The sequence below is a fragment of the Lepidochelys olivacea genome (genome assembly GCF_965140295.1).
Source record: "Lepidochelys olivacea isolate rLepOli2 genome assembly, chromosome: 3".
NCBI classification, from domain to species: Eukaryota; Metazoa; Chordata; order Testudines; family Cheloniidae; genus Lepidochelys; species Lepidochelys olivacea.
The window spans coordinates 47,255,474-47,399,652 of NC_140413.1; the positions used below are offsets into that span (position 1 = coordinate 47,255,474).

At 41.3% G+C, this 144,179-nt stretch overlaps 1 protein-coding gene across 4 annotated transcripts; it reads right to left on the reverse strand.

Moving 5' to 3' along the window:
* Nucleotides 1-7,924: 7,924 nt before the first annotated feature.
* HMGCLL1 (3-hydroxy-3-methylglutaryl-CoA lyase like 1) lies at nucleotides 7,925-115,025 on the reverse strand. 4 transcript variants are annotated; one of them, XM_084622820.1, is made up of 9 exons: nucleotides 114,682-115,024; nucleotides 84,194-84,271; nucleotides 83,087-83,194; nucleotides 67,513-67,608; nucleotides 65,845-65,993; nucleotides 50,933-50,996; nucleotides 44,991-45,179; nucleotides 13,395-13,520; nucleotides 7,925-8,262 (listed from the first exon to the last, which is right to left on the reverse strand). In XM_084622820.1, exons 1-9 carry the CDS (start codon nucleotides 114,793-114,795, stop codon nucleotides 8,161-8,163), a joined length of 1,026 nt encoding a protein of 341 aa, XP_084478946.1. In that variant the 5' UTR covers nucleotides 114,796-115,024; the 3' UTR covers nucleotides 7,925-8,160. The 4 variants fall into 4 exon arrangements, with proteins under 4 accessions (XP_084478946.1, XP_084478949.1, XP_084478947.1 ...); XM_084622823.1 differs by lacking the exon at nucleotides 114,682-115,024 and adding an exon at nucleotides 92,251-92,265; XM_084622821.1 differs by lacking the exon at nucleotides 67,513-67,608 and having other exon boundaries at nucleotides 114,682-115,025.
* Between the last annotated feature and the right edge of the window lie 29,154 nt (nucleotides 115,026-144,179).

Consider the following 144,179-nt stretch of genomic DNA (forward strand, 5'->3'; position numbering starts at 1 on the left):
ATTTTTATTTCAATCCATTCTCTAGTGCGTAATAGTCCTTTGGGGTCAGATTGTGATTGCTCCTTGTACAAAGAGTAGGGGATAGGCTGGTCACGATTGCAGTCAATACAATGCTCCAAGAGCAGGGTAACAATCCTATGCTTTGTATCATGTGCCCCCTACTTTGGTCATCAGCTCCCTGATCTTCAGCAATGAAAGCCTGAGCCTGTAAAAACTGAGCTAAAGTTGTAACTTCATTAGGAGACTTTTATCCTGGCATGCAAACCATTGCATGTGCAGCTGTAGAGTAGCTTAAATCTGAAAACTGGCCACTGGGCAGCTTAAACTCAGACTCAAGTTTACCTAAAGTGAAAATGTGGCTGAAGAGCCAGAACAAGCAAATACTACTTTCAGGGACTGATTGGTTTTTACTATGCCCTTCATAATTCTGATAGATGTTCAGACAGCACAAGGGCGAGGCTTGGTATAAAACCCAGAAAGACATAGCCTGCAAATATCTTGGTTAGATCCCTTTAAACATTCTTGCTTTTCAGGCCATATTGCATGTTTTCCATATTGTATGCATTTGTTGCTTTTCTCCAGGCCTTTTCGAAATTTGCATTTTGGATACAATTACTGTTCCTTCTGGGTTGTAAATTTTTACTATTTCTACAAGTACTTATATGGATAGGAAACATCCCTCAGCCAGGAAAATCTTTCAAACCTATAGAGCAGTGGTTCCCAAACTTGTTCCGCCACTTGTGCAGGGAAAGCCCTTGGTGGGCCGGGCCGGTTTGTTTACCTGCCGCGTCCGCAGTTTCAGCCGATCGTGGCTCCCAGTGGCTACGGTTCACTACTCCAGGCCAATGGGAGCCGCTGGAAGCGATGCGGGCCGATGGACGTACTGGCCATTCCCGCTTCCAGCAGCCTCATTGGCCTGGAGCAGCAAACCATGGCCACGGGCAGGTAAACAAACCGGCCTGGCCCGCCAGGGGCTTTCCCTGCACAAGCGGCGGAACAAGTTTGGAAACCACTGCTATAGAAGCATTCTAAGTTTGACTTCTGTAAGGCAATCCAAACCAGACACAATACTCTAAATATGGGCATATTGTTGTATGCAATCGTATCACAGTATTCTCTGAATTGTTTTGGATCCTTTTTCTAATATTACCAGGCATTGTATGGTTTTTTAACTCCTGTTGCAGACGGAGTAGATTTCTTTCTTAACTTGTCCAACAATGACTCAAATATTTTTCCTGAAAATTTAAGTCCATTAAGGCATTCAGCTATCACAGTGAGGGTTGAGCTTATAAAACCCTAGATCAGTGATACTCAGACTGTAGCTCTCAAGCGGCAAGTGGCTTTTTAATATGTCTGCTGTGGCTTTCTGAAGCATATGATATTAAAATACAATGATTTAATTATTAACCAATCTAAGTTTATATATATAAACAAAATATTTTCCCTGTCATTCACATTACTGTGGCTCTTTTGGGTAAATGCTGATCACTAATTTGGCTCCTGAACCACTGGGGTCTGACTATCACTGGCCTAGATAGATTAATAAATATATTAAATTGGTCATAGCCCACTATTCATTTCTCTCCACTGTGAGGACTAGCCATTCACTATGACTTTTTATTTCCCATTATGTAGCATGTTTTTACTCAAGACGTTTTTCCTTTTATCCATCATTGTCCCAGTTTAAGGAATATCATCAAAAGTGTTTTGAAAATTAGCATTACGTTATGTCTATTGGGTCACCTATGTTAAAATTTTGTTTTAGTAACACTTTCAAAGAACAGGTGAGAGAAGCATGATTTTCTATGAGAGAAGCGAAGGGAGATTGTTGGTGTAAGCTGTCACAGCTTTGTTGAATTCAATGGAACTATGACAATTTACACCAACTGGAGATCCAGCCCACCATATTTGTTTGCCCATGGCAGAGCTTATTTATCCAAGTAGTCTATTATACTCTCCTTAATTAGATGCTCCTTAGTTTCCAGGACTTTAGGGCCTCCTCTGTCTGTCTTGTGCCAGCAATGCCCCTCTGCCATGTACATTGGCCAAACCTGACAGTCTCCACGCAAAAGAATAAATGGACACAAATCTGATATCAGGAATCATAACATTCAAAAACCAGTAGGAGAACACCTCAATCTCCCTGGACACTTAATAACAGACTTAAAAGTGGCAATTCTTCAACAGAAAAACTTCAAAAACAGTTTGAAGAAATGAGAATGAGAAACTGCAGAACTGGAATTAATTTGCAAACTGGACACCATCAAATTAGGCCTGAATAAAGACTGGGAGTGGATGGGCCACTACAAAAACTAATTTTCCCCTGCTGATACTCACACCTTCTTGTCAACTGTTTGAAATGGGCCAACTTGTTTACATTGGCCTCATTAGCACTACAAAAGTGACTTGCACCCCTTCTTGTCAACTGTTGAGAATAGCCCACTTCCACCTTAATTGAATTAGCTCGTTAGCACTGACTCCCCACTTGCTAAAGCAACTCCTATCTTTTCATATGCTGTGTATTTATACCTCCCTACTGTATGTTCCACTCCATGCAGCTGATGAACTGGGTTTTAGCCCAGGAAAGCTTATGCCCAAATAAATGTGTTTGTCTCTAAGGTGCTACAAGGACTCCTCATTGTTTTTCTGAAGTCAGTGAAAACCTTCCTGTTGAATAGAAAGGTGGCAAGATACAGTCTGTTTTTACAGAACTGTAATTCCAGTGATCTCCTTTAGTTGCCTTCTAAAGATATAGACCATTTTAGAGATTTTCCAGTCTTCAAGGCTGGAGGCCCTACATACCACTTAGACCCATCTGTGGTGAAAAATGTACCCTTTCCATCATGGGTTTTACATGTTCCACAGGGCCCTGTTCAATCCCTATGGACTTACATTATACATACAATATATACATTATATAATTCTTGGCCTTTGTTTTCTTTAGAATTATTTCCTGGTTTTTTTACATATTATTTTCCTAAGAACCCCTTTAGGTGAAAACCATCTGGCCCTGATGATTTCCTGAAACTGGGTTGCTCGGTAACTTGCTTCTGGGAGATTTTAATGATTCCTGTGACAAGTGCCATTAGAATGTACACTTTTATATTGTCTTTTACAATAAAGATGTATGCAAAACATAAATACTTATTCATTTTATTGGGCATTATGACTGCATCAACAGAAGAATACACTGATTAGGCATTTATAATGCTACTGATTCCTAATGCCACTTCTGCTAGTTTAAATATATTAAATATCTATTATATTAAATACATTAGTAATAGATAATCAATTGAAAATCCCAGCCAGCAGCACTTTCAGTTTTAAAAGTATTGAAGTGCCTTAGACACCTGAAGTACCTTTGCAGTTTATGATGTTTCTATTTTCTGTACTATAGCATACTAGATGGCTTTAACAGCAATTCATTATTTTATTCTTAAAGCTATAAAATGTGATAGGTGTTTTATAGACATACAGGAAACCACACTCCCTGTCCCAAGGAGCTTACAGTCTGAAAAACAGATGAAGAGTGAAGGACAGGGATGCAACACATGAGCACAGCTGTCAGAGTGATGGCTAATAACCATATAGTTAGGTTTGGTTTTGTACATATTTTAAAATGTTATAATATGTGGTATATGTAATCTGTCATCAACTGCTCTTTTATCTAATGGTAATTAGCTGGCTACTGTCTTTTAGGCATCACAGCAAAAGTGGGTCTCCAGGACGGATTTGAAAGAGAAGTAGATAGTGACTTTTGCAGATCGGCTCAGGACAAGCATTCTATGTGTATAGGACCTGGAGTGTCTGCATCTTACTATCCTTATGTGAAGTTGTTCATCATGCAATTTTTGGAGTAATTGCAAAAAAATACACTAAGACGGTCACACATGTGAGACAGAACATATTTTCCATCTCAGTATATAGTATAAAGCATTAGGATCTGTTCAGGCACCCACTGAAATCAACAATTATTTTACCATTGATTACACTGGGTACAGGATCAGATGGTAATTTGGGTGATTTTTAGCTCATATAAAAACAGTAATGAAAATGTTTGCTCTTCATTTATAATATATAGAGAGGCAGAAAAATAAAAATTGAAGAAAAAATTTAAATGATCTGAGTGTGGTACACTGAAGCAACTTTGATTACCATAACTTGAATATTTCTTTACAGAGGAATATTTTGAGTTATCAAAGATCTCATAGTTAATGCTTAGTTAATGGAGGGAAGAAATATGTTTCTATGGTAACTTAGAAGAGATTCATCAGTTGCGTATCGTTTTCCATTAAAGCAGATTGGAACAACTGATAATAAAGATAATCACAAGCAAATGCACTCAGAACGGATTACACCTTACCAGAGTAAACATTAGAGTATGTGATGGAGTGACAGCTGATATTTACTAACGCCTTACGTGTGACTTAGTTAACTGGAATTGCTGCATCTAGCATGTCGTAATACGTCAGCATATCTCTTTCAATAAACATTTAGATATGTTTTATTTCACCTTTAAGATTAATGCCATGCACTGCAAAATAATAGGTGTATTTAACCAGTACAGCCGTGCTGGTGACAGTTCTTCAGCAAATATACCATGTCTCTGGAGGGTGATCCAAAGGGCTATATTAACATTGGTTTTAATCATGCCCTCCTGCTCGGACATTAGGATCATGATGGCAGATGTTAACTGAGAAGGGAGATTGGAAGAAAAAATGTTTCCATTTAGTAACTATAGTATAAATAAATGCATAAATAAAAATAATTAACAAGTCAAGCATGGGAAATGTTGCTGGGACAGTTCTCAGATTGGATACTTTTTTTAATCAGGTTCTGAACATTTCAACTTGCTTTACAAATATTAATTAATGAAAACCTCTCAGCACTAGGTGAGCAACCCGATAAGTCACACAGTAAGCCAGTGACCCAGCTGGGAACAGAATCTTAGTTCCCAGACCACATATCTGATTACGAGGCCACACTCCCTCCCCTTAAAATAACCCTCTGAGAAAAGAGACATATCTTATACATAAACTATCCCTTTATCGTAGAATTGGTTCATTTCTACAGTATGGATCAAAACAGTAGTAATTCTACCTCAGTGATTCTCAAGCTGCATTCTATGATCCCATATTACAATAGTGAGTAAATGGTTTCAGAGTAACAGCCGTGTTAGTCTGTATTCACAAAAAGAAAAGGAGTACTTGTGGCACCTTAGAGACTAACCAATTTATTTGCGCATAAGCTTTCGTGAGCTACAGATCACTTCATCGGATGCATACTGTGGAAAGTGTAGAAGATCTTTTTACATACACACAAAGCATGAAAAAATACCTCCTCCCACCCCACTCTCCTGCTGGTAATAGCTTATCCAAAGTGATCACTCTCCTTACAATGTGTATGATAATCAAGTTGGGCCATTTCCAGCACAAATCCAGGTTTTCTCACCCGTCCTCCCCCCCCCCCCACAAACCCACTGTCCTGCTGGTAATAGCTTATCTAAAGTGACCACTCTCCTTACAATGTGTATGATAATCAAGGTGGGCCATTTCCAGCACAAATCCAGGGAGCTCACGAAAGCTTATGCTCAAATAAATTGGTTAGTCTCTAAGGTGCCACGAGTACTCCTAATACCCCCCCCCCAGACGTACTTGTTAAACCCTGGATTTGTGCTGAAAATGGCCCACCTTGATTATCATACACATTATAAGGAGAGTGGTCACTTTAGATAAGCTATTACCAGCAGGAGAGTATGTTTGTGTGGGGGGGGGAGGGGGGTGGGAGTGAGAAAACCTGGATCTGTGCTGGAAATGGCCCAACTTGATTATCATACACATTGTAAGGAGAGTGATCACTTTAGATAAGCTATTACAAGCAGGAGAGTGGGGTGGGAGGAGGTATTTTTTCATGCTTTGCGTGTATATAAAAAGATCTTCTACACTTTCTACAGTATGCATCCGATGAAGTGAGCTGTAGCTCACGAAAGCTTATGCTCAAATAAATTGGTTAGTCTCTAAGGTGCCACAAATACTCCTTTTCTTTTTGCGAATAGTGAGTAAATGTTAACAATCTCTCCCATCTAGCAATAAAGTAAGGAAAGATGCTCACAACCACCCCCAGACTTGTTCATGAGCCCACATTTGTGGGGGGGAGGGAAGTGTTGCTGGTTTTGGAACCCTTGGATTAAGCACTCATATTACAACTCCTTCCTGAATCTTATTTTCAATGATGTCTGGTTAGCTCTTAAACTGACATATAAATGTGCCAGCTCAAGGCCAATTTCCAGCCACCTGTAAAGACTGAATTGTATCTGACGCCAAAGCTAGGTAGCCCTGAAAAATATTAAAGCCGCAGTCTGTGAAATGGATCCAGGCTGGTAAAAGATAGTGAAGAACAACTATGCGAACTACTAATGGAAATAATCTATGCCTGCTTCAGAGAAGCGCAGCTACAAAACTCCTGGAAAAAAAGCAATAGTTCACCCAGTCCTCAGGAAGCCAGCCCTTGCCAGAAAGACCTCTCCAATGACTGTTCTGTCTCCAACCCCCATTCCTGGGCAAAATAATTTGGAGAGTAGTAGCCACCAAACTCCAACCACATGTAACATCAGCTCACAACCTGGATGTCTTATAATCAAGTTGGTTCAGACCATGGCCCAACCCCAGAGACTGCAATAATGGTACAAGTAAGAGTGCTGTCATTTGACAGAGTCGGGCTGTAGACAACTGTGATCCCACCTTCTTTCTTTTCAAGTAAATCTTTCATTTTTTTAAATCTCATCCTTCTCCAAACTTTCATGTTTCCGAGAAGAGCTGAGTGCATGTCAATGGGGAAAAAATCATAGTCCAGGTTTTGGGTTTGTGTGTTAAGAGCTTGCTTCTAACGAAATTCAGATCAAGAGCACATACATAATGAAAGACTGAAGAAGGCTACATAGACAGACACAATAAAATAACTGATGTTTCAGGCAAGAAGCGGCAAAGAGTCCTGTGGCACCTTATAGACTAACAGACGTATTGGAGCTTTTGTGGGTGAATACCCACTTTGTCGGATGCATGTCGGATGCAGGCAAGAAGATTACAGTAGTTTCATGGATGATTTGAACAGGTTACAGAAATAATGAGGCTGTTATTTTAAATTGTCCATTGCTGATTTATCGATGATGGTGCAGTTCACTGGCATCATGTTGCACTCAGGTATTTAGTACCAAATTCACAAGAGCTTAAAGGGAGGCTGTGGATGGCTCTCTCTATGTAAACTAGTCAGTCATGGGTGTCATTATCACAGAAACTGTATTTCTGGGGATGATAATCGAGGGATCATAAAATAAAATGCCAACTGGTGCATGAGGCTTTTGCACAAAAATCTAATCACCTCCACAGTGTTACACTAAAGAGTATATCCTGTCTTCTTTTCATTGCTTGATATAATTAATCAGGTTTTAAAAACAGCTGATGAAAAAGGCAACTACAATGAGTTTAATGTCTAACAAATATGAGAGGTGCGCTAGATTTGGGGCATATGGCAGGCTGCCATTTGTCACAAATTCTTGGAACAAGACAAAGTCATTCATATACTTAACAGATGTTAACCACTGTAAAAATACAAAAGTGCTATTGCTAAAAAGTACTTACAGTAAATTTAGATTGGGTTCCACGTTCATAACATAATTGACTTGGCAAATGGAAAGTGGAGATTCAGAGAAATAACACACATAATAGCCAGGCCACACACAATGTGGGATCTCATAAACTACTTCAAATATTTGTACTGTACTAAAAGTCAGCTTGATTAAGAAGTAACAATGTATTCACTTTTTGTGGAACGCTGTAATTAATTTTGTCTAAAGCAAGCTAAAAGGCCATTTAAATAGACAGTAAAGTGCTGATTTCCTTACTTTTAAAAGTATCAAGTACATGAATTTGTATTGATAGACATTATATTTATTATTTGCAACGATGTATTGTTTCCCAAAAGTAACATTTGGCAAGATGTATTATTCTAACGCACAGTTACTCTTTCAATAAAGAACAGCTATAGCATGCTTTCTTTTCTTGACTGAAAAGGTTTTGCAATTGATTTTCTTTATATAAATGCTCTTGGACAAGACATATTGCATGTGACTTAATTTGCAGAAAGAACATTTTAATTTACAGTTCAAACTTTGAAGGAAGCTTGTGCAACTTTAGAATTTGTTTTCTTGTCCAAAGCCGTGCAGATGAAGTTACCAGCTTCCATCACCTTGTAAAGATTCACTCCCTAAGATATGGGGGGAGAAAAGTAGTTAATTTAATGCATAGTATTAAAATATGTATATTGATAACGCTTATGTCACTAGTAAACTGCTCTCCGGGGCTGTAATTTCAAGAAGAAACCCGCTTCATTGCAATCTAATCTTTTATTTTGAAGAAAAAAGGTTAACTCTTTAGTTGGAGTAAATAAACTGAGGTCAGTAAAGCTATGCTGACTTACACTAGGTGAGGGCCTGCCTTGTAATGCTTACTACAATAGTCACACTTACATTTTTCCCCCATTTTGAAAGATTCTATCAATCAGTTTGCATCATCTAAAACAAATGGGGAATAGTGAGGGATTCTAGTAATACATCTCAAAATGAAATTGCTGAATAATTCATATAAACATGTCTTTGTTTACCTCTCATAGTACTCTTTGAAGCTTTAAATTTGTAAGAAAAGTATCCCATTGACAGATTTGGAAAATGGCATGGAGTTACAGAAAATGGGATTCCATAACATAACATATACATTCCAATACCTCTACAATAACGATCAGTTCTTCCCTGGAGATTCTCTCTTCTACAGAAAATTACAATTTATTACTATTACAATTGTATGGAGAATCACAACTGACTAATCTCTCCTTGTTAAGACGCATTCTTTCTTGTACAAACAATTCATTTTACATCGGCTAAAAAAAAACCCAAACAAAAAGAGAGAGCCCCTAAAGCATTGGTAATTTTTGGTTACTATCAAGTTAGGGGAGAATAAAATCACTGACCAAGAAGTAAAATGTTTCCTGCCTCATTACCAGTCCCTTAAATCATCCACATCCTGTTTTAGCCTATTTACTTGCATGCTTTGCATTAACTTGCTTTAACTTTGCATTAACATGCTTTGCATAGTCAATTCCATGAGTGAAAATTTTCAACAAAAATGGAAATTGTCTCTTGGAAATTTCCATTTAATCAAAAAGCCATATTTAACTGGAATAAAGTTACAATCAGCCTTGCACCATCTGTCTTTGTTATATCTAACAGAAATAAGAAATGCCATCATAGCTAGACTGGGTGGGCAGGTTGCTGTGGAAACGAAGAACATCTCAAATTCACAAGACTGCAATTAATATTTAATAGTACAATAGGTGTTGACAAGATACACATGCTTAGATGTGTGAAACAAAACAGCATGCACATTTTGCATGGAGTGTCTAGTCTAGAGCCTGTGCTGTTCGAATGCTCATTTTTCTGTTTTACTTTTACATTGTAAGACCAACATACTTCATAAGAGATGGTTTACACACAGAGGGCAAAACTCTGACCTTACTCTCATGAGTCACAGAAAGGTGTGTGAAGGTCAGAGAGGAGAGAAAGGGCAGTGATGGGTGCATGTAGGATCTCTGAGCTAGGACAATATAGCTCAGGGCAGATATATGTATGCTTGCTGCCCACACAACATGTGTGCAGGAGGATTGTGAGACTGGCCATATGCCTAAACTAGATGACTGTATACCTTGAGGGCCATGAAGTACCAGCCAATCTGCTTCTTTTCCATGATCTTTCTGTGTGACTTTGGGCAGTGACATAGAACCTGATCCTTCAAGAAGTGAAACATCTCTGCCCAGAAGCCAAACTCCTACAACTCCCATTGACTCCAGTAAATCAGTTCTTATTCAGCACTTGTTAGGATCAGGACTATAATCTCCTTGAGTTTCAGCTTCATCATCTATAAAATGGCAATAATGGTACTTTACCACTTCTCAGAAGTTTTTTGAGGCTTACTGTTTGTTAAGCATAGGGAAGGCACCATAAGAGTAGGTACTATTATTATAATTATAGCTGAACCATATAAAAACTGTTTCTTTGCATAAAGTGCATGTCTCGCTGGAAACCTTTGTGACCATTAATCATGTGTGACATTAAACTGCCCATTTATCATTGTACTACCGAGCAACATGTTTGTGGACAGACTTTTACAGATTCACTTCACATTATCATGTTGTTTAATCGTTCTGGAGAACACTATAAAATAACCATTAATTACTATTCTGACGCACATGGCCAATGAGAGAGCACTAACGAAGCCTCAAATAGCAGTTCATCCATTGGCTCACATTTTGGGTGACTTTAGTCAACAAAATGAGAGCATAAGGACACAGCTGAAATGAAAACAGACCAGTTCTTGGCAAATAGAAACATTTGGTTATATATAAATTCAATATGTGCTGTCATATAAAAATAGTGAAATATTAGCAGACTATTAGCCCCACACTGCAGAATAGGGTAGTTAAATAAATGCAAACATGTACTCTGTGGGGACTAGAATCTTTACACATTAAGATGAGAGCCTATGCGAGCAATGGTTTTTCAACCTGGGCCTATAACCATCCTCTCTTTCTTTACGGCTAAAGTGGAAGGGCAATGGACTTTTTTCTGTTGCAGCAGGGGACACACTTTGGAAACAGCTTAGAGGGATGTTTGAGAAACTTGGAAATTTTGCTTCACAGGATTCCATGTAAATATTTAGGACCAAATACAAAGACAGTGCCAGTTAAACTCCCTTAAGATGACTCAGACTTACTTACTGATACATTTTCTCAAAAGGTTTGTGACCGATATCATAAAACCTGAGAACAGATCAATTTCATATGGTCATGGGCTTTGCTGAATATTTTTGCTTGAATAATTCCCCTGGACAGGCTATAGTAAAATATTATATGGGCAAAATCTGAAGTCAATGGGTGTTTTGCCCAAGAAGTGTAGAAATGAAGCCAAACGTCCCTTCTCATTCCCAAAGGACTTTGCTGTTTTAGAACATTAATCAAGAAACACCTGTAGTTCACCACCACCCCAAAGACTAATCTCCACCCTCTCTTTTAAATCAGGGTATTCTTAGTGTGAGCATCTCCACAGATTACAAATGGAAGGCAAGTTGTAAGATGCCAAACCATTTAGGGCTTTATAGATAAAAAATCAGCACCTTAAACTTCTGGAAACCAACTGAGAGGTACTGCAGTTCATGAAAGAGAGGTGTAATGTGATTTTTGTGTGCACCATTACTTAATAAACAGAAAGCTGCATTCTTCCATGACTTCATTTTCTGAATGGTCTCAAGACGTGGCCCTGTGCAAGGCGCACTATGTAGTTTAGTCTGGAGGTGATAAAGGCATGCATCGGCGTATGAGGTGGTGCCTCAAAGAAAATTTTGTAACTGCTTTTCCTGTGTGCAGACTGAAATAAAAGAGATAATCTTGAACCAGAGATGGAGGCAGTTAGGACAGTTTGTGTGCCATACTAGATCTGAAAACACAGTGACTGTGTTTTTTATGCTATCATTTGTGTCTGTGTTCCAAAGTCAAATTGTGTGTCCTATTGCTCCAGTTAGTAGAAACTCAGTGTCACACACGACATACTGGCCTTCAGCTGGGGGGGGGGGGGTGAGTTAATCTCACCATCACATAACTCACCTTTGTGAACAATAATGTGATGGTTTTACGTGGCTTGAAGGGATATTGAATGAGTCCGTGTCTGACTGGTCAGTCCTAAAGATTGTGTATCACAGAATCATAGACTTCAAGGTCAGAAGGGACCATTATGATTGTCTAGTCTGACCTCCTGCACAATGCAGGCCATGGACTCTCACCCACCAACTCCTGTAACAAACCCCTAACTTATGTCTGAGCTACTGAAGTCCTCAAATCATGGTTTAAAGACTTCAAGGTGCAGAGAATCCTCCAGCAAGTGACCAGTGCCCCAGACTACAGAGGAAGGCAAATAACCCCCATGACCTCTGCCAATTTGCCCTGAGGGAAAATTCCTTCCCGACCCCAAATAAAGCGATCAGCAAAACTCTGAGCATGTGGGCAAGACTCACCAGCCAGACACCCAGGAAAGAATTCTCTGTAGTAACTTAGATCCCACCCCATCTAACATCCCATCACAGGCCATTGGGCATATCTACCGCTAGTGGTCGAAGATCACTTAATTGCCAAAATTAGGCTATCCCATCATAGCATCTCCTCCATATTATCAAGCTTTATCTTGAAGCCAGATATGTCTTTTGCCCCCACTGCTTCCCTTGGAAGGCTGTTCCAGAACTTCACTCCTCTGATGGTTAGAAACCTTCATCTAATTTCAAGTCTAAACTTCCAGTTTATAGCCATTTGTTCTTGTGTCCACATTGGTACTGAGCTTAAATAATTCTTCTCCCTCCATGGTATTTATCCCTCTGATATATTTATAGAGAGCAATCATATCTCCCCTCAACCTTCTTTTAGTTAGGCTAAACAAGCCAAGCCCATTGAGTCTCCTTTCATAAGGCAGGTTTCAGAGTAACAGCCGTGTTAGTCTGTATTCGCAAAAAGAAAAGGAGTACTTGTGGCACCTTAGAGACTAACCAATTTATTTGAGCATAAGCTTTCGTGAGCTACAGCTCACTTCATCAGATGCATCTGATGAAGTGAGCTGTAGCTCACGAAAGCTTATGCTCAAATAAATTGGTTAGTCTCTAAGGTGCCACAAGTACTCCTTTTCTTTTTTCATAAGGCAGGTTTTCCATTCCTCGGATCATCCTAGTAGCCCTTCTCTGTACCTGTTCCAGTTTGAATTCATCCTTCTTAAACATGGGAGACCAGAACTGCACACAGTATTCCAGGTGAGGTCTCACCAGTGCCTTGTATAACGGTACTAACACCTCCTTATCTCTACTGGAAATACCTTGCCTGATGCATCCCAAGACCGCATTAGCTTTTTTCACGAATATATCACATTGGCGGCCCATAGACACAATTGTATTTTTCACATATGAAGCCAGATGAATTAAACTACTACATAGTCCCATAATCACTATGGGCCTGATCCACAGCTCAGTGACGTCAATGGAAAGACTCCCATTGCTATCAGTCAGCGCTGGCTCAGCCTCCTCAGCGGTTAAGCCTGCCTGTTCAGCAGGCTTCTCTCTCTCTCACCAGTCTATTGTGTATCATATTCAAGGGCTTTTCAGCAACAAATCTCAGTGCATTGTAATCAAACATAATCTTCTTAAATGATACAACAAATAGCTCCCTGACAGCAACACTATTATGTCAGTCAAACACACAGCGACTGGCAGTTTTAAGAAATGTAGATATGCTAACATAAATGTGCAATAGTTTACCGTATTTATCCCTAACCCATTAAGCATGTATAGAACATCCTCCGTAGCTACGTTTCCAGTAGCACCTTTCGCATATGGACAGCCACCTAATCCAGCCACAGCAGAGTCCACAACACCAACTCCCATCTGGAAAACAATAAGATACAAATGCAACATTATCACATAGCGCTATTCAGAAATTACAATTTTAACCAGCACACAGTAGTTACCATTGGTAATACAAGATAAGGATACATTTGTAACCAATGGGCTTTGTTCTTTAATTGGCATACCATATACTGAGCCCAGGCCTGATGTCCTTAATAGTGCAAGGATCTTTGTGGGATACTACTCAGGGGGTTCTGACTAGAGAACAGCCTAGTGCATGATGCTGGCAGATATGAAAGCTATTTTTGAGGGGTGGGTTTCAACTTCACTTTTTATATCTTCAAAGTAACCTGCATCTGTGCTGTGGTGGTTTTGTGAATGTTGGTGGAGCCTAAAAGACGGATTTAGGTGCCTATAGGCAGATTAAGGTTTCCTGGGGCCCTGGGTCAGAGCAAGTGGGGGGGGGGGCTTTGCCACCCCTTCCACCTGTGGTTCCACCCCCATTCTGCCTCTTCCATCTGTGGCCCCACCCACAGCCCATCCCTTTCTGCCCTGTCCTGGTGCCCCGCCCCTGTTCCACACATGGTCCCCACATTCCGCCCCCCTCACCCCGTGGCGCCAAGACCAGAGAAGCTCTGTCTCCCTGCCATGGTCCCAAGCCGCAGCAGGGAATGAGCGCTCCCCCAGCCCTGAGGCCGCAGCAGGTAGCAAGACTCCTCCAGTCCCAGGGCTGCAGTGGGGGTCTGGGTGCTGGGATTTCCCCTGCTGCCCCAGGGCTTCTGCTGGGGACAGGACACTGGGGACTTCCCCCACCCCACCCGCCCAGTGCTTCTGCTGGGGAGTGGTGTCAGGGCGTGGAGGCTTTCTCCACTCTGCCCTGCCCTTCCTGCCCACCCAGTGGCCAGGGCTCTGGGCTTCCGCCACCTGGTGGTGGATTTTTTTTTCTGGGGCCCCCCAGTTGGCTGGGGCCCCTGGGCATGGGCCTCATTGACCCAGAGGCTAATCAGCCACTGCTGTAGAGGCAGTTAGGTGACTAAGTCCTTTGTGAATCTAGCCCTCCCCATGCCAATCATAAGGGTAGTATATGGAAATTTTAAACAGCAGTTAGAAAAGACAAGATCTGAACTCCTACATTTTTCTTCCTTACTCACAGAGTTGTCCCTAGGCTACAGAAGAAATGTCAAATGCTCTTCCACAAGTTCACCATAGGACTTAAAGCAGCTATTGAGTATATGGATGTCACATCTGCCATGCTTCCAGAGCCCCTGTTCATTTAATGTCATTCACTCCTGTGAACCCCCTCCTAGAGTTAGGCCCCCAAGGTCTTTTTCACAAAAAGCCAAGGGAGAGAGACATCCCCTTCCCCCCCTAAACAACAGCAACCCCCTTTAGCCCAGAGTTAGAGCACTGTCCCAGCGCGTGGGAAGTCTGATTCAATTCCCCCTTTCCCCTCTCTGAGTTAAACCTCCATGCCCTAATCACTGGACTATGGGATATGCTTGAATGGACGCTCTCAGTCTCTCCTGCTGAAATTGTTCCAATATTTATAAATAAACAAACAGTCATTAGGACATGGAGTTGAACATGTCAAAATATACCAAGTAACTATCCTTAAATCAAACTCTAATAAGTTCTCAAGCAGCATTCTTCTTATTTTGCCGAGCTGTACATTTCAGTTATGATGGATGGAAATATTTTTTCATCGGTTTGTGTATGGTGAAATTGAAGTTTACCAACATTTACAAATAAAAATGTAATCCTTCAAAATCTATTTATAAACATCTCTAACAAGATGTCTGTAAAATTAACAACAGTAGACTCAGCAGCTGCATCCATCCATCTTCTCTTGCATATGGTTTTTCTTTTTGAAGGCAAGCACACAAGATGAATTTTCTGGCTTCCGCCCAGAATCACTGCAGCTCATGACGTGAGGGATATCTACCCAGTAATTAAATACCCATGCCTCTCCCGTGTCAGCTGACTTGGGCTTGGGCTGCAGAGCTGTAAAACTGTGGTGTAGATGTTGCAGCTTGGGCAGGAGCCCAAGCTCTGGGACCACATGATGGGTCCAAGCCCAAATGTCTACACTGCAATTTTACAGCCCCAGAGCCCAAGCCCTGTGAGCCTGAGTCAGCTGACAGGGGCCAGTCACAGGCATTTAGCTGCTGTGTAGACATACCCTGAGTGGCCCATTCACAAGATCTTGAGACAAAACACAGATATAATTTTCACTCTGATAGCGTTAAAAACCAAAGGCTATTTTTTGGGTTAGCATTGCTGCAAACACTGTCCACGTACAGAGAGTCTAAAGTTATACTCAGTCAGTAACTTCTTAGTAAACTTCAGCCGCTGCAAAACTGTTTTCTTTTGATGCTCTTCTAAGGCATATTGGGTTCCAAAAGAAGGGCTAAAAGTGGATGTCAAGTGTTTAAAACAAGGCCTTTTTCTTCAGCACATGGAAAATATTTACCCTGTTAATAGAAGAGATCATGAGTTAAGGAACTCAGCAATCTGATCATGCAGTTTTTGAAACATATTCACTGCCAATAGCAGACCTTTAAAAGGTGCACATGCTATGTGTCACTTGCTGACATGCATTACATTGTGCTAGGAAATCATGAGAGTTTGAATTGTGTCGATTTTGTGGCAAATATTTGTAACAAGCACTCACAGAGTTGTTTATATCCGAACATGCATGTGTGTAACCAACAGTTTGTCCTGTAGTGAAAAATGTACATGATCCAGTCTCTTTGATGATTGTTTGATGCTTGAACAGGTTTGAAGGGTTCTGAATGATTGACTGTAGTGTCCCAACACCTTACAAATATGAATCTGTTGCTGTAAGGTAGGAATGTATTATCATCTCACATTTAGAGATGGAGTTCAGGATACTGCATTCCCCAAGTGCTGAAAAATCATTAGTCTGGTCTTTACTAAACAAAGAGATTTAAAACCATGAGATTCTGAAAATATTTGCAAGCTTATCACACAAGCTAGTAACATTATTTTTAAATGAAAACTGAGATTCATAATCACCTGGGTCCAGAAATAGGCCTTTAAGAGCAATATTAAATATTACAAAACTATCAATAATATAATGGCATGTGTTGGCAACACTGTTTGAGGCACAGTGTGAGATGCCCAAAAATTGCACATGAACTCTGTGGAAGAGCCAGTAATTGAACTCTCTCATGCTCGTTCAGTGCTCTATCCATTTTCCACTTGGGAAATGCATAGCATATCAGGTACGGCAAGCGTTTGGCGTGTACAAAAATAAAAGGAAATGCAGGGCCACTGTCAGCATTTTCACCACATCAGAATTTAACACATTGATAACAAGGCAAGATGGGTTTTGCCCTTGTTGGACTTCCAACATAATGTGGGGCTCCTCCGGCTTTGGGGGACAAGGGCATATCTTGTGGAAGGCAGAACTGGGAGCAGCTGCTATTATGTGGCATGTTTCCATCTATCAATGGAGTATTTCCAAGCATAAACCTTTCCAGTAATTAATCTTGCTATAACCTGTTATAGCTCCCTTCCATTGTTTCAGAGTAGTCATTGGGGAGAGCCAGTTTGTAGGGTGCACAAACGAGCTACGGTATCAGGATGGCCCAGGTTACAGCACAAAGGGAATCACTCTGCGTGCTGACATTATACATTTAGAAGGATCTTGATTATTCATCTGATCCCTGGGTTTCCCAAGGTTTCTAGAATGCCCCCTCTGTGAACTTCTTCCCTAAGAAGAGACCATGCCATGACTGAGCCGAATGGAATGGTCTAGCTAATTTTGTTTCATGTATTTTGTTTCAATAGAAGAGTAATTAGGCAACAGATACTATTTTAGCATTTCAACAATTTAAAACATATTTTTTAAAAGTGCAAAGCAATAAAATGGGACTTTTTGCATCTCTTTTCCATGGCAAAAGTTGTAATTTTCTGGTTTTTCCTTCCGCTTCTTTTTCTCTCTGCTGTGATACTAATGCTTAGGTTTGACCAAGAAAATAATGCTTTGAAATGTAAAGCCCAATACACCACTGGCCACATGGTGTCACTGTTACATTAAAATCTACAAAGCTTCTGCTTCAATCACTTTTGAGAAATTAATACATTCAGCAACAAATTGTTTTTGCTCCCGAAAGAAACTTAATATTCAACCAAGCCATGAGAAAGAGAACTGCAAAACATTGGTCAATGTGGCACGTTCTTTTTAACCTCTTGCACACATCTTTTCATATAGCCTCTGACCCATTATTATAGACAAATCTGGCAGTGACACTTATAGTTATGGTTGCCTCGCGCTTTAAATCGTAAGACCATATTTTCAGTTGCTTTTTACTTTTCAAACAAACAATAGACCTGAAATTTTTCACACTAGGTCTCTGCCTCAGGCTGAAGTGTTTTGGAAAGGTTCACTAAAAATAGGTTCAGCCATTTCCGAGAATGAGTTGCTGAAAAAATATGAGGTTTTGTTATTATAAAATATTTCTTAAAGGTCCATGATTTGGAGAAGGAACTTGAAACTTGGGGAACCCCTGAGATCAGAGAGATGCCTTTTATTTTCTCCATGAAAAGCCACAGAGATTGGGCCAAGTTATAAGCCTTTGAAAATGACCATTTGATGGTTACAGTCTGGCAGTTCTCTGTAGATGCCATCTGCACTGAGCATACCCAGCCCAGGACGGTAAGGACTTGGCTAGTATTTCCTTGCAATTGCTGTAGAGCAAATGGTTGTGAAACCCACTGGTAAAGTGTGTGTCTCATCCCCCTTAAATGGCTGGTACACCAGGATCCGATGAAGTGAGCTGTAGCTCACGAAAGCTTATGCTCAAATAAATTTGTTAGTCTCTAAGGTGCCACAAGTCCTCCTTTTCTTTTTGCAAATACAGACTAACATGGCTGCTACTCTGAAACCTGCCTACTATTACTATCAGTTACTCCATCGCACCAGTGGTAGAGGTCTGTGCTGTGGATCTGAAGGTTCCAACTCTGCTGATGCCCCATGGGTAGGGATGGAGATCAGTATGATTCTATACGATGGAGTTCTGTTTTTTTTCAGTTTGCTTTTTTTAAAATCTTGAAAAGGACATACAGAAATCCAGACTACAGGAGCATTCAACTGGCAAAGTCAAGCACTCAAAAATGAGGAAATGCCAATATTAAGGTTGCAAGTACAGATGTAACATGTTCCCCTTTGTGGCAGATTATTTTGTCCAGAAGATCCTGCCATATTCACCTGCTAACTTCCTACAGTGATTATGGCTGCTCCCCTGCCAGGCAATGAGAACACTAGGAAGCCAACAGGAGGAGCAGGAGATGCCATGGCTTAGGCAGAGCGGGTAAAGTGTAAAAGATATACACCCCAAGGTGTTCCCCGTCCCTAAAGAGCAACTAAGGGCAGCCATGGGACCCATTCCCCTCCCCCTCTCATGTCAACCAAAGAAAACAAGCCTTTAAGATAAGTTTGAGGGCCGGGATTGGACCAAGGATCATCATTTAAATTCAGGTGAGGATCCGTTTCCTGAGGGTAGCCTTGGTAGAGGATAACTTTGCTGAGTCAGCAGGAGGAGGAGGAACAACTGGTTTGGTGGTGATCAAATTGCTGGTGGAAACAGAATCAGCTGACTGAAGGGTCTTGCAGAGAGACTGAGTAGAGGCGCATGGGTGTCATTCAGATATAACAGAACAAGGTGTTGGTCACACAGGATGGATTAAGGGATGTGTGCAGAGAATGGATTGAGTGAGGAGCAGGGCCACAGGGATGAGTTGAGTGGCGAGTAGGTTGCAGAGGATGGACTGAGTTGTGAGGCTAGGAAGTTTATAGTGAAATGTAGTGGATGTGGCAGGCTCAGGGGCTGGCGGGGGGCAGGTGAGAATTGGAATGAGTGATGGGGTAGAGTATGACCTGTTAAAGAAGCTGGGGTATGGGATGAACGGTAGGCCTGATTATTGGTAAATTACAGTTTGGGGGCAAATATTTGATTAGGAGCATATGAAGAGCCACAGGTAGAGAAGCAACTGTATGGGAACCTTGGGGATCAGCTACAGAGAAGTGATTAATTAGGGGGCGAGATCTCGGGCCAGAGGATGTATTGGGGAATGTTGGTGGGCAGAGGGTGCACTGACTGGGCTTGTGAGCAGAGGAGGGGTGGGGGCAGATAATTTATTCTATGAAAAAATACAGACAATTTTTGTGGAGATCAGGGTGACATCAGAGAATTAATAAGGGGCAGTGAATTGATTGGGCTGTGGAAGAGAAGAGGAGAGAATGGATGGAGAATTGAAAGAGTGGATTATGGACAGAGACATAACTGGAGAGGCTTTGGTGGGGGTAGGTGATCAATATCTCTCTATAAGAATGATTTTCTTTGATATACCAGCTGCTTACAGATTATATTCACACACATAAACAAAATACGTTTTCACACAATGCACAGTCAACCTGTGGAACTCATTGCCAGGAGATGCTGCGAAAGCCAAAAGTATAACTGGGTTCAAAAAGAATTAGACAAATTCATAGAGGATAGTCCATCAATGGCTATTAGCGAAGATGGTCAGGGATGCAACCCCATGCTCTGGGTGTCCCTAGTCTCTGATTGCCAGAAGCTGGGAGTGGATGACAAGGGGTGAATTACTCGATAATTGCCCTGTTCTGTTCATTCCCTCTAAAGCATCTGGCACAGGCCACTGTTGGAAAGCAAGATATGGGTGATATAGGTGGTCCATTGGTCTGACCCAATATAGCCATTTTTATGTTCTTATATTACATGGTGCCAAAAGATTACATACATTGCATTCCTCACAATCATACCATAACCCCAAACTTTAACGCTAAACTCATCATCAGACATATGCATTTGGCATCCATGCATCACTGAACTATGTGATGTGTTAGTTTCCCAGGAGGAGGTTTGAGGCCGAAGCTAAGGTTTTGTGTTGCAGTGTGTCTGTGACGACTGTGGTGTGTGGGGGGGTTAAGGTGTATTAAAGAAAGGACGTCTTAACTGGACATTTCCTTGCTTTTAAGGGTTTATGTGGATGGATGTTTCCTTAAGCATCCCTAATGATTTTTTAATTGATGGGAATTTCCTTGTTTTTTAAATGGTATATACTGGTTAAATATGACACATAGACAATTCCTTGACAATACTGTTATTTACACTTGCATATAGGATATTAATTTCAAGATGCAAACAATTCCAAATGAATATTTTTAGTTTGTAATTGTGTATTTAAGAGAAAAAACTTTTTCCTATGAATTGCCTCAGTGAGGTGAAAAAAAAATCTATCTAGTAGAATAGACTCTGAAAGTTTAAATATGTAGCAAGGATTGTGTAAAAAAAGGACTGAAAAGCACAGCAGTACTCTTTAATCCATATTACTATTATTACAATATTGTACCATAATGGGATCCAAAAGAATGAGGTGAGACTACACTGCAGCCAGAGACCTCACACAGCAGCACCTGCCACCCTTAGAGCTTGTGCCAGCACCACCAACACACACCACAAAAACATTTCCTGATTTTCAGTTTCTCTCAAACTTCACCACCTGCCATACAGCCAGTGGGGCGAGGAAGACACCCCACCCCACCCCACCACAGACACATTTGGCTCTGACTGCGGTGTGCTGGCCTCCCACAGTAGAAGCAGTAGTTCCATATGGGTAGGCATGGCCCTGAGAACCCACACAACACAGATATGTCTTGGGTGGGCCTGCAAATCCTCTGGGTGTGGCCTGAAGGCCAGGAATTGCTCAGTAGGTGTCCATTGGTTGAGGGACCTGGAGGTTTGACTTCAGGAACAATACTGGATTCCTCAGTAGCCTGATGACTCAAGCTGGCTCCAGTCCCTCTTTTTCCATGTTATTTCTCCATTGCAGATGTCAAGGTTCCTTCCTCCCCGACTCTGAACTCTAGGGTACAGATGTGGGGACCTGCATGAAAAACCTCCTAAGCTTATCTTTACCAGCTTAGGTCAAAACTTCCCCAAGGTACAAAATATTCCACCCTTTGTCCTTGGATTGGCCACTACCACCACCAAACTAATACTGGTTACTGGGGAAGAGCTGTTTGGATGCGTCTTTCCCCCCAAAATACCTCCCAAAACCTTGCACCCCACTTCCTGGACAAGGTTTGGTAAAAAGCCTCACCAATTTGCCTAGGTGACTACAGACCCAGACCCTTGGATCTTAAGAACAATGAACAATCCTCCCAACACTTGCACCCCCCCCCCCTTTCCTGGGAAATGTTGGATAAAAAGCCTCACCAATTTGCATAGGTGACCACAGACCCAAACCCTTGGATCTGAGAACAATGAAAAAGCATTCAGTTTTCTTACAAGAAGACTTTTAATAAAAATAGAAGTAAATAGAAATAAAGAAATCCCCCCTGTAAAATCAGGATGGTAGATACCTTACAGGATAATTAGATTCAAAACATAGAGAACCCCTCTAGGCAAAACCTTAAGTTACAAAAAAAGATACACAGGCAGAAATAGTTATTCTATTCAGCACAGTTCTTTTCTCAGCCATTTAAAGAAATCATAATCTAACATGTACCTAGCTAGATTACTTACTAAAAGTTCTAAGACTCCATTCCTGGTCTATCCCCGGCAAAGACAGAATATAGACAGACACAGAGACCCTTTGTTTCTCTCCCTCCTCCCAGCTTTTGAAAGTATCTTGTCTCCTCATTGGTCATTTTGGTCAGGTGCCAGCGAGGTTACCTTTAGCTTCTTAACCCTTTACAGGTGAGAGGAGCTTTCCCCTGGCCAGGAGGGATTTCAAAGGGGTTTACCCTTCCCTTTATATTTATGACAGCAGATCTGATGCCAAGTCCCCTGTTGGATTGATAGGGAGCTAGTCAGTCCTCCACCAATTCAGCTCCACTCAATGAACCACGACCAATAGTCTCTCTAATATGGTGCAATGACCATCCCAGGCAGCAATGAGATTTGGAAGTCTTCCGGCTTTCTCTTAGGTGAACAGACACTCACCTGGAGCAAACTGTGTCTCCCCCAGACCTATACATTGTACTGTGATTTCTGGCACTTCCACTTCTCCTGGATGTGCTAACGGATCAGCTCCATTCAGTCCTACAGCTGGTGAAGGTACCCAAGTTCTGTCTTATCCTCCCCAGGTGGTAGTCCCTATCAGTTGGTCTGTTGGGGTACCTAAGCTCTCTCCCTGACATGAAGGGAGAGGAGGTACCCCAGTGGTCTGATGTCACAAAAGCAGGTGACCATCTCAGTCCTGCTGCTGGTTTTCTAACATCACAGGTAACCGAAGGAATGAGGCATGACCACATTGTCTAAAAAATCCAGCTAACTTTAACACAGTCAGAACTCTCCCCTAGGGCTGGTGACAGGTGGCATAACTCACCAAAAGAACATTTTGTTTTGATTCTCCAATCCCCCAGGCTCTCTCTCAAACTACACACACCTGCAGCTCAGCCAGCGGGGGATGTGAAGCCCATTATGGTATATTTAAAAATGCTAATTATGGTTTCAATTGATGTTCGTTTTCTTTTCTAATTTTAGTTGCAAATGTGTATTAAAGAGGATATTCCATCAATTTCACCATTTTTAAGATCGTGTATATTACAAAAATAAGTAAAGATGTAACAGTCAGTGGTCACCTCTAAAACCTTGGGTTTTAATTACTTTCTCAGCATCATACATGATGTCTGTGGCAAAAGTAAGGATAGAATTCACTTCACTGTTTGTGATGCCCAAGTTGAGATGCCACAAAGGTTTCCAGAAAGCGGGTGCTCAGCATTTTCTAAAAATCAGGCCTCTTTAATGTGTGTCAAATTGAGTTCCCAAAAGCTGAAGCATACAAAATTATGGGTTAATTTTCAAAATCTCATCTATCATATTTTCACTCACCACATTCTCTTCTGTACTTGCTCCTTTGTGGTGAAACACAGGCAGCTTCCTGAAAATAGCTCTGTCCTGGCTAGAGACAGCAATGTTGATGATCTTTCTCTCCCAGAGAAAGTCATGAGGAAGGGGAGCTAGATCCCTTTCCATGTGGACAGCTGCCTGAGAAACCAGCAGCCAGCTGTAATGTGAGAAGGTGTCTGATGACCAAGCCTGCTGCAGCAACAGATTGATAGCTGCTGAGCCACATCTATCTTCAGAATGGCCCCTCTTCGTGGATATTATTGTGTAATCTGATGTTTTAATGTCTAGAACCCCCCTTTCTCTCTTGCCAAGGAGTCAAGAATATGCAGGGCTACCCTCCAAGGACTTTTCTTCCGATGGCAAAACCTCCCATGCTTCCCAGAAGCTCCTCAAGTAGCAACATCCCTTCTTCCTACCTCAGGCTAGGCTCAGAGAATTAAGTTTTCTTCTGTTTTCTGTTGGGCTACATGGTAGTCCCCCCTGAAGCCACCCTTCTGCCCTCAGTTCTTGCAGCACAGCTAATCTTACTATTGAAAGACCATTTTAAAAAATACCACCAACACTTTACAGAAATATTACAGGAAATAAACAATACTAGACTGGTGACTCAACCATAGGGCTAGATAATGTCTTGGATATTGAGGAAGTCATTTAATTTTCTGTCACTATATTGTCTGTGTATCCATGAGGCAACTGTAAATTACATGGTTATTAACTCGGTCACATAGTTTTGTAGAGATGACAAGCCACAAGAACTAAATTCAAGCATTATCTCTGCTCTCTAATTCAAAATATGTCTGTTTTTATTATAACAGAAGGATCTAGTTCTTGTACCCTCCCCCCAGATCATCTGTTTTGCCCCTGCACTTCTCTAGAGTCCTGCAGTTCTTATTACTATGAATATCTGCTTCTGAAGCAGATAGATTTAAAGCACCACCAACCTGAATTAGCTCAATCACAGAATCTGTTAGTTCATCAGTGCTATCTTAAAACGCATTAATTATCAGAATCTGGGTTGATCCTCCACTACTTACTCAGCTAAAGTTACTGTGCATTAGGACAGGTTTCAGAGTAGCAGCGTGTTAGTCTGTATTTGCAAAAAGAAAAGGACTTGTGGCACCTTAGAGACTAACAAATTTATTTGAGCATAAGCTTTCGTGAGCTACAGCTCACTTCATCGGATGCGTTCAGTGGAAAATACAGTGGGGAGATTTATATGCATAGAGAATATGAAACAATGGGTGTTACCATACACACTGTAACGAGAGTGATCACTTAAGGTGAGCTATTACCAGCAGGAGAGTGGGGTAACCTTTTGTAGTGATAATCAAGGTGCGCCATTTCCAGCAGTTGGCAAGAACGTCTGAGGAACAGTGGGGGCTGGGGTGAATAAACATGGCGAAATAGTTTTACTTTGTGTAATGACCTATCCACTCCCAGTCTTTATTCAAGCCTAAGTTAATTTTATCCAGTTTGCAAATTAATTCCAATTCAGCAGTCTCTCGTTGGAGTCTGTTTCTGAAGTTTTTTTGTTGAAGAATTGCCACTTTTAGGTCTGTAATCGAGTGACCAAAGAGAGAGAAGTGTTCTCCGACTGGTTTTGGAATGTTATAATTCTTGACATCTGATTTGTGTCCATTTATTCTTTTACGTAGAGACTGTCCAGTTTGACCAACGTACATGGCAGAGGGGCATTGCTGGCTCACCGGCAACCACATACACCACACAACAGAACCACTAACCCAGAAACCTATCCTTGCAACAAAGCCCGTTGCCAACTATGTCCACACATCTATTCAGGGGACACCATCATAGAGCCTAATCACATCAGCCACACTAAAGGCTCATTCACCTGCACATCTACCAATGTGATATATGCCATCGTGTGCCAGCAGTGCCCCTCTGCCATGTACATTGGTCAAACTGGACAGTTTCTACGTAAAAGAATAAATGGACACAAATCAGACGTCAAGAACAAGTACTCCTTTTCTTTATGCATTAGGAGTTTTTCCTGAGTAAGAACTGCAGATTGGGCCTGATGAACATGACAATATGAACTGATTGTTTAGACAGTGCCCAAATTGGGAGTTGATGCTGGACAGATATCATTCCTCTTGCTCTCATTAGCAGATCAACCTTAATGAAATACCAGGATGCACTAGCCAGCAGAAACGTATTAAATCACTCTCCTTAATAGTCAGATTCTCTTCTGTTCAGGAGACAGTTTGCTGACCTAGCAAAACTCTGGAATTTTCAGTTGGTTGCTGTTGGTTTCAGTCAGCAACTAGGTTTTGGGGAAAAGAACAGGACTACTAGTTCCTGGGGCTACTTGTTCTGCAACCAAAACCAAAAGAGGCTCCTTTAAGTATTCCAAAGGAGCCTACTGATAGTTCCACTAGGAAACGTGTTATAACCATGTAGCTCACTATTTAGAATTTGGGAACCACTTTAAACTCAATGTAATCCATAAATTCATTACTTTTATTTATTTTCCTGCTTTTTTCAGATGAATACAAATATCCTGCCAGACTCTGCAAGAGTCTGAACTCCAGTTTAATACTTTTCCATTTTGCATGGTATCATTCACTTATTTTTAATTAGAAGATATATTGTATGCTTTTTTATTCACCATATACTGTATATGCTCACACTTTTCTTCATAAGTGATTTATTACTCCTTTCCTCATTTATGAAGATAAATGTCATGCCAGAAACCAATCATATATTCTATCTGTATCCATATAAAATATATATCCCCATTATTCATCATAATTATATATTTACATGCAAGAATTATTTTCAGTCTTAGCTAAACAAACTATGTAATGAATTACAGATGTTGACTAAAAGGTATCATCTTAGAAGGTTTTTTGTACAATTGTTATTTTTAGGCCCTTGTTTAATTATATTTTCGTAATCCTTTGTATGAAACTATGCATTAGAGTAGTCTGTTTCATCACTCAGGATGTAAGAAGAAATTCAACTATTGCTCACTGATATTTATTGATAAAACATTCACTATAAAGAGGAGTAAATTGCCAAAGAATATGCTCAAACAAAAAGAACTCTTGGCATTTATTACATCATGTTGATTATACAGGTGCATATTTATCTTCTGCCATATTTGGGAAACAAGGACTGCATTCTCCATTCAGATGCCATTAACTTATTTACAACTAGATCTGGAAACTTAATACTTATCAGTACAAAATATAAAGCCAAATGTCCTTTCTTCAGAAGCACCAAAGATTAACAGATTAGAATGTTTTCCACATGTCCATTTTACTGTCAAGAGAATATTAAAGAAATTTCCCAGCTTCCGCAGCTCAGCCAGATGTCAATGGATCCCACAGTGAAGCAAAATTGGCAGAATAGCCTTCTTGTGACCCCAGCATTGTTTTATCAAGGATCAGTTTAAAAGAATAAATGGCCATTTCTTGCTGGGATCTGAAATGTTTTCCCCACACAATTACATAAAAGTGCTGACTTTGTTGAACTACTGATACGCAGTAGTATTTCTTACGACTCCTCTCACACTGTGCTGTAATTGCTGTTTGTGTTGGCACAAGAAAAGTACCAGGTCTTGTTTCCACGGTACTTTTCTGGACTCGGGTTTCAGTAACATCAGCGTAGGATATTGTACTGGGCATATGTTTTGTTGTGTAAATATTAACTTCTAATTTACCCTGTCAATCTCCTCAGTATGGCCTCTAATTACCAAAGGTTGAGGGACTTCAGATGGACAATTTCTAATATATTTTCAATAGTTACATTGATTGATTTTTCTCCACTGATACTTGGTGTTCTGAAAATCATGGCAAAAACCCAAACGCATATATGATACAACACTTAATTTTATAGAGGAACTGTAGACTAGGTTTCTATTTTGTTAACCAAAAACCATGGCAGTATTGTAACAGACACTATATTACGTTCAAATACTGGAGAACATACAATCAGATATTTCTGTTTTTACCTATCCATGTATGAATACTGGATTCTATTCTGCAATGTACAGTATCTTTTGAAATGAAATCAACAGATTATTCTATCAGTATACAAATGCTATACATAGTACTCTACATATTTACTAATGTAGGCCCTGATCCTGCAGACACTTATGCACGTGCTTAAGTCTACTACAAGTAACGTCTACATTTTTTATAACTGAAAGGGATTATTTTTTCTCATATTATTTTTGTTTGTTATATTGCACATTTGACAGAATTTTGTGATAAATTAGATGCACTATTTCCTATTTACAGTCAGTTTCTCAGCTTTGTGTGACTTTTTCACATAAAAACAAGGGAGAGAAAAGCATTTTTTTAAATGAGGCCGGGGGCTGGGGTAGGGAGAGAAATCAAACCCAGATCTCCCACATCCAGCTGAGTGCTATAACTACTGTGTTAAAAGTGATAAACTGGGCCCCATTACCACCATTTGGTGTGGAGTGAGTGTGATCTTAAGAACCTCTTTATGCCAACTGGCAAGGGGCACACGCAACACACTGTTGTCAGAATATTTAGCCAAACAATTTATTGTATGATATCTCATAAAAACTGGTGACGTACTGGGTCATTAATATTATTGTGTGATGTCAGTATAAAGAATTATGTATGTACACTGGAAATGTGTTAATAAAATATGTTCAAAACAAGCAATCTGAGTAGAGTGGATAAAACAGTTTGTCATAGACAAAGAATATTGTTACACCTGTTTGCATGCGTCTCCAATGTAAATTGAACAAGGTGAGGCCAGGGAGAACGGAAGTTCATTTACAACTAAGGTTAACAAAGTGATTAAGCCAACTGAAAAAGCAAATCAACTAGAGGGGGAGGAAGACAGCATGGCATCTACGCATTAGTCAGGGAGGGGAATTTTGTCTGGGTTTAATTTTCAAAGAATATGTTGCAGAAATTTGCTGGACTATAAAAAGAAAGAGAGAAGCCCTTAATTATCTATCACATAGGGAACAAAAGGGACAGCACCCTCTGATTCTGTGAAGATTGGATTCTCTGGCCTAGAGGTGCTAGTAACTGGATGTAAGAGAAAAAACCTGCTTAGGCAAAGCTTGTAACTGCTAAAATTGAGTTTTAGTCATTGGAAAGCATGTTTTGTTGTCTGTTGTTTGTAACCACATCTGTCCCCTTTTCTCGTACTTAGTATCATTCAAATTTCTGTTCTTTATTAATAAACTTATTCTTCATTTTACTATAAACCATCTCAGTGCTGTTATTCTGAAGTATAGAGTGAGTCTTCAGCTAACCTAACAGGGTGGTGTGTGTTGTATCTCTTGTGGCAGTGAACTTAATTTCAGTGAGTGTCCAGTGAGAGGGACTAGACGCTCCAGTGAGTGTCCAGTGAGAGGGACTAGACGCTACAGTGAGAGGGACTAGACGCTCCAGTGAGAGTCCAGTGAGAGGGACTAGACGCTCCAGTGAGTGTCCAGTGAGAGGGACTAGACGCTCCAGTGAGTGTCCAGTGAGAGGGACTAGACGCTCCAGTGAGTGTCCAGTGAGAGGGACTAGACGCTCCAGTGAGTGTCCAGTGAGAGGGACTAGACGCTCCAGTGAGAGGGACTAGACGCTCCAGTGAGTGTCCAGTGAGAGGGACTAGATGCTCCAGTGAGAGGGACTAGACACTGCAGAGAGACATCTTTGGGAAACACAGGAAATGAAGTTCACTGATTGTTACCTGCAATGGAAGGTTAAGACTCAAAGATTCTTGAGGAGTTTGATGGTGAGGTGGACAGACTGGTGTGGCAGGAAGCTGACACACAGTTTTAGCCTTAGCAAAGCTCTCCCTTGTTGAGGCAGAGGGGTAACACAGCGGCTTATGGTTCTGGGTATCCCGAGGAGAATGATGTGGAGAGGCAGGCACCAAACTCATTTTCAGATCTTAGGCATCTAAGCAGACTGACTCCAGGAGAAGGATTCCTAGTTATGGATGGCTAGCAGAGATAAGCACCTTCCTGCAGCAGCCTGGATTTAGGCATCTATCTCCACGAAAGGGGCAGGGCTTAGGACACACCCCTCACCTCAGCATCACCCACTAGCTAGCTTAGGCAGCTCCTAACCTAGCATGAAGGATAAAGCTGCCTGATTTGAACGCTGAGGGGTAAGTGTTGGACGTGGAGGGGTGGGAAGGAGTAGATTGGACTAAGGAGCCTGGGAGAGGGCGCACTCAACTGGGAATGGAGGCTGGTGGGGTAACACCAACCAAACATTTCACAGATGGTCACTAACTCTGATTCTCATTTTCTGGGTGTCCAGCTTGATATCCTGGGGGTTGATTGCAGAAGTGGTGCTTAGCACTCACAGCTGCAACTGAAGTCAATAGAAGCTGTGCTTTGAATATAAAAACCAGTTCCTAGGTGTCTCAGATTGGGTACCCAGTATTAGTGGATACTTTTGACTTCAATTTCTCTGTGGCTCAATTCTCCATTACTAAAATGGAGATTATAATAACCCCTCATCTCGAAGGGTTCTGGTGAAAATAAATGCATTTATATTTGTGTAGCACTCAAATATTATAATGAGAAGCCCATGAGGAAATTAATGATTCTGTCTTCAGAGAAGGGTTTGAATAGTAAATAAGGAATAGGGCCACATATTGAGGAGAAAATAAAATATTGAATTGCTGCTTGTTAAGTGATCAACATCCATCCTTGGCACTGGATGAGGATGGGGTCCTGTGGAAAAAACAGTATGTCATCATATAATTAAGGCTGTGAGTTTGTCAGAGAGGTCACAGAAGTCACAGATTCTATGACTTTTTGTGACCTCCGTGATTTCTGCAGCAGCTGGTGCGCCTGGCCTGGGGGCCACCTGAGCAGCTCAGGCAGCTCCTGGAGACCTGGGGGCCACCTGAGCAGCTCAGGCAGCTCCTGGGCCAGTCGCACCAGCCGCTACTGGGGCCACGACCCCCGTCCCCAAGAGCAACAGGAGTTTGGGTGTGGGGGAAGAGGGTTGGGGCAGAGGGTTGGGGCAGGGGATGGGGTGAGGGCTCTGTGGGGGCTCCCCGGAAGCAGCAACATCTCCCTCTATTGGCTCTTAGGCAGAAGTGGGGCCAGGCAGCTCTGCGTGTTGCCTCTGCCTGCAGGTACTGCCTCACCAGCTCCCATTAGCCGTGGTTCCCGGCCAATAGGAGCTGCGGAGCCTGCACTATTGGTGGAGGCAGCAGAGCTGCCTGGCCACGCCTCTGCCTAGGAGCTGAAGGAGGGGGATGTTGTCACTTCTGAGGAGGTGTGGAGCCAGGTAGGGAGCTTGCCAACCCTGCCAATACCCCGCTCCCCAGCATATATGGGGTTCCTGGGCCACGCGCCGCCACCCCTACCCCAGCACCAGCAGAGGTCATGGGCCACATGCCGCCACCTGCCCACCCCCCTTGCACCCATGGGTGTCCCAAGCCATACTCTCTATACCAGTGTGGGTCCCAGGTTGCCCCCCCTGAGCACCCAGGGCACTCCTGGGCCATCCCCGCCCCCAAGATTTAGTCAGGGGTATATAGTTCATGTCATGGACAGGTCACAGGCCATGAGTTTTTGTTGACTGCCCGTAACCTGTCCATGACTTTTACTAAAAATACCTGTGATGCAAACATCATCACTTTATAGAAAAACAAAAGCGAAAAGGGCAACTGCAACAACTACGTGGGTATCTCGCTACTAAGTGTAGCAGGAAAAGCTTTCGCAAAAGTCATATTAGTGTGCCTACAGCAGCTGGCAAATCATGTGTATCCTGAACCACAGTGTGGATTCAGGGCTGGAAGATCAACTATAGACATTACATTTCTCTGCGTCAACTCCAAGTCCACAGAGCAAAACCAACCATTGTACATTGCCTTTCTGGACCTTACCAAAGCATTCAACACAGTCAGCAGAGCAGGACTATTTGCAATACTAGAAAATACAGGATGCCCACCAACCCTACTAACTCTTAAATGTTCATTCCACAACAACGTGAGGGCAACTGTCCAGTTTTATAGGTCCAAATTGGACAGCTTTGAGATGAACAGCGGAGTGAAGCAAGAATGTGTTCTTGCCCCTACACTCTTTGGAATCTTCTTCTTGATACTCTTGAACTGTGAGTTTAAGGACATGAAAGATGGAGTGTATCTCCACACAAGATCAGATGGGAAACTCTTCAATCTGTCCTGACTTAAGTGAAAGGCCAAAGTGAAAAAGGTGCTAATCAGGGAACTTCTATTAACTGATGATGCTGCCCTCATAGCCCACAATGAACATCTACAACAATAACTCATGGACTGCCTTTCAAGTGGCTGTCCAGCATTTTCTCTCACCACCAGCATCAAGAAAATGGTTGTATTAGGACAGGGGGTTCCACAAGATCCTTCAATTACCTTAAATGCAAACCAGCTAGAAGTAGACCAAAAGTTCAGCTATTTAGGTTCTACGGTGACCATCAACCTCTCACTCGATGAAGAACTAAATTTTTGTGTTGGAAAGGCTGCTACCATCTTTAGCAGATTAACTAAAAGAGCATGGAACAACTCAAAGCTTACCCTCAACACCAAAATGCTAGTGTACCAAGCTTGTGTCCTCAGCACTCTCATGTATGGTGGGGAAACATGGACAACTTATGCTCATCAGGAGAAAAGGTTAAACAGTTTCCACCTACATTGTTTACGCCGCATACTCAACACCAAATGGCAGGACAAAGTCACCAACACAGAAGTTCTTCAAAGCGCAAACTTACCAAGTGTGAGAGCCCTGCTCAAGCAAAGATGGCTGCGCTCGCTAGGCCATCTGAGTAGATTGGAAGATGGACGTATACCCAAGGACATGCTATACGGGGAGCTACCAGAGGGAACAACAACAACAGGATGTCCCAAACTTCACTATAGAGACACAAGCAAGTGAGATATGAAGGAATTTGGAATTGATCCTGACCAATGGGAAATCTTGGCAAGTGATCGTAACAAGTGGCACCATCATCTGCATCAGGATATCAAAGTCCATGACAAAAGGTGGCTCCTACTGCTTGAAGAGTAAAGAGCCCGTAGGAAGCAAGCAGTCCTCAACAAAAATACATACATTTGCAATAACTGCCAAAGATCATGCAAATCTCGGATTGGACTATTCAGTCACATGAGACATTGCAAACCATCTATATCATAGGCTACAAATCACACCATCTTTTGCAGAAGAAAGGATGCCAACAAACCCATTACTAAATCTAAAACTAAATAATTAATGACTGAATCATAATGCACATGCACAAGGGGGTTGAATTAAGGATGCATGGACAACCTTAATTCCAGCATTTCCTAACTTTTGAATATTTGACTTTGCAACCTGAATAATATTCTTTTAACTTTGTGTGTGTGTGTGTGTAAAAATATATACACAATATGTAGAAACAATACGTTTTTGTTCACTTGATTCAGGAAGTGAGTGAAACCCAAGATAAAACAAATACATGTATGTTGGTAGTACACAGAATATCCCCAAGCACCTGCTTCCTGGTCAATCTAACCAAGATGCCCTTGATTAAAAGTTGTAAAATAAATAGTCCAATTACATGTCCCCAAATCTACCATCAGCCATGTTGTTAATCTCAATTGAGAAGCCAGTCAACTACCCTTTCACCTCTGCAAGACCAGTTAAATCTCAATGGCAAAGTGGCATGCAGAGAAGCTGACCCTACCATGCCCTATCCTTTAAATATTCTGTACGTATTGGACTTCAGTTTTTTAATTTTGGCACCTTCTGCAAGTACTAAACAGTTAATTTTTAAATATTTTTGAAGTGATTAAGTTATCATTCTGAAAACTTTTCAAATCAACTTGATTCTATAAGCACCCGAACAACTTTTTTAAAAGGCTTCCTACATTTTCAGCATTTGGAAGTAATTAATTTCTAGTCCAAAAAATGAATATCTGTCCCGAAGAGAAAGAGCTGGATTACTGCCTAGTGCACTTCAGAACTGGATTATACTGACTCTTAGTCATTTAAATAGTCAAGTTTAACAAGAGACAGTCGAAATGATAAAAGGAGGTCTCTAAAAAGGCCATTGCTGTGGGCACTTGGGATTACAACTTCCAAACAGTGACCAGGAAGACAATGCTGGAAGACAGAAAATTCACACAAGTGCCATGCAAAATAGAGTGGAGGGAATGAATGTATGGGAAAGACAGCTGCTTAGTATGATTTCCTACCTCCCTGTGGAGTTGCCGGTATCCTCTCCATTCCACTTACATGTTGATGGAGGCAATATAAGGCAAAAGGGGATTGGAGGTGGCCAGCAGAAAGGAAGAGGCACAGAATGTGGTATTCTATGGAGCATGTTGCTCTCAAAAAGGCAAAAATCCTGCTGGCAAAACATACATAAATTGCTCTAAGGCCCATATGAATCCTAACAGAGAACCCACAAAGCGTTAGATGGAAATGGTGCAATCATTAGCCTCACCAGCAACTTCGCAACACATGTAGCTAATGCTAGAGTGAGGAAAAAGGGATAAGGAGCCAGGAATCTTGAATGTGGACTGACCAAGGTTGACAGGTTTGTACTCTGATAATCCTATGAGTCCGTGGTTTCTGTTCCTTTCACTAGCTACCTGTCCAGATCTGTACCTCAGAAAAGGATGTAGCAGAAGATAATCTGACTGGGAGGTAAATATCATTTGACATACATTGTCTCATTCTTTATGTTTTTCTCATTGGATGAGGTGGAAAGAAAAAAGCATGTTATTGGAAGTAGTACAAGATTGCTTAATTACGTATTAGCTGAAAAGCTAATTAGATCAGAATGACCTGAGTGTCCTGGATCTAATAACTGGAAACACACCAGAAAGTTATAAATGAAGTTGGAGCAGAGTGTGAACATATTATCAGGTTTTAAATGCTGATAAATGGCTGCTGACCAAACAACAGCACAAAAATACTGGAATTCAGAAAGGCAGACCTTGCAAAATGTGTGACATGCTACTTGATGGCACTTAATACATGGGAAATTCACAGTAGGGAAAGAGTAGATATTTAATATGGAACAAGGGTGGGTACAATAAAAATTTAATTCCAGGAGAAAACAATTTAACTAGATATGGAGGAAACTAAGAGAGAAAAGAGCCAAATTCATCCTTTGTGTAAATCTGTTGACTTCAGTGAAATTACAGCAGGGAGGTATTTGACCTCTAGCCTTTAAATCCCCTAAACACTGCAGATTTGACCTCCCAGTTGCCACTGTAATTCCCCTGGGTGCATTCTCTCTCTCTGTCTCTGTGTGTGTGTGTGTGTGTGTGTGTGTGTGTTTCTCATATATTAGAATGAGAAATTCTAGAATGAGAAAAACTGTTGAGACAAACTGTTGAGGTTTGAACTTAAGCCAAAGAGAGTTGCAGTTCTGCCTCCAGCTCAAAGTAAAGTCTAGTGAGGGGAATTTGAAGATCAGGATAATCCATAATGGCTGCAGAATCCCTTTGTCTGAATAGTACACTGAAACAGATCTAGTCAGCAGGTCTGTTGGCTCAGTAACTGCCAGGGCTCTGAACTTCTGAGATACGATCATCAAACTGTGGGTGGCGTTGGAAGAAAAAGGGCTTGTTATTACTTTTTAAGTGCTAACAAGGTGCTGGGCACTGAACCAGAAGCATGTTATTTAAATTGCATGTTCTTTGTGGGGGGGAAAGGAGGGGGTTGCATCTTGCTATGTGTATGTACAATAGGGCTTCAGTCTCAGTTCAGATCTCTGGAGGCTACTTTAATATAAATAAATAACCCTGCCCTGAAGAGCTCACAGTTTAACCTCTCTGAATCTACATAATTAGTTTTAGGGATACGTTTTTTGCTTATAGCAATAAACAATGGATGTGTGTATTAGAAGGTTATTAGTATGCTCAGAAGCACAGGGGCCAAAGGCTGAGTGCTTTGACCACTTGAGAAGAGCACCAATTGCCTACTAATACATACCTGCAGTGGCTTATTGCTATAATCACAGATTTTATTTAAAAACAAAAACAAACAAACAGGTGAAAGGCTCTTTCTCTTTCTTTACAGAGTTTTGTGGCAACATATTCTTCCATTTTAAAAAGTAGTTCCTACAAAAAAGAACAAGACACAAATAGCAGGAGAAAGGTTGCAAACATCTCTACTATTGTGAATATGAACACCTGTGTTTTCCATATTTCCCAGACTTTTCCATAATTAAGTCTGCTTTGCTCATTGCTTTAGTGTGGGTTTTTTCACTTATAAAAGTAGCTGCCTGGTTAGGTATTACTAGGTCTCCTGATACCAGTGGTTTTCTGGTTTCCTGCACTCCACCCCCTCTTTTTGGTTTTCTTCACTGGAACCTTACGATTTGGAGCCTTTTCTTCATTTCACAGTTCACCTGCCATTTCTCATCTGCTTTGTCTGTTTTTCTCTCAATTTCCACTTTCACTGGTTGTACGGTAGTCTTTACTTTTCTTTGCTTAGTTAACTGCTGGTGTTAAGCAATCTCAAGGATGCTTTTCCTGTCTCATGTTACTTATTTCTTTCAGCTCAAGTCTCTAAACCAAATAAACTCCTAGCTTATTATATAATTGCTGCAAGGAAAAGAAGTTGTTTCCTTCATGTTCTCTGAGAAATGCTGCTATCTTGCTAATTACCTCTTCAGTCTGCTAACAGAAAAGGTAAAGGCATAGTCTGTGTTCATAAACTATATCCTTTTTAAGCTGATTCTTAAAGGCAATTTCAAATTTAGGCTGGGCCTTACAAGGTACCTATGCTAGATCATTTCCTGGAGAAGAAAGCTAAAAAGCAGAAAGGTGGGGGTGAGATACAAGTTGTAAATGACAAGAATGTTGGACTGAATGGTCTTTTACTGATCCTAAAATGGCATATGTTCCTATTCTTATGTTTTTGCTCCAAAATTGGTTTTATTTGGCATACTGTAGAATATTAGCCATCTATGTACGTAAGTGTCCAACTCTCTCATTTCTCATTATAATTATTCACAGTTTAATAGCTGAAAAATTGGAAAACTTATCCTCCATACCAGCATCCATGGTACTGTAAGTCATTTGTTTAAGTAATAAAACCTGGGATCCACAGACGGAGTCCTCCACTACCCTGCTGGTATGTTCTTTTCAGCTTGAAAAAATTCCATTTTACAACTCCCATTTGCTTCCTGCCATTTAGCCAACTTTCCACTTATTACATGTTTCCACGCCTTAACATTGACTTCCAGTAAAGAACACTGTAAACTGTTTTCTGAAAAATCAAAGCATACGATGGCCACTACATATCCTTTGTCTGCTTTGGCAGTAACCATCTCAAAGAATTCCAGTGAAATACTGAAGCATGACCATCCCTTCCTGAATCCCATATTGGCTATTCTTAATCAAGCTGTGCTTTTCCTTTTTAAATAGCAGTTTACTGAACAAAGTGGAATTGTAACACGGGCAATTACAACCTGTCCATCTTCTATACTTATTTTCCCAAAGCAGGTATACTATTGTATTTTTTCAAGCACCCTAAAATATGCTAGATACTTTACAAGACAAGCCACCCTCCCCCCAAAATTGTACAACTTACATTCAACACAACACTGGTGAAGGTCAGAAACAAACAAGAATGTGGACGGGAAAGGAGGGCAAGAGTGACAATAATTAGGTCACCTGGCATGTTTACACAACTTAATAGTTCTGTTGCTTTTTATTGCCCTTCCTCCTCTCATTCTTTCCTCTTTTCATCATAACATTACATTTATTCAAAAAACCACACCTCCTAAGTTTCAGAAAAGTTTGTCCCTATAGTTTCCACATTATGCATTGAAAATAGCCTTTGAATCGGTACTGCACTAATAATAACAATTAGCACCTGTACAGCGCTCTCCATCCATAGATTTAATGGCATTTTACAAGGAAGATGAGTATCAACTCTATTTTACACAGGGCGTAACGGAGAAGTAATTTGCCAATGGCCACACAGAAAGTCAGTGGCAGAGCCAGAAATTGAAGCCATTTCTTATGACTGCTTGAGCCTCATGCATTGGGTATAATGCCTCCCTGCTGGCGTAAGAACCTATGTGTAACATAATGCCAATAGTTTCACTAAACCTACTCTAATTATTTTTGCTTTTTAACATTTAATAATTTTAAAAGATGCCTATACAAGGCTCCAGGCCGCCTAATCCCTGCATTAAGTTTATCATTCAAACAGGAATTTAGGCAGCTACCTACCTATAAAAAGTCTTTCCCCCCTACAGCATTGTGAGAAACGTTGCCCTCTGCCCTCTCGAGGACTCACTCATTGCCTGTTTTGGGGATCAGGAACATTTTTCCTTCCGAGGAAGATTGACAAAGTTTTTTGGCTTCCTTCCAACATCCTGGAGGCCCAGTTTAAGGTTAATAAGGAGTAAAGACAGTTTATAAAACCTGTAAATGTAAGTGAGTTTGTAATTTCATTGCAACTTGTGCCTAGTGTCCAGTGCAGATGAGAAGCTCGGGGGGGCAACTCCTGGAGGTGAACATGAGAGCTGGTAGACGACTGTTGGGCCCTATCAGCCTGAAGGAAGAAGGAGAGAATTTAAGTCTTTGCAGAATTTATCCTTCATGTCTACCCTCACCCCAGCCCCTACCACTTTCAAACTCAGAGGGAGAGGGAGAAGATTAGAGGTGGACTGATTCCCGGAGCTAAAGAGAGCCAAACCTGAATACTGGTTATTTGGCATGGAGGCCATTTAACACCATACTGGACCACAAACCTCTGGTATTTTGTGGGGTTAGCTCTCCATTAAAGATAAATATTAATGAAGCCAGAGCCTTCCACTTTTGAATCCATCCCAGTGTCAGTGTTTCATTTTCTTTTATGTTCTGACTAAACCGCTGTTGTGGGATGTCATCATCACACAGAGTGATGCAATCCCTCAAGTAAATTGGGACAGTCCCATGGATGACACTGATAACTGGGACCAAAACTTTTAATTTTACTCTGTATTTTGTATATGTAGGGTCTTACAATGCTTTCCTTTTAAAGTTGTGTGATAAGTTTGCAACAAACTCACCTGGTTTGAAAGATTTCACTTTGCATCATGAACCCTTTCAAGGAAACACAGGCAAAGTTTACAGATACCATGTAAAGTTTTGCATTGAAATAATGCAAAATTTGTGGTTTCATGATTTTAACACAAAACCAGGAAAAACCTGCTGGCTTTAATGTGGATTGTGTATCTGAAACTGAAACTCAGAGGGGAAAAAAAATCCAGGAGGCGTGAAACTCATGAAAACTAAAAATAAAGGAAGTGTTCACATGAACCTAGGACAACTGTGAGTTTCTTAAAGATCTACTTTTTAAAAAATATATAGCATTGATTTTTTTAAATAGATTTAAGAGAATAAATTTATGAACTCACATATACAATTCATTAAAAACACAAACCATCAATTGACAAACACAAAATACAAGAAAAGGTAAAGAGAAAATGTATTGTGAGGCCTACATATATACATACAGAGAGGGAGAGAGAGAGAGAAACTTGGAAGGATTCGATTTTTATTGGTAAATGTCATTAGAGGTCAATTTCACCACACACATACACAAACAGAGAAAAAAATATTTCCATTGATGATAATCAAAAATGTACAGATAGGCAAAGAAAGAAGAATGCTTCTTGAAAACTTAGTTTGATTTAAAATATTTAATTATTTATATTTTGACATATGATGTTGAATCTTGACATCTACTGCCATTAAATAGTTATTTTGTTAGTCCCCCATTATCTAGCCTCCCCAAATTTCCCACAGCTGCAAACATTTAAATAGATAAAAATGTTTAAATGCTTAAAACCCATAATTTTGCATAATTGTGAATATTTTTTTAAAAAATCAATAGATAATAAATCGTTAAAATAAGCATTGATATTGTCCAACAATTATAAAAAAGTAACAGTTGAATTCGGTCAATCCTACATATATATATGCTTTAGTCCATCCACCTCCACTCCTCCTCACTAACTGTAATCATGCATTCAGATCTACTAGCATGGCTCATGCAGCTTTTTACACAACTACATGCAAGGATCCAAGCCTGCAGATTCCAGTGCAGAATACCAGCCTTGCATAAGTGGATTTTCTAGTCTACTTTTCATTGTAAAAAATTATCTTCCCTTTCTTCCACATTCCATCAAAATTCAAGGGTTTTAGGTCTACCTCTTTTTTGTTGTTTTGGCTGCTTCTTTCACTCATCTTCAGCAGAGGAACACATTTATCAATGTTAGTTATTTGAAAATGAGTGACTACAGTTTTATTTTTAAACATACTCAAAACGGTGTCAAAAAGATTAACTCATGCAGCCATTCATTATTCACTCAAGTGTGAATTTACAGGATCAAATCCCTATTTAGTTCAAATTATTAATGCATAAATCAAGCATTTAGCATTTCCCCATACCCAATATATTCATTTCCAATATGTTGAAAAGTGTTTACTTATTTACCCTTAAGTTTATTTAAGTGGGTTTACAGTACTGTGCTATGTGTATAAAAACACACTCCCTGTCTTAGTCTTCTTCAAATCCTATGCAAGTCAATTTCAAGGTAACTAAAATCACCAGCAATCAGTGTTCTAACTTTATTGAACCTCTCCTACACAGAAATTTCCTGATCTTTTTATTCTCCCTTAGAGGTTGATAATAGTTTCCTATAAATATGTTTCACTGTTTCTCTCAGCTAAATTTTCTCTTTATCACATTATCCAGCCTACATACAATATTTTTGAGTGAAATTATGTATTTGCCTAACAAAGTAGCCACACCCCATACAGTCTTGCTGAGCTTGTCACTTCTATACAGTCTATATTCTGATATTTTAATTTCCTCCTTCAGCCAAGTTTCAGCTAGTCAGTCAGTCTATTTAAAATCTTTTATTAATTCTTTTGACATATTGCTTCATATGTTCTTTACATTTATACAGAAAAATCTTTTAAAAAAGAAATATCTTTCTAGTCAATGCTTTTCATCTTTATTATTCCCCTCAACAACTTAAAAAAATACTTACCTTTTAAAGATTGCCTAATTTCTGTCATCTATCACTACCTACCCTTTTGTTAAAATAACACACATAAAACCCACTACTTAAATGGTAAGGCTACTTCCCCGCTAATTTCTTATGCACATTCATCCTGTCAGTCCTATAGTATTTTGGTTCAACCCCATCCAAAAGAAGATATCCTGGAATTGTATAAACTTGCATGACATAATGAGATTGGTACAAAAAATTACTTCTGAAATCACCAACACCTCTTCCTGCTCCACGTATGAGTTACAAGAGAGCTCACATCCAAGCACTGACTAAATTAGTGTAGAATGATCTGTGGCTTCCCTGCTGTCATTTATTGGTTTTTAGGAAATACAATAGTTCTTAGTCTGGGGTTTTAGTATGCAGTGACTCAGAAGGAGTGGAATTTGCTGCTCAACAGGTTTGTTTTTTTTTTCTAATTAATTCCATTGCATAATGCTACACCCACACTGTACTTCATAGAGAGGCCAATATGTCACACAGGCCCAGATCCTGGTCTCTACGCCCCTGAAAGGCTGCAGAACTGATGCAAGTGAAGAGAGAAGGCAAAGGAAATCACAATCCATGGAGAACCTGGACAGTGGGCCACATCACAGAGCTGAGCTACCATGGTGTACATGCAAATTAGCATGGAAGGAGCATTTGTGGTGGGGGATTTATGGGATGATGGGGATGAAGGAGCCAATAGCCAATGCACACCATTCTTCCATGTAAATAGTGCTACAGCCAGTGGTGAGCTGGAGCCGGTTTGCGCGAACCGGTTGTTAAATTTTGAAGCTAGTTTAAAACCAGTCGTTAAAGAATACAAGGAACCAGACAGTGTGCTGTGAGACAGCTAGAAAGCTTTTGAATGCTGTAACAAGAAAACACTTAAGCACATGGTTAACTTTAGGCAATTTTTACTCACCCAGCGGCGCTCTGGGTCTTCGGCGGCACTTCGGTGGCGGGTCCTTCACTAGCTCTTCAGCGGCACTTTGGCGGCAAGTCCATCAGTGCTGCTGAAGACCCGGAACGAGTGAAGGAACCAGTTCTTCACCTTTTGGCAGCTCATCACTGGCTATAGCAGACGCCACACACCTTATCTCCTAGCACTGTAAGACCTGTCTCTACCCTGGCATCTGCAGTGAACTTCTGCAGAGGGGATGAGTGTACAAAATTTGGTCTTTAACGCTGTCTTTCCAAACTAGAACTCACCTAAAAAATGCCTTAATAACTCACTTCTCTGAAAGACAAATGTTTCATCTGACCTGCTTCCCACAAGCAAAAACTCTTCCAAATAGGAATATGAAAAATAAATAAATATATCTGGAAGAAAACTGTACTCAAAACTACAGAATTAGGTTCTATTACAAACAGCAACTGCAATCTGGTATATACAAAATAATGTGTCAATATCCGTACAGCTGCAAGGTAGTGACTGAATTTATTTTATTCAATTATAAGAGCAAGAATTAAACTGCAGCCACCCATATAATATCCCAGAGCACTATCCTTTGTCCACCAGGAAAAAAATATGTACCATATAGTGTGTTTCAAAATGAAATTATGTGTGTTTTTAATCACTAAAGTTACTCAACTACAAATTAGGTTCAAACTTATTTAGTACTGAAGATCAGACAAGCTCAGGCTGATTCAAGATCAGTGAGACAATCTGTTTTCACTTTTCCTTTTTTTTTTTTTTTTTACTATTTGTATCATGGTAGAACCTAGAAACCCCAATCAGGGATTAGGACCTGTGGAGCTGGGCACACTACACACATCATAAAAAGGCAATCCCTACTGCAAAGAAATTACTATCTTAGCGTATGACAAAAGACAACCAAAAGAGAAAACAAACAAAGGTGGGTAGGGAGGACCAGGTAACAGCAAAACAAATTTGGTCATTAAGTAGCAGTTTTAATACATCAGCTGCCTAGTCATTGTTCAGTGTTTTGTAGGCATCATAAGACCAATGAATTTTAAGGAGAGATTTGAAAGACGATTCTCTGTGAATTTTTATGGAGAACTCCCATGCTCAAGGGTTTTACAGTTTTCTGTGAAATTATCCATTGTGACAAAGTTCCTCCTCTACCTTGGTGGGTCCTGCACTTATTGGCAGATTTTGCTTACCTCAGAGATTCACAGCAGCCCTCAGTTTGGCCACTTTCATGGCTCAAATCTGCCATTCATTCAGATAACCTCATCACTGGCCAGCATGGGGAAAAAAGAGTAAGAACAATTCCCGCAGTTTCTGCTGATCCACCATGTGGGTTGGGGACCAGCTCAGAGACCTTCCCCTCTGGTGGAAGTTCCTGTGTTGGGTGAGGAGTTGGGAGGTTTGGGGGAACCCAGGCCCGCCCTCTACCCCGGGTTCCAGCCCAGGGCCCTATGGACTGCAGCTGTCTAGAGTTCCTTCTGGAACAGCTACGCAACAGCTACAATTCCCTGGGCTACTTTCCCCTTGGTCTCCTCCCAACACCTTCTTTGTCCTCACCACAGGACCTTCCTCCTGATGTCTGTTAACACTTATACTCCTCAGTCCTCCAGCAGCATGTCCTCTCACTCCCAGCTCCTTACCCACATACCTCACCAACTGGAGTGACAGCCTTTTTAAACCAGATGTCCTGATTAGCCTTAATTAATTCTAGCAGCTTCCCAATTGGCTACAGGTGTCCTAATTAGCCTGCCTGCCTTAATTAGTTCTAGAAAGTTCCTGAGTGTTCTGGATAGACCCTGTTATCTTACCCAGGGAAAAGGGACCTGCTTAACCTAGAACTAATGTATCTACATTCGACCACTCTCTTGTAGCCATCTGGCCTGACCCTGTCATACCATTTATTTCTACCAGGAGACATAGCTATGTTTGCAACAGCAAAAGTGGGTGTTGATGAGCTTTGGATACCATAAGCAAAAGTTTAAGCCTCCTTAACTTGGATGCATAACCTTACTGTGCAATGTGCTACTCCAAGGCCTGAAGATGGGAAAGATGCCCCTATTGAAACATTTCCCTGCTACTCTTTTTGAGCTTTTAAAAACAACCATGTTTCAATTATAAGAGCAGAAATAAAAGACAAACTCAACAAAAAAATGATAATTTTTCACAAGCCCATATTACATAAACAAGTTGTATTTCTCTGAATCATAGAATCATAGAATATCAGGGTTGGAAGGGACCTCAGGAGGTCATCTAGTCCAACCCCCCGCTCAAAGCAGGACCAATCCCCAATTTTTGCCCCGATCCCTAAATGGCCCCCTCAAGGATTGAACTCACAACCCTGGGTTTAGCAGGCCAGTGCTCAAACCACTGAGCTATTTCTTCAAGCTTTAAAAAAAATTCTCCTTTAGAATGAGTCTAAATATGAAAATGTTTTGCCCCAAAAATATTTTACAAAATTACAGTAGAATGAAAACAAGTGATTAGTACAGAAGGTTTCTTGAAGAAGTCAATATATCTATTATCCAAAATTATTAGTATAGAAGGGGAACAATTTTTTAAAAACACAAGTCTTTTTGCCAACTAAAATCACATTTGAAAGGGAACTAAACATGTTAGAAAGGTGTTTGATTTAACTTGTGTTACTATCTCCATGTACATAAATAGGTAATAGAAAGAGAACACCAAAGCCAAGTTAACAGTGGAAGAATAATCCAAAATATTTACTACCTGTGTGGAATAGATAACCAACAAGCCTTAGGTTAATGCCATGTGAGCCGTTCAAAATAAGTTGTTATGGCTGGTATGAAAACTCAAAATCCATTCACCGAAGGAGTAATCATACATCATTCTATTTGATATTGAGGCACTTTCTAAATTAGATGGTGCTAGACAGTCAGTCACTTTGGTAACCTGTGGACAGACAACATGCTTCCAACAAAGTGGTACCTGAGGGCTAATTAATATTTAATTTATATTCTTGTTTTCCACTAAAACCAAAGCCACATAGTATCACCACAACTGTGTCTTGGTGTGTTTATTTTGTGTGGCATTGAAGACATTAAGTGAATAAGGATATATAACTGATAATGGCTTATGAAACATGCAGTGCAGTTGTAGCCGTGTCTAACTAATGACTAACAAATTTATTTGGGCATAAGCTTTCATGGGATAAAACCCACTTCATCAGATGCATGGAGTAGAAAATACAGTAGGTAGACAGACAGACACACACACACACACCATAAAAAGATGGGGGTTGCCTTACCAACTCTTACGAGACAAATCAATTAAAGTGGGCTATTACTGGGAGGCTGTTCCAGACACTGGATTTATAGTTTATTACAACAATGATCCCTTAGAATATGTTCCACCTTGCATTTAGCTGTGATGCTCGAATGACCCTTCCCAGACCTGAAGAAGAGCTCTCTGTGGCTCAAAAGCTTGTCTCTCTCACCAGTAGAAGTCAGTCCAACAAAAGATATTACCTCACCCACCTTCTGTCTCTACTGGTTTATGAAATGACACAATCAGGGTTCTGAGGTACCCTTAGCATATGCAAAAATAGTAATAACTATAGAAAATGCAGAAAGTAACTGGCACTTACTTCATAGAAGTTTAGCAAATGAATTAAAGTGCAAACATTACTTACAATATCTGTAAAGAGAGTCTGAATTACCTGTATGGCTGTGAGGATATTGGCTAAAGCCTGGCCATACGTGTCATGGCAGTGAACAGCAAGAGCACTCACTGGAATTTCCTTCATAACAGCTTCCAACATTCTCCTCATGCTGCCTGGGGTCCCCACACCAATTGTGTCCCCCAGAGAGATCTCATAGCAGCCCATGCTATACAGCTGTTTTGACACCTAATTAGAAAACAGAAAAGCATTCTAAAATGATGAGACGTAACCAGAGCAAAAAATAATACTTAGAATATATGGTAAAAAATGATTGCCATCTAAGTAAAACACACTGTTCCTCTCCTCTTCATAGGCAGTGCCCATGCATGGAATAATCTCCAAGCTAAATTCATCAAGTCACAACACTCTCCCTCATTCTCCCATTACACCCAAAAGAATCAAGATTTTTTTATGTTTATGGATTAACCCCCCAAACCCTTCCCCAAAGTTACCCACTTCCCTGGGGACAGAGCTGCCCCTAGGGTACAGCAAATTGGGGCAACCACCCTGGGCCCTGCACTTTGGGGGCCCCTGTACTTTGTGAGGAAACGAGTGGGGAGCTGAGGCGAGGGGCGGGCAGGGAGGAGGAGGAGCCCCCCTACCAGCCTTCCCCTCCCCGCAGTGCCTCCTGCCTGCTGGCGGGACCTGCCAATCAGCGCTTCCCCCTCCCTCCCAGCACTTACTACTGATCAGCTGTTTTGCCGCATCTGGAGGCGCTGAGGGGGAGGGGAGAGGAGCGAGGGCATAGCACACTCAGGGAAGGGGGTGGAACTGGGCTGAGAAGGGGCGGGAAAAGGCGGGGTGGGGGCTGGGCAGGGATGTGAAGAGGCATGGTGGGGGTGGCGCTTTGGAGGAAGGAGTGGAGTCGGGGCAGGGCTTGGGCGGAGCCAGGGGGAGCACCACCCCGCAGGTAGAAACTTGATGTCTATGTCCCGGGCCCCGCACCCCCCTAGGGACAGCCATACCTGGGAATTCCCCAGCTGGTCTGTCTTCCCTGTGTATCTTTTTAGTAAAGACTTGCCTTTAGGTTTGCACATTTCACAGGAACAAGCAGACTGAGTGTGCTAACTAGAGGCCTGATTTTTCTTTCCTTGGAAATCAAAGGTCTAATGAAAACCAAAGGAATTTTAGTCCCTAGATTGCTTGATTTTTAGAAAACTGGACACTAATAAAAAAATTGTCGTGAAAAAAAATTCAAAACTGTAACACAATTAAAAGTCTACAAGGTTCCTTTACTCCTAACATACAGCTCAATTTTATAAACCTTTACTCTCATGAATAGTTCTTATTCATGAGAGCAGTACCATAAACTTCACTAGAACTACTCATATGAGTAATTTAGTGCAAATAAGGGATTGCAGGATTGAGCCCATACTTTTTATTAGGAGGCATTTCCAACTACCATCACAGTCTCTTTGAATTTGTTAGGAAATGGTCTAAAAACTTATTTTCAGTTGCTGAACAGGTTTATTTCTTGCAGCATTTCCACCTGTGCTTCAAACATACTGAAAAGGACACCCTGCAGCAACAGAATCCCAGTCCGCAAATCTACTATTACAGAAATAAAAATACACTGCTTTGCAAGGTAGTTTCATTTGTATTGCATGGTACTGTTAAAGCAATTCCAGGACATCGTCAGCCGGATTGCTATATATATGTTAAAGGAGGTTGACAAAATGCTTTGCCACCAGTCCCGGAAGTACTGGTGCAATGCTGTTATTTGCTCAATTCAAAGAACAGATGAAAAAGGACTCAAGTGGATTGAATTGTTCTGTTCAAAGCTTGTAAGGCGGATATGAGTGCTATGACTATGGCAAATGTAGTAAAACCATTCTTGCTTTCAGATCCAAGATCCAGGTTCAAATCAAAATACATTTCTCACACACTTAATATAAAATAAAATAAAATAAAATAAAATAAAAGGACATTCATTACATTGTAAGCACCTTGGTGTAAGGAAGGCCCATGTCTTGCTGCAAGTCAAACACACTGCAGGTGCCTGAATAGACCATAGCTTCAAGAATGGTACTGTTACTCTGTGAGGACTTCTGCTCATAAACCTCAATCTGTTTTTGTTTTTGTTTTTTAATTTCAACATGAGTTTAAAATATTAGATTGCATCTTTTTTTTCTGGACCGTCTTTTTAACTATCTGCTGAAGATATTGTCTGGAGGTGCACTTTCAGGATGACAAGAAGAGCAGAGGCATCTCTATCCCTCGCTTCCCCTATAAGCTGCTGGAAACCACCTTCCGTCCATCAACTGCTGGGTCTTTGAGTCCCCCTTTCTCCCAAAGAGAGAGCCCAAAAGGGTCAGGTAGAAGAGGAAAAAAATTCTGCTCTGCTCCTGTTCCTCTCCTCATCAACTGAGTGCCCTCACACACCTTTCTAACTATCAGAGAGGTGAGGCTCTGGAACAGCCTCCCAATAGGAGTTGTGGGGGTAAACAACTTAATTAGTTTTAAGAAAGCTGGGCACATTTCGGAGTGGGATTATATGAGGGGGTTGCTTGTGATGATGGGAGCGGGACAGGGGTCGGCAGCCCTGGCAGTCCCTTCTGGTTTACGTCTGATATTCCCAAAGCTCATTCTTCAGGGCTTCAGGTGGTCCCCTGGAGGAATCAGGAAGGGATTTTTCTACAAACTGTATTCTAGTTTTTATTTATTTGGGTCTCCTTTCTCTGAAGCATCAAAGATGGACACAGCTAGAGATGGGACACTGGATGGGGCAGACCAATGCTCTGAGGTGACACCCAGCATTCGCTCTCTCTCACATACTCAGCTGTTTGGTCCTTGCTCACATGCTCACGGTCTAACTGTATGTAGAGCTGGGAAGGAATTTTCCTCTAGGTCCGATTGGCAGTGACTGGATGTTTTTCACCTTCCTCTACAGTGTGCGGTGCATGTCACTTGCTGGGTTAATTAGGTAATCTCACTTAATTCTCTGCCATGCAGGGATCTCAGGCACTGGTGCACCTCAGTCCCTCCTATTTTCTGCCTTGGGCACATGAAAGGTTAGGCTCCTTTGGCCTGTAATGTTTTGGTCTAATTTTGGTTGTTGAGTGTAGTGTGTGGGTGCTAGATGGTGTTGGTGGCCCGTGACATACAGGGGGTAAGACTAGTTGATATGGTGGTCCCTTCTGGACTTTAACTTTATTACCTTGCTCTGATCAAAAGTTAAATTCTTAAATTGAATTTTGAAAAAACAACAATTTTTTTTTCTTTTTAACTACAGATAAACCTCATGGATTGGAAAGATGAGTAGGCGAGTACTTTCACACTGTCATATAACTATTTGCATCCTAATATTCTGGGACAAAGCTGATGAATTACATTCTTCAAAATTCCAGGAATTCGGGAATTACCAAGCCAGTATGTTAGCAATGTGGGGGGTTTTATATTCAAGAGGAGCAACTTCATCAACATTATCAAAGTAAAACCTTTTTCTATGCTACCCAGACTATTTTACTAGGTTATTCCAGTCCAAATAGTGTCTTGGTGCTAAAGGTGGACTGAAATAGGAATTGATGGCCCAATCCTGCAAATACTTACCCACATGAGTAGCCCTTACCCAGAGGGAGAGAGAAATGGCTTGTGAGTTAAGGAAACAGACTATGACTAGAAGATGGTTAGAAATCTGGTAAGCTAGACATGCATTTTGCCTGTTTTATTATGTTAAGATCTGATGTTCTCTGAAATGTTTTTGTTCTGATCAATAATACTTTGCTTTAAAAGGGCTTGGTACCACTGTTATTGCTCCTAGAGGGAACAGAATTGCAGGGTCAGAACATAAAGTCAGATCCACTGAGGTAAATCATGTTGAGACACAAAAGACTAATCCAGGGTCCGTTCTGAGAATGGGAGAATAACGGGACTCCATCCTGAGAAACTGAGGCCTGAGGGGGGGGGTGTGCTCAAAGAAATCAGGAGGTATAAGCTGAGCATTTAGCCCCGTAACTGTGACAGCTCTGACCCAGCAAATTACATAAACAGATGTGCCTATGTGCCACCCACCCAGGCTGCTCACTGCTTCTAGTGACATATGTGCTGGATCAGAGCCTAAATTAGTTACTTTAAGACGCTACTTTATTTTGATCACGCACAATGTGCTCATTGGTGTATGGCTATTGAAGACGACATTGAATGGGATTTGGGGGGAGGGATAGCTCAGTGGTTTGAGCATTGGCCTGCTAAACCCAAGGTTGTGAGTTCAAACCCTGAGGGGGCCATTTAGGGATCTGGGGCAAAAATTGGGGATTGGGCCTGCTTTGAGCAGGGGGTTGGACTAGTTGACCTCCTGAGGTCCCTTCCAACCCTGATATTCTATGATTCTAAGGTACAATTCAGAATACTTATATGAGTACAGGTTTACAGGATTGGGCCATTAAAGAGCACTCCTACTGTAAGGGACTAGTTTTGTGCAAGGAAGGTAAGTAGTCCTTAAAATAAGCAACACACTGAAAGAAGCCTGTTGGGGAAATGTCTGCAACAAGCAATTCATTACAGCACAGCTGACTCTGTCATCATCACTATATCTAAACCTGTGCCACTTAGTTTTCACTTCATATTAAAACCAGTCAATTCAGAAATACTGAATACCTTCCAATCTAGCAAATTTTCCAGAGAGCATGTGTGTGTGGCTACTGTGGGAGCATTATCACAAGCTCCAAACGGGCACCAATACTCAGAGAAAATGTGGAGATAGAGGACATGCCTTGCAAGCTCCCCACGCTGAATACAAAAAGCAATAGGGCAAAAAAAAAGGGAATACTGCCAAAAGCCAAGAGTGTGACGTGTCTTTCCCCACAATGACAATCTTTACAGCTGTTACCCGTTGTTTTATTGTGCCTCTTGATTTCTCTTTCCCCTCTTATCTCCACAGTTCTCCCTCTCTCTCTCTGACTCCCAGGAGGCCTATCCAGCTGTTTCTTAGGCCATGTCTACACGACAAAATTACATCAACGTAACTTATGTCAGAATACAGCCACCACAGTTATTAAATCGCTTGTGTGTGTCTGTACGCTTGGCTCCATGTCAGCAGTACATGTCCTCACCAGGAGCACCTTTATCAATTGTATTGTCAGTGTGGAACATTGTGGGATGGCTCCTGGCAGCCAGCAAGTCAACGTAAGCAACGCAGTGTCCACACTGACACAGTGTTGACCTAATTACATCGACTATGACTCTACACTGCTCGTGGAGTGGTGTTACTAAATCGGCATAGAGAGGTACTTAGCCAGCTGGAGACAAATTTCAGTGAAGACACTTCCACAGCTAAGTCAACGCAAGGCAGCTTATGTCGACCTGTGTAGTATAGACCAGGCCTTACTTTCCTGTTGGCTTTGCCCCTTGTCTCTCTCCATACTGGGCAAGGCAGCCTCTTTTAACCATGTTCAACAGTCTCCCCTTCCTTATTCACTTATGCCCAACAGCTTTGTAGTAAGAAAGTATTTTGTGAGTGGGTCCCTGGTCCATTCTCTCAACTAGTGGAGCTGCTGCAGATGCCCGCACTTGGGTGCTGTATGCCAAGAGGACCACGATTCAATGGCAAGTTTGACTGTAGTGGAGCAGCAAACTGGTGTCGGCACAGAGTGAATTTAACAGCAGCTGCTGCTTACAGGGGATCATGCCAGAAATAATCTCATGTAATAGGTCTATTCTCCTGTGCGTTTGAGTCTATTTTCTAAAGTATTTCCTTGCCCTTCTGTTTGAAGGAAATAACTCCTCATTTGTTGCTTTGTGACGGATTATCACCAAAGCACATTATTTGCTGTACATCTAAGTGGATAGTGCTGATCAAAATTATTCACCGAAGTCTAGAGTTTGTTTGGTTTTTGTGTTCCTTTTACATGGATTTTGATTCATTATTGACCCTTCTAGGATTAAACAGAGAAAATAATTTGAGCATGGTTAAAACATATGAAAGACAGATGGATTCTTACTTCTGCCACTTTAGCTGGTATGATGTTTCCTTCATACGGGCATCCCAATGCACAGGATACATACCTACATTCAAAAGGACAGACATAGGTAAGTGTACACTTTGTACACATATGTATTATACACATCTACTTATTAAATGCAACAAAATGTTAATGAAAGCATAGGGTTGCACAATTAGGTCAGGACATGCAAAATAAAGGTTGCAAATAGAGAGCTACTATTTTTCTTTTAACTCTAAGCGTGTAGCTTGATATACTTCTCTTCATGCTCAATGCATATCATCAAATATAAAAAACAGGAAACATGGCCAAGATAATGCTGTTGCTGGAAACTTAACTTTTAAGTTTCCAAAATCAGACTTTTTTGTTTTATACTTACCTGTATGAAAAAAAATGTAGCCATTTTTTTAAACAGTAAGAAAATATCTTTTTTTTTTTTTTGGTCAGTCACAAAACTCAAAAACAGCTGAACAGAACTTTCTTAAAGTTTACATACCCACTCACCCTCCCCCCCCCCCCCCCGAGTCTTTCAGCTGCACCAAGCATGGAAAATTTCAAAAACCCAAAGGATTTTTTTCTCCATAAGATTATGAAGTTGTAAATTAGTGAAAATAGGGGTTTGGAACAAACTGTTTTCTGACCTCTACCATAGAATTTGTTACCAAGTGAACAGAACATCAGTAGGCACGCAATATCATCTAATGGGATTATAATCGATAATCAATATAAGAATGGTAATTTTTACATAATATACAGAACACATAATGAAACATATTTTACATATGCATGTACATAACAGTACATCAGAGCAAGAAGAACCACATCTGATTGGGATGTGATATGAACGACCCCTGAAGCAGAGTGGGGAAAACAAAAGTAAAAGTGGGCAAAAATGTGTTTAAAGGACAATGACGTACTCCTGCCCCTTCACACAAGCTAGCAGAAGCGCTGCCCTGCTAGGCTTACATAATGCAGATGGGCATGGGGGTATGGGAGGGCATGGCAAGGTAGAAGGTGAAAAGTAAACCTAGGCAGCACTTTCTCTACTCAGACATTCCCCTCAAATGTCAATGGACTTCCAAGCAGAAATCCACCCGGTAAGTGGTGTAATAAAAGTGTGATTTCTGAAAGTTCAACAGAGTCTGTTCCACATGGATGATGTTGTCAAAGGAGTATCTACAGCATAGAACTGTGGGAAAATGGAAATCTGCAGGGTTCTTACTGGCATTAACATTCTTCTGAGGATCTTCCCCTCACCTCAGGGAAAGGCCTGATCCAAAGCCCACTGAAGTCAATGGGAGCCGTTTTGATCACAGCCCTAGGACTTAATCCTGCAGGGTACTCAGCACTCTGGCCATGATCCACTGGAGCACACAGCTATCTTTAAGCATGTGCTTACGATCTTCATTGAATCAGGGCCAGAGTGCCAGCAGTTTGCAAGGCAGAGTCCTTGGTGTATAATCAAAGAAACAGCAGAACGTACCCAAAGTCATGCAGCCAGAGGTGAGGAGAAGGGCAGGCAGAAATGTAAGGGGATCCATATGCTTCAGGAATCATGCAGCTGTAACTTTATTTCCCCTTAGAATCCCAGGTTCTGCAAGATTAGGGAGATCTCCCATGAGACTAGAACCCCTCTCAGTCTTCAGTACAAGAACGAAAAAGAGAAACTCTGCAAGGTTCACCTTTTTGAGTTTCCCGAAGCCCTTTTCTCCTGCTCAGAGTTTCACTGCAGGTGGGTCTCTTTTGGCCCTATCATAGTTATATTCAACCCATCCCTCTCCAACAAATTTCTTGTATAATATTTTGGAGGGAAATGTTGAATTGTCATAATGGGTCAGCAGGGAGAAGGAAGATTGTTCAACTTTCCCCAACAACCAAAACCAAATGGCAAATGATCCACAAATGGTGTGCACACTATGTGGACCCTGCAACCAAAGCACACTGGGAACAGGAGCTGAGTTCTATCACTACACAGGCCTTGCAAAAGACTTTCACGTTCCGGACATTAGCTACACACAGAATAACTGAGCAAATTTATCACAACCAAAGTGCATTAAAAGCAAAATAAATCCAAGAAGAAACTAAACTCTACAATGCTATCAGCTCTTTGTCAGCTTGTTTCAGAGAGCGCTCCAGAGCCAGATCCACACCTGCTATCACTTGTGGAAGTGTGCAGCCTCTAGAGAAGCCAGTTGCAGATTCATTTGCTGCTGTTTCCCGTTTCGTATTATAGTGCAAGGCTGCATATAGTATACCATGTTTGCTGCAGATGTATTTATTTTTATTGCATAATCATGCTAAAATGTATATGCCCATCAGTAGTTGAATTCCTAGTAAGTGGATATATTAGGTCCTCTTGGAGGAAGCCATTTGTCAGAAACAGCCAGTCTTTACTCCAAGAAGGGATGTGCGGGAGGGTGTGACAGTAGATTCCCCCAGAAAGGATTCTCCAAGCCAAGACCAAAATGTATCAATCAGAACAAGATTGTTATATTCACATTTTAGTTTTTATTATTAAAAAAGTAACAAAATTACATTTATATAGTGCTAATTTACAAATGGCATTAAACAGACTATTCAAAACTACTATTATTATATTGCAGTAGCACCTAAGAGCTGTCATGCACCAGGACCCCATTGTGCTAGGTACTGTACAAGACAGAATAAATATCTCTTTTAAAAACAACGCTTTTTAAGGATTTTAGTTAGTTTAGGCTCAATCTCTATCTGGTTACCATAAAGAAACAAATTATAAGTAGACACATGCTGTGAAAAGTGTAATTTGGTACGAACACACAGTCATCATGAAAAGAACAGGAATAACTTTAACTTGCATCAGGGATACCTCTTATTCAAAAGATGGGCTAGATCAGGGGTGGGCAAACTACAGCCCTCGGGCCGGATCCAGCCTCTGAGCTGTTTGAAGCTGGCCCCCGCTCTGGCGCACCACATGGCTTGGCCCTGCTCCAGTGCTCCAGCCGGGGTGGGGCCGCACCACACAGCTTAACACTGGTTCTGCCAGGGCACTGGGTCAGGGCCGCACCACGCAGCTCCTGGCAGCCTCAGCATGGCCCTGCTCCAGCTCCTATGCGCTCCAATAGGAGCTGCAGGAGCGGTGCCTGCAGATGGGGCTGCTTGCAGAGCCTCCTGGCTGCGTAGGAGCTGGAGAATTATAGAATATCATGGTTGGAAGGGACCTCAGGAGATCATCTAGTCCAACCTCCTGCTCAAAGCAGGACCAATCCCCAGTTTTTGCCCCAGATCCCTAAATGGCCCCCTCAAGGATTGAGCTCACAACCCTGGGTTTAGCAGACCAATGCTCAAATCACTGAGGTATCCCACCTCCCTGAAGGGACATGCCATTGCTTCCGGGAGCTGCTTGAAGTAAGTGCTGCTCGCAGCCTGCACCCCGTGAGCCTCTCCCCATGCCCCAACCCCCTGCCCCAGCCCTGATCCCCCTCCCGCTCTCCAAACCCCTCAATCCCAGCCCGGAGCACCCTCCTGCATCCCAAACCTCTATCCCCAGCCCCACCCCAGAGCCCACACCCCCAGCCGGAACTTGCACCTCTTCTGCACCCCTACCCCAGCCCTGATGCTCCTCCCGCCCTCCAAACCCCTCGGTTCCAGCCCAGAGCACCCTCATACACTCCAAATTCCTCATCCCCAGCCCCACCCCAGAGCCCACACCCAGGCCCCAATTTTGTGACCCTTCATGGCCCGCCATACAATTTCTATTCCCCAATGTGGCCCTTGGACCAAAAAGTTTGCCCACTCCTGGGCCAGAGTCTCTGTCCCATTAAGGCTATTTTTTTACCTTTCTGGTGGCATAAAGCATCCTGCATTTCACAGAGTTCAAAGGGCTCCATGTGGATTCATTTGGTTTGATATAGGCCACCATCATGGCTGAACCTTCTTCTTAACCCTCCCCAGTGCTGGCATTTGGTCATGGCAAAGGGGACAGGTTTGGGGTACTCCCATTTCCCACTGATCCATGGCTGCCAAAACTTCTCCTTGGGACTGTGGGTAGTAACGTAATATAGAGCAAGAATACAGATCAATTTACCACTCAAGTGCTAAAATGTGTTCTTCCAATTACTATTAAGGGCTTGTCATTTTGGTGCAATTTCAAGTGTGGATACAGTTATACCAATATAGAGTGTTTATATCAGTACAGCTGATTATGTTAAATTTACTTAATATAAATATGCTACAGTAAATATATAACTGCATCCACAGTAAAGGGTTACACAAAGCATTACAAAATGTTGTGTAGACCAGCCCTCAGGGATCTTAGCATGCAAGAAAAATAATCACGAGACCAAAGTTTCTAGCTGTATTAATAAAAAAAAAATACTGCTTTGAAAAGTACTGATTTTCACCGGGTTAGGTTGTTGGTGTTTAGTTCATAGTATAATAAGCACTTTTATATGTGAAGAAAATGCAGCACTTTAAAGCCAGATTTGGCTTAAACAAAATTGCTGAAATCAGAGAAGCTGAGTTGAACAATAATAGAAGGGAAAGAGACATTACTGAGGTGAAAAGAAAAGGAGTACTTGTGGCACCTTAGAGACTAACAAATTTATTAGAGCATAAGCTTTCGTGAGTTAGAGCTCACTTCATCAGCTTTGCTCTAATAAATTTGTTAGTCTCTAAGGTGCCACAAGTACTCCTTTTCTTTTTGCAGATACAGAGTAACACGGTTGCTACTCTGAAACCTGTCATTACTGAGGTGGATTAACAAGAAAATTGTGCTTGAAACAGAGGAAGGTTTAGTGTGATGTTGTTGTATCAATACAAATTAGAGTATCTTGGTAATTGCAACTTTTCAATTTTTTTTTAAATGAATAGCTGTCTATTAATTTCTAACACTCCGTATTGTGAAAATATTTACTGAAGTGAAAAAAAAAAACCTCCTGCTATAAATAACTAAATATTGTGGAGATAATAAGCAAGTTTTCCAAATATTTTATTTCAAATAAGTTCAAACACCACAACAACCTATAACAGAATCAGAACACCTAAAATAAATAGTGATTCTGCAATCCCCCCTCCATCCCCATTATTTTGCATCCTATTGTGTGTGTTATCATGGAAGGAAAAACAATACCTTTTTTTCCATATATTTAACAGTTCTTTTTAGTACACTGGAACTTTTTCTTTAACATAAATGGGAAAATAGCCTTAGTTGGAGTAGTTACATGTACTAAACAATGATTGACAAAAGGCTTATTGTTATAGCACACATATACCATGGCATAAAATAAGTAACAAAATAAACAGAGTACACTGTATTTATATATCTCAAACTTTGAATAAGTCAACTGGTGGCCAAATTATGCTCAAACCTAGAGGTAAACTAAATCATGTTAGACATTCCAATGTTCTTTTGTGCTACTGAGAAATCCATAATACTGGTCACATTTAAAATTTCAGGATTCAAAAAGAAAACATTTTTGAAGGAATAATATATAGTAATTTAGAACTGCATGCTTTAATTTAAAGAATGGAAGCTCTTACAAGGAAATATTTTAGAATTAGAGCAGTTTTTTATTACGGTGAGTATTTCTTTGTATTTTCCAGTTCTATGGCCCTGATACTGAAGACACTTGCATAAATGAGTAACTTTACACATATGGGTCTCCACAATGCCCACAGAGACTACTCACATGCAGAAGCATTTTCAGGATGGGGGCATACATTTATAATATGGCTGTCCAATGGTGCTGGTTGTTGTTGTTGTTGTTGATGAAGTTAGAGTAGAAATGCATACTTCTCTCATTTTTACTGTTATATTTGCTCCATATCAACCTCTGACCCAGAGAGACAGTCCTAAAGAACTTACATATGCATTTGAGCATTTACAATTTATGTGTGTCTTTTGAAGTTTTGGAATATATTAATGTGAAAGGAATCTAGCCTAACCAGAATTTACTTAACATTTTCTTCTTATGCTACATTTAGATTTACTAATAAAACACAAGTGAATACTTGCAATTATGTGCCATGGTTTTCCATTAACCCTATCTGTTTTGTTTCATTTTAATCACTGGGAAAATATAGTGAGATTTTCAATGTTATCTGAATTACACATTAAAGAGTGAAATTGTAAAGGCAGAAGTTTTAGCGCCATTTCACATGCAAAATATGCACAGGAGCCATTAACTGACCACAGATTTGGCACAGTGTCCTCACAGAACGTGTCCCAGATGTTATTGTAAAGTTTTGTGCACATACAAAAAAAAAAACCTTTATGACACCAATAAATGGCATAACTTTATAGACCATATGCAAGCTTTCTATTTTTCATAAACATTTGAACTATTTCAGTAAACATTAGAAGACTGTATACTGCGTTACCGACTTTCAGTGTGACAGCTGACAGCATAAATTTTCTGGATGATGATCGAGTAAATGTTGGTGCAGCTGCAGCAACAGTAAGACATGCTGAAGCTTAAACTGTTCGAATACATTTTTCATCAAATTCACAAATTGCCAATGATTTACACTCACGACGTAAATTCTAGATGGCCAGTAAAAATAGAAAATAAAATTTGAACCCTTTAAAATTATTTTTGGAAGTATTTTTCATCTGCACAAATAAGAAATTAGGGCAAGGTATCAAATTATCCATTTCCTGCAAATAAATAACACATTAAACAACAATAGTGCTTTAGAAGAGAAAATCTCTGTATTGAAAAAACATATAAATACAATTTATGCACATTAATACACAAATCTGTTTTTACTACCTAGGTAATTCAAGTAAAATATGTAGCTCGCAAAATTAGAGGCTAAATCCTGTGGACTCTTAGGAGTTTGTGAAGTAAAGGCTGCAGGGTTTGGCCTGAGTTCAGGATGTTGATTTTCAGTGTACTGAGGTCACAAAAACAAAATCATTTCAGCATAATCTTTATTCTGGATTTATCTGTCTTAACAGGCCTATCCACAAAAGCTATTCCATTACATTCTATTTATTGCAATATAAAATAAATTACAAAGTACTTATCCCTCATCATTAAAATTGCAAGTCAAAACAAAACTGAACCAGCACTACTGCTTGCCAGATAAAGATAAATCAGCCAAACAACAGATACCAATTGAAAATACCTCAAGTATTTGCTATTCTCTCAGATACAAACACTCAAATTTCCCTCCACATGCACAGCCCACAAAAACTTGGGGGAAAGGATGGGCTTTGCAATGTGCCCAGAATGTCAATAGATCTGTACTGTTTTGGACCAAAGGGGAAGTGCATTCAAACTGTAAATAGCCCTCCTTCTGCCTATGAAATACTGAGTTCCAGGGATTTCTATGAGTTTCCAAATTGCCAGTTAACTTGACATGCAACTCCTGCACTAGGGCTCTGTGGAAGCAATGGCATGAAGAAGAACGATTTGTCACTAGGCCCTGCCCAAAGAGTACTGAATTTAGACCATAAATGATATCTGAAGCTCTCAGCCTCTCTCTCTGTCATCGATCAAAGTACCTATGTTTGCTCTCTCAGAACACCAAATCCCAACTGAAAATTATAAAGTCTTTAGCCATCCCACCATCATGTAATTCCTTACTGATTTTCCACAGGTCAGAGACTTCGTCTCTGCTTGGGATCTTAGCTCAGTACTGATAAAGTTAACGGATGCACATACTGTCATGTTGGGAAAGTGCACTTTATTTCACCTGCCATTAAAGAGAGCTTTCTTTAAAAAAAAAATCACAATTGCATATGTGAACACACTGAGTGAGACTTTGATGACTGATCCGTCGTCTTTCACTGTATTCCACAGGGACAAAGTGTCTTTGTGTTTGCATAGAATTTTTTTTTGACAAAATAGTGCCTGAGTTTCACTTAAATCAGAGCATTCATCTCCTGGCTATCCTTCCAAAAGCTGATTTTCACCTGAGAAAAACTAGGCTTCATATACGTGATGTTAAGGGGAAGTTACATTCTATTTTAATGGGACAACACGATTTAGGAAGCCTCCTAATATAAACTTTTTGTAACATTGGGAACCAGTGTAAGGGAAATGCCATTTCCACTCTAAGCCTGTTGAAATGGATTAGATTAGGCATTTAGATGGGTCATCCTTCAACTAGGGTGATATGATGAGATGGTCTTACATCTCACTCTGCTATGGATAGCCTGCTTCCATAGTGTGTCCATTACAAATATATGCAGCGATTCTACTTGGAGTTTTGCACACATTTACCAAGACTGTGTCTATTCATCCGGCATCTAGATCTGATGGTCTACACTGGGAGGAAATTCTTTAATCCTTGTGTAGTTAGAAATATTCAGCCCACCTTTTTGAAGTTTTTACAGCTAGCTAGACTCCCATAATAGATAACTCGAAGAAGCTTCCAGTAATTGTGGTGGTTCTCAAGTTTTGCCTTTGTGTGCTGATGCTACTCACTCACACATTCTCATATTCCTCAGAGCTCCAATCTCTCACAGGATTCTGGAATTTAGCAGAGGGAACTGAAGTGGGGGACTGAAAAGCCCTTTCTAACCTCATTTATCGATATTGAGTGCTAGGACTGCACTCATACAGTCCCAATGATCCGCAGAAGGTTCCCAAAATTGTGCAGCACCAGGGAAATTGTGCCGCACGTGCTGCTTACAAACAGGGAAGAACTGGTCAGGGAAGTGGAAATGGGTGGCAACCTGGGTAGCAGTGACCATGAGATGGTCGAGTCCAGGATCCTCACAAAAGGAAGAAAGGAGAATAGCAAACTACGGACCCTGGACCTCAGAAAAGCAGACTTTGATGCCATTAGGAAACTGATGGGCAGAATCCCCTGGAGGTTAATATGAGGGGGAAAGGAATCCAAGAAACCTGGCTGTATTTTAAAGAAGCCTTATTAAGGGTGCAGGAACAAACCATCCCAATGTGCAGAAAGAATAGCAAATATGGCAGGTGACCAGCTTGGCTTAACAGTGAAATCCTCAGTGAGCTTAAACACAAAAAGGAAGCTTACAAGAAGTGGAAACTTGGTCAGATGACTAGGGGTGAGTATAAAAATGTTGCTCAAGCATGCAGGGGTATAATTAGGAAGGCCAAAACACAACTAGAGTTGCAGCTAGCAAGGGATGTGAAGGGTAAGAAGAAGGGCTTCTACAGGTATATTAGCAACAAGAAAAAGGTCAGGGAAAGTGTGGGACCCTTAATAAATGGGGGAGGCAACCTAGTGACAGATGATGTGGAAAAAGCTGAAGTACTCAATGCTTGTTTTGCCTCTGTCTTCACAGACAAGGACAGCTCCCACACTGCTGCACTGCATCATCACATTATGGGGAGGAGGTGAGCAGCCCTCAGTGGCAAAAGAACAGGTTAAGGACTATTTAGAAAAGCTGGACAAGCACAAGTTCATGGATCCAGATCAAATGCATCCAAGGGTGCTGAGGGAATTGGCTGATATGATTGCGGAGCCATTGGCCATTACCTTTGAAAACTCGTGGTGATCGGCAGAGGTCCCAGATGACTGGAAAAAGGCAAATATAATGCACATCTTTAAAAAAGGGAAGAAGGAGAACCCGGGAAACTACAGACCAGTCAGCCTCACCTCAGTCCCTGGAAAAATCATGGAGCAGGTCCTCAAGTAAACCATTTTGAAGCACTTGGAGGAGAGGAAGGTGATCAGGAACAGTCAACATGGATTCACCAAGGGCAAGTCATGCTGACCAACCTGATTGCTTTCTATGATGAGATAACTGGCTCTGTGGTATGAGGAAAGCAGTGGACCTGATATATCTTGACTTTAGCAAAGCTTTTGATACAGTCTCCCACAGTATTCTTGCCTGCAAGTTAAAAAAGTATGGATTGGATGAATGGACTATACGGTGGATAGAAAGCTGGCTAGATTGTCAGGCTCAACGGGTAGTGATCGATGGCTTGATGTTTAGTTGGCAGCTGGTATCAAGCAGAGTGCCCCAGGGGTCAGTCTTGGGGCCAGTTTTGTTCAACATCTATATTAATGATCTGGATGATGGGATAAATTGCACCCTTAGCAAGTTCGCAGATGACACGAAGCTGGGGCGAGATGAAGATATGCTGGAGGGTAGGGATAGGGTCCAGAGTGACCTAGACAAATTGGAGGATTGGACTAAAAAAAATCTGATGAGGTTCAACAGAGTCCTGCACTTAGGATGGAAGAATCCCATGCACCGCTACAGGCTGGGGACCGACTGGCTAAGCAGCAGTTCTGCAGAAAAGGACCAGGGGATTACAGTGGATGAGAAGCTGGATATGAGTCAGCAGTGTGCCCCCGTTGCTGTTAGGGGGCTTATTCCTTCACCCACTTACTTCCCTGGTCCTTCTCACATGAACAGAGAGCAATAATACCTGAAGTCCAAAAGTGCAAACAATTTGATGTTTATTGGGGTGCACTTCCAGCAAGCATGGTTCCAGTTTCCTTCCTTAGTGTCCCCCTTCCCAGCTCTGACACCACAGAGCCTTACCTGTGTCCCTGTTCCCATTCCCCCCCCTTAGCAAAACATGATTCCAATTCCCCCCCACACTCCCCCCACACACTTCCTGATTGACTGCAGACTATACAGTAAAACTTGAGTTCTGCTTAGCTATACCTTAACCAATCATTTTACTGAAATTTAACTAACCAATCCTAACATATTGTAACATGATTATTTAACCAATTATATCCCACCACCTTAATTAGTTTACACCCAGCAAAATTAATTATATAGCAGACAAACAATAACAGAACCAGACAGCAATTATATAGACAAACAATAGGGAAATGGGGACTATAGTGATAGAACAACAAAGAAATGAGGATTTCACATCCCAGCTATTGATAAGTGAATTCTTGCCAGACAGGATGCTATCAAACTAAGTTTCCTTTTACATCTTCTAGGCACTTCCCTTTCTCTGGAGGCAACAGGCATTATCAGGACAGGAGTGTATTCCTAACAGCCCAATAGCACCTTATTTCAGTGTGACTAGTTTGGAATGTGAGGATCTCTCCGTTCACTTCCCAGCTTATGGCTGCCTCTGCGGCTTAGCCAAAGGCCTTAGCCTAAGAACAGGGTGTCAGACTGTCACAGAAAGAGAAGGCCCTTACACCGGCAGACAGTGATTTTGATTCTTTCTTTTATACCTCTATAACTAGCTAAGTGATAAGAATACACCTAAATTCTTTGAGTATAGGCCTTTACAGACAGGCCTGAATATCTATATCCTAACAGTTGCCAAGAAGGCTAACAGCATATTGGGCTGCATTAGTAGGAGCATTGCCAGCAGATTGACGGAAGTGATTAGTCCCCTCTATTCGGCACTGGTGAGGCCACATCTGGAGTATTACGTCCAGTTTTGGGCCCCCCACTACCGAAAGGATGTGGACAAACTGGAGAGAGTCCAGTGGAGGGAAACAAAAATGATCAAGGGGCTGGGGCACATGACTTACGAGGAGCAGCTGCGGGAACTGGGTTCGTTTAGTCCACAGAAGAGAAGAGTGAGGGGGGATTTGATAGCTGCCATCAACTACCTGAAGGGGGATTCCAAAGAGGATGGAGCATGGCTGTTCTCAGTGGTGGCAGATGACAGAACAAGGAGCAATGGTCTCAAGTTGCGGTGGGGGAGATCTAGGTTGGATATTAGGAAACACGATTTCACTAGGAGCGTGGTGAAGCACTGGAATGAGTTACCTAGGGAGGTGGTGGAATCTCTATCCTTAGAGGTTTTAAGGCTCAGTTTGACAAAGCCCTGGCTGGGATGATTTAGTTGGTGTTGGTCCTGCTTTGAGCAGGAGGTTGGACTAGATGACCTTCTGAGGTCTCTTCCAGCCCTAATCTTCTACGATTCTATGAAATACATCTCACAATCGTCAATATGCAGAAACACTCAAAAACCCATAGTACCTCATAAATTACCTTCTTTGATTCTACTTGTGGTGTTTAGATGTTGCTTGTAATTATTAGAATTGGGAGCACTGGCTGTTGGGAGTCTGAAAGGACAGGAAACAGGAAGGAGGGGGGAGGAGTTGCGAGGCTGGGAGAAAGCTACAGAGGGTGCAGCAGCAGCTTGATAAAGAGGTTTCCACTTTGAAAATAAAGTCCTGTTGAAGGTTGTTAGTACCTTGCCTGGCTAATACAACATTTTGGTGACGAAGATGGATCTTCTCCCTCTGAACCCACCTGCACCCTTTCTGCAAAGCCCAGGTGAGCCTCCAATTGCTTTTACTGCCTGGAGCCATATGTTTGAGACTTATCTGCTTGCAATCAGTGCTACAGAGATTTCTGAAGTAAGAAAGTGTGCTCTGCTAATCCACTGCTTTGGAGCAGAACGGCAGCGTATATTTTACACTTTTCCCCTTGCAGATGATAAATATGAGACTGCACTCACTGCATTAAAAAAATTTTGTTGTGCCAAAAGTGAATGTAGTAGCTAATCGCTACAGATTTCGCCAGCGTGAGCAGAAACTAGGGGAAACTATAATGCAGTATATTGCTTCCCTGAGGAATCTGGTTGTAATTTGTGACTTTGGGAATATGGCAGATGAGATGATTAGAGACCAGCTCATTGAGAAAACAACCATGCTTCATGTAAGAGAATGCTTACTTCTAGAACCACAACTTACACTAGAAAAAGCAATAACCATTGCTACTCAGATTGAGTCAGCTACAGCTGAAGCCAAAATAATGAGCATAGATACAGGAGGCACAGTCCAGGTTGTGACTCCTTTGCAGAAAAGTTCACTACCACTGCAGACACACAATTGCAAGAGGAAAACTAATGAAAAACCACCGAATCAGCAAATTCAAAATACAATAAAAGCATGTTTTCACTGTGGATCCCCACAACACCTTGCAAGCTACCCAGGACGTCCAGCAAAAGTAGCTCAGTGCAATCATTGCAAAAAGATTGGACATTTTGCTAAAGTATGTCGCAGCAGCCAGTTCAATCAACAAGTACATGCAGTTACAATACCAGATGTTACTGTGCTGAGCGTGGACAAAATCACTACTGTACATATGTCAGAACAGATAAAGTGCACTGTAAACATTTCCGCCATACCCTCAGGCAAACCACACTCTATTCAGCTAATGTTGGACACTGGCTCAGCAGTATCTATTCTACCTGATTCCATCTATCTGCATTACTTTAAAGATGTGCCTCTTACTGAACCCAAACTTCACTTGGTGTGGTATTTGAAAAACCATATTCCAGTACATGGCTGCCTGCCAGTAATAGTTACTTTTGGTGATTGCTGTGTAACTTCAGAGTTCTACATTGTCCACAAAGGCACTCCTATCCTTGGCAGAGATTTATTGGCTGCTTTAAATCTCAGGGTAGTTAATGGACAAATTGATCTTCCTCAGCAAAGCACTCTTGCGGTACACACACCAGTTTCAGCTGGGACCCAACACCAGGTTGAGGAGAAACTCGGCTGTGCTTATGGGTTTCTGCATAAAGTTAAAATGAGGAATAATATGATGCCTGTAAGACAGAAGTTACGGCGCTTACCATTTTCAGTCAGGGAAGCTGTTTCAGAGGAACTTAGAAAATTTGTTCAAAAGGACACTATTGAAGAGATCGACTCCTTGGAATGGGTTTCACCTATAGTAGTGACACAGAAGAAGGGTGGAGGCATTCGCCTTTGTGTGGACTTAAGGGAGTCAAATAAAGCTATTGTAATTGACAGCCATCCTCTTCCTCACATAGAAGAAATATTTGCAGAACTCCGTGGAGCAAAGATGTTTTCTCCTCTTGATTTGCAGAGCGTATAACCACCAGGTTATGTTGTATGAAGATAGCAGAGACCTCACAGCATTTATTACATGAGGGACTATTTCGTTTTAAACGTGTTCCATACAGTCTCACATCTGCCTCAAGTGCCTTTCAAAAAATGATGTCATTGATTCTGAAGAATCAACATGGAGTTCAGTACTATCTGGATGATATTATCGTGTCTGGAAATACTTCTGAGGAGCATGACAATAATCTGCAGTCTGTACTAAACTGTGTCAGCAAAGCAGGCCTCAAGCTCAATAGGTCTAAATGCAAATATAGACTAACTGAACTCTCCTTTCTGGGGCATACAATTTCACAGGTTGGACTAAAACCTGATCCAGATCATATCCTGGCAATTTCAATTGCTCCTCCTCCAACAGATTTGCAAACCTTATGTTCATTCTTGGGTCTTACCTCCTGGTATGCAAAATTCATTCCCAATTATGCTTCTGTCATTGAACAACTGGGAAAATCCTGAAACCTGTAACTCTTTACAGTGAGACAGGAGATGGAACAGGGAAACAAGGATGGTTAAGAGGGCTGTAACTTTATACTCAAAATTTCTATGAAAAGGAGATATTCTGGAGAAATTAGTATACTTGAGAGGTCAAGAGCATGATGCATTGGAAACTCTGCAAGTTTCAACCCCTGGAGTTTCTAGAGTAACTTTTCTCCCTCTCATGGGTTTTTTTGCTGGCGGAAATTTATCATATAATTTCTATGTATTGATTCACTGCCTCCAAGTAATAAAAATATAGCCCACCTAGTTTATTTTCATAACTCAGAAAAAAAACAATATTGTGAGTTCTTACTACTGGTCACGGTACATAACAGAGCATACCAAACATTATTCTCAGACTTGTGGCAACAGCATTGATAACAACAGTGCATAAAAAAGGATATAAACTAATACATAAAAATTAGTTTTTGCATTTCTGAACAAAGCAACATTTATCAATGGTTGCTAAAATGTAGAGAGCAAAAATATGTTTGAGCTTTTAGAAAATATTGTTACACAATAGATTCTATTAATAAAAGTTATTTAAAATGTATGGAATTTGATCATGTCAATTTCTGTTTGCTAACCAACAGCAATATGACTATGAAGTTACATTGCAAACTGCAGTTCATAAATTGAGATTACATATGAAGCTTTATAATTACCCTCGCACTGGAATATTCATATTTCTTGCTGATTTAGTAACTTCTTCAAATTTTTCTATGCTTTCTTCTATGGAACAATTAATATTCATTTTGTTGAAAGATTCAGATGCTGCACCAAATACTGATATCTCTGTAGCTCCTGCTGCAATCTGTAAAATGTAATTCAATAAAACAGAACTGTAAAGATGTATTAATATAAATAAGCTAAGTATTGTATTCTGTAATGAAGAAAGAAATTCTAGATCCTTAGTTTTAAACAAATTTAACAATATATTAGTCAATACAGTATACAGTATATAACTCTACCTGAAGTTATAATAATTGTAACTTTAACTCTAAATTTTCTTCAGTCTATTTGCAACCATACAGATTTCATATCATTTGCCCTCTTAATTAACTCAAATCACCAGGTCATACTTCCTTCCCTTTGTTATTAAATGGGATAAGGCTAGTTACTGCTTTATCAATTAGCACATGAGTTTTTAAAATGATAAGCTTAGGTAATAAATTGCAAGAAATGATGATTAAACAGCCACAGGTGTTTAATTGTAGTGTACACATACCCTTAGTCTCCATCAGGCAGCTCAAACACAATCTGTTCTGAGATTAAACTGCTAACAGCAATAGGGGAAAGAACAAAAATAAATTTGAGAGAGAAGGGAAGAGCATTCCATTAGAAAAAAGTACTGTTTGATTTGGGAAGGCTTGTTTCCTATTGGAAGGGAACCAGGGCACAGGCAGTGTGACCTAGAAGTCACAGCTGGCCTGGCACAATACAGTAGTCAGCAAGCCAGGATCAGGATAATCACTGGGTCCCAGATCAACAGATGAGTCAGGATCAGAATCAGGCTAGGGTGAGAGACCAGAGGTTGTGGCCAGACTGGAGCCCCAGGTCAAGGTCAAAGTCAAATTACTAGGTCACAGGCAGGGTCACAGAGATGGCTATTAGGCCTAATAGCCGAAGAGCAAATCAGCAGGTTCTGCAGGACTGGGGCCTAAACTCCTGGCTTTGGTAAAAAAATGAAATTGCCATCCCACAAGAATTTCCAAATTTCATTTAGTCCCCAATCAGAAAAAAAGTAGAAATCTTGACATTTTTCACAAAATGAAATATTCTAAAATATTTTTGACCTTATTGATACATTTCTTTTCAGTAAGGTTGAAACTGTGAGTTTTAACTTTACCCTTTTGACTATTACAATATAACATAAGATAAAATAGTCAAAACAAAACATTTTGAACTTAAAGAAAAGGTCATTTCCTATTGAAAATTCTGACAACAATAAGTATTTCCACAAAAACTTTCAATTTTGCTGAATCTGCATTTTCTGATGGAAAAACATTTTATTGGGAAATTTTCAACCAGCTGTAATATCAACAAGCTAAAGAATGAAAAGAAATTCTTTGTTTCTTTCTTAGGGTATGTACTACAACATTTATGGCATCTTATAAAGGACTGCGTGGTTGATACTGGCCACTAAAATTACATTTATCGCTCTGTAAAATTTGTGAGTTTCTTCATGAAAACTGACACTTTCAGAAAAAAAATACAGCCTAATTCTAACAGGACTGGGTAAATGATATGAAATAGCTAGTTTATGGTACTGTGCATAAAGTGTTTGAAACATGAAGAACTTAACTGCAGACACACGCTAGCAATCCACTTACAGCAGAAAGAAAACCTTGAAGATTAGGGGTGAGTACAGGATATTGGACCCCAGGTTGCCGCTCGATCCCTCTCATTACTTCTGTGTGATCTGCCATCTTAAATACATAAATATTTTGCATTTATTTATTATGCTAATTAATAATTATCTACTGACTTTTTATTTTAAAAAAAGGTAGATAAGAATTTAAGGAGGTATCTATAACAGGACCGCTTGGAAATAGTGAAGAACACCTCGACAGCCCAACACTGTGGCATTTAATTTCAGATGGGGAACTATGCAAAAATGAGGACGTTAGTTAAACAGAAATTAAAAGATACAGTAACTAGAGTGAAATCCATGCAAGCTGCATGGACACTTTTCAAAGACACCATAATAGAGGCTCAACTTAAATGTATACCCCAAATTAAAAAATACAGTAAAAACTAAAATAGAGCCACCGTGGCTTAACAACCATGTAAAAGAAGCAGTGAGAGATAAAAAGGCATCTTTTAAAAAGTAGAAGTCAAATCCTAGTGAGGTAAATAGAAAGGAGCATAAACACTGCCAAATTAAATGTAAAAATATAATAAGAAAAGCCAAAAAGGAGTTTGAAGACCAGCTAGCCAAAAACTCAAAAGGTAATAACAAAATGTTTTTTTAAGTACATCAGAAGCAGGAATCCTGCTAAATAGCCAGTGGGGCCCCTAGACGATTGAAATAGAAAAGGAGCACTTAAAGACGATAAAGTCATCGCAGATAAACTAAATAAATTCTTTACTTCAATCTTCACAGCTGAGGATGTTAGGGAGATTCCCAAACCTGAATGGCTGTTCTTATGTTCTTAAGGATGGATGCAATTCTGCTCTGTCATAAGGTCATATAATAGCAGAAATAATACACGATAACAGAGCACTGACTGCATTACACTGTGCTTTATCTTCTTTATGCATATAGTTAATGAAAAAAGTATGATCTATAGCTAGAGATTTGAAAAACATATGCAATATGTCTGAGAAAAAAATAACAAGATTCTATGGAATATAAAAGTTTCTGTGTTCATTTATATTTTGATAATCCAGAAAATATTATATTCATTCAAATAAGGACGCCAAGATTTAAAAGAGACATTGGTGGTGATGTGCCATGTAATTTAGGCTTCATTAGATTTATGAAGAATGCTACTTTGTTATATAGAATTATCATAAATACTACAAAGAACCCTATAATTTCCAAACTAGTATATAAATGTTAACCCCTCTGTTTTACTAAGGCATGCATCATGAAAATGGGACCTGTCTGTGGGTTTAAACTTTTCCTGCAGTTTCCATATGTCATAATCTTCTCCTTATTAGATCAATTTATTACTATGTAAATTATTCTAGTTTAATAAACAGAGGATTACAATGTCAGGTGTAGACAAGGTGAAGCAGCAGATGAAGCCTAAGGAACAAAGATCCTATTGTCATACAAAAGCCTTTGGGTAAAATTTTCAAAAGCACCTAAGTGACACAGGAGCCCAAGTCTCAGTGAAAGTCCATGTGACGTATGCACTTCTGAAAATGTATCCCCTTAATAATAAAGAAGTTAAGAGAGTTCTAGAATATAGAAATGTATGCAGAATTATTCCTAAATATTATTAATTCAAATATCTAAAACTAATTCAGTTCCTGGCTCCATTCTCTTTGTGCCCTAACAGCTCAGCAAGGAATTTCCTGAGTGGTGTAAAGGCTATATAACAGCCTCTACAGCAATTTTTCCTCCTGTTTCTGCACATAAAAGGTGTTTCTGGGCAAGCCAAGAGCAAACAGAAGCATGACAGGACTGTTCGGTGTAACTTGGAACATCCCTTACATTGTTCTAAATTACACTGAGACCTGGATTGGCCGCTGGTCAACCCCAGGATCCGGGGAGAGGAAAGGTAACTTTGGACAGACCTAAGACCCAGTAGGTTTATAGTCAAAGATTCACAGTCATTCATTCATCAGTTTCTAGTTTACAGAAATAAGGCACAAACTAAGGAATTATTCTGTAAATCTAAGTAAAACATTTCGGTATATGTTGTGCCAAATTATGGTTTCAGATGGTCAAGTACAATTCCCATTGACACAACTCTAATGAGAGCTGCAATGAGAATCTAGAGACAGAATTGGCTCCCTTAAGGGAAAATTAATTGTTTTACCTACATTTATTACGTTACCCTTTCTGTCCTCCATGTCACTATTCACACCAAGTCAGCCCAAATGCCAGGAGAGAAAGGTGACTTTTAGTAATCTAAGTCCAGTACTGGCATACAGCAGTTGCTGAATTCTTAGCCTAGCTCTGCCCCTGACTCAGTGTATTACAATTAAAGCTAGTCGGAAAACTTATGCCAGAAGGTTTTTTCATTAGTATTTGCTGATTTGTCAAAAAGTAAACATTTTGTGCAGACGGTTCTAATTTTGACCAAGTTCTGACAGAACCCAGACAGAGTTATGGCAGAAACTTGCTGTTTTTCCTGCCAGATTGCCTGCCTTGCTCCTTGGCAGCCCATCTGAATGACTCCTGGGGAGCTGGACTTCCAGGGTCCATGGTTTCAGGACAGCCCACCATGCATACTGCCTCGGAATCAAGGGCTTCCAGCATCCCGGGTCCTGAGGCAGCCTGCCAGGTGGACCAGCCTGGAGCCAGGGTTCCATTCCTTTCCATGGAGAATTTTAAAATTTTGGTTTTTATTCCAAATAAAAATAAAACCAAATTTTAAAATATTGAAATACTCCATGAAATGGAATACCTTTCTCCACCCTGCTCTACTGGCAAGTCACTTAATCACAGCAAGCCAAGTTCTACAGTGGGAGCCAGAGTGATTAGAAATGTGAGGAAAAAATAAAATTAGCTTTATTTTTCAATTTGAATCTCATCAATCTGGCGCACGTCTTCACCATTTTGTCCTTTTTCCATTTGGAAATCATTTTCCCCCCCTAATGTTAGGAAAGGAAATATTAATATGTGTCTGTTTTTACTTTCTTGTTTTTACACCATCCAGTAGAAAGAGTAACAAATAGTGGCAGTAGAGTTAGATAGATAATTACCACAGTGCAAACATTATTTTTGTGAACAACATTGCTCATTATAGCTCATTATTATCTTTTCCAAGATACACAGATGTGGTGGGTATGTCTGACATGCAAACCTTTATGTTAGAATGGAGAGAGAAATTCTTCCTTCAAATTAAGATAGACTTACAGTATTCCTTTATTCATATTAGCATGAAGATTTCTAACTATAAACTTTAGAAAATTCTATTTACACAAAAATCATAGCTTATCACTCCAAAAACGCACTCAAGATCTGGTATTATCAGATATGCCATTGGGGGGGTACTGTGCCCCACTATTATCACTTATCTCAAATAGCTCCCCATGGGTACAGGATGTTGACAAAGGGTACTATATCACTTCAACAGTTGCCTAGGCTCTCCACATTCACATTTGGGGTCATTCTTCAGCTTCCACTTGGTCATATTGTCACCAGTCTTTGCCATCTCAACTCTCACTCAATTAAGAGTACACCAGGATTTTCATTTGAGCTCAGCGCCTGGAGAACGCTGTTCTGAAGGAACCTGGTTCTCCAAGATCAATGGCATTTCCTGCCATTTTATTACTCTTTAACCTTCCACAGTTGTATTTTTTGGTCAAGGATCTTCAGAGATAAAGCTTTTTCTGGACTTCAGCCTCTTGGGTGGTATAATGTGTCCACACAGCGGGTGTCTTTGATGATGCACTTGTTTTTGTCTCTCCTTATTACTAAACATATCCCGCTGCACTGATGGCAGTGCAATCCCTGTGGGGCAGTACAGGAACAGTGTGGGAGTCAGTATCACACTCCCTGAGATGATCTTGCAGGATTAAGTTCAGTATCAATTTTGTGAGCATAACTTGAGCGTGACCATACTAGGGCGCAATACTCCGCAGTAGAGTTACTGAGCAAGACTGGTTGCTTGGAGTTTTTAGGCGTCAGCTCCCCATTTTGTGTTGGCCAGTTTCTAGAGTACACAGTTCCTGGTGCTCACTTTCTTTTTCAGCTTCTCGATGTGCTCTTTGAACATCAACATTTGATCTAATGTGACCCCATGGTAGACCAGATGTTCATGATGCTCAAGGATTGTGCCATCTCGCAACATATGGGGTTTTTACTTGGACTTACAGTGTTTCAGGTGGAAGACACACACCTAATTGTAACATGATGGAAAGTTCTGACTGCCAGGATATAAGCTGTGCATAGATGCTAATGAGAATAAGAGGAACTAAGACCAACCCCTATGAAAAATGGGGCACCCCAAAATTCATGGGGTATGGAAGTACAGATAACGAAAAGAGAGTTGAAACCCTCATGCATATGTATAAGATGTTAGGTGTGGTCAGAACAACAAGATAAAAGAGGTTCTCTAGTTAAAAGTGGGAAGATCCAAGGGACAACCCCAACGGATGACCTCACAGGAAACCCTAGCAGGAAAATGCTATCCCTCTATCAATGATCATCTATTGAGAGAGCCATCATACCCTAAAATATTTTTGAGGATGTGAGTATGACTACAGTCTTAGTCATTGCATGGGTTTTTGTAGGATTTGTATATGCATGGGTAATTGTGACTTTACTTATTGCTTTAATTAAACTTGTAGTACAGATAAGACTTTGTACTTATGTCTGTGGGTCACTATCCTTGGGCTTCACATATTCCTCAAGTCTCCAAATTTCAGACAAGCACCCATAGGTAATATTCACTCTATTGAAACTGTGGCAGCAGGAGCTAAATCCATGGTAGTTTAATACAAAATTTCTAAATTCAATTTAAATAGATAACGTTACAGTAACAATAGTGGTCAGTAACTTTTTGCACAGTTAGGGTATTTATGTGGTTTGAGTAGTGCAACCACTTGGACCTCTTTCCACAGCCTGGGTCTCGTGAAAGAATTAAAGAAGTCAAGATGCCACTCCTGTGCTCTTGTCCTAAAGTGAACCGATAGTTCATTAGAAATACATCGAGTCCTGCTTCCTTTCCACTTTTCAGGGATTTCATGGCAATAGTCAGTTCCTCAGTGTTGAGCTGCTTCTTGTGGACTTTGTTGTCTGTGAGGAGTGAAAAAAATTCCTGCTTAACTTGTTTTGCTTTGTGCTTTGCTTTGCGGGCTGGTTTACCATTTAGGATGAAATGGTTTGTGTCGTGGCTGGGAGAGACTTTGGCAATGAGCTTTGGTTGTTGTCCATCAGGGTTCATCTTGAGAATGGTGGCTTATGCTTTTATACAATTACGGCACAGGTTTGTTCTTTCAAGCAGCTCCCTCCAAGGATAGCATCACTCTTTTCTGATCTATCTCAGAAACATTTCTCCAAGCCCAATTGTTTCTTCAACAAAGGGATGAGTCAAGCAGTTCTGAATATCTTTTCCATTTTTGGCTTGTGTTTTTCTAAAACCTCAGGTATATTTAGTGTCCTACATCCCCTAGGGATGTGCTTTTGGGCAGTTTTCCACATGAGGGAGACATACTCTCCATAGTAGTTGTGTGACAGAGAAATATTACAGCTGGATCCATCCAACTGAGAGGAAAAGCCTTCCCAGTCAGCCTTTACCATAATGATGAAAGCAATTTCCTTATCTCCTGAAATACTTCGTTGTTATCACACTCTGACTGACTGGGAGATGTGCAAAATAGCTGAGTATTTTAAAATTCTAGAAGTTATTTGGCAAGAGTAATGATGTTTTCATAATATCAAAATGGATAATTCTTTGAGAAATAAAATGTGCTCGCTCTATATTTCTAAAGCCAGATGTTCAGATTGTGGGTCTCTGTTGGCTCAGACTCTTTGCAGCATCTGGCTGTCATGCTTCAGTTTTCCCCTCTTCCAGCTGGAGGGCCACAATCAATCAGTGATGTAGGGTTCAGTCCTTCATACTAACCTCGATAAAACAGTCCTTCTCCTTCCAAGGATCAACAAAACATGTCCAAACTAAACAAACTAGTTCATCTGGCCCTTTCCACGCTTGCTGGTCTTTTTTACCCTGTTAATGCAGAGTTCTCCATTTTAGTTGTCCCTTTCCAAACTCTCTCTGTAGGGTTTATAATTCAACAGCTCTTTTCTCCCCTACAAGGCTGGGTTTCAGTCTGTCCCTTCTCTGGTAGAGCAGCGATGGTGTATGGGAGCACAGTACCTCCCTTAACTTCTGGCCTGGGGACCCTAAACTGTGAAGCAGTGTCCCCCCCTCACATGGTGTCTTTGCTTCAATAATGTAATACAACTCATGAGGACACTTGGTCTCCAGTCTATGATTCCCCTTTTATGGTGTTTTCAAAATCTCAATCCCACTGACTTCTGTAAAATTACAGGAAGCTGTACTGAGAGTCAACCCACAGATTCAGACTGGGTTATCCCTGGCAAGTCTAGGCTGGATCTCATACTGGTACTCCACCTGTCAGGCTGTAGGGCCGTGCCTTGTTTCTCAACTGTGTATATGTATACATCCACCCACCCACAAATACATGTTGAGGTTAAAGAAAGCTCAATCAATTAATCAACAAGATCATTAGTCTAATTCAATAATTACTGATAATGTTACACAAATGTTTATGTACATTATAAACAGAAAGTGCCAGCACATTTCCACTGAGTGAAGGAAAAAACCCACAAAATTTTGAATGAGGCCCATGTCTGGAAATAATAAAGTTAACATATTCTTCATATGTCATGTGTTAAAAGCTTTGAATTTTCAAAAGATGCAACCAAAGAATATGCTGTTTAGATCTGCTCTCACACAAATAATGTTTCCAAGCAAATAATAACACTTGTCCTGGTGTTCAATTAGTCCCTGTTTTCTTTAAAATTCTATTGCTTATATGAACGGTCCTTATGGGATACTCACATTACCACAACAGAAAGAAATGATAGTTTAATCTGCCCAACCCTGTGAAGCCAAGTTAGTAGTGCCTTAGGGAAAGGTGCATGTACAAAAAGGTACAGTTTCCATTACTCCTTAACCCATTGGTTGTAAAGAGCATAACTAGCTCTACAGGCAACAGCATCTTCTCTCCTATTAACCCACATGATACACTCCTCTCTTCTGTCAACCGGCACAGTGATTCTTAAACACATACCAGCAAGTCAGCCCAAGCCCAAATGTCTGCACCGCAATAAACAGCCTCTTAGCCGGAGCCACGCGAGCCTGAGTCAGATAGCACGGGCCAGCCACAGATGTCTAACTGTAGTATAGGCATATCCTAGGAGGCTGTGTTTGGATCTAGAATGCTATTGGTTTAAAACAAGGTTCAGAGTGTGTGTTGTAAGTCAAACTGTAGCTAGATATAAAATGGCACCAAAATCTTAAAAGCTGTTGTGTGATTTCATCTAAAATGAAAGAACTCTCGTTATATTGGCTGTTCTCACAAAATGTACTGGGTGGCATCTGAACAGGTTCTTTCCTGGTCTGGAATCTGAAGGACTCCTGAGATTCAACAGAAGGAGGGTCAAATTTGAGATTCCGGTTCAGACCATTTCTAATTTTAACACTGGAAACACAAATTATATTTTCTAAAAATTGTCAAAATGTATGTTAATTCTTTAATAAAGCATGAATTAAGGATATGATCCTGGCAGGTGCAGAGGAAGTTGAGTGTACACAGCACATTGTAGGAGGCTGTCAGCACTTTCCACATCACATCCTTAGTCTGTATGAAAACCAGGATGGATGAGATATTTATTTGACAGCTCACAAAGTTGTAAGGCAAAAACAGTGCTAGTGGGGCCCAAAACAGCAAGTGGCATGAATGCACAGATCCAACTTTAATCCACTGATTATGATTAATGAAGAACAATCATTAGTCTCCACACCATCTTCTTCTCAAACCTCATTTGTTGCACGAGACTCACACCATTAGCTCCACCAGATTTTGTTTTGATGAAGAAAATGAGATATAAGGCAACACACATACATTTTTGGTTTCCCATTGGGAAAATATATCCTGAAAAACATGGTGCACACACATGCAGCTGCCTCCTCAAATTTAACCCCAAATATATGCCTTTGAAGAAGTAGATATAGGGCTCCAAAGTATTTAATAGATACACACACCATTTACTTGTACCCATGCTCGTAATTTATCCCATGTCAGGGACAGGATGTTGGTGCTAGGCAATCTATTTATAATAGCTTCTACATGAAATCAATCAGTATAGCAACCTACACATATGTGATAATCACTAAAAACGCACTTGGTCATAGCTTATTGCTTTAAGAACAAGCTTTCAGTCCTTAATTAAATAAAAACAAGATCTTCATTTTTCAGACCTTTGAACCCAAATGATTAATACTAAGTGCTGGAACTAATTCCACACTTTAAAAATCATTGCAGGATTTAAAATATATTTAACAAAATGAAATGATGTTGTGATTCAAGCCGTATGAAACTGCTTGTTCTAAATAATGTTTCATGTATTATATTTGTCCCCTTGCTGTTTTTCCTGTAAGCAAAGTCTTATTTTAACAAACTGCATTTTATTACATTTAACATTTTAATAAAATATTTTCCAGATTTTACTTTAAAATATGCTTTTTAATGGCAAGTATTTATCATTTTTGGCCATTTAGATTATAGGTATGGGATCCTGTTTTATATGGCACCTTGCTACTGTGGAACCTTTTCTTTTGGCTTTTTTCAATCATAATTTCTCTGCCAAACAAAACAGTAGAAGGGAAATCATAAAAGAGCTTTAAAATACTAAAAAAAGAAATAAGTGAATGAATGATCTAAACATAACCGGGACTTCTATTCCCATGACCTATGAGAAGAAAAAAAAAGGGGGAGGGGGGGAAGAAAAGACATAATCAAGACTGCACTCCATCTCCAAGCAATACAACCTTATCATTTAAACCAAAACTATTTTAAACGTCATATAAGCCATTAAAAGAAAATATTCAGACTTGAATTTGAGATAAGAAGGAATTGTTCTTTTTTCTGAATCTGACAAGTCTGAGTTAAATTTGCTATTCTAAAGGTCTCATGGGAAAAGGAAAGAATTAAACATACACAAGAAAAAGAAATAGACCTATGTTTGCCTTAGGCTTTGCAGGCTAACATTAAAACCCTACGTTATTGTCTGACGCTGTAACTATCAGTGTGTGATGGTACAGTGCATGGTGAGTTACAATAAAAGCTTTTAACATGAACAATTAAGAAAGCATACTGCAAACTTGAGCTAGATTATGTAACTGGCAGGCTACCCAGAAGAACCCATCACAGTGGAGAAGACCAGGAGGCAGTATGCCAATGTCCCCTGGGTTCTCCTGTTGCTCTGGCATGGAGGGAATAATTCGTTACACAACTTTAGAGGGTACAACATACTCCCTGCTGCCCAGCCAGCCTGATTTGCTGGCCAGCCCACAGGGGTAGAACCATGGCCCCACCAAGTTTCTCCCAGAGGAATATCTGGCATGCAACCCCTGCACCTTCTGGCGCACTCATTGCTGTGATGTGGATGGCCCTTATATGGCATGGCCTTACAAGGCAGGGCAGAATCCTTACTCACTCCAACTCCCCTACTGGGCTACTAAACAGCCAGGCACAATCTAAGCCCTGGTCTACACTAGGAGTTTAGGTCGAATTTAGCAGCGTTAAATTGATGTAAACCTGCACCCGTCCACACGATGAAGCCCTTTTTTTCGATTTAAAGGGCTCTTAAAATCGATTTCCCTAATCCACCTCTGACAAGTTGATTAGCGCTTAAATTGGCATTGCCGGGTTGAATTTGGGGTACTGTGGACGCAATTAGATTAGATTATTAGTATTGGCCTCTGGGAGCTATCCCAGAGTGCTCCATTGTGACCTCTCTGGACAGCACTCTCAACTTAGATGCACTGGCCAGGTAGACAGGAAAAGGCCCGCAAACTTTTGAATTTCAATTTCCTGTTTGCATGGTCACCTGCAGCTTGCCACGCTGGCCAGAGCTCATCAGCAGAGGTGACCATGCAGAGCTCATCAGCAGAGGTGACCATGATGGAGTCCCAGAATCGCAAAAGAGCTCCAGCATAGACCGAACGGGAGGTACGGGATCTGATCGCTATATGGGGAGAGGAATCTGTGCTATCAGAACTACATTCCAGTTTTTGAAATGCCAAAACATTTGTCAAAATCTCCCAGGGCATGAAGGACAGAGGCCATAACAGGGACCCGAAGCAATGCCGCGTGAAACTTAAGGAGCTGAGGCAAGCCTACCAGAAAACCAGAGAGATGAACGGCCGCTCTGGGTCAGAGCGCCAAACATGCCGCTTCTATGATGAGCTGCATGCCATTTTAGGGGGTTCAGCCACCACTACCCCAGCCGTGTTGTTTGACTCCTTCAATGGAGATGGAGGCAACACAGAAGCAGGTTTTGGGGATGAGGAAGATGACGACGATGAAATTGTAGATAGCTCACAGCAAGCAAGCAGAGAAACCGGTTTTCCCGACAGCCAGGAACTGTTTCTCACCCTGGACCTGGAGGCAGTCCCCCCCGGACCCACCCAAGGCTGCCTCCCGGACCCGCCAGGTGGAGAAGGGACCTCTGGTGAGTGTACCTTTTAAAATACTATACATGGTTTAAAAGCAACCATGTTTAATGATTAATTTGCCCTGGCATTTGCAGCTCTCCCGGATGTACTCCCAAAGCCTTTGCAAAAGGTTTCTGGGGAGGGCAGCCTTATTCCACCCACCATGGTAGGACACTTTACCACACCAGGCCAGTAGCACGTATTCAGGAATCATTGTAGAACAAAGCATTGCAGTGTATGTTTGCTGGCGTTCAAACAACATCCGTTCTTTATCTTTCTGTGTTATCCTCAGAAGAATGATATCATTCATGGTCACCTGGTTGAAATAGGGTGCTTTTCTTAAGGGGACATGCAGAGGTGCCCATTCCTGCTGGGCTGTTTGCCTTTGGCTGAACAGAAATGTTCCCCGCTGTTAGCTGGTGGGGGGTGAGGGGCTACCCACGTGGTGGGGGGAGGCAAAATGCGACCTTAGAACAAAAGCACATGTGCTGTGTATGTAATGTTAACAGCAAAGTTTACCGTGAAATAGTGTAGCCATTGTTCTAGAAAATGTGTCTTTTTAAATACCACTGCCTCTTTTTTTTTTCCTCCACCAGCTACATGTGTTTCAATGATCACAGGATCTTCTCCTTCCCAGATGCTAGTGAAGATTAGAAGGCGAAAAAAACGCACTCATGATTAAATGTTCTCTGAGCTCATGGTGTCCTCCCACACTGACATAGCACAGATGACTGTGTGGAGGCAGACAACGTCAGAGCGCAGGAAAGCACAATATGACCGGGAGGAGAGGCGGCGGGCTGAAGAGAGTAAGTGGCGGGCTGAAGAGAGGGCTGAAGCTGAAAAATGGCAGCAGCATGATGAGAGGAGGCAGGATTCAATGCTGAGGCTGCTGGAGGATCAAACCAATATGCTCCAGCATATAGTTGAGCTGCAGGAAAGGCAGCAGGAGCACAGACCGCCGCTACAGCCCCTGTGTGACCAACTGCTCTCCTCCCCAAGTTCCATAGCCTCCTCACCCAGACGCCCAAGAACGTGGTGGGGGGGGCCCCCGGCCACCCGGCCACTCCACCCCAGAGGATTGCCCAAGCAACAGAAGGCTGGCATTCAATAAGTTTTAAAGTTGTAAACTTTTAAAGTGCTGTGTGGCCTTGTCCTTCCCTCCTCCACCACCCCTCCTGGTGCTTCATTCCTCCACCACCCCTCCTGGGCTACCTTGGTAGCTATCCCCCTATTTGTGTGATAAATGAATAAAGAATGCATGAATGTGAAGCAACAATGACTTTATTGCCTCTAACAGCGCTGACTGAAGGGAGGAGGGAGGGTGGTTAGCTTACAGGGAAGTAGAGTGAACCAAGGGGCTGGGGGTTTCATCATGGAGAAACAAACAGAACTTTCACCCGTAGCCTGGCCAGTCATGAAACTGGTTTTCAAAGCTTCTCTGATGCGTACCACGCCCTCCTGTGCTCTTCTAACCGCCCTGGTGTCTGGCTGTATGAAACCAGCAGCCAGGCGATTTGCCTCAACCTCCCACCCCGCCATAAACGTCTCCCCCTTACTCTCACAGAGATTGTGGAGCGCACAGCAAGCAGTAATAACAGTGGGAATATTGGTTTTGCTGAGGTCTAACCGAGTCAGTAAACTGTGCCAGCGTGCATTTAAATGTCCAAATGCACATTCTACCACCATTCTGCACTTGCTCACCCTGTAGTTGAACAGCTCCTGACTACTGTCCAGGCTGCCTGTGTACGGCTTCATGAGCCCTGGCATTAAGGGGTAGGCTGGGTCCCCAAGGATACATATAGGCATTTCAACATCCCCAATGGTTATTTTCTGGTCTGGGAATAAAGTCCCTTCTTGCAGCTTTTGAAACAGACCAGAGTTCCTGAAGATGCGAGTGTCATGTACCTTTCCCGGCCATCCCACGTTGATGTTGGTGAAACGTCCCTTGTGATCCACCAGTGCTTGCAGCACTATTGAAAAGTACCCCTTGCGGTTTATGTACTCGCCGGCTTGGTGCTCCGGTGCCAAGATAGGGATATGGGTTCCGTCTATGGCCCCACTACAGTTAGGGAATCCCATTACAGCAAAGCCATCCACTATGACCTGCACATTTCCCAGGGTCACTACCCTTGATATCAGCAGATCTTTGATTGCGTTGGCTACTTGCATCACAGCAGCCCCCACAGCAGATTTGCCCACTCCAAATTGATTCCCGACTGACCGGTAGCTGTCTGGCGTTGCAAGCTTCCACAGGGCTATTGCCACTTGCTTCTCAACTGTGAGGGCTGCTCTCATCTTGGTATTCTTGTGCCTCAGGGCAGGGGAAAGCAAGTCAAAGTTCCATAAAAGTGCCCTTACGCATGCGAAAGTTTCACAGCCACTGGGAATCGTCCCAGACCTGCAACACTATGCGGTCTCACCTGTCTGTGCTTGTTTCCTGAGCCCAGAATCAGCGTTCCACTGCATGAACCTGCCCCGTTAGCACCATGATGCCCACATTGCCAGGGCCCCTGCTTTGAGAGAAGTCTGTGTCCATATCCTCATCACTCATGTTACCGCGCTGACGTCGCCTACTCGCCCGGTTTGGCTTTGCCAGGTTCCGGTGCTGCATATACTGCTGCATAATGCGCATGGTGTTTAATGTGCTCCTAATTGCCAAAGTGATCTGAGCGGGCTCCAGGCTTGCCGTGGTATGGCGTCTGCACAGAAAAAAGGCGCGGAACGATTGTCTGCCATTGCCCTGACGGAGGGAGGGGCAACTGACAACATGGCTTACAGGGTTGGCTTACAGGGAAGCCGTACAGGGAATTAAAATCAACAAAGGGGGTGGCTTTGCGAGAAACTGAACGGCCCCCTCAAGGATAGAAACCCCCTGGGTTTGGCAGGCCGTTGATTTCACAGAGGGAAGGAGGAGAAAATGAATACAAAACAAATCTGGTCTATTTCTTGTTTTGAGCCACTTCATCTATCTTTATACATCTTGCTGGCAGCAGACTGTGCAGTACAACCGCTAGCCGTCATCATCTCCTGGGTGCTCGGCAGAAGACGGTGCAGTATGACGACTAGCCATCATCTTCTGCTGGCTGGAGGTTAAAAGACAGTGCACTGCTGGTAGGCCTGAATCGCCAAGAGACAAAACTTAAAAGGGAAATGACCTGACTGAGTCACTCCCATGTTTGCCCATGCATCCGATTAAAAGAGCACCCAGGACTACGTCGATGATGGCTACCAGTCATACTGCACTGTCTGCTGCCAAAAGGCAATTAACTGCTGCTGTGTAGCAATGCAGTACCACGTCTGCCAGCACCCTGGAGACATACGGTGACGGTTTGCTGAGGGGGCTCCATGCTTGCCGTGGTATGGCGTCTGCACAGGTAACTCAAGAAAAAAGGCACAAAACGATTGTCTGCCCTTGCTCTCACAGAGGGAGGGAGGGAATGGGGGCCTGACGATGTGTACCCAGAACCATCCGCGACAATGTTTTAGCCCCATCAGGCACTGGGATTTCTACCCAGAATTCAGATGGGTGGTGGAGACTGCGGGAACTGTGGGATAGCCACCCACAGTGCAACACTCCGGAAGTCGAAGGTTGCCTCGGTACTGTGGACACACTCTGCTGACTACATGCACTTAGAGCACTTGTGTGAGGACACACACAATCAACTGTATAAAACCGCTTACTACAAAACCGACTTCTATAAATTTGACCTAATTTCATAGTGTAGACATACCCTAAATAGAAATATTTTCCACACATTTTAACAGACAATATGCAGCAAAAACAATATATCAAAACTTATAATCCTCTCCCTCTCACTTCAATGGTTTTCAAGTATTTATCACTCTAGTACTATGTAAAATACCCCTGGTTAAAATGCTCTGCATACTGTCCTTCACTAAATTCTGTTTGCACAGATGATGAGTGTTGTACTAGTTGCAATGCTATTTCTGTTCTGTTTAAATTTGTAGAATGAAATAAAGGTTAATTAAAATAATAAACATTTTAGATTTAGAAAGTTTTTAAAAATGCTTGATATACCTTTGCATGTATTTAATTTACATAAAGCACAGACAATTAAATGCACAAGACTTGTTTGCCATGAACCATCAAACCATCAGATGCAAAATACAAGTGTATTTCTATATGGAATGACTCGGTGTGCATGCGTTAAGTAGGTGAGTGCATTCACAAATGGCTAGACACATAATTGATCATTTGTACATGCAATTACTTGACATGTGTATGCAATCAGATTAATTGCACCCAGAAATTATAAATTCAAATGAGCCTGTATTTTTTGGCATGCAAGTGTGTAATTAGGTTTCTGTAAATAAGTTTAAGAAATATAAATCATAATTGATTTTCTTCAGCTTTAACTGCAACAACAATCAACTGTAGTGGGAGCTGTGTACCAATTAGGACTTAGTCTACAATATCAAACCGTGGACAAACTCCTGCCTCCATTGAAGTCAACTGGAGTTTTTTAATTGACTTTAGCGAGGCCAGGATTTTACGCCTTGTTTCTGCTGGTACATAGCAAAAGTAGCACATAAGATACACATTATAACTGTTGTTGAATAACCTCCATATGGCCATAGACAGATGCCAAACATCTATAATGATACCAATAGATCTTTAGGGTTCTGGAGCCTTACAGTTCCATCCATCTGAGAAAAACAAGTGTCTATTTTAAAAGAGCTCAGCATGATTCATTGGAATTCACCCTGCATGCCACACAGGAAGGGCCAGATTTTTAAAGGTAGCAGCATCTTAAGCCACCTAAATACCTTTAAAAATTGGCCCGAAATTCCCTATGGACCAGGTGGAATTTAAGGCTTTAGAACTATAGAAGGGATCTCACTGCAACAGCTAATTTTACAAAACACAGTAGGTGAGCTCAGTTGTACTCTCTTACATATAATTATTAGCTAGGGTGTGAGAAAACTCAACTGCTTTGACTCTTCTGATAATTAATTCATTTCTGAATAGTGGGGCATGTAAACTGAAACAGTTCTCAATTGTATACATTTTACCTACCTGAGGTACCCACTTTGATGAAACAAAACTGGTTGCTTCTATTACAGACAAGCCTGCTTTGGAAAGTCGGTTGATTAACTCAATTTTGATATCTGTGGGAACTGTAACCTATGGATATGGAAGCATTTCATTGTAAAATATCCATCATACAAGAAGTACCTTTTGCAAATAAAATGCCCACAGCACAAAATAAGCATCCATACTTCATTTAAAGTAGTTAACCATGACCACATACTCTTCCCCTTGTGGGCAGGCAGTGGGTAGCAAACACACAATGGCCCAGGAAGCAGTATGCATGCGCCCACTCCATTCTCCACCCCTTCCCTGGAGTCTGAAGAAGCCATTCAATGAGAACACTGTAAACAGATGGCTTCACAAGAGATGGCAGAGGTGGGGATAAAGCCTCTCCACAGACAAGAGGGGACCCAGAAAGCAATCATTGTATACTGGTCCACTGGGAGGAAGAAAGCCAAAAAAACCCCCAGTAATTAATTTTCCCATTGTCATATTAACGCTCCAGCCGTGGTGAGGTACATGAATCTGCCATGCTGCCTACGGAAACGGGTGTTTTATTCTGGGATATGGTTAGGAACCATGGCATTTGGGTCCAATTTTACATGGCCCAGCTTTATTCCCACTACATTAGGCCACCATCCAGTTCCCATCCCAGGTACCAGGTGGAAGATAGGGTAGAAACAGAAATCTTGCACAGTTTATGGCAAGTTATTTTTCTTCTCCCATAGGCTGCTCTTCAGGAAGGATGGTAAAGCTTTAATTTATTATTGTAGCATCTAAGAGTGCTGAACAGGGATCATTGCCACACAGTGCTAGGCACTTCCTGCACCAAAGAGTTTTCAATCTAGATTATGACATCATAAAGCTGATGGACAAAACAAACAGGAGGAGTAGAGATGGAGGATGGTGCAATAATAAAGCAAGCATATCTCAACACAACAAAACAGTCATGGCTTGCTATTTATTTTAAATATCCAATTTAATAACCAATTAATTAGGTGAAAAAGGATTAAAAATTATGACATGTACATTGTACATAATGATAAGCATCCACATGGAAACAATGCAAAAATGGATGGTGACATAAATTACCTTTTCATTTTGTAATCCATCTCTTGGCCCAACTTCTACAATTTTAACATAGTCAGGAAGTCCAGATATTTGAAATTCCTGAAACACAAAATGATAGATTCACTGTTAAATAAAAATACATGTTTAACATATTATCAGTTTTATCACTGCTTCTTGTAAACCCAGGTATGAAGTCATTTTATCAACAGAAAAAGAAACATGCCTGCAGGGTGCCTTTAAAAAAATTCTGTGACGCCATGTTGCACACCTTGGATGGGGGAAGATGTGAAGGAGCAGAGTTTATTTGCATTCATTTTATATTTCTCTATCAGGGTCATAAATTATTATTAAACATAATTATTTATTTAAATGAACGTTGTGCTTTATGACACACAACATATTTCCTATGTCAAAAAGCTTAGAAACTAAGGACCCAATCCTGTAAACATTTATGTATGGGAGCCCAACTGAATAAAGAACAGCAGTACTTGTAAAAAGAAAAGGACTTGTGGCACCTTAGACACTAACAAATTTATTTGAGCATAAGCTTTCGTGAGCTACAGCTCACTTCACTGGATCCACTGAATGCATCCAATGAACTGAGCTATAACTCACGAAAACTTATGCTCAAATAAATTTGTTAGTTTCTAAGGTGCCACAAGTCCTCCTTTTCTTTTTGCAGATACAGAGTAACACGGCTGCTACTCTGAAGCCTGTCATTATGCAAGGAATACTTGTGGCACCTTAGAGACTAACAAATTTATTTGAGCATAAGATTTCGTGGGCTAGAGCCCACTTCATTGGATGCATAGAATGGAACATATAGTAAGAAGATAGATAGATATGCATACCGAGAACACGAAAAGGTGGAGTAAGAGGCTAATTAATTAAGATGAGAATACAGTTACCTGTGTGTGTAAATGTTGTAAAAGATTGAGCCATACATCAGACAAGACTGAGACACATAAGTCAAGGGGAGGAGGGGTGAAGAGATTATTAATGATGACATAGAAGGAGGACATGTTGGAAGAGGTAGACTTTCAATAGGATTTAAAAGAGAATAGGGAAGGTACTTGCCAGACAAGAAAAAAACGTTTATAGGTGTACGAGAAGATTAAAAAGGTGGGAAGCTGAGGTGGGAAGAGGAGAGGAAGGCAGCAATAAGGTGAAAAGACTAAGGAAAATATAAGGAGTAGAAGAGGGAGTACAGAGAATGTGGGGCACAAAAGCAGAAGGAGGGAAATGAAATTTCCCTTGTTTATTATTTGGCTGGTCTGATATTGAATCAAATGGACAGGTGGGGAGCTATTGTAATTAAGACCCTATGTAATTAAATTCAGGACCTTTTGAAATGGTTTTACAGCAGTTTAGGAAGAAAAGCTGTACGTCTTTAAAAACAATTCAAATGGTTAAATTTGGACATATTACTACAGACCCATTTTGGGGCTGGGATAGTGTGGAAGCACATGATACTATCAAGAGCTCTGGAAGACACTGTGTTCTCTGCACTGCACTGAATGCAGTCCAATTCAATGTCTTCATTTTCACAGTTAAAGCCCTCTATGGGATTAATTCTTGCTACTTGAGAGAATGCCACTCCCTCCATGACCTCCCAGGACTGCTAAGTTCCACTAAACTAGAACAATGAAACTGTGGACCAATGGGGAAGGCTCATGAATACAGGAGACACAGCTTTCACAGAAACTAGATCTAGACTTGAGAAGTCACTCTTGCAAAGAATAAAAACAACCCCTAACTTCACAGCATTCACAACTGGATGTAAAATCTATCTTTCAACCCAGTCTTATTTGCACTGTCACTGCAGTTTCAACCTAGTGGCTGGAGAACTTCTGTTTTCCAGTGAAGTATTGGAAAGGGATAGAGCAACACAGTAATATACCTTTATAGCATTATCATATTGTCTCCCACTGATTTCAGTGGATGCTGTGTGCATATGTGCCCCACAGATTATATTAAATTCACTGTAGTAATATGCACAATCATTCCAAAAATACAATAAAAATCAATGCATTTAGTGTACATTTATGCGAGCACAGTAAAGAAAGAAATAGAAAACAGCTGTATAGCATCTATGAGATCACATTCAACATCTGGTGAGCTAAAACTTTGTTGGCCCATGCTAAGCCCACACTCACTGAGAATATAAACCTATTTAAATTTGAAGGTAAAAAACTTTCACATCTGCTGCATATTGTTTTTCTTTTTTAAAAAAAAGTTCTTTTCACAAATGTGGCAAGGCTTCAGAAAAAAGGGCATACATCTGGGTATTTTCATGATTATCAGGTAATTATTGTTACATGACAAATGCCACGGCTGAGCTATGAATAAAATTGTGACTATGGCTGAAAATAAGAGCAAAAATGGATTAAATGAACTGAACCTTATATTTAGTGCACGAAAAAATTTCACAAAAACTTTGGTTGCCATATTTTTTTCATTCCATGGGCCAAATTCTGTAAATCCTTATTCAGTTCTTATTGTTGCAAGACTTCCATAGAAATCAATGGGCCAAACCCTTAGACCAATTTAAATAGCCCCACTCTACTTTGTACTGGGCACTGGGTCAATAATTTCAGAGGATGATGGGAGGGTGGAGAGGACAACAGTTCTGTGGTGGACATTTTAAGGTGGCAACCAAGCAGCGGTACATGGGGGATACAATAGTATAAGTGGATCCAAGCAGACAAGAGGGGGACAAAGAAGCAGCTGTCTGGCTAGCATGTGTTTAATAGCTGGGAAAAGAAAGGGTTGCCACACAGTGGAAGAGCTGTAGCCTTTCACACTAAATGGCATGCCAGAACTATTTGAGTATAATGAATACAATGAATATAATACAAATCGCACCTGGAGCTGCAGCTACCGAGAGATGTTAAGAGTAACAAGAAAGGTTACTTCAGGTATGTTGGCAATAAGAAGAAAGCCAAGGAAAGTGTGGGCCCCTTAATGAATGAGGGAGGCAACCGAGTGACAGAGGATGTGGAAAAAGCTAATGTACTCAATGCTTTTTTTGCCTCTGTCTTCACTAACAAGGTCAGCTCCCAGACTGCTGCGCTGGGCATCACAACATGGGGAATAGATGGCCAGCCCTCTGTAGAGAAAGAGGTGGTTAGGGACTATTTAGAAAAGCTGGACGTGCACAAGTCTATGAGGCCGGACGAGTTGCATCCGAGAGTGCTAAAGGAACTGGCGGCTGTGATTGCAGAGCCATTGGCCATTATCTTTGAAAACTTGTGGCGAACGGCGGAAGTCCCGGATGACTGGAAAAAGGCTAATGTAGTGCCAATCTTTAAAAAAGGGAAGAAGGAGGATCCTGGGAACTACAGGCCAGTCACCCTCACTTCAGTCCCCGGAAAAATCATGGAGCAGGTCCTCAAAGAATCAATCCTGAAGCACTTACATGAGAGGAAAGTGATCAGGAACAGTCAGCATGGATTCACCAAGGGAAGGTCATGCCTGACTAATCTAATCGCCTTCTATGATGAGATTACTGGTTCTGTGGATGAAGGGAAAGCAGTGGATGTATTGTTGCTTGACTTTAGCAAAGCTTTTGACACGGTCTCCCACAGTATTCTTGTCAGCAAGTTAAAGAAGTACGGGCTGGATGAATGCACTATAAGGTGGGTAGAAAGTTGGCTAGATTGTCGGGCTCAACGGGTAGTGATCAATGGCTCCATGTCTAGTTGGCAGCCGGTGTCAAGTGGAGTGCCCCAGGGGTCGGTCCTGGGGCCGGTTTTGTTCAATATCTTCATAAATGATCTGGAGGATGGCGTGGATTGCACTCTCAGCAAATTTGCGGATGATACTAAACTGGGAGGAGTGGTAGATACGCTGGAGGGCAGGGATAGGATACAGAGGGACCTAGACAAATTGGAGGATTGGGCCAAAAGAAATCTGATGAGGTTCAATAAGGATAAGTGCAGGGTCCTGCACTTAGGATGGAAGAACCCAATGCACAGCTACAGACTAGGGACCGAATGGCTAGGCAGCAGGTCTGCGGAAAAGGACCTAGGGGTGACAGTGGACGAGAAGCTGGATATGAGTCAGCAGTGTGCCCTTGTTGCCAAGAAGGCCAATGGCATTTTGGGATGTATAAGTAGGGGCATAGCGAGCAGATCGAGGGACGTGATCGTCCCCCTCTATTCGACATTGGTGAGGCCTCATCTGGAGTAGTGTGTCCAATTTTGGGCCCCACACTGCAAGAAGGATGTGGATAAATTGGAAAGAGTCCAGCGAAGGGCAACAAAAATTATTAGGGGTCTGGAACACATGACTTATGAGGAGAGGCTGAGGGAACTGGGATTGTTTAGTCTGCAGAAGAGAAGAATGAGGGGGGATTTGATAGCTACTTTCAACTACCTGAGAGGTGGTTCCAGAGAGGATGGTTCTAGACTATTCTCAGTGGTAGAAGAGGACAGGACAAGGAGTAATGGTCTCAAGTTGCAGTGGGGGAGGTTTAGGTTGGATATTAGGAAAAACTTTTTCACTAGGAGGGTGGTGAAACACTGGAATGCGTTGCCTAGGGAGGTGGTGGAATCTCCTTCCTTAGAAGTTTTTAAGGTCAGGCTTGACAAAGCCCTGGCTGGGATGATGTAATTGGGGATTGGTCCTGCTTTTGAGCAGGGGGTTGGACTAGATGACCTCCTGAGGTCCCTTCCAACCCTGATATTCTATGATTCTAAGGACCTGTGGTCTATGAATACTCATTGGGTAGGACAGGACACTGGACAGTTAAGTTCAATGAAGGAGGAAAAGAGATCTACCTCTGTTTGGGGACAGCAAATACATGCAAAGACCAGAACCTAAGAGCATATCTGACCCTTTTCGTCTCTTCCTCCCACTGGGGCTTAGGAGTTACTGCAAGTGCATGGCTTCCATCGGAACATATGTCCAACTTTGTTTCACAACTTTACATGTAATTTATGGGGAACAAATCTGTTCAATTCAACCTCCACTTCCCCAGTCACAGAGAACCATATGAAGCAGAACTTATTCAATGCAGCTCTGATTCTGCACATTAAAAAGTGTAAGATTTGAAGAAGACACGTAAAGTTCCCCAGCAGTCAATCCACATGACATAAAAAAATCAACACAAAACAAATAGAAAAGAAAAATGAAATCACACTGTACATTCTGATGGGGTAAAAGAAAGAGGAGGAGTTTTATAAAACTATACAATCATTTATGTTATACATATAATCAAATATGCAATTTTTTTTTGTTTCAAGAGCAAATGTTGACCTAATCATTTTATACGTCTATGGAATCAGATGCAACAAAATATAAGAAATAGCTATTATAAATATTGAGTGGTTTACTATTTACTGAAGTATGTATTGGCTATATTAAATAGTAACGACTACTCAAAGTACATTGTTTGGAATATCAAAAAGGAAATGGTTGACATAAAAGATTAAAAGCCTGGAAAATTTGTTCCCCTATCCCCACGTATAAGGCTTTGCCAAGAGAGAACAAAATGCATATAAAACCACTAAAAAAATGTTTGCCTCCTTCAAAACAGAAAGCAGCCAAAGATTTTTTTTTCCATATTTTAGAAAGAGAGAAAAGGACTCACTACCCATCCTGGGACACTGTATGCCAAATTTCTGCATAGACACATTTTTCTCCAAGTTATAAATAGCTGAGAATAGACGTTTAAACTAAGCCTTAATAACAGCATTATAATCCTCTTAAAATAACCATAATTGTAAACAAATCATATAATAAACCTTCAAATTAAATAAACAGCTCCAGAGTGCCACAGAATTTCCCAACGTGAGTTTTGGTTTCTATGGACTTCAGCAGTAAGCATATCATTCTGCTGATTATCTGAATGTCACCCACTGCTCAGCCAGTATCCCTGGCCTTCTGCTGCCTGTGTGGCACAGAAAATCATAGAAACCTGTTGCTGATTTAGACATTTAGAGCTTTATTTAGCCAACTAAATTGGTGAGGAGGAACACATTCCAGCTACACATTAGCAATACATTCCAGTTTCATATGTTTTATATTTCCAGGCAGTTGTCTTGTGCAATCACAGTGTTCAGCTTTGCCATTTAGTCACAGAGCTGCACTGGGGCGTGACGTGAAGGCACTACACTCCAGAAAGAGCACAAGAAAACCTCTTGCAGCTCCTCATTGCAATTCTGCCTGACTCTTAAACAAGCTGCACAAGAAGGGTTTGAGGCTCCTTAACTCCGTCCTTTCCCATTGTACCAGGAGGGCCAGGCAGAATCCAGCTGTTAGATATTTAGTTGTGGCAGGTTGTGAAATTATGGTCGCCAGCACAAGTCCCCCAATTCTGTGTCCCTCCAGGGTCACTTACTCATCCCTCACCTCTCTCTAAAACTTCAAAGCAGTCTCAGGAGAATGAAGCTTCAAGATTCTCAATAAAGTTAATTCAACTGTTCAAATTCTATTAAGGTCCTGCTGGAAAATCCCAGTTGAGTTGCCTAAAAGCAAGAGACTATCTAACAAACACTGTAGTTATTCAAGACCAGATTGGTAAATTTGACATTGGGGACTGTAAATTTATAAATTTCCTGCATCTATGTATATGATAGTTCTAATTTAATTTATATCTAGCTACATTCTAAATTTACTATATGCCATCACTAAATATCAGGGTAATGCAACATATCCGTCTAACAATGAGTGGCAATAACAGAGTTATACGGTACCCCCTCAATTCCTTTTTTTAATTAAAGGAGCTTGCTTTCTCCACAGGCCACAAAATGTGACTCCAATACGAACAGACCACAACAAGGCCACCTAAACAAATATTGCTGAAGTTGTCTGATACTGAAAAGCCCAGAAATATGTAAGGTTATGATGATGGAGGGGAAATAGTTGACTAATGAACTAATGGAGTTGACACAAATAAGCTTATATTTATTACTTTTGTCCAGATTTCTTATTGATTTCCTATTGTCCTATTGAAAACGGTTAGAAGTTTTGCATTAACATTTACTTATCAAGAGTGTGTAAGAGCTCATGGAAAAGTATTGAATTAGATATTTCTGGGCATTACTGGAGGAAATGAAGTGTATTCAGCTCTTCACCAACTGGATATATGCTAAGGGGATTTCCAGCAGTATTGAAAAGTTCTAAGACTTCCATAGTCATTTCCATTCATCACTCAATTATAACTTCACACATGACAACAATTACTAGACTACAGCAAGACGGTTTAAAACAAAAGACAAACCAGATCAAACATGATATCACTAAATGGCTAATTTATTCAACAGATTCACAATTGTAACCACAGACATACTTTAGATTGTCAAAATGTAAATACCAATGCTGGGTTAACATCCTAAAAGACGCTGGTTGGTTGATTTAGTTATATTCATACGTACATAGTAGGGCTTCAACAAAGTCAACACAAGCAAGTAAAAACACAAATGATAATGTATAAATAATCAGGAAGATTGACAATTTAGATTTAAAAGCTACAGTTGAATCTGCTAATTAAAAACTGCAGAGGATAGAATTCCATTACCGCACCTTCAAATGGGCAAAAGTCTGACATGCTGAGAGAACAAATGGTAGAGACTGGCAAAGTGACTGCAAGTCAGGGGTTTAATGCACTGAAGCGCTTATGAGAATCAGCTTTTAATGACAATATGATGGTGAAGAGTTAAGAACCTTAATAATCTGAATCAAAACTGTAAATTTCAAGCCGTACATTCAGCCTACATTTTTGGTGGAGCTGATGTACGTAACTGAAAGACTGGACAGGGGGGATGAAGACCCAGCAAACCAGCACCCGCCACCTATCTCAGTTCAGATCCAGCCCCCCCCAGCTCAACTCCTGCCACCTCACAACTGCAGCCACCATCAACTCTCCACATATGAGAAGGGCAACAAGTCAAATGCCAGCATTTAAGCAACAGGTCCTAAGGGTTAGTGCAATGCACTGGATTGTAATTCCTGTTCCTTGTCTTTTTTCTGGGGCAATAAACATGCTTCTGATCTCCTTTCAGAGCAACACAAATCAGAAAAGAACTCTGATAAGATGGATTCTTGGCCACCCACACCCTATCAATTTTTGATACCTGAAGCCTGGATTTTCAGCAGATGTTCCTTACACTGAAAACTCAGTTTGTTCTGGTTTCAGAGTAGCAGCCGTGTTAGTCTGTATCTGTAAAAAGAAAAGAAGTACTTGTGGCACCTTAGAGACTAACATATTTATTAGAGCATAAGCTTTCGTGAGCTACAGCTCACTTCGTCGGATGCATACAGTGGAAAATATAGTGGGGAGATTTTATATACACAAAGAACATGAAACAATGGGTGTTACCATACAGACTGTTTGTTCTGAAGGTGATCTCATGGTGTCAGATTTCATCAGGTGGTCGAGGGACATCTACATAGAACACATCACCAGGCATCGACAATACCATGGAGTGCCAATGAGAAGCGTAGTCAGGAAAGTAAATACTTTCCTCGTGGATTGCATTTTCTAAATGGACAACCTACCTAATTCTTAATTACTGAGGGACAATCTCCACTCATTGTTATATTTTGCTTTCCACAGCCAAATCTCTGTACAATTTTTCATGAGTGATGTACCCGAGTATTCGGATTCTAATATCTAAACGGTATTGTTAAATCTATTCACCTAAATGTGGGTTATTGCTGATTATGTACTCTATGTATCACATGACTTTAAAAACAAACTTTGTATTTGTGGATAATCTAAGCACTATACCCAGATGTACAGACACTCTTTTCTCAACCAATGTATTATATATATTTTTTAACATTTGCTTTAATAAAAATTTTAAATCTGTTATTCGGCTAAGATTGCGTTTTTATTTACTACGTAATCTGCTTTGATCCGTTTGCTATAACTTAAAATCTATCTTTCTGTAGTTTATAAACTTGTTTAATGTTTTATCTTAACCAGTGTGTTTTTAAGTGAAGTGTTAAGGAATCTTAGCTCTGTGCACAAAGACCTTTGCATATTTTTCCCACATCAAGGGGGGAGAGAACTAATTTAATGAGCTTGCACCATAGGGATCCCTGTGCAGTGCAAGATGGTATAATTCTGGGTTTATACTCCAGTAGGGGTGCAAGGCTGGGGAGCTGGTAAATTGGCTGGTGCCTTCAGTGTTGGTCCATGGAGTGGCTTAGGTAAACTACTCAGGTGACTCAGTTGGGTGTGTGGCACCACCTGCTGTTGTGTTGGATGATAACAGGGCTCAAAGGGGGCTGGTTGTGAGTCACTGGCAGAGCAGGGACAGAGGCCAACCCAGCTGAATAGTTAGGGGGCACAGTGGTTCAAAAGCTTCCAGGCTTCACTTCAGGGGCACATCCCGTCACAAGGATATTTAGGGAAGAAGTTCTCAGAGGTTTCTAAGTAGAAATGCCAGGTTGGGAAATGGCCAGTGCTGAAGAAGCTAAGGAACCACCTCTGGCCCACTGCATCCAGCAGTGTCCATCTGATGCTGTCAGTTGTTCTTGTGAGCATGCTACCCACTGCTGCTGCTGCACTTTCTCATGGCTTTGACCCACCTTGTGGTGTGGGAAATACGATGATGCATAAGACATATGAGATGAGACTAAACTTAAATAAAGGCAGTTTCCAAGCAACGAGTGAGGACATTTTTGGAGTGTGTAGGCCTCTGTCCAGAAATAATACACTAGACTTCCGTCTGACAGCAAAATAGAATTATGTCAGTTATACAAATACAGTTCCCCTCATAAAAAAGAGAATTATCTGAAGCAAAATGTGCCACTAACTCACTTTCCACTACCACAGGGAATTATAAAGATATGTGCAGGCCTTTTTTTCAGCATAATACCCTGTAGGCCTCAGTAATATGCAACAAGAGATTTCACATATTAGCAAAACAAATAAGCAGCTTCCATTTATATAAAAGTAAATTTCTGTCAGGCCAAATATAAAATAAAACAATTCCCAAAGGAATTACAGGAGGTAATAGATCCACAAAATCATGACTTGCAAGAGTCACACAAGGAACTAGGTAAAAGCGTCTTGTTGACTCCCCCACTATTTTGCTTTACACTTGGTCAGAAAGACATCAACTCTACTGTAGCTTCTCTGATAAAACTATCTGATTATATTTTTTCTTGTGAGCTTGGCTGAACCTTGGAATCACATGGAATACACTCAGCCACTCAGAGATGAAGACAAAACATTATAGGGCGTCCAACCTGTCACTTGCCTCATATAACCTATCCCAGTAAGTCAGACTTGAATTCTAAATATGCCATGAACAGTTCATGAGCAACTAGAAAAAATCTGATGGGCAGCTAGAGCAAAAAGGAAAAAGGGACAAACAATGCATAAAGCTCAAGAGCAGAATCTCTAGTGAAACACTACTGGTTTTGCATTACATTTCAAACTTGAAGCAGGGCTAATTGTGAATATTTTTGTGGTTCTAACCAAACCACAATGCAGCACTCTCAGAACTCTGAGTGAGCAGAGCAGTAAAGTGAACTTGACAAATTCTCAGAAGCACTATGCGTCAGTTTCAAACCTTTCACTCATTCAGTGGAGCAGTGTTTAGAAAAAGTCCAGGTATGCTCTGCCAATTTATATCCACTTTCTTCCATTGCAGGGGGTACCTGGGAAACATGGTGTATCAAAACAGATAATACAGTATATAGAATTAAAAACACTATAAGGATTATAAAGTATATTCTGTTTCAACATATTCAAAAATTCTGTGTATCCATAAAATTCAGCATTGGCTATAGAAACTCAGAGAACCTGAAAACTTTCTATTGCTCTTTCTGTATTTCCCTCTATATGTGACTAAAAGTATTCACGGAAGTACTTAGGCACCTAAACCCCAGACTCAGACACTTAAATCCCCGGTTTAGGCATGCAAGTCCCAGTTTTGGCTCCACTGCATTGCACAAAACTCCCACCAAGCCCTGTAGGAACCTAAGTGCACTAGACTATGTTTTTCGGAGTAAAAGCTCCCTAGGTGAATCTGTTTCTGCCTCTAGACATGCACACTGCTGCTTCCCTCTAGGTGTCTAGCCTATTCCCCAGAGCAATCCACAACCCAGGGGCAGACAGGCATTTGACGACCTAAGTCAAATGTAGGGACTGATCCTGTAGGCGTTTTTCAGAGGTTGCCTACCAGATTGGATCCCATTCAAAACCTGTGAGGAGGAAGAGAGGGTGTTCCCCACCTTATAACTTTTAAGTGGTTAAAGCACTCACCTGGGATGTGGGAGACCCAGGTTCATTTCTCCCCTCTCTGCCAGAGGGGGGAGAAAAAATCTGAACAGGGGTCTCCCATCTCGCAGGAGAGAGCTCTTACTACTAAACTATGGGATATTCTGATGTGCGGCTTGTTCAAATCCTCTCTCTCCTATGGCAAAGAAAGGGATTTGAACCTGGGTCTCCCATATCCCACAAGAGGGCACCAATCACTGGGCTAAATGTTATAAGATAGGCACCTCCACTCCGGCCATTCTGTGTGGAGAGAGGCAGGCACCTAATTCCTCCCACAAGAAATACATTAGGTGCCTAAGCAACCTAGCTCCAGGTGGATTGCTGAATAGAACTAGGTGCCTTCCTGCAGCCTGGACTTAGGCACCTATATCTGAGAGAGTGGAAGGGCTTGGCTACACCCCTCTGGTCGGCATCTCCCACTGGCAAGCTTAGGCAACTCCACCATGGCATGCTGTTTTTTTGTAGAATGCATTCTCTTCCCATGCACTGTATAGGACGCCTAGGCACCTAAGTCAGTATTTTGGATCACAGTGTTATTCTTGCATTTTGTAGGTGCCTGAACATTAGGCCCTGCAGCACTCAGCTTTGTAACACCTCAGTCCGTTTGTGGATCCTACCCTAAATAAGTGAAGACGATTTCTTAACTTCTCACTCTAAAACTGTGACTAAGAACATGAGATTTAATTTCACTTTTACAAGCCTCAGAAGCATCTACTTCTTAAAATCCTTTACTTGTTTCTATATACTATCTAAAGCCTCAATCTCTGCTTGCAGTATATAATGAGCCCCACACCACAGACTGTAAACGTTACATTTCAGAGCAGCCTGTAGTGTCAGCACCAGCAGAAGAATAAACCATGCTTTGAATCCTTCCTCCATGTTTAATTAAAAAGGATAACAATGAGTTCGAATGAAGCTTAGGCTCAGCATAATTATAAGCTCTACCAATTCCTTAATATTTTTTTTAAAATAAGTGAAGTGTTGAACGTGCTTCTCTGACACACTGCAAAACAGAATGCTTTTCCCACAGCCCCAAAGATTAAACAGATGTTCATTCTTGTTTCCTGATCCATCACCTCCCTTCTCCTTCGTAATGGGCAAGTTCAGAAGAAATGAACCAGGTTAAGAATTCTGGCATTATTTTCTACTATATTATTGCCATGTGAAGTCACATATTGGATGTGACTCAGAAACAATTATTTTAGCTGCACACTTTATACAGGCTACACTCTTGTTTATACCATGGTGACCTCACAACATCACGCCCCTTTCTGACCAAAAGGCTATCACAAACTATCATTTGTAAATTGAGTTTTCAGTTGGGCTTCTCCACTGCATACATTTGGTGTAGAATAAAGCAACGCCCGCTCACAAAACCATATTACTCCTGGTATATGCTCTTCACGGTAGTTGCATGTAAAGTGGTAGGCTGGCTTTAAACTGGCCCTATTTTTTTGTTTCTTAAAAACTTTAAATAGGGAAAGACCAGGAGGAGATATCGACCTAGATACTTACCTTGGTAGAAAGAAAAGGAGTACTTGTGGCACCCTAGAGACTAACCAATTTATTTGAGCATAAGCTTTCGTGAGCTACAGCTCACTTCCTTGGATGCATACTGTGGAAAGTGTAGAAGATCTTTTTATACACACAAAGCATGAAAAAATGTCTCCCCCCACCCCACTCTCCTGCTGGTAATAGCTTATCTAAAGTGATCACTCTCCTTACAATGTGTATGATAATCAAGGTGGGCCATTTCCAGCTCAAATCCAGGGTTTAACAAGAACGTCTTGGGGGGGGGGTAAGAAAAAACAAGGGGAAATAGCCTTGAATAGAGACTGGGAGTGGCTAAGTCATTATGCAATTAACCTAAGTTAATTGTATCCAATTTGCAAATGAATTCCAATTCAACAGTCTCTCGCTGGAGTCTGGATGTGAAGTTCTTTTGTTGTAATATAGCAACTTTCATGTCTGTAATCACATGACCAGAGAGATTGAAGTGTCCTCCGACTGGTTTATGAATGTTATAATTCTTGACATCTGATTTGTGTCCATTTATTGGTAGGTATCTGTATTGGGATAGTATTGCCATTGTCAGAGCTTCCATCATCATATCATAAGTCAGCAGAAGACTAAACATTTGCTGCAGCTGCTCCTTGAACTAGCTTCCAGTGGACATCTGCTTCCACCCATCCTTTACTATTTTAAAAATTAAAAAGTAAAACAACAAACCCTAATTCCAGGATACACTCCTGAGGAAGTCTTTCCTTCAGACCGTATTGAGAAAAAGAGAACTAGTTCATGCTTTACCTCCCAATTCCAAAACACACACCAGTAGTAACGTAATACAAGTACACTCTGACTGATGGTCACACCTGAGACCTAGACTAGTAGAAATTTATTTACTGGAGACTTTTTGTTCAGATGAACTAGTTTAAAGCTACATTTCCAGGCTAATTTATTGTGGTCAGCAGCTTGTATAAGAACTTAGTTAAGAAACAGTAAATATTCAGAGATTGGATATAAATGAAGCATCGTTATTTTATGTATTTACATTAATGTTTTAGAGCAGGGGTAGGCAACCTATGGCACGCATGCCAAAGGCAGCGCATGAGCTGATTTTCAGTGGCACTCACACTGCCCGGGTCCTGGCCACCGGTCCGAGGGGCTCTGCATTTTAATTTAATTTTAAATGAAGCTTCTTAAACATTTAAAAAACCTTATTTACTTTACATACAACAATCATTTAATTATATATTTTAGACTTCTAGAAAGAGACTATCTAAAAACATTAAAATGTATTACTGGCATGCAAAACCTTAAATTAGAGTGAATAAATGAAGACATGGCACATCACTTCTGAAAGGTTGCCGACCCCTGTTTTAGAGCCTGATTCTCCTCTCACATACAGTGATGTACGTCAAGAGTAACTCAACTGAAGTCAATGGAGTTACACTGGAATAAATGTGTAAAGAGCTTCAGGCCCTTACAACATCACTCTCTGGGGTAAGCAGATGCTTATTTACAAATTTCAACAATGTAAATTACACAAAGCTTCCCATAGCAAGTAGTATTAATCACAGCCTCTATGGCATGTGCTAGAAATATTAGCAACCACATTGTTAGGGTACGCAAAATATATCCACTAGCAGCTATTCAAATCTATTCATTTTATGATTGTGCCCTCAAATTTGCTAAATGCAAGCTCTGGTGCACCACCAAGAGGAGAAAGAGCCAAAGATGCATGCCTTCCACTGACCTCAACCCTGCTTCATGTCTTCAAAGTCAGTCCACAGAAACTGACCATGGGCAGCCAGTGAATTGGCCATTTGGGGAGGCTCAGCCCCTCCCCTTCTGCCCAAGGCTCTTCCCCTTCCCCTCCCACTCCCCCTCCTGTTCTGCCCCTCCTCCCCTGAAGAAGCCCAAAGCATCCCCACTGTGGCCCCCGGCCCCAGCGCTGGGCAGCATGGCCACAGCACCCCAGTGTGCCAGGCTGCCAGGCGGCATGGCTGCAGTGCCGGGCAGGCAACACGGCCCAAGCACCAGCCACCCTAAGACCCCACTGCAGGCTGGCCTGGGCCAGGCCAGGGCCAGGCCAGAACGCCGGGAATGGCAGGAGGGGCCTGAGGGTGGAGCATGAGAGGCGCCACGCCCCGCTGTTTGGGGAGGCACAGCCTCCCCCAGCCTATGATACCCTCCACCACCCATGGAACTGACAGCAAGAACATTCCAGCCCCCAATAGTCATGACAAGGCAGAGAATGAAGAGCAGCTAACCCTAACTAGGTCTGCATTAGAAAGGGCCCATAGATGATATAAGGGATTACAGACTGTAGTAAAATTGAAATATATATTTTCAGTAGGTGATGCATTACCTCTTCCTATTCCCCTAAATGTTTCCCCTTGCTAACAAGCAGCATTTCTTCCTTAATGAAGTTGAGCTGCAGCCAGTTCACTTTCATCCACATCCCTATCTTGGTCAGAGACTAGAAAAGTAATTAGACTCTGCCATCTGGGTTTGATTAAAAGGATACATAAAACTGAGAATCAACAGCATACCGATGACACTTAGCCAAAATCTCCCACAATTTCCCCTACTGTTATTTACAGTACATAATGCTACTGGTGTGCATGGTGCTTTACAGGCAAGAAAGACGACAAAGATCTAGAAGAAATAGTGTCCTTTCATACACATTGGAAAGGAGATCGATTTCACAAGACCTCACAACTGAGAGCCCTCAAAGAGGATGACCAATTTCTCAAGCACCACCCGTTGATACCTCAAAGGGAAAAAATGAACACACTAAAGAGCCACTCCACTAGATCCCAGAGATGAATCAATTACATCTCATGGTCAATGGTACTGAAAGTTGTTGATACATCTAATGAATTCAACATGGACACCTTACATTAGTACATCACTCATGTTAATGTCCAAAGATAGCAAAAGTCTAATGTCCATTTACTTAAGCATGGTTGGCACCTTGTCTGCCAGCATAGCTTGTAAGCTGTACTTGTCACCATTAAAAAAAAACAATTCACATTTGCGAACTACTACCACAGTTATTTCCTAGTCTAAATGTAGGGAGGAAACAGTGGTATCTTGAACACCACAATGTGCTCAGAACAGGAGAATGATAACATTTTTAAATGGTGACCATGCGAGCCACCACTATGAGTCAACAATGTGATGTGGCTGTGAAAAAGGCAAATATCATTCTGAGGTGTATTAACAGGAGTGTTGTATGTAATACATGGGACGTAATTGTCCTGCTCTACTCGGCACTGGTGAGGCCTTAGCTAGAGTTCTGTAGCCAGTTCTGGATAACTACACTTTAGGAAAGATGTGGACAAATTGGAGAGAGTCCAGAGGAGAGCAACAAAAACGATATGAGGAAATGTTAAAAAAACAGGGCATGTTTAGTCTCGAGAAAAAAAGACTGAGGGGGACCTGATAACAGTCTTCAAGCTAGTTAAAGGCTGTTTTAAAGAAGATGGTAATCAATTATTCTCCATGCCCACTCCAGGTAGGACAAGGAGAAATGAGCTCAAGATGCAGCAAGGGAGATTTAGGTTACATATTCAAAACAAATTTCTCACAAAAAGTAGTTCAGCTCTGGAACAGGATTCCAAGGATGGATGTGGAATTCCCATCACTGGAGGTTTTAAAAAACAGATTGGACCAACACCTGACAGGGATGGTCTTGGTCCTGCCACAGTGCAGGAAGCTGGAATTTATGACTTCACAAAGTGCGTTCCAGCCCTTCATTTCTATGATTCTAGGGTTCTATGTATAAGCATATTCAGTGAAAATGTTTTGCTGCCTTTAAACTATTAATGATTAGGGTTAGTTGAAAATTTTCTAAGTTTGCAATTTTAATGATTTTCTGCAGTCAAAATTTCAAAACTTTGAATAAAAGGACAACACTTCAACTAATTTTTTGTGAAAAATGTGTCCAATATTTTGATCAGCTCTTCTAACAATTATCCATTTTACGTTATATTGACTGGTAAATAGATTCATAATTGTATTTGAGATTACTATTGCATTGGGTAAATTATTGTATTGTTAAAGAAAATAACACAACATTTTCAAAATGAGCTGTAACATTTTTAATCAGCTAAATCTGAGTGAATCCAGGAGTAAATGAGCCTGGAGCGGGCTGGGGGTGGCAGGGAGAGGCTGGGGAAGGAAACAGCCTGTGATTTTCATGGGAGACTGGAACTGGCTTTGAACGGAGATTGGGACTGGAAGCCAGGAGGGGCAGAGAAATCTAGGAATGATTGCACCAGGAGACTGGGCCTGGGAAACAGGTGTGGGGAGACTGAAACTGGCTAGAAAACATATGTGATCATATAATTAAAGATTATACCATAATGCATTTGCACAAGGGGACTGAACTGAGGTTGCACAGGCAACCTTAAACTTGGGCAGCAAAGCCAAGTCATTACTAGCTAAAGATCTTTGGCTGGGTTCTCAGGTACACCATGACGTGCACCTCGGGGTTGGGGAGATCCAAAGTTGGCATTGTTGCCACCTTTCCATTCCCTGCAGTCCTGGTAGCCAAGAGCCCACTTGACCTTAACATTGTTCTAAATTCTGCTGGTTGGTAACCGCAGTTACACCAGCAGCAATCAGTAGAGCACATGGCACTCCAATCATGCCCTGTGCTACTCTCAAAATGCCCTGAAATTCCCCTTGTGCCAGGAGATGGGAGAGGAGCCAAGAGACAGTTTCACATTGTCTGGAGATTGTCTGTGCAAGGGGGATCACCAGCTGGCTGTACCTTTCCGGCACAAAGGAGACAGAGCAGGGCCAAGGAAATTCCCAATCCTATCTTTCTCTCTCATACTAATAAATTCTTCACTCAAGCTGATTTTTTTTATATGACGCCAACATGCAGTTCTCAATTCAAACTATGTTTTCAGCTTTTTATAAATTCTGCTGTGATCACCTATTCATTCTGTTACATCTTTTTCCTAATCCTTATTTTTCACATAATATACCTCCATCACTTACCTTCCTCACCCTGATTTCTCACATACTAACACCTACAGTTAATCGCATTTTAAACTTGCATTAAAATTAAACCCTAAAACCACTTATAGTTCCTTTCCAGATGCTGCTGTTGATTTTTTTCCCTATGGGTTCCACCTAATGTTCCATGAATGTCCTCTGGCACTTCAGACCACATCTCTCGCATTCAAAAGTTTTTAAGCTTTTTTCCCCCTAAGAAACTCATAAAATAACACCTTTATTTCCACACAAAACAGCTAACATCTGTGGCCAAAAACATCCAAACAAAGAAGAAATTTCTACCCAGCATAGTTTCATGTTGATATACCTTTTAGCCGTTTTTTGTATGCAATTAATCAATTTCTTTCTCACCAGAACTATTAAGAACCAGTCTCTTTTATGTAAATATTTAATATGGACAATAACTTCAGATGCAGCATAACAATTCAAGTAGATTTCATTAATTCACATTCTCCTCCCCACATAAAGTAAATCTCTACTTAGCAAGGAAATCATCTAAAGAGATGTATAACCTACCACAAAATACTTTCATAAAGTACAGTTTTTCTTCATATCAACTGCAGTTTCTTTGGTATCTTTTTGACAGGTTTCAGAGTAACAGCCGTGTTAGTCTGTATTCGCAAAAAGAAAAGGAGTACTTGTGGCACCTTAGAGACTAACCAATTTATTTGAGCATGAGCTTTCGTGAGCTACAGCTCACTTCATCGGATGCATACCGTGGAAACTGCAGCAGACTTTATATACACACAGAGAATATGAAACAATACCTCCTCCCACCCCACTGTCCTGCTGGTAATAGCTTATCTAAAGTGATCATCAAGTTGGGCCATTTCCAGCACAAATCCAGGTTTTCTCACCCTCCACCCACCCCCCCCCCCAACACACACACACAAACTCACTCTCCTGCTGGTAATAGCCCATCCAAAGTGACAACTCTCTACACAATGTGCATGATAATCAAGGTGGGCCATTTCCTGCACAAATCCAGGTTTTCTCACCCCCCCTGGAAATGGCCCATCTTGATTATCATGCACATTGTAGGGAGAGTGGTCACTTTGAATGAGCTATTACCAGCAGGATAGTGAGTTTGTGTGTGTGGTTTTTGGAGGGGGGTGAGGGGGTGAGAGAACCTGGATTTGTGCAGGAAATGGCCCACCTTGATTATCATGCACATTGTGTAGAGAGTTGTCACTTTGGATGGGCTATTACCAGCAGGACAGTGGGGTGGGAGGAGGTATTGTTTCATGATCTCTGTGTATATATAAAGTCTGCTGCAGTTTCCATGGTATGCGTCCGATGAAGTGAGCTGTAGCGCATGAAAGCTCATGCTCAAATAAATTGGTTAGTCTCTAAGGTGCCACAAGTACTCCTTTTCTTTTTGGTATCTTTTGTATCAGCACCAGAATTTTCTTTGTGTACAGGACTAAAATCTTAATCAAATATCAATGTCTATGTTGACCCCAGTCGAAGTTTTAAAAGTCACTAGTTGATCACTCCCAACTATATGATCTTATAATTAAAAAGTAACCTTTAAAAATCACCCTTGACATCATTTTTACTGAAATGTTAATCATGCAAAGTTCCTATAGTTTTTAGGACACAAGGTTGATATTACTTTTAAGGGAGAAACTGGTGTACAGATCTGTACTCTGTGCCAAACCGCTGGAAAATAAATACTCAGATGCTGCTTCAGACTCTCGTATTTAATACACTGTTGATTATCTATTCACAATCTGCTTTGCCACCCTCATGTTGTAAGATAGAAAGTATTATGTTCCACTACAAAACTTTTTAAATGTAATGCCTTCACAGCACTTTGAGATCCCTGAATAAAAGGCACTATGCAAATGAGAAGCATTAATACAATAGTAATAAATATTTTCCCTTTTACTGTATAGCCCACATGCTAATTAAGCTTTATTGTTATTTAGCAGAACATAAAACAGTCTGATTTTATCATAGAAATACAGATCTATAGAGGTTATCTCCAAGAATGGCCAAATAAGCCCATAAATTAATCAATCATTTTCAAAGCCCAGATATTATACTGAATTTTTTCTATCCAATTAGATGTTCTGATGGACCCTTTCCATATAAATTCAGATGTGATGGATTGTCTCTATGATTCTCCAAACCAGTATTTTTCTGTTTCATTATTTCCTCCAGATTAGTAGAGTTACTTTGAATAAACTAAACAGTACCACTTCTAATACTTAAGTGAGTGGCTTGAAAAGTGTTCTTTCATTATAAAGCAGACACGTCAATGTCCTCATGAGCATTGTGATGAGTACGGGGGCATTGTCTACTATTTCAAATACACTTTTCAAATCCTCCTGAGCAAATATACAAAACCCCACATCCTCTTTAATACAGATTGTCTGCCTCTTCGTATTTTTTTTTCAGCATACACCTGGGAGAAGAAGAATGTTAAAGAAAATAGTGGACCTTTGTTAAATGAGGAAGGGAACTAAATGATGGAGGACCCAACAAGGCCTGAAGTTCTAAATAACTACTCTTCTGAAGACCCCTACAGTTTCCTTAAACTTAACTCCTTCCATAGTAGACACACTGTGACAGACTGCTATTGTGTGTCTATTGTGAGTATGAGACAACCCAAACAGGTTAGGCAGCGTGGCACACCGAGTAACTGAGGGAGCACTGTGTTCATATGTAGGGTCTTGTCTGTGATCTTAACCCTCCTGGTTGAGAAAAGGAGGCTTGAGCTGTGAGCTACACTTGGACATGGGATCTGGATACGAAGGATGAGATGCTGCACTGACTAACTGAACAACAAAAAGACATGCGGAAGACCCAGCAGAGAGGCAAGCACTTGGGGGTCAGCAGGCAGAACAGCAAAAGTCAAGTAAAGACAGAAAAATAAAATTAAGTACATTAGATGCAAGAAGCCTGCCAAAAAAATATTGGGGCCACTGAACAATCGACCTAAAGAAACAAACAAGAAGACATTTGGAGAAGCTAAATTAATTCTTTCCATCAACCTTCACTATAGAGGATGTAAGGGAGATTCCCACACTTAAGCTATTCTCTTTAGGCGACAAATCTGAGGAACTGTTCCAGACTGAAGTGTCAATAGAGGAGATTTAGAACAAATTGATGTATTAAACAGTAATAAGTCACCCGGCCAGATGGTATTCACCCAAGAGTTCTGAAAGAACTCAAATAAGAAAATGCAGAATTACTAACTGTGGTATATAACCTATCGCTTCAATCAGCCTCTGTACCAGATGACTGGTGGATAACTAATGTAAAGTGTATTTTTAAAAAAAAGACTCCAAAGATGAGCCTGGCCATTACAGGCCAGTAAGCGTAACTTCAGTACCAGACAAACTGGTTGAAACTATAGTAAAGAACAGAATTGTCAGACACACAGATGAACACAATTTGTTGGGGAAGAGTCAACATGCCTCAACAATCTATTAGAATTCTTTGAGGTTGTCAACAAAAATGTGTACGAAGGTGATCCAGTAGATATAGTGTACTTGGACTTTCAGAAAGCCTTTGACAAGGTTCCTCTCCAAAGTCTCTGAAGCAAAGTAATGAGTCATGGGATAAGAGGGAAGGTTTTCTCGTGAATCAGACACTGGTTAAAAGATAGGAAACAAAAGATACGAATAATGATAAGTTTTCACAATAGAAAGGTAAGTAGCGCAGTCCCCCAAGGATCTGTACTGGAACAACTGCTGTTCAACACATTTGTAAATGATCTGGAAAAAAGAGTAAACAGTGAGGTGGCAAAGTTTGCAGGCGATACAAAAATTGCTTAAGATAGGTAAGTCCAAAGCTCACCACAAAGAGTTACAAAGGGATCTCGTTAAATTGGGTGAGTGAACAACAAAATGGCAAATAAAATTTAGTGTTGGTAAATACAAAGTAATGCACATTGGAAAACATAATCCCAACCATACATACAAAATGATGGGGTCTAAATTAGCTGTTACTACTCAAGAAAAAGATCTTGGCGTCATTGTGGAGAGTTGTCTGAAAACATCTGCTCTGTGAGCAGTGGCAGTCAAAAAAAACTAACAGAATGCTAGGAACCATTAGAAAAAGGACATATAATAAAACAGAATATATCATAATGTCATAAAATATGTCATTATATAAATCCATAGTATACCACACCTTGAATACTAAGTGCATTTCTGGTCGCCCAATCTCTAAAAAGATATATTAGATCTAGAAAAAGTACAGAGAAGGGCAACACAAGTGATTAGGGGTATGGAACTGCTTCCATATGAGGAAAGATCAAAAAGAGCTGAGACTGTTCCTCTTAGAAAAGAGATGACTAAGGAGGAATATGTTAGAGGTCTATAAAATCATAAATGATGTGGAGAAAAAGTGTAATTTACCCTTTCACATCATACAAGAACCAGAGGTCACCCACTGAAATTAACAGACAGCAAGTTTAAAGCAAACATAAGGAAGTACTTCTTCACATAACGCACAGTCAACCTGTGGAACTTGTTGCCAGGGAACATTGTAAAAGCCAAAAGTATAACACGATACAAAAGAGAATTACACAAGTTCATGAAGGATAGGTCCATCAATGGCTGCCAGAAGCTGGGCCTGGATGACAGGGCATAAATCACTCAAATTGTCCTCTTCTGTTCACTCCTTCTGAAGGATCTGGCATTGGTCACAGTCAGAAAACAGGATACTGGGCTAGATGGACCATTGGTCTGACCCATTATGATCATTCTTACGTGTTTATATTCTTAACAATAGCAGGCCTTACAGGAATTCATCAAAAAGCATTGTCAGATACAGAAGAGGCTTGGGAATGCTAATCAAGGAACTGGAGATTGGGCAGTGGGTCAAAAATTATGTAAAATGGCCTGGGGGATGACCCTGATGCCTTCTTGATAACACTTGAGCAGGTAGCTATGAATGGCTATAAGACAAAGGTATGTCGGCGCTGCAACTAGCCCCTTACCTGACCAGTGACAGGACCAAGTGGGTTTTATGGCTCGAAGCAAGCAACAAACCAAGAACTGTGACACACTGAAGGCTGCTATTCTGGATAGGGTGGGCCTGTTGGCAGAGAAATACCCTCAAAAATACCGGGCAGTTAAATGGAACAGTGGGAACGTCCCCAGGCGATATCACAAAAATGATCAGACTGGACCAATCATTGGTGGAGGCCAAAAAGACTGGACATGGAGGACACAAGGGACTCAATTATTCTGAAATAGTTCACACAGAGCCTCCCCAAGGCTGCAAAAGTCTGGGTCCAAAAGCACCAGCTGGAGTCTCTGGAGACTGCTGTAAAAGTTCAGAGTATACAGAGGCAAACTTTCCAAGGAAAGAGCTCCACCCACCCCACTCCCCAGAAAGGGAGCGGGGGGGAAGTTTGAGGAACCACAGCCATCAAAGCCTGAGAAGGCTATGCCAGAGGCAAACAAAGGTGCCCAAAGGTGCCCCTTAGCACCTGCCCAATGGTGTTATCAACATGGGAGCAAAGGATATATAAAGAAAGACTGCCCCATACATGGACTATGGGTTTGCAGAATTCTTTGGGTGGACAGGCATAAAAGATGGACCAGAGATAAAGACAATTCCCATCAACACGGGCTGGAAAGCCACAAAGGGCGTTGTGGACTTCGCTGCTGTGTATTCCCTGGCACCTTCGTCAGGCTGCAGTGGCAATAGAATGGGGGTAATGATTACAATTAATTGTGTCCATCAGAAAAGGAACACTTATCAAGTGGTGGTTGCTCCCACTGGAAATAGAAGGGAAGTTCAAGTGTTAGAGAGTAGGAGCTGTGATGCAGTAATGATAGGAATGAACTGGTCTCCATTTTCCTTAAAAAACAGAGTGGAGGACTGAGAGGGGACCCCTGGTGGCTGGACCAGTGTAAAGAACAGTCGGTAATACACCCTCCAAATAACAGTCCAAGAGCACTGTTAAATAACCCTACACACAAGCCAACAAGCTCAAAGAGGATCAAAATGCTGGAGAACTTGGGAAGTGGAGAAGTACTCAAGAAAGGAGCAATAGATCTGGGAGTAATGGATCTGAAACACCTAGCGGAGAAGGAGGGTGGAAGCTCAGCCGACTTCCAGGTGGAGTAAGCCAAGGGCAAAGACCAAGATGGAAAATATACTAAGGAGGGAGAGATGGAGTCAGATAACGAGGCATTGGAGGGATCTTACCCATATCAGCCCTTGCCTGGGGCAGGGCAAGTCAAGGGAAGAGACAAATCCCGATGTGGGTATAAACCAGGGGCAAAGTACTCTGCAGGAAAGACCCATGGGATGTGAGTTATGTGATAACATATGGGCCAAGGTGGAAATATGGGGCAAACCACCCTTGGAATGAACTTTTTGTGGCAGAGGCCCCCCAATGGTAGCCCATGGACTTCCAGTTGGAAAAGGCACAGAAAGACCTGGTAGAACCCCACCCCCACAAAGAGGGTAAGGGTTGGATGAGCAGAGGGCACCCACCCCGAGGAGGCAATAAAAGGTCTCAAACAAAATAAGTGGGGAAGATATGTGACAGTGCGCTACTGTAGCACCCTGGTCATTTAGGGAATTGCATAACAGAGAAGATTAAAGGTTTAATTGGAGGCAATTAACTTGTTATGGTGAGACTGTTGACACTTGTGGGTAATGACTGGGCTAATGAAATAATTAGCTCAATAAGGGAAGATATACAATTGGCAGGACCAGGAAGTAAGGGGGGCGCTCAGAAAGTGAGCTGGGTGTAGGAGAGAAAGTTGGGTGGAAGTCTCCTTATCACACATGCCTGTACTATGTTCTGCGATGGTAGGAATCTAAAGATTAAGGATACACATAGGGAAAAGAAGTGGACTATGTGTATATTGTGAGTAAGAGACAACACAAACAGGTCAGGCAGCACGTCACACCGGGTAGCTGAGGGAGTGCCCTGTGACACACAAAGACTCTAGATTACCTTCAGCTTCTACAGTTGGCTACTTCAGAGCTCCACCACCTGGATATAAAATATTTATGCTGTGAAATGGCAAAAAACAAACAAACAAAAGGAACAAGCACTCCACTCATTTCAGCTTTACTATTGGATTGTATCTAAAAATCTAGTTTCTATCTGTTCACATGAAAACTGAAATTCAGCCACAAGCCCTAGATAAGGGATCGGCAACCTTTGGCATGGGGCCCGCCAGGCTAAGCCCCCTGGTGGGCTGGACCGGTTTGTTTACCTGCAGCGTCCACAGGTTCAGCCGATCGCAGCTCCCACTGGTTGTGGTTCGCTGCTCCAGGCCAATGGGGGCTGCGGGAAGCAGCAGCCAGCACATCCCTCGGCCCACGACACTTCTCGCAGCCCCCATTGGCCTGGAACAGCAAACCGTGGCCAGTGAAAGCCGCAACTGGCCGAACCTGTAGATGCGGCAGGTAAACAATCTGGCCCGGCCCACCAGGGGGCTTACCCTGGCAGGCCGCGTGCCAAAGGTTGCCACTCCCTGCCCTAGATACAGAATGAATCCTTGAGCCTGCACAGCCAGCCAGCCGTATCACCAAAAAAGTGGAGTCACTCTACTTCCTCCAATGGCTGCAAAACCTTTTTGCAGTAAAACCCAGAGGAAAATGAGTCAGTGACCTCAATCACTTTGGGATTTCCTACCTCGTTTGCCATGCATCAAAGGCTCCATCTCCTACGAATCAAGCTCATTAGAAAGAGAGAGGCAGGTCATTAATAGTGATCTTTATTATTACCATTTATGAGTCACCTACTTGTCATTGCCATTTTAAACACAGTACCAAATGGTGATTAAGCAAAATTTCTCTCTCATAAGATAAATAAGACATAACAAAATGTTGCCTGAGGACACCTCTCTGTCTGGACAGTTGCCAATTCTTACTGTAGACAATGTAGCTTATAAACTTTCCCTGTTGAACCCACAGCTATTCTCATTCATAGGAAAAAAAGGAGTGGACGCCAAGAGAATAATGGCTTATCATCACTTCTGAAACACTCATATGGAACCATATGCGGCTGCTTTTGAAGTCAGTGGCAAAACTTGTATTTACTTCAATGATAATCCGATTTGGCTGTCGATGACTGTGGGCAGGTCACTTAATTTCAATGTGCCTCAGTTAACCCACATAGAAAATTGAGTGAAAAGAAGGATTTCAAGCTGTCCCAGTGTTTTAGTGCAATGAATTGCCATGGTGGGGGTGTCTGAAATCAGTCTTTTTCTCCTTGGGCTGGAAAGAGAGAAAACGAAGATCACTTTGCCTGCATGTACTCTTAGAGGGAGGTGGAGGTGCAACAAATCAAAGGACAGGATATCGTCAAAAAAACAGATGAAGTGTCTGAGTAGAAATTTCCTATGTGTTTTTTTAATTCCCAAATTTACAAAGCAATATCTATAAAATTCTTTCGTTTTTCTAGCTATATTATATAGCCCTAAAGCCAGCTAATACTCTCTATGTAATATAAATCTGTAACTGCTAAAATGTTTCAGTTATCTTTCCTCTATTTTCAACAAACTAGCATAAAAGAGTGAAGTTGATGGCTCCACTGAGACAAACTTCCTTGCAATTTATTATCAGGCTCTTAATATCCCACATCCTGTTTGGCATCTTCAGCCTCCTTGTTCCTTGGTTCTTCCAAGCCTTATTCTCTCCTTCTTTATCTCTCCACCCTTACCCCATCCACCAACATTATTATGCTCTTATTTCACAGCATAAAGTCTGTCAAGGTTCCTCCCCTACTCTGAACTCTAGGGTACAGATGTGGGGACCTGCATGAAAACCTCCTAAGCTTACTTTTACCAGCTTAGGTTAAAACTTCCCCAAGGTACAAATTAATTTTATCCTTTGTCCTTGGAATAACCACTGCCACCACCAAACTCTAACTGGGTTTACTGGGAAACGTAGTTTGGACACGTCTTTCCCCCCCAAAATCCTCCCAATCCTTGCACCCCACTTCCTGGGAAAGGTTTGGTAAAAATTCTCACCAATTTGCATAGGTGACCACAGACCCAAACCCTTGGATCTGAGAACAATGAAAAAGCATTCAGTTTTCTTACAAGAAGACTTTTAATAGAAATAGAAGTAAATAGGAATAAAGGAATCACCCCTATAAAATCAGGATGTTAGGTATCTTACAGGGTAATTAGATTCAAAACATAGAGAATCCCTCTAGGCAAAACCTTAAGTTATAAAAAAGACACACAGACAGAAATAGTCATTCTATTCAGCACAATTCTTTTCTCAGCCATTTAAAGAAATCATAATCTAACGCATACCTAGCTAGATTACTTACTAAAAGTTCTAAGACTCCATTCCTGTTCTATCCCCGGCAAAGCAGCATACCAACAGACACAGACCCTTTTGTTTCTCTCCCTCCTCCCAGCTTTTGAAAGTATCTTGTCTCCTCATTGGTCATTTTGGTCAGGTGCCAGCGAGGTTACCTTTAGCTTCTTAACCCTTTACAGGTGAGAGGATTTTTCCTCTGGCCAGGAGGGATTTTAAAGGGGTTTACCCTTCCCTTTACATTTATGACAAAGTCTATCACGCTTTGTCTACTGGCTTGAGCATGAAATTATGCAGGCAAAATTTCATTGGCTTCTAGGGGAGTTTTGCCTGTATAAGGAGGGATTAAAGTAAAGGAATGTGGTGAGGAGCATAGCTCCCCCCTCCTTTGCATAAAGCAGAAAGCTCCTTCTCTTCTCTTTTCTTGGGTCCCAATTCTAGAAAACACCTAACCATGTACTTAAATCCATTCCTATCCAGGAAAGTAGTATGAGTGGGATTTTCAAAAGCATTCAGCATTGGCCTAACCTTACTACCACTGAAATAAAAAGGAGTCTAAAATGTAGTATTGGAGTCTCAGGATGAGTTAAAGGCATGAATGAAATTATTCCACTTATCAATGCAGAAGTCATTCAGAGACATTTAAGAAGATATGGGACCCTAATCTGAGTTTGAAATGGGCTACAATTTCAATTTTAAATGTTATGTTGTTTACTGTAATGTTTATACGGTAGTCCATTGTAAAGGTTTTATTTGGTTTACCTAAGTATTAACATTGTTTGATGCCTTTATAGGTACACCTATGCTTTATATTTATTTTAAAACTGTGCAGAAATGATCGTGCTTGGAAATCTGCAACAAACCAAGGCCCCAATCTGACACAGTACCCCATTGATTTCAAAAGGGACTCAAACAGGTGCAAGAGTCCACCTGTGCAGGGGGACTTGCAGGGTTGGAGCCCAAATCTGGTCGAGGTTTCTTAATGGTCAATCCTTCAATTTTACTGTAGACAAAATTAACTTGGAAGTCAACGCAAGTTCTGCCTGCTTTGGGAATTCAGACCTGGTAAATAAGATGGAAGAACTTTGACCTATGAAATTAATATCCTCTATAAAATATTGAACTCATTAAACAATTGGAAATATGGTTGCCTTTAAAAATATATAAGAACAAAAAGAACTTTGTGCTATGAAGACAAAGACATCTGGCTTCTTTTCTCTCTCATGGAAACACGCTTATCATGCAATTTTCAGCAGATCCAATAATCTGAATGCAAAGCATGATATATTTATGGTGTATAATAATTGTCAAAAATAATTACTGTGTTTGTAATAGCTTTGACAGCATTATTTTATAATTCTTCTTAAAATAAATAAATGTACAAATCCCCAAAAGAATCTAAATAAATACTCTCAATTACAGGCTACTTTAGATCTGAGCTGTTGTGATCTCACATGTCACCTCTCCTACACTTCAAGGAGAAATCAGTAACATTTTGGTTAATTTTGGTTTCCAACTCTAGGAACAAGTGGTAAGCCCTAATCCATTTCTGCATGCTGCACTCGAGGAAAAGGCAAACAATGTAAACATATCTGGCAATCACAGAGCTCTGCAGGTAGAATGAAACCAGACTATCCCTTCACAAATTGTATGCTGACCAATTACCAGCCCCCATTAGCAAGTGGTAGTGAGGAAAAGCAGCTCATACAGGACTCCAGCCACCATTTTGGGCAAGTCTATGCTACAAAATTAGGTTGACATTAGTTGTGTTGAGTTACAGCCACCGCAGTAATTAAACTGCTTTTGCATGTCCACACTATGCTCCTTGTGTCAGCGGTGCACATTCTCACCAGGAGCACTTGCACCAATTTAACTGTCTGTGTGGGGCACTGTGGGATGGCTTCTGAAAGGCAGCAACAGTTGATGTAAGCAATGCAGTGTCTACACTGACACTGCATCCATAGGTGCCGACTCCATGGGTGCTTCAGGACTGGAGCACCCACGGGGAAAAATTAGTGGGTGCTCTGCACCCACCGGCAACCAAGCTCCCCCCTCCTCACCTCTTTCTTCCAACCCTGAGCACACCACGTCCCCGCTCTTCACCCTCCCTCCCAGAGCTTGCTGCCGCCCCACCGCCTAACAGCTGTTTGATGGCGCTTAGGACTTTCCAGGAGGGACGGGGAGGAGCGGGAAAGCAGCGCATTCAGGGGAGGAGGCAGAGAAGAGGCAAGGCAGGGACTTTGGGGAAGGGGATGCAATGGGGGCAGGAAGGGGAGGAACTTTGGGGAAGGGCTGGAACGGGGGCAGGACGGGGGAATGCAGGGGTGGGGCCGGGGTGGGGGTTGAGCATCCACCGGGAAAAGGGGAAGTCGGTGCCTATGACTGCGTCGACCTAACTACATCGACTTAAGTGCTATACCTCATGCGGAGGTGGAGTTAGTAAGTCAGTGTAGTAGGCAAGTTACGAAGGTGGGAGCTACATTTTAGTGTAGATTCTTACAGAGTTTGGTCGATGTAAGCTGCTTACATGCAAGTCTGAACAAATGTAGCTATAGAAACTAAAACTAGGGTTGCAAACCCTCCAAGATTGTCCTGGACTCTCCAGAAATTAAAGCTTAATCTTTAATTAAAGGTAATGTCAGTGATGAAACCTCCAGGAATTCATCCAGCCGAAGTTGGTAAACCTAACTAAAACTGAAAGGGCATATTGGTAGCGTGGCCCCACAAAAGTGGCTGCCATGGTAGATGTCTTCCACCTACAGTTTTACAGGAGTTCTTCCACTTTTGGGGCAGTCTATAAATGGAGGGGAGGGATTTTTATAAAAAAGAAAATCCTCATGGATTGTGTCTTTTTCCCCTGTATAGTGCCACCACCACCCTGAAAGGAGACTGCATATGCTTAGCAGTGATGCTAAGAGAAGAACAGTAGTTTAAAATATCAAATCAATAATAAACAACCAATCAAACAGTCTTATAGGTGTTTCCCTGGTAGGTAGTCTGGGTCTACTAATAGGCACATTTACAGAGGCCTTCAATGTCTCATATATTGAATTTAATTTTCCTCTTTATTTTACTTAAAACTTTGCTTCTGGTTAGGGGGGAGGGTTGAAATGCTGCAGGCTGACTGCAGTAGGTAGGATAGGTGGGACCACTAGAGAGGGATGGGAAGGGCAGCAGGAGAGTGATCAGAAGGTGATGGGGGTGGGGGGCAGCAGGTGTAATAGCAGCTGGCTGGGGGTGGGGACAGTAGGGGAGTGCCCAGAGGACAGCAGGCAGGTGGGTGGGTGTTGGGGGGGGGGGCTGCAGGCGGGGGAGTGGGGGTGGGAGGAGGCAGCTGTCAGGTGGGAGGGGGCAGCAGGCAGGGAAGGGAGGGGGCCTGTTGCTGGAGAACGCGCCCCGGCAGCCCATGGATGCTGCAGCTCCGCCTGCCCCGAGTCCTTCCCTCCCTGCCCGCCTCAGGCCCGGCTGGTGGCGGTACCTGCCCAGGATGCAGAGCAGGCGGCGGCGCGGCCGGCTCCCCGATCCAGAGCTGCTCCTTGAGGAGGTGCTGATAGCTGAGGCAGTGCTTCAGCGCGGACGGCACCGTGCCCATGGCCCGGCCCCGGGGCGCTCCTTCCGCGCCTGCCGCCCAGCCGCAAGCTCAGCGCATCCCCCCCACGCCGCTGCCCGCAGCCCGGCCGGACCCGGCGCCCGCCGCAGCCAGTGGCTGGAGCCCGGGCCCGAGGAGCGCGTGTGATTGGCGGAGAGCTGGGGAACCCTGCATCCCAGCCTCGCCCGCCCCCGACGCGGCTGCGGCAACAGCCTCCTGCGCGGGGCCGCGGCGCCGCCAGGGAGCAGGCTGCGGCCAGCCGGGCCGCTCTCTGCAGCACGGCGTGGGGGGAGCTGCCGCCGCCGCCGCCCCGGCGGCTCTAGCCATCGCCCCTGCTGCTCACGCTGCCTGGGAGCCTAGGACAGCTGGAATCCGCCCGCCTACACCGTCCCACGCCTAGAGTCCCCCTGTGCCTTCAGGCAGGGAGACCCAGCGTTTCCATCCTTGCGCACGGGAACTGCCCCCGCCCCCGGTCTTCACAGCCCTGCGGCCTTAGGTCAACACATTGGATAGGTAGGAGCCAGCTGCTACCTTCAGATAGTTTTGGGGGTGCTCAGTGCTAGGACTTTTGGGACTGACCCATCGCACTTCCATATCAGGCATGGAAACAAGGGATGGAAACAGGCATGTGAGATATTAGGCCAGGCCTCTAGAGCTGTAATAATAAGAATACAACAGAGAACCTGATTAGGCAGGGCCCAAGGCTGCATTCCTTGCACACCCGACATGTCAAATGAGATCACTGAGAACTTGGGCCGTGCCAAGGACCGCAGGAATTAGGCACTGGAGGATATATGTAGAAACAGGGCAACCAGCTACGCTATAATTATACTATTAATTATAAGAGTTTAAAAATTACCTGGAGATTTTCTTTGACCAGGTACAATACAACAACACGTGAACTGGTAGATGAGCAGGAACATATAGCTAAAGAAGGAGAAAACTGATACTGTAATAAGAAGCTACTAGCACAAGTTGTTCGTACTTTAATACATAGATGCATCTTGAATAGTCAACACACTGGTTGGATTGTGCTGGTTGGATTTGGGTTGGGTTTTTCCCCTGCAAAACCAAATTATATGTATTTTGGTTTTGGATTACAGAACTACAAGAAAGGTTCTGAATAAGGCAGTGAATCATTTACAAGCATTTAAAAAAAAACTTTTGTATTTATTGTTTTCATTTGTTGGGGCAACAGTAATACAAGACCTATGGAAGGAAATATTTTTCAAATGTTAACAGCTTTCCCCAAAACAGCAAGTTATATTTTGTCATCTTTAGCAGGAGGGTCTGCTCAGCCAATTTTCCAAAGCCACTTTCTCAAGTGGAATACCATATGCATTTGAGATTGTTTCTAATTAATTCACTTTCCTTGGTGTCACTGGACACTTATTAAATTCACTGACCTCTCTAGAGGTCATCTTCTGCAAAAGAATATCAGGTTTACAGCCAAGTCTGAATTTAAGTCTTGGGCTCATACACATAATACTTTAAAGCACTTAAAGTATTTGCTGCTATAAGGCTCAATCCTGCATTTTTTTGTGCATCCAAAACTTCCCAGGTGCGTATATTTTCATGAATCCTGAATGCCATTGTAAAAGATAAAAATAGAAAATGATAGTATACTTTGGAAACTTGTAGTTGCTTAGTGACAATGGAAGCGCCGAATAGTAAAATTGTTTAGAAATATAATTAGAAAAAGGGCTTTAAAAATATTGCTAATGATCATCTCTGTAATTCTAAATCTAAGTGCATCTACCTACAGTAAGTGTCATGGGTATTTCCCCACTGATTAACATTTTAGGTAGTTAGTATATTTTCTCTCTTTCTTATGCCCCTTGAGTAGTCTTGGGGGAAAAAAATCTATACTCAAACTTCTTATATTTCCACAACTTCAGAGAATTTGGTGTTTTTTCTAAATATCCAATCCAAATTACTGTATGTAATTTTGGGCCAATGAAGTCAATGATAAAATGCTCATTGACTTTATTGGGAGCAGAACTGAATGCTTACTTCTTGGTTCCCTTGTGACAAAACATAATTTTCTAGTTTCTGTGATACATGTGAAGAGGAAGGTATTTCACTGACAGAAATAATTATCCTTCACACTCTTGCCTTTCATGTAGCTAGTATCTAGCACCTTTCATGTGAGAGTATCACAGGACTTATATATAGTATGTACTTACCTCTCCTGCTTATATGACCAGTCTCTTTTCACATTTTCTTTCTTTCTGCCAGTGATGTCAGCCTCATTTCCCCATTTGTTCATCTTTTCCACACGTGTCTTTTCATTCCCACACACATCTCTTCCATTATTTTCCATGCATGGAGTTTATCCATCAAACTGCTACCTCCTCCTCATTTAAATTCCCCGTCTTCCCAAAAACACTACTTCTACTACGTGTGTGTCTGTCAAGAATATTCACTCTTATTTTGGCTCCTTAATAAATATAAACTTAACTGAACCAAAAAAAAATGCACACATTGAATTTCTATGCTATTGCATGGCTTTAACCCTTGTCCTGTTCCTTCAGGCTGATTCTGCTGTGAATGGACAATTGCTGGCTTATACCATCTTTATGCTTCTTCATCAGGGTGACACTGAAGTTTAAAAAGGAGCATCCTTATCACACACCCAAGTTTTGTGGGGGCAGAGACTGTAAATATGGCAATGGTATATTAGAAATGGAATCACACAAATGTAGTGAATCTGATTATTGTATAACAAAGTATTTCTCATAATCTTTTATTGTTGTACCTCTCATCCTCCCTATAGCTTTCTAATCTTTGTTATCCCTTCCCAATATAGGGCCCAAACCTGCAGCTCTCACTCAAATATTACATGAGTAGTCTCAAAGCCAAAAGAACTACTTACATGAATAAGAGATGCAGAATTGGGCCAGAGATTCCTCTTTCTTGGGAAAGAGGCTTTAGTTATCTGTTTAACACTATACACACATATGAACCTGTGGAAATAAAATAGTATGAACTAAATCCTGGCCATTATGCCACAGGCTTGAGCAGTAACATCAGTGAGGTTCTCTCCTGGTGTTGTTCCTTGAATATTGGGGCTAAAATATTTTGTTCCATCTCAGGGAGCCAACCCCACTCCTTGGCCTAGCATGGAGAAAGATAGGACCATGACTCTTCCTGCTTTTTCAGTGTTCTTCTCCCCATGGTGAGGAGAAGTCCAGAGACTTGTGGTTAGAGGCTCCTACAGAGCCATGCATGGGGTCATGGGGGCTTCTTGCACACCCCTGAATGGCTGCACATGGTCTTCTCATGATTGGGTCCTTTATGACCCCTGTGCTGTTCCTTATTTTTATTCTGTATATTTTGCTTGATAATTACATTTTGCAATAATCGTAATTTACCAGAACACATGGAAGTACTCAGATATGTTTAATGATACATCAGAATAGAGAGTATGTATTACATATGACTGACTTTTGGCTTTCAATCTTTTTGTTAAACTGTATATCGTAATACTTCTCTGAATCTATCATGTAATTGGCACACTGTATTCTGGTCAAAGGTTTTAAAATGTTTATTAAAAGGAATGCCTTTAAAAAAAACCTTATAGCAAGTGATGCTGCAATTCAACAAAATGGGAAGAGCATGTCTGTCATATCTGTTTGTATAATGTACAGCAAGACTTCATAAACTACTCTAAGAAGTGATGTTTCTATACTGCTTAGTAGAGCCCTATGCAGGACTATTTTTAATCCCGCTACCATCCTGACCCACAGTACCCACTCCCACTCCCACCTCCTTCTGCTATTATGGCAATAGGTCCTGTGGGACCTGCAGGATCTCAGTCCGGCTGCAGGATTCTACGCTAGTCCCACACAAGGCTCTATTGCTTACTCTCTTAATGCAAGACATAGTGGAATGATCAAACTGTTGGATTTTCCACTCTGTGGTGAAAGACATTGGCCAAGAAAGGCATAGTAAAAACAGGTTGATAGTTTACAAGCACCTTTGCATTTAAAAAAAAGAATTAAAAAATGGTTGCTTGAAGAGTGATTTGATGACAGGACAGCAAGGGCAGAATCAGAAGCAAGGGAGCTATTCATACCACTGATAATAGTAAGTGCCAAACTGGAAAGCAGCCAAAGTGCCTACTAGGCAGGAATCAAAGACACATATGGTGAGCCTCAAACGACAAATAAGCCATAGAATTTTGGCAAGCATTACAGGAGTAACATGGTCCAGCCTTAACAAAAAAGACAATGACTAAAGAGAAGACAATTGTGCTACCAATAGTGGATATTACCCAAGGGGAAACAAAGCTTTCATCATCTCAGTTCTATTGGCAAAAAGCATAGATGACTTCTCACATTTGGTAGATCTAGATGTCCTAAAATGATGGCAAGTGTAACTACATGTTTTAAAAGATTCTAAGAAGTTGTGGCACTAAATTAGAGTTCCATTAGCAACAGCATCATACACCATTCTTTGGAGAGTTAGTAATAGATTTACTTTGCCAAAGTAAGACTCCACCCCAGGCAATAGACACCTGGCATTCAAAGCAGACAATATCAGCAGAAAAGTCCAAATTACATCTCCCCAGATGTTGGATCATGTTGGATGTTGTATAGCACACTATACTTTCACTAATTCACTCAGATAGCTATGTTTTGCCAATTAGATCACAGGGTAAAACATAGAAGCATGGAATGTCATTTAACCAAATAATTCAAACTGCAGTTCTAGGGCATTTTATTTTGCAAAAACAATACAAATTTTCTCATATTATTCTAGTACAAGCTGTTGGTACACTTACAAAAATGGCTATTCTTCTAGGTTAGTCCTAGTTTCATAATCACAAGGGTTAGCCCATCACTATACATTAAAATAATATAGTCATATAGAAAAGAAATTCTACATTATATTTAAACACAGAGAGATTGTCTGTTGTGTTTGTAAGGGTGAAATCTTGTAGCCCTTTGGATGGTCCTGTGATGATTAACAAAGAAAACAGAGAAGCTGTGGTGGGAAGCATTTGCTTAGGCATTTTTTTCCATTCAAGACATTTACATAACTTACATTAATGTTAATGAAGCAAATGTGTCCTATAAGTCTGTGATCATGTCTACTTCTATATAGTACCCACCATGAATGATGTCCCAATCATGATTGGGACATATAGGTGCTACCATAATTCTCATGGCAATTTTCCACTTTGAGGTAAGTATGCTTTCCACCCTACTCAGACTTTTGTCTTTGTTTTACTCACTAACATACATGCTCACACGCGCACCTTTCTAACATTCCTCTCCCCACACAGCCTTTTCTACAAATAAATGCTACTCTGTCCTTTTATAAGATGAAATATGCAGTGGTTTCTGATGCTCCCATTAATACTGCCCATTGATCCAACAGAAAAGATCAGTACTAGCAGTAGATGGGGCCAACTCTGTTCTACTAAGCCCCATTTACACCATCAGGCAGCATAAAGAGAGTACAAATGTCCCCCAGGGAATACAGGGTAAGGGGATTCCTCACTGGCTTGGAAGTGTTAGAGCAACTTTATGTTGACCCCTTGCCAACCCCATATATAGTGAGAATATCAGGGCATAGAAGTGGTGGGCCAGAACAGGGAGCCAGATCATACTGCATTTTGCCTATTCCCTGCTTCTTAGAGAAGAAGAGTAAATTTCACTATGAGACACAAAGGCCTCTGAACAACCCCAGAATAGAGGGAGCATGAATATTAAAATAACCTTTGTTCCCCCATTCTCATTCCATTCTGAAAACAGATGTGGAGTAACAGAATTCAGTCCGTTTTGTCAGCTGCCATTGTTCAAGAAACAAAGAGCAGGACTTCCACTCTGCCCCTGATTTCTATTTGCCTTGAGTGGGCAAGGAAGTTCTCAAACCACTACAATTGGTAAGCCTTTTGTCAGTGTCAGAGGAAGGGCCAAGCCTGAATCAGCGGGATTGGTTCTCCAGAAGTGGGGCAAGGATATCAGTGGCACAATGTGTAGCAAGTTACCTAATACCCAGTGTCAGTTTTTAGTTTTGTTAGTAAAAGATGGATTAGATGTGAAAAATGTATTGTTTTTGACAAGCAATACATTTGATTTAAATGGTTAAAAAAAAAGTTTCCTTTGGCAACAGAAGTTGCTACCAGGTTATGGTGAAAGACGCCAATGCCATGCATACTGTGAGTCACGGGTATATAAACACTCAGCACAATACTCTTACTGCCCCCCAGAGAGTTACTAAAGAGATTGTATAGAGTAAAGCACCCTGGGTCTGGACAGTCAAAATTTTTCTGCTATTCCTTGTACTGCACTGAAGCTGCATACGATAGGTTGATGTGTAGGCTCACCTGTTGAGGTCACATGGTCCTAGTTGAGCTGCTTTGGGTTAGCTAGATTCCTATGTGAAGTCCAGGGGCTGAGGCAAAAAAAGGAATATTGTATTTAAACTGTGAGATTCTAAAAGAGTCCAAGGGATACAGGTCCAAGTCAGCTGCCTGTTGGTGATAGGGTAGTGGTGATTGGGTAGTGGTGATTTAGCTGAGGATTCTGCAGGTGAAAGTTGCTCGGGTGATCATCTCTTTTCATTGTGTTCATTTTGTAAATAAACAAATTATACTAAGAAAATGCCCAGATACTCAATCACCAATTTCTCTTCCAAGTGGAAACAGATCTACAGGGCCTGCAATGTACTATCACTCAAAGGGGCAACACTAGAAATGTTTCTAAAAATTGTGCTGTTTAAAATAATAAAGAATAAACTTTACATTCAAACATACCTCTATATCAATTTAAATATTTTTTTCTGCCAACATTTGAGTGAAAATGAATAAGCAGCCCTTACGGCCAGCAAATTCTGCTTTAAAAAATTAAAATGCCAATTTAAGGTGCAAACAAAATATATAAGGGCCATTTTAATGAAAACCATGGTTTTATTTACTTTTTAGGTGCATGGCAAATCATAGCTCTCCTATAACCATGCATTGAGCCTACTCAACTGACACATCTGCATACATTTTTCTGGCAATTACAGTAATATCTTGAAATCTGTTTAAGCACCCAGTTTTTATTCAGTATTTTCCTAATTTTTTCAAAATTATTTTATATTCTAGCCAAGGCTAAAATCCACTGTAGTGCAATATTAAGGTTGGACAGTTAGACACTCAAAACTCAGGAAATGCACCAGTCACAGCTGAATGTACAACTATTTCCTCTTGCACATATGCCAAGCAATGGGGAGTATGGAAACAAAGTATACACAACTAACATCAAAATCTGTCCAAGCTGTACAATTATTATCTCTTCTCAGAACTTAAGATTTCTGCCTCCATGAACTGAAGATTTCTTAAGGTCACTAAGAAAAAGATGAAGGGAAGCTGAGAGAATAGCAGTGCTATGGTCACCGGACCAATACAATGACTTTTCCAAATTTTAGAAGTTCATAGCCACAGCTTATGAACCTCATAATAAAAAATCCTTGATCCAAAAATAACAAACTACACTGAAGGGCTTGATCCCACAGACCCTTAATTTTTTCAGTTTCGTAGGAACTTAAGCCTCAGGATCCAGATATAAAAAGAACAAAGAAGAAAAAGATTGTAGACTGACTGCACTATAGAGGCAGAGTTAAGGTTGTTTGGGCACCATTATGGCCACATTTTCAAAGGTGCTCAGCAGCTAGGAGTTACCGTTGAGAAAACTGGTAGCTACTAAAGCGGCAAAGAGTCCCATAGCACCTTATAGATTATGTGACAAAGCTCTGTCCTTGCCTCCATGGGTCGCACGTTTCCTGGCAGATTTCGCTAGCCTCAGAGGCTCACTGTGACCCTCCACGTAACCCTTCTCTCTCTAGAGACAAGGGTCACAGTCTACTGAGCCATTTTCATCACAAGCCAGTGAGGGAGGTGAGGAGAAGTTATCCTTCTTTGCACAGTCTCTGTTGTCTCCCAGTCTCAGTGATTAATCAGGGGGCAAAGGTGCAGGGGGGAGCCCAGGCCCACCCTCTACTCCAGGCTCCAGCCCAGGGACCCTAAAAGTATCAGCTATGGTAGCTGACCTTTTAGAAACATAACATGTACAATTCCCTGGGCTACTTCCCCCCACAGCAGCCCCCGCCTCCTCAAGCTCCACTTCACCCTTACCTCAGAGCCTCCTTCCTTGTGCCTGATATGGTGTGTACTACTCAGCCTCTCCACCAGCACAACTTCCTCCCACAACTCCTGACATGCACACCCACCTGACTAACTGGGAGGCTTTTAACTAGTTTCAGCCAGCCCCTGATTGGCTTCAGGTGTCCCAATCAACCTAGCCTTCTCCCTGCCTTCTGGAAAGTTCTTAATTGGCCCCAGGTGTCTTAATTGACCTGGAGCAGCTGCCATTTCACTTATCCTGGTCCTATTGGGATTTGTTTAGCCTGGAGCTAATATATCTATCTCCCACTACTTTTCCATAGCCATCTGGCCTTGCCCCGTCACAACTAACAGACATATTGGAGCGTAAGCATCTGTGACATGCATCTGACGAAGTGGGTGTTCACCCACGAAAGCTTATGCTCCAATACGTCTGTTAGTCTATAAGGTGCCACAGGACTCTTTGCCGCTTTTACAGCTTCAGACTAACATGGCTACCCCTCTGATACTTGGTAGCTACTAGTTATTGAGCACATTTCCAAAACTGTATATAAATGTGGGCATTTTTATGTTTTTGAATGGTTGGGTTTATTTTAAGTTTAATCTTAATTCTTAATTTCCTGGCATCCTAATGCCTTTTTTTAAAAATAACAATATTTTAACATTCCTGGATTTGGTTTTTTGCATCCTTAAGTTACTGTTATCTTCTCTACCTTTTAACTTCATATTAAATTGTTTTGTCTGACAATTATAACAAAGTTAGTGAAGAAAAAGACATTGCCCACATTTTCTTCAGAGTAGGTCTCATCAGTTAATGGAGGAATCTTATGTCCCTGGAAACTAAACTTTGTATTAACAAATATTTCACTCACTTGCCAAGGTACCTTCCCTGTGTTTAAAACAGCTGTTGGCAATTCTTCCATTTACTGCATAGTGTTTTGCCAAAACAATGAGTAATTAAAAATGCATGCTCAAAAATTACTGAATACAATTGTTAACTTATCGACATGGCAAAAACATTTAAACAAAATTCTGCTAACTAAATGAAAAATAAATTGAAATAATGTGTGATGTGAAATAAAAGCAAATGTCAAATGCACCATTATGTAAAGTGATGTGAGATCAGCAAGTAAATGTGTGTATCATTTATTTCTTCCATTTCTGTTTGGACTTAAGTTCAGAGGCGGGTTGCAGTTTCAGCTGTATCCTATGATCTAAGATCTTCTTTGGTAGCGTGCATAAGTTAGGACAAAAGGTTGTGTTTTTTGGCTTCAGTAGCAGAGAATGTGCAATGTCAATGTAGACAACAATTCTTTAGTAAAGTATCGTTTAGGAATTATTGGAACCATATTAACTTTTAGATATTTTGAAGCTGCATGTGGGGGGTTCCCACACTGTAGTACACATACCCCTGGGGGGTATGCAAGACATTTCTGGGAGGTACATGGGAGAAATTGTGTAATGGTGGATTTTATTTATTAATTATTTTATTTATTGCATTTTCATAATAGGCTACTCAGAAGAAGCTTTAAAACTCTGTGGGAATTTGTTATATAAAATATAGTTGTTAATTTACTTCAGAACGTACCAATGAGAACACAGATACACAGAGATGCTGACGTACAGAGCCCTTACTTCTAATCACCGTACAGTGCAGGTTCAGTTGCCCCGTCTAACTGAGCTCAGAACTTTAGTCAGGGGTTTTTTTCAGTTGTATATGTCGCACTATAACTATATCTGTATGTAACAGCTAAATATGAACAGATGGCTAAAGACAGGTAGCGTTAAGAAGAACACAAAGTATCAGTGATGACAAGCAAACTGATGAAATTTGTCTTGCCAGTACCAGTGCACTTGCTGAATTTGCTGATGAGACAACTACTACTCATTTGACGTGCAGATCTCAGCCTGTGAAGCGAAATGTTGGCACCAGGGACAAAACAGGATCTATATCAAAGAGACGTAAATATGATGAAAAGTACATCAAAATGGAATTTACTTGGACTGGAAACAGTGAATACCCTCAGCTGCAGTGTGTGTGTTCTGTGGTGAAGTCCTATTGAATAACAACCTAAAACCATCTCTTCTACACAGACACTTGGAAACAAAATATGAACAACACAAGGACAAACCACGAGAATTTTTCAAGTTGACATGGGCACAGGTAATGACGAGCAAGAAAGTTTTGCGCTCTGCTGGTGATGATGATGACAATATTAAAGCCCTTGAAGCATCATACGTAGTTGTGAAGTCAGGAAAACCTCACACCATAGCAGAGGAACTAATACTACCTGCAGCTGCAAACATGGCAAGCAGTATGCTTGGAAAGAAGATCCAAAAATTAATTCAGTAGCACAATTATCAAAAAAAAGTTCAAACTGATGACATGGCCAATGATGTCCTGACTCAATTAGTGAACTGCCAATATTTTACTCTGCAGCTGGATGAATCCCCAGATTTGGCAGGCTTAGTTCACCTTCTGGCATAAGTGCAGTACATTTATGAAGGTGCAATACAGGCAGACATTTTGTTTTGCCAGTCACTGCCTAGCAGAACAGCAGCTGGTTGCTTGACAGCATTATAAATCAACATATCATCTGTTCACGATGTATTGGCATCTGCACCAATGGAGCAAAGCCAATGATTGGTAGGCATAGTGGAGTAGTGACACGTATCGGAGCAGTTGTTCCCAGTGTGATATGGGTGCACAGCAATATACACAGGGAAGCACTTGCTGCAAAAAGTATGCCTACCAACTTGAAGGAGGTGCTGGACAATGCTGTGAAGATGGTAAACTTTATAAAAGCTTGACTCTTGAATTCCAGGATCTTTTACGCTCTATGTAATGAGACGGGAAGTGAGCACATCAAACTATTGCTCCACACGGAGGTTCAGTGGTTGTCATGGGGCAAGTTCTTGGCACATTTCTTTGAACTTCACTCCAAGGTCAAGATATTCTTTAATGACCACCCATTTCCATCTCTCCCTGTTTGCATGACATGGCCTGGCTCTCATGGCTGGGCTGCTTCTCAGATATATTCTCTCACCTGAATGAGCTAAATCTAGGACTTCAAGGGCTGAATGCAACCATCTTCAATGTCCAAGACAAAACTGAGTCAATGATAAAAAAGCTGGAATTCTGGGCTCTCTGTGTGGAGGAAAACAACACTGAAATTTTCCCAAACATGCATGAATTTCTGACAACAAATAAAATATAGTTGCAGAACAGTGTTAAAGATGAAATCAAGCAACATCTCACTGATCTGGTGAGGCAATTCCATGAGTACTTTTCTTCAATGGGAAATGCAAACAGATGGGTCCCACTAGCCTTTCACAATTTTTTCTGCAGTACCCATGCCCCAAGACTTGGCAATAAAAGAACAAGAGAATCTCCTGGACATCTCAACTGACAGAGGACACAAGACTGAGTTCCAACAAAAGCAGTTGGCTGAGTTTTGAATCCAAATGCGAGCAGAGTTCCCTGAATTGTCAGACAAGGCTGTCATGCTATTGATGCCATTTGTTACAACTTACCTGTGTGAAAGTGGATTTTCATCACTTACTGGAATGCAGTCAAAGTATTGTCAGTGCCTTTGTGTAGAAAACAACTTATGACTCAAAGTATCAACTATCCCTACAAATGTTATGAGCCTGTGCTCGAACAAACAACCTCATCCATCATATTAATGGTGAGTAGTACTATTAAGCCATTGTTTAAGTTGGTCAAAAGTAGGCATACATGAAAACTAAAACCATAAATGATATGCATTATTATTATTATTATAGTCCTATATATTATGTGTCTATAATATGTACATTTTGTACAGTGCTTGGGCATTAAAACGGTTAATATATGAAACCTGTATTCTGGTAAGAGCACACAGGCAGCTGGTAGATCTGGACAGGAGTACACAGTAAGAAAAGTTTAGGAACTTCTCATCTATAGGGATTCCCTTTTCAGCAAAATAGTAGCCGCATCACATTTAAAGAAAATACTGTTTAAAAAGTTTGGCTCTGTTTGCAGCTGCTTTCTAACTGACCATAACACACTGTATTTTCATCACTAAACTGTAATCACATAGGAATCAATGTGTAGTAGTTGATTACATATCTGTGATGATACACACCCATGAACAGAGCCCACAGTATTTAAAATAAAAACATGGCTGCAGCCTTAACTTGGGGAAATGAAAGTTAAATCAGTAACAGTGCAAATGAAACCACTGATGTCAAAAGAAGAAATTTGTTATTATACTTAAGTGTCCACAATGTGTTCTACACCCACCATAACCAGAATGATATTCACAATATCAACCACTCCCTTCACATTCCTCCTCCCAAATTAAAACATAATTCTTATCTGAAGCAGAGCTATTTATACCATGAAAACAGGGATTTATTTTATAAGGAATGCACTGCGTTGAGGCATAGGCAATGTAGGCCCATGTCTACGGCCCAAGCTCTTGAGTTATGCGATTACACCAAAATCTTGATTTTCATCTAAAAAAAAATGTCTTGCCCTTGTAGTTGTAAGGAAAAGCTTGAAAGCATAACCTGAGTATAACTAATGTAGCAATGTCCACCTACGTTTGCAGAGAGTCTGAAACAATCGGTAGGAGAGGGGTGAATGGTACCATACATTGTGGTTAACCCCAAGACCCAATTCTCTGGGGCTCCTGGAGCACACCCCCACACAGGTAACTATGACAGTGAGAGAAAGAGAAGAATGAAGTGGATGCACACACTTAAGCAGATTGACCCATCCCAGCTGCTTGGGTAAGTACTGAAGGGACTGCCTTTTGCCAAGTTTGTCTCTCTGTGGAGGAGAGGGGTCCCTGCTGCTGCCCTGCTATTTCTGGAGGGCATAAGAGGATCCCATGACACTACCCTGCTTCCCAAATGTGGTGCTTTATCCCTGCCATTCCAACTTCATAGAATGAAGGTACAGCGCTGGGGGTGTTTCCTTGGAGGTCCCCATATCACAGTATGCCTAGGGACCGTATGGCCCTACATTGGGTCTGGCTTAGGCCTCAATCCTCAAAAAGGTATTTAGACACCTAATCCCTGTTGAAATCAATACTGCTTGGTGCCTAAATGCTATTGATGATATGGGCCTTAGATGCTCCGATCAACAGCAGTACAGAACAGTTAGGTAAGATTAGAAAGACATCTGATGTTGCAAATATGCACATGAGTAAATTACTCCTATGACTACTTCAAAAAGTAATCTGTTCCCAGAACAGCTGATTGAAATTTGTTGAATGAAAAAGGGGTTTTTTGGTCAAACTGTGGCCTTTTTCCAACAACAATTTTTTATTAAAAGTTGTTGACATTGTCAACTTCTGGTTTGATTTTTTTTTAAAATGTGTCTTTTTAAAATATTTTGTCAAACTTTATTCATAGAAAATGTTATTAAAGTGGTTATAGAAATTTTTCATTTACTGATAAATGTTTGTTCTCAAACACATTTTTTAATTTGCAAGAGATTTTGAAAACAATAAAGGGTCCATTTCAAACACTTCAAAATGCAAACAACTTTAAAATGTAAAATGTAAAATGTAAAATGTAGAAATTTTTCATGAAATATCAATATCAAGCTCTAGCAGTATTTTTAGAGCAATTTAAAAATATTGTATGCAATACTTAGAAACCAGCGAGCACAAGCAATGCAGATAGAGTTTTTCTTCTACTTCTATAGCAATACATTAGAGTTCAATTTCTGCTTTTCTATTGTCTTTCTGGTATTGCTGGTTCTGGTCCAGAAAGATGATTAAGCCCAGAAGCACCCATTGAAGACAATGGGTAAACATTGTTAACTCTTGGTATTGGACCTGTTCTTTATTTTATTTTTTCCTTTTAAAAAATATGGCTAAAATTATCCTTCCTGTTTTTGTACTCTTGTGCCAAGTTCTGTTCTCTGGTGAGTGTGCAGGATTCCCATTAAAACCAATAACAGCCTCATATACACATCCAGGAGCATTGTTATATGGTAATTTGAGATTATTTATACTTTATAATAGAGAGCTGTAGTGACCACTATATTTAGGTTGTCTAACATTTTCCATTCTAAAAATATTTCCAACCATTTTAAGAGTTCTAACATCCTCATGATTTGTACCAGGAACTTGAAGTTTGGCAGTGGGATTTTCCTGGGGATCGGGAGGTGCCTTTTGTTATCCCTGTGAAAATCTTTTCCGATTGGGCTGAGTTATAACCTATTGAAAATTGCCATTTCCCATTTGTGTTTTACTCTGTAGAATTTGCTAGGGGCTGGCTGCTCTAAAATCCTTCAACACTCCGTCAGCACTGAGCATGCACTGTTCTGGATCTTGTCTCACTGGGTCACACAGAGCTGAACCTCCAGATGAGACAGACAATATGGTTCCTGCTTGTGTTCCATAGCAATGTAATCTCTAGGCGTGAACTCTAATAATATGCTAAATAACATTTCTAAGGGAAATAAAACCTCATGCTTTTGCCAATCTCTAGCTATTGGGAGTTTGGTTGAGACCTTCACAAAAGGCAGAGCATCTCGTATCTACCTCCTGTGGTTTCTTTAACCTTCTTCTGAAATATCTGCTGCTGGCCATATTCAGAGACTGGATACTGGACTACATAGATCACATATCCAATTCCTATGTCAAAGCCAAATTATGATATTGTGGATCTCCAGTTGGGAAAGGTTCCCTAGTGTGCATCCTTGATGAAAAAGGTGGGGCATTATCCAGAAATAAATATAAACATACTCCATTACACATAATTATTTTTGTTTCATGCTAGGCTCCGTCCAAACATAAAAGGAAGACATACCTACCCAAGAGAGCTTACGCTCTCTAAAAATGCCAAAACCAGACAGAAGGAAGGAGCATGGAAGGAGGGAGAAAGAAAGGAACAATAAACAAGTCAAAAAGGTCAGGTGGTATATCTATTTGGGCAAGCTTCCCATCCAATAATCATGCCTACAGAATAGCCAGCAGCATCTCTCCTGGAGACAAGCAACTAAGACCAAACCTGTAGTATAAGTGGCAGAAAGTTGAAAATGCTGAGCCTTTAAAGATGAATTTGTTGCTATGCTACATTTGTTCATACGATGGCTAGATATTATGGACAGGCACATTAACAATGCCTAGATAAATGGAGTGTTGAAAAACCTTCAAGAACATGAATAATCTCTTTTTCTATCCTACATATTTTTTAGTCACCTATCCCTATGGCATCAAAACAATGACATGCCATAAAGAGAACAAAATGATCCCTGTCAGGGGGTGAAGGCTAAAATTAGGTCCTGGAAGCAGAGACATAGGTGTGGTACTGAAAGCATGAGATAGAAGCCTAGCCAGAGAAAGCTAACATAAGGATATGTGGGCCTAGAACTTGACATCCCTATACTGCCCCAGGAAGGCCATATGGAGATGCATCCAAGCAGCACTATGGAACTTAGATGCCGCAGGACATACCAGCGTGACACTACCTGTAGCCCTCTGATAGACCAAGCGTACTAATTAACCCTGGAGGATGGCCCAGGAGATTACATGAGCAACCACATAGACCTGTAGCCTGCTGTGACTCCAAACTGCACCTTGCTTTCTGACACCAGCCTGACTCTGACAAGAACTGCTGCCTCCCAATTCCAGCTTGGTTCTACCCCTGATCTCTGGTCTCCAACCCTGACTCTTGCTTATTGATCGCAGGTCAGCAATTATCCCGATCCCTACTCACTGACTACTACCACTTGCCCATCCTTGACTTGTGGACACCAGCCCAGCTGTGACCACTAGGCCAGACCGCATATACCCCAGTCCCTTACTGTTTGCCCAGACCCACTTTCAACCCCCTTCACAGGAGCCCCTTAGTAGACATATGAACAGGAGCAGGTCTACCATCACCCACCATGGACCCCAGGGGCTACTAAATCTGCAGAAGTGGGTCTTTCATCTCCAACCAAGAACCATGTGCTGTAGTCCCAAACAGTGCAGCTCATAGCAGAAAATCAAACCCTTCACAAACAGCTGCCATGGTCCCAGATGAAAAGTCTGTGTTCCAGGCTCGGGTTGGACCACTGCCTTTTGAACAGGGTCCCACAGTGCCGCTACCTGAATATTTTGTTGGGAACTGCCAGAAGTTCAGAGGGTTCCTGAAAAAATGCCATCTCCTTTTCCTGCTCTGGCCTCAAGTATATGCCATCAATGAGTCTGCTAGCCAGAGAAGTGCTGGATTGTGCCTCCTCCCTGCTGAAGCAGGAAAGCCCTATGTTAACCAACTGGAATGCCTTCGTGCAAGTGTTTTCCACCATTTTTTATTACCCTTATTGCGCTCGCTCAGCAAAGCTGCATGAGGAAGACTCCAGCTGCCTTGTATGCTGCCCAGTTCTGGCAACTCACGGCCAACATTGAGTAGAATGGAGCAGCCCAACTGCACAAATTTAGGTGTGGACTTAGTGAGGAGGTAAAGGGTGACCCCGCATTAAGACTTCAGTCAGCTTGGATGCTTTTATTAATCCCCTCCACATATCAATAACTGGCTGTGTGAGTGAAAGGAAGAGATGAGGGGTATGATGCTACTGCCTCTCTCACACCCAGGGCTGGCCCACAACATTTTGGCACCTGAGACGGGGAGCTCAAATGACACCCCCATACCTCCTCGCTTGGGCCAAAACTTTGAAAGGTCTCAATTCTGCCTTCTTCCTGTTCTGCTCCTCTCATGTTACTGCTCTGCTACCTACCCCAGTAAAGGAGAACTAACACTTTAAAATGCCTTTTTCAAAAAATTTAAGTAACACTTAACTTTCAGGTTTCAGAGTGGTAGCCATGTTAGTCTGTATCAGCAAAAAGAACGAGGAGTACTTGTGGCACCTTAGAGACTAACAAATTTGAGCATAAGCTTTCGTGGACTAAAACCCACTTCATCGGATGCATGCAGTGGAAAATACAGTAGGAAGATATATATACACAGAGAACATGAAAAAATGGGTGTTGCCATACCAACTATAATGAGAGTAATCAGTTAAGGTGAGCTTTTATCAGCAGGAGAAAAAAAACCTTTTGTAGTGATAATCAGGATGGCCCATTTCCAACAGTTGACAAGAAGTTTTGAGTAACAGTAGGGGGAAAAATAAGCATGGGGAAATAGTTTTACTTTTTGTAATGACCCATCCACTCCCAGTCTTTATTCAAGTCTAATTTAATGGTGTCCAGTTTGCAAATTAATTCCAATTCAGCAATTTCTTGTTGGTGTCTGTTTTTGAAGTTTTTTTGTTGTAGTATTGCGACTTTTAGGTCTGTAGTCAAGTGACCAGGGAGATTGAAGGGTTCTCCGACTGGTTTTTGAATGTTATAATTTTTGACGTCTGATTTGTGTCCATTTATTCTTTTATGCAGAGACTGTCAGGTTTGGCCAATGTACATGGCAGAGGGGCATTGCTGGCACATGATGGCATATATCACATTGCTAGATGTGCAGGTGAACGAGCCTCTGATAGTGTGGCTGATGTGATTAGGTCTTATGATGGTGTCACCTGAATAGATATGTGGACAGAATTGGCAACAGGCTTTGTTACAAGGATAGGTTCCTGGGTTAGTGGTTCTGTTGTGTGGTGTGTGGTTGCTGGTGAGTATTTGCTTTAGGTTTGGGGGCTGTCTGTAAGCAAGGACACAAATCAGACGTCAAGAATTATAACCCATTTTTTCATGTTCTCTGTGTATATATACATCTTCCTACTGTATTTTCCACTGCATGCATCCGATGAAGTGGGTTTTAGCCCACAAAAGCTTATGCTCAAATAAATTTTTAGTCTCTAAGGTGCCACAAGTACTCCTCGTTCTTTTTACTTAACTTTCAAACGCCTGAACAGCAAATGTAACTTTTCTTGTCTGCAAAGTAAACACTGGCTTTTTTATCTGATTGAATAATCAAAGTGGTGCTTTCCGTGCCTTCTTGGTTGCAAAGATTTGAACTGCTTCCTGCTGAAGGTCCACAATCTGGGCCAGCTCATGCTCTATTGAGATGGTTGCAAGGGCAACCAGCCTCTGCTGTGTCATTTGGAGCGTAGATGTGTTTTGATTAACTTCAGCTTGGAGAAGCTGCATTCTCTACTGGCAACTATTACAGGAAGTGTTAGAAGTATGCGCAGAGCAACAAAAGCATTTGGAAAGAGGGTGGTCATCTTATTTGTGCACATATATTCCAGAACAGCCTTTGGAGTTGATCCTGCTGAAATGTATCTTGAAAGGGCTTTCAGTTCATCACCTAAATCACTCGCATCAATATCGCGCATGTCATCATGTGTCAACACTGTCTCTAGTGCCCTGCATTGCTGGTGTAGGTCTTCTTCAGGTATTGTGAGGAGTTTTGGAATATTATACAACATCCCAAATGTACTGCTGTGTTCCTTGAGCTGCATGAAACGTTCTTCAGCTGACTGTATTGCACAATCAAGCTCCTGGTTAAAGAATTCAACTTTGAATTGGTGTTTGGGGTCTCTTATGGGATTATCCTGTGCCTCGTAATCAAAATGTCTTCTTCTTCAGTGATTCTTGTATTCTTGAATGGGTGGGAAAATAGCTTCAGTGTGAAGTTCCTCTGCCAACTTCTGTGCACTCTTCAGAACATTTTGAAATCCCTCATCTGACCGGTAAGACTGTTGGTATGACTTTGCTTTGTCCAGTTGTTCCATTGCTCCAGATATATCAAGGTCAACACCTTGGAGTCTCTTGCTTACAACATTTATTTCAAACAGTATGTCATGCCACAACACTAAGCCACACAGAAATTTGAAGTTATGTATGTTTCTGGTGATTCCATGTCCCTCTGCCACTGTTCTCCCATGAACAGTTCCTGTCATAGCATTATCCTCCATAATGGCAACTATGGCATCATCTACCTTCCCAATTTGGTGTTTGATAGGCTTTATCACCTCCACTCGACTTTCCCATCGTGTGGCACTCAGTGGTTTCAGTGTCAGAGAGGATGTTCCTGGATGTTGCTTCAAAATTTGCCATCAATGAGTTCATGCAGAGAAAAATACACAGATGCTTTGAATTACATTAAAAAATTCAGCAGCCTCACTAGAAGCTGATGCTGCATCACTCACCATCAAGTTCAATGAATGAGAACTGCATGGGACAAAAAAAGCTCGAGGATTTAACTCTCGGATCCGTGTCTGCGCTCCTCTGTTCTTTCCTCTCATGTTGGCACCATTATCGTAGCCCTGACCTCTCATGTCAGATATCACAATTCCTGTATCTTCCAGCTTTTTAAGAAGCACATTTGTCATACCAACTCTTGTAGTATCATCAGTGTCAATAAATTCTAGAAAATACTCTCTGACAGTCACCATTGCAGGGACATTTTCATTAGGTTCTGTTGTTGTGACAAAACGCACCATTAAAGTCATTTGTTCTGTATGGCTGATGTCAGGTGTGCAGCCCAGAATAACAGAGTAATATCTTGCTGACTCTGATCTGCCACAATCTTCCATTTGACTTTTGTTGCCAGTAATTGTATGATCTCATTTTGAATTGTTTTTCCAAGGTAGTGGTGTGTGTACATTTCTTGGTGGTGACTCTTCTTAGATGCTCCTGGAGTACAGCATCAAACTCAGCCATCAGCTCCACAATTTTAGGGAAGTTTCCATTGTTTGGCACATACAGCTGATCTGAAGTCCCACACAGTGCTAGATTTTGGGTAGCAAACATTTTCACAATGGCAATGAGCCTTTTCAGAACATTTTGCCAGTAAAGAGACTCTGATGCAATTTTCTCTTGATGCTGATCATCTATTGTGGCCTTTAATCTTAGTCTCATCTCAAGCTCTTTCCACCTATGGAATGCTTTGTGGTGATTTGCTGCCTTCTCATGGCATGCCAGATTTCTAGCCAGATTTTTCCAGTCCTTTTTCCTGTAGAACCCAATGTGGCTGGAACATTGGACTGGAAGAATTTTCAACAAAAACAGTATGCAGCATTCTGGGTTTTTAAGTACATAAGCCATGGTCTCTCCACTTTGTCACCACTGGGGATTTCACGCCAGTAATGTGTTGGATGGAAACTTCTATTTTCATTGTCTTTGGGGAACAAGAAGTTTATCACTTGCTGTGGCCCATGCAGTAGAAGGAAGTCCCTCAGGCTACTGCTCAAGTGGGTCCACAGACCTGGATCATCGAGACTTAAGGAAATAAACTGAGCAGCGTTTCTTGTGCCTCACCGCACTCTTCTCTGATCTACACTTTTCTTCAGGAATGTGCATGGTTACATCCATTTGAGATGGAGCTATGGCTGCTGCAGTAGCTGCTAGGTTACTTGCACTCTAACTAACTGCAAGATCAGGCATCTCCTCACCACTCACATCCTCACTGGGGCCGGAAGGCTCACCATGAACATTTGTGTCTATGTATCTCAGAAGAGCTTCTTCCTGCTTAGATAGAAAAGCTTCCTTTCCGTTCTTTCTTTTTCTGAATGCTGCCCCAGAGGGGTGTTTTCTTCTTTCACTCATGACTGCTGTTCTGTGCCAGCTATAGTGGCTCTCAACACTCAATTGAAGGGGACAAATAAGCAGGCTGGTAGCAGGGCCTGAGTGAGGGAAGATAGCAGCGTCTTAAGGGTCTAACTGGCTCCTACTACTTCAGTTGACTGCCTGTTCTCCTCAAGTGGGTTCAGGGAAGCAGCAGGAAACAGGAAGCTCCCTGAGAAGCTGGTGTTAATCAGTCCAGGCTCCTAGGGGTGCTAGAGAGGTGCAGAAGAGGCTTCTCCTCCTCTCTCTCCCTGCAGCTCCTGCTGCTTTGTTATTTCCACTCATCTTTTCTCCTGCCTGCCTGTTATGTCTCTTATGCCCTCCTTCCTTCAGCACAGCACTCCACCATCTCAGTGCATCTAGAGCAGAGAGAATATCTATGCACCAGCACCAGACACAATTTTCTACACTCTGGGTCCTAGTGGTGCCCCCCACCCCCACAGTCTGGCGCCTGAGGCGACCGCTTCAGTTCTCCTCATGGTAAGGCCAGCCCTGCTCACACCCCATGCTGAAAACCCCAGAGTCCAACCAATGAACCAATGCAGATTGATCTGGGCTGACAATGCTTGATCCTGGGAAAAGGGGAATGGCAATGGCACAATAATTTATGCTTTTATTGTGGCACACTAGGGTATGTCCTTGCCTCTCACCCATCATGGACCTTGATCACCAAGAAATTGGGAAACAAGTGAGCCCAGGCCATATAGTGGGGGCAAGCCTGGACACCACCAGGGAGGGCACTATGCTCCAGAACCACCCCTTAGCTCTCAAAGACAACCCAATCCAGGACATGTGGGTCCTCCCCACACTTCCAAGAACAGTTATGTACATAGATGGGGCCAAGCCTATTCCCCCTCAGTGGGCTCTGATCAACTCTGGGGCTGCCAACAATTTCATAGACACTAAAGTTGCTCAAGAACTACAAATACCCCTCTGTTTAAAGCCTACATCAGTCCTTGTAGAGATGATAATGGGTCACACCTTTCCTCAGGGTCAGTGATGCAGGAAACAGAGGCAATAATTCAGTGTCATTGAGAAGAGCCACAATTCAGTGATTCATTCTCCATACTTCCCCACCAATTCTTGGAATCATCTCGCTGCAGTAGCATGACCCTTGCATCTCCTGGTGAGAGAAAAGGATCCTCTTCCCCTGCTGAAAGGTCTGGCTGCAGGCAGGTAGCCTCTCTAGTCCTGGACTCCTGTAGCTGATCAAAAGCATCAGCACCTGTGGGGGAACCCCAGATGGCAGCAGTTACCCAGAAGGAATTGTTCCCAAGCATGAGTCTCAATCTCCCAACAAGTATCGGGATTATACAGATGTTTTTTAAAAGAAAAACACAGACATGCTACCTCCACATCGGGACTACAGCTGCCTCATAGATTTTAAGGTGAAGATCCCTTATGAACAGATCTATGCAATGTCTAAGACAGAACTGTCAGCCCTTCATGCTTGCATCCAGGAAAACCTGGCCAATGACTTCATCGGGCACTCCACCACCCCAACAGGGGCTTCAGTCTTTTCATTAAGAGAAAGGATGGAACACTACATCTCTGTGTAGATTATTGGGCCCTAAACCAGGTGACAGTCTAAAACCAGTATCCCCCTACCCCTAATCTCAGAGTTACTAGATCATGTGTGGTCTGCCAGAACTTTTGCCAAACTGGACCTCCAGGGGGCCTACAACCTAGTGCACATTAGGGCAGGAGATGAATGGCAGACTACCATTCAAACCCACTATGGGCACTTTGAATATTTAGTAATGCCATTCAGTCTGACCAATGCTCCCACAATCTTTCAACATTATGTGAATGATATACCTAGAGACATCCTGAACCAGTATATAGTCATGTATCTTAGTCACATACTTGTGTTTTCAGATAACCTTAAGCAGCATTGTTGCCATGTTTGTTCCATCCTAGAAAGATTATGGAAGCACCGCTTGTCCATGAAATTGGAAGACTGCACCTTGAATGAATCCTCCACATAATTTTTGGGAATATCCTTTCCCCAGAGGGCATTAAGATGGACCCCCCCAGAAAGTGAAGGCCAATCACAGCTGGGCAGTGCCCAGGTTCCCCCGTAAGTTACAAATGAGCTTTGCGAATTTTTACTGATGGTTAATTCCAGGCTTCTTAGGGCAAACAGTCTCCATGAAAAACTTCCTCCTCAAAGCCATCAAATTTGTTTGGATGCCTGAAGCTCTCCAAGCTTTCAAACAGCTCAAGGCTGCTTTCACCACTACCCCTGTTCTAGCACATCCAGACCTGGCCCAGCCATTTATAGTGGAAGCCATTGCATCCAATGTAGACATTGGGTCCATACTCTCTCAGAGGAGCAGCTGACAGAAAGTGCTGCACCTCTGCACATACTAATCCTGAAAACTCACCCCTGCCAAATAGAATTATGAAATATTAGTTAAAGAACTGCTTAAAATTAAATCAGCCTTCAAAGAATGGCACCATCTCCTCGAGGCAGCCCAGCAGTCAGTCCAAGTCTTTTTGGACCATAAGAATCTTGAATATCTGCATAAGCCTTGAGCCTTGAACCAAAGTCAGCTCAGGTGGGCATTATTCTTCTCAGTTTGATTTTGTCACCCACCATGACCTGGGAAACAGGAACAGGAAAGCTGATGTCTTGTCCTGAAAGAAGTAATATTACCAAGAAGGCAAGGAGTCTAACCAAGAATCGTCTTGTCTCCTAAGACCTCACAACTTCGTTAGTACCTCAATACACCAAGAGTTGATTGACCTAATCTGATCCACTTCACGAAGTGATCCATTAGCCCAGGAGGTGATGGAACACCCTGAGCAAAGGAGAGCCAGAACCAAAATACAATGCTCCACACAGGACAGAATCAAATATTTCTATTTTTTCTATGACACTCCCGATTGGTTCCAACAGTTGCCCCTGCAAGTCGAGTTCCAAGGGCATGAAAAATATATAGTCCACACTTACCTCGACTCTAACCTGCGGAGAAGGAGACAATACAACCACATTGATTGCGGGGGTTATGATCCTGAAGAGCACTCCTGGGAACTTATTGCCCCTGTCGTGGTGAAAAGGTTTAATTGAGACCATCCAGGCCCAGCGCCAACCCAGAGGAAAGGCACGCCTGAAGTTGGGGTTAATGTAAGGATCCAGGGGACTATAACCCAGGTCTTCAGAGCCTAGGACAGATGACATTCCCACATTTCCACCAGGAGGGCATGCAGAACTACATGCAAGGAGTACTTTGGAGATTAGTTGCCACAAGAAGTACCATCCAATGGGTCCAGAGTGACAGCACTCTAATTGGCCAAAAGCAGTATTTAACACTGGAGGTTGTCCCAGGAAGTTGTCTGGGCAACCACACAGACCTCTGGCATGCTATGACTCCAGACTGCACCTTGCTTTTTGATTTCCGGTCTCTGACCCCAGTCTGACTGTGAACTCCTGCCTGCTCATTCAAGCCTGGAATCTGTCTCCACTCTCCAGCCTCTGACTGCAGCCTGACTCTGACCCAGACGCCTGCCTCCCAATTCCGGGTACTACCACTGATCTCTGGTCTCCAACACTGGCCTGACTCCGACCCCAATTCTTCCTTATCAATCCTTGCTCTAGTGATTACCCTGATCCCTGCACACTGACTACCAGCTCGTGGCCATCTTTGACTTGTCGACACCCACCCAGCTCTTACTGTTAGGCCAGCCCTCCTACACCCCAGTCCGATACAGCTAAGTTCTAACATTGCTGAAAGAGTCACCCATAGTAGCAAAGGGAAATGTGCTTGAGGATTTGTTTTTGCCGGAAATTGTGAAGCAATCTGCTAAATTAAGCAGCACATTCATTGCATATTGAATAATTTTGTTACTTTTGTTTTGAGAAACACTCATTGGCCCTCTTCTTATTAATTATCTGGTCTACCCAGGCACATTTGGCAAGGAAAGGCAAAGATTTTAACATATACATTTTTTTTAGATATGGTAATTACTGTATTAGTGCTCAGTGTATCATATCTGTAATGCATTATCTTGAATTGGCAGGTGGTGTACTACACCAGAGTAAACTAAAAAAGATTAAGTAAGAGAAAGTTATTTGCCTTTTAAACTTCTGAAGTCTTAACATGCTTTATTAGCAATATTAAGGATTTGCACTTTTTCTTGAGTCAAAGAAAAGTATATGAAGGTCAACAGAAAATTAGTTGCTTGTTTTTGGTAAACTAGACCTTCCTTAAAGTAAGTGACATGTTATTATACATAGTGAAGAAGCAACTTCACTGAAAATCAAAATCTTTGCAAAGAATAGTATGCTTTTGAGAAAGTATCTTTGTGAAAAAAATAGTATCTTGTTAAAATAAGTAGAGGGGTTAGTCTGAGAGAAAAGGGGAGGATATAATTGAAAACACATTTCCTGAGGAATGATATCTGAAAACAGTGATTCAGCTTTTAAAAATAAACTGCAAATTATATTCCCATACAGTTAACAAAGCAAGTGATTCCTCTGATTCCTAACATATGTCATCATAACAAATCAGAAAAGTATGGCTAGCTTTCTCAACTTTCCAAGGTTAAAATTCAGTATTTCACCGATCAAGGAACAAGGAGACACTCAATGAAATTGGAAGGCAAAATAAAATTAAAACTGATAAAAACCATTTTTTACATAATCTGAAGAAGCTGTTGCCAAAAGATATAATGGAAACCAAGAGCTCAATATGATTCTGAAAAGAGGACTAGCCATTTATATGAATGAGAACATCCACAGTTACATTATGAAGGATAACAAAAAAAATAGATATATAAATCCTCATGCTTCAGGGCATGAGCCAGTAACTGTTAGGATTAGAAAAAAAAATAGGGGTTATTTCCTTGTTCTCCACTATCAGGTTCCTTACCCAAAACATCTGGTACTGAACATTGTCAGAGACAGGATACTGAATAGATGCGCCATGGATCTGATGCAGTATGACAATTCCTGTTTTTTTCTCTAAGAACAACCTACTATATTATATTAGGGCTTTGGGTGAAAATACAACAAAATACAACATTATCATTGTTATAATTTGTATACATGCTAGGTCTGATTCAATATGGCAATTTGCATGGTCGGTACCTAAGAATCAACAGCTTATTCTCTGCTGTACAAGTCAAAAAGTAAGAAATGCTCTATGCCTATAGGTCCTATATTTAGGTCATATAAATGCTGCCATAAACTTTTCACTTGCAAACATTATCCAAAGCATAGGTTCTGAAGGATGACTTGGCCCCATTCTTGTTAGATTGTGCCATACCTAAATCCTGCCATCTAATGCATTGCAAAAAAAATTGGTATATATTATAGGTGAAAGAATGATAAGCAGATGACTATTCCGAATGAAAGTTCTTCAGCATGAATGTCATGCTGCAGAGTGTCACCTAGCAATAACATGAGAATATGAGGCATAATGACAGAAGGTAATAAAGTTGATGGATTTGTGTCTGTGCTGAAATCAAAGCATTCTGCCAAAACAGCTGCCCAGCAGCAACTGCAGGAGTATCGGAAGAAATAAAATAATGACTTCAGATTTCAATCTCTTGCCAGAACTCTTCCTCCTATACCTCAGTATTTGGCTTCACCATCATGCAGCAGCAGGAGTGGAAAGGGAGAAATTACTCAAAGAACCAAAGTGTGTGTGACGGGTCATGATAGATGGCATGGACCCAGCATGGATGCCTTAACTATTAACACTATGTTATTAAGCTATTAACTGTAATTTATTATCCATGTAGTTTATAATTCACAGGGTGTAAATATATCCTCTTCCCATCAGTACACGTGGTTATAGTCTATCAGCCCTACATTTTTGCCAACCATTCTAGATGCCATTAAAATTTAAGCCTATTTCAATTTCTGCCCTGGCCCGCACCACAGTATATTAAGAACCAGTATGTGTACCAATATATTAAGAACAGGTACAAAGCCCACCTCCCTTGTGCACAGAGGGTGAAGAAACCCACTCGACAACCATCTTTACTCCCCTCACTCTGCAGAGGGCTAATGCAGAGGTTCCTCAGTGCCAGACCTTAAACCTGGGAGTCTCTCAAAAACAAGAAAAAATTCTTATGATCCAAATGATTCAGATATACCTACTCATGGTATCAGTGAAACCATCTGTCTACCTTAGGGTTTCATATGGGTGCACATAAAATTGATAGCAATAATGAATTCTCTAGTGGACTTTATGGAATCGCTGGGACTTCTCCCTTCTGAGGGAACACACAGCTTGGAGTGAGTTTCTGGTTTTTTATATTTTATTTGTTTACTTTTTTTGTTTAGGTTGATTTGTTTCAGGGTAATTTGGGGAGGGAGAAGAAGAGGTATCAGCGTTGTAAGTGTCACTTTTATGGTGGAAAGGCCTTTTCAAAGAGGAATATACTCAAAGGAGATGAAGAGGTTAATTGTAGAAAAAGGGGCCTATTTTGTTGAGTTTTACCCATATTATCTGTTTTTAACAAAGACACCACTCTTGGTTCCATTGGAATATGATCCTGTAGCTTTCCATATGTCCTTGTTAATCTAAGTGCCTTGTATGTACTTTTACAGCTGGATTCATGCGGTGAAGCTGTTAAATGTAATTTCTAGCAAGCTAAATAGATTATGGCTAGTTTTCATATTCATATTTCTAGACTTTAAGCAATAAGATGTTGCCTGTGGGGATGTATTAAACCAACACATGACTAATCCGCTTCTTGAAACTAGAGTAAAGGAGGGGCCATGTATCCATATCAGGTCCCCAAAGCCTTTTTCTCATTATTCTTGCAGACAAAATAGTAATCAGAGCAATAATAGAGAAGAAAGCTTGGAGGTTAACGTGATGAACTGCTTAACAAATTTAATAAAAAGAAACAAGGCTGCAAGACAAAGTGAATTAAAGGGAGTGTTCTTGGTGTCATTATTCATATTTGACAGATGTGCTGTGAAAGGAGATGCAAGGACCTTTTCTGCTGAGATATAAACTTTTCAAACCTTGGTTCATGGGTCCCAGAATGTTGAAATAGGTGTCAGAAACCCTTTTCTACATAAAAACATATTTAAAGGCATACTGATATTTTGCAACAGACACCACTTATCACACCTCCATTAATCTGAATGCTAAATTAGATTAAAGAATTTCTCATCACACAAAATAAGTATTTTAATTTTTGAAAAACATTATATTATATTTTCCCAGCAACTGTGTACATGTGTGATAGGGTACTCAAAGACCCCGGCAGCCTGTTGGCTAGCACACCTTGCCACTCTGTCAGGGTGACAGAGATGCCTGTTCCTGACTCTAACTAGGCATCTTCAGCTCTCCACTAGTATCTTGGCACTTACAGGGGTTTGGCAGGGGAGACCTGGGCCCTCCATCTCCATCAAGTCCCAGCGCTGGGCTCTGGGGGAAGCAACACTGGCAGGGTCCTCCCTGAAGTGAGTTTAAGTCCACAACCCTGAGCTACTTCCTATCTGTGCGTCCCTTCATTTTGGGACATGGCCCCTATAGTCCAAACAGCAATCCCTTAACAAGAGAGTCCAAAAGAGCAGGTCCCTGCCTTCCTGCTAGTTATCCAAGGGCATGGTGGTTGGAGAAGGCACTGTCCATGGGCCTTACTCTGGGGTCCTCTCTCAGGCTCTGCCGCCTGTCTGGCTTCTCATTCTTCTCTCCTGAAGCCTGTCCATCACCCTTTGCCTGGACTGCTGAGCTACTTTTAACCCACTCTTCCAAGTCAGAGCATGCTCAGTACGCCCACGGGGCGGAGCTACCTGGTCCCAGTGTTGGGTCCAGGGTGGAGTTTGTATACCCCATCACAACATGTATATGTAGACGTGCAAATTATCTTGTGTACAGCATGTATTTTTCGTGTAAAAATATCAGGCAATTTACACGTTATGTAATTTGACTTATGACTTATTCTCTAACTTACAACTAATTTTAATTTAATTTTATACATTTTGTTTTGGTAAAAGCGTACTTGTGTATAAAACTTCTCTTGAGTCAGCTGAGCACTTCACAGAATCGCCAGCCAACTTTAACACATTGCAGCACATTCAGCAGTCTTTGCTCAAAAGAGACTCAGGACTAGGCTAACAGTGGTGTTGCAGATCAGGAATGGAGTGCATTGGGAATGGAGTGCAGGGTTGATTGCTTAGCACCTGCCCGCAATATACTTAGTTTTACCCAAGGCACTGCCAATTATGCCAAATTGGGTGTTGGTGTTTTACTGTAGAGCACGAAAGAGTAGGCTAAGACCTGCAAACCCATTTAACATACGATGGACGTAAAATTTGACCCCAGGTCTGAGGAGGTGAAAATCTAGCAGAGGGCATGTTTAATATCAGTTTAATAAAATGCAGCTGTATGACTGTTCAGCTTATGGACTCCATGCTCAGCAGTCAGCTCAGGATTCAACACCTCTATGTGAGGATCTTTTTAAAATTCACATTAAAACACTGTGAGACACAAATAGGGGCATTTAATGCTAATGTGTATTAGATAGTGGGCTTCCCATAAAGATGTTTTCTGAAAGAGAAAATACTTTTGTAAACATGGGGCAGGGTATTCCTGATAGACTGACAAAGGAGAAAAAGCAGAAAAAATTGTCTAATTCCGAGTCAATTTCTCAACTTGTGAATGAATTAGCCCAACTGAAGAAAATATTCTTTCTGTGCCTGTAAATTATTATTCATGCTCAATCTGGGTAGGGTTGGTTACCACACAATGTCAAGGGACTCCCTGGACCACATTGCAAACCAGGGAAGGCTTTCA

Coding starts and splice junctions, on each gene's coding strand:
- HMGCLL1 (XM_084622820.1), bottom strand. CDS start 114,795: ATGGGCACGGTGCCGTCCGCGCTGAAGCACTGCCTCAGCTATCAGCAC. Junction 83,195..84,193: donor ATGGATTACAAAATGAAAAG/GTAATTTATGTC, acceptor CCATATCCATAG/GTTACAGTTCCCACAGATAT. Junction 8,263..13,394: donor ATGGGTTAGGGATAAATACG/GTAAACTATTGC, acceptor CCCATATCTTAG/GGAGTGAATCTTTACAAGGT.